The sequence below is a fragment of the Alosa pseudoharengus genome, unplaced genomic scaffold (assembly GCF_046254945.1).
Source record: "Alosa pseudoharengus isolate Yale_2024_CS ecotype anadromous, Long Island Sound unplaced genomic scaffold, YU_APseudo_1.1 YU_APseudo_1.1_scf_4, whole genome shotgun sequence".
NCBI lineage: Eukaryota > Metazoa > Chordata > Actinopteri > Clupeiformes > Clupeidae > Alosa > Alosa pseudoharengus.
In genome coordinates, this window is record NW_027468774.1 from 44,326,168 (window position 1) to 44,469,173 (window position 143,006).

At 42.9% G+C, this 143,006-nt stretch overlaps 9 protein-coding genes and 1 pseudogene across 15 annotated transcripts in view; 5 read left to right on the forward strand and 5 right to left on the reverse strand.

The window, feature by feature from the left end:
* The first annotated feature begins 5,218 nt into the window (after positions 1–5,218).
* On the forward strand, positions 5,219–11,935 carry unm_sa1261 (un-named sa1261). The gene is made up of 3 exons (XM_076266538.1): positions 5,219–5,443; positions 8,130–8,332; positions 9,752–11,935. The coding sequence occupies exons 1-3, from the start codon at positions 5,266–5,268 to the stop codon at positions 10,640–10,642; spliced, it is 1,272 nt and encodes a 423-aa protein (XP_076122653.1). The 5' UTR covers positions 5,219–5,265; the 3' UTR covers positions 10,643–11,935.
* Positions 5,335–28,137, reverse strand: LOC143102734 (uncharacterized). Of its 3 annotated transcripts, none has more exons than XM_076266537.1 (6): positions 27,979–28,137; positions 25,373–27,198; positions 25,018–25,111; positions 24,388–24,437; positions 23,777–23,836; positions 5,335–5,421 (listed from the first exon to the last, which is right to left on the reverse strand). In XM_076266537.1, the coding sequence occupies exons 2-5, from the start codon at positions 27,194–27,196 to the stop codon at positions 23,807–23,809; spliced, it is 1,998 nt and encodes a 665-aa protein (XP_076122652.1). In that variant the 5' UTR covers positions 27,197–27,198; positions 27,979–28,137; the 3' UTR covers positions 5,335–5,421; positions 23,777–23,806. The 3 variants fall into 3 exon arrangements, with proteins under 3 accessions (XP_076122652.1, XP_076122650.1, XP_076122651.1); XM_076266535.1 differs by lacking the exon at positions 5,335–5,421 and adding an exon at positions 19,106–19,840; XM_076266536.1 differs by lacking the exon at positions 5,335–5,421 and adding an exon at positions 19,106–19,840 and having other exon boundaries at positions 23,769–23,836.
* A 174-nt stretch (positions 28,138–28,311) lies between these two features.
* LOC143102736 (uncharacterized) lies at positions 28,312–50,846 on the reverse strand. Of its 4 annotated transcripts, XM_076266539.1 has the most exons (22): positions 50,637–50,846; positions 49,743–49,820; positions 49,536–49,601; positions 48,690–48,841; positions 48,038–48,128; positions 47,413–47,524; positions 45,143–45,392; positions 43,761–43,863; positions 41,220–41,306; positions 40,869–40,925; positions 39,782–39,850; positions 39,540–39,629; positions 38,958–39,067; positions 38,275–38,821; positions 37,976–38,068; positions 31,952–34,021; positions 31,352–31,499; positions 31,090–31,207; positions 30,718–30,877; positions 30,147–30,242; positions 29,761–29,847; positions 28,312–29,226 (listed from the first exon to the last, which is right to left on the reverse strand). In XM_076266539.1, the coding sequence occupies exons 1-22, from the start codon at positions 50,760–50,762 to the stop codon at positions 29,056–29,058; spliced, it is 4,881 nt and encodes a 1,626-aa protein (XP_076122654.1). In that variant the 5' UTR covers positions 50,763–50,846; the 3' UTR covers positions 28,312–29,055. The 4 variants fall into 4 exon arrangements, with proteins under 4 accessions (XP_076122654.1, XP_076122655.1, XP_076122656.1 ...); XM_076266540.1 differs by lacking the exon at positions 39,782–39,850; XM_076266543.1 differs by lacking the exons at positions 28,312–29,226; positions 29,761–29,847 and adding an exon at positions 30,414–30,527 and having other exon boundaries at positions 30,161–30,242.
* Positions 50,847–51,151: 305 nt separating this feature from the next.
* LOC143102738 (splicing factor U2AF 65 kDa subunit-like) lies at positions 51,152–60,247 on the reverse strand. 2 transcript variants are annotated; one of them, XM_076266545.1, is made up of 11 exons: positions 59,979–60,247; positions 58,899–59,073; positions 58,676–58,779; positions 57,494–57,645; positions 56,896–57,012; positions 56,638–56,776; positions 55,820–55,899; positions 53,452–53,574; positions 53,238–53,324; positions 52,791–53,033; positions 51,152–52,584 (listed from the first exon to the last, which is right to left on the reverse strand). In XM_076266545.1, exons 1-11 carry the CDS (start codon positions 60,025–60,027, stop codon positions 52,453–52,455), a joined length of 1,401 nt encoding a protein of 466 aa, XP_076122660.1. In that variant the 5' UTR covers positions 60,028–60,247; the 3' UTR covers positions 51,152–52,452. The 2 variants fall into 2 exon arrangements, with proteins under 2 accessions (XP_076122660.1, XP_076122661.1); XM_076266546.1 differs by having other exon boundaries at positions 55,793–55,899.
* dhrs7ca (dehydrogenase/reductase (SDR family) member 7Ca) lies at positions 60,070–64,548 on the forward strand. The gene is made up of 8 exons (XM_076266544.1): positions 60,070–60,097; positions 60,957–61,147; positions 61,402–61,558; positions 61,805–61,917; positions 62,180–62,390; positions 62,872–62,964; positions 63,278–63,493; positions 63,774–64,548. Exons 2-8 carry the CDS (start codon positions 61,130–61,132, stop codon positions 63,971–63,973), a joined length of 1,008 nt encoding a protein of 335 aa, XP_076122659.1. The 5' UTR covers positions 60,070–60,097; positions 60,957–61,129; the 3' UTR covers positions 63,974–64,548.
* Positions 64,549–94,647: 30,099 nt separating this feature from the next.
* On the forward strand, positions 94,648–98,950 carry LOC143102953 (heparan sulfate glucosamine 3-O-sulfotransferase 3B1-like). The gene is made up of 3 exons (XM_076266747.1): positions 94,648–94,755; positions 94,819–95,072; positions 98,280–98,950. Exons 1-3 carry the CDS (start codon positions 94,648–94,650, stop codon positions 98,905–98,907), a joined length of 990 nt encoding a protein of 329 aa, XP_076122862.1. The 3' UTR covers positions 98,908–98,950.
* An 851-nt stretch (positions 98,951–99,801) lies between these two features.
* Positions 99,802–108,146, reverse strand: LOC143101631 (germ cell-specific gene 1-like protein). Its single transcript, XM_076264762.1, has 5 exons — positions 107,843–108,146; positions 104,958–105,005; positions 103,933–104,085; positions 100,605–100,716; positions 99,802–100,292 (listed from the first exon to the last, which is right to left on the reverse strand). Exons 1-5 carry the CDS (start codon positions 108,144–108,146, stop codon positions 99,950–99,952), a joined length of 960 nt encoding a protein of 319 aa, XP_076120877.1. The 3' UTR covers positions 99,802–99,949.
* A 6,383-nt stretch (positions 108,147–114,529) lies between these two features.
* On the forward strand, positions 114,530–117,523 carry LOC143102954 (uncharacterized; annotated as a pseudogene).
* A 939-nt stretch (positions 117,524–118,462) lies between these two features.
* Positions 118,463–120,123, forward strand: rcvrna (recoverin a). Its single transcript, XM_076264763.1, has 3 exons — positions 118,463–118,843; positions 119,671–119,782; positions 120,005–120,123. Exons 1-3 carry the CDS (start codon positions 118,463–118,465, stop codon positions 120,121–120,123), a joined length of 612 nt encoding a protein of 203 aa, XP_076120878.1.
* A 3,844-nt stretch (positions 120,124–123,967) lies between these two features.
* The window catches only part of gas7a (growth arrest-specific 7a), a 45,103-nt gene continuing 26,064 nt past the window's right edge, over positions 123,968–143,006 (reverse strand). The window contains exons 8-10 of the mRNA XM_076266547.1: positions 127,172–127,251; positions 126,712–126,810; positions 123,968–125,063 (exon numbers count right to left, since the gene is read on the reverse strand). Coding sequence (XP_076122662.1) covers positions 124,950–125,063; positions 126,712–126,810; positions 127,172–127,251 — 293 coding nt within the window. The 3' untranslated portion in view covers positions 123,968–124,949. The remainder of the gene's footprint in view (positions 125,064–126,711; positions 126,811–127,171; positions 127,252–143,006) is intronic.

Here is a 143,006-nt window from a genome sequence, read left to right on the forward strand (position 1 = left end):
TTACATTAGTATTACTGCGCAAGACAATACGGATAGATTGTCCCTAGGATAGAAAGATATGCGACTTGAACTGTTGTCACCGAACTGAACTGAGCGTTGAATGCGGGGCCAGGTTGTTTGTTTTCTGTTTAGTTACAATATATGGCTGCTCTGTCCAGACACACAGTCAGACTGAGAATTTGCTTACATGCATCACATCTACAACTACAACAACAGCATTTCTCTCTCTCTCACACACACACACACACACACACACGCGCGGTATCCATGTACAGGTACAAACGCAGGCACACAATCACAAACAAAGCAGAAGCACTTTTAAAATGATTGTGCTGTTCCATGAAGGGTATGCATCTGTAAGCTTAAATTCATCTGAATGTTACTAAACTCTGGATGGCTGTTGTCAGATCAGTAAATGCCATAGAGCCATAGACAGACAATGGTTAATGTCACTTCTGATAGAGATGAAACGTAATTTTGAGTGTGTCGAGTGAGTGAAGCCGGTCTGCCGTGTAATGCCTTGCTTGGTTCTCATGTCTTCCCTCAACTTTGAGCATTTTCTTTTCCCCCCTTCTCTCTCTCTCTCTCTCTCTCTCTCTGGCCATGTTGGCCATTCTTCCAGACTCTGCCCCATATACCCTTCCACTATCAGTCAAGATGAACGGACATCTCTGTGTTCTTTTCAAAGAGAGAGAGAGAGTGTTTGTGTGAGAAAAAGAGAGAGAGAGAGAGTGTGTGTGTGAGAGAGAGGGGGGGGGGGACACAGTCAGCTGGCCGGGGACCTCTCAACTGATCTGTCTTCAAAAGCCTGTACACAATGGGAGTGCTGCTGGCAACTAAGAACACAGCCATTGGCCAACTCCCTTTGATGAGCTTCAACCTTACATGAGGATTCAGGAAGAATAATAAGTGAGAGAAATAGAGAGGGAGAGAGAGAGAGAGAGAGAGAGAGAGACAGAAGAAAAAGAAGATGGAGGTGGAGAGAGACAGGAAAAGTGTTTGAGACAGAGGCAGACAAGACATAGAGACTCATATGGTGAGATAAATGATGATGTCATAACAGGTGCTCCACAGGGTGAGAGAGAGAGAGAGAGAGAGAGAGAGATGCACAATGGAAGGCAGGCTGTCAAGGGTCTCAAGGCTCAAAACCAAGCACAGACCATGTAGTGCAAAACAGCACTAACAGGGAAGACTCAGCCAAGACAGACACAGCATGACCCATTCGACTGGCAGTGCCAGTCAAGCCAAGTAAACAGCTGACCAAGCCACATCTGGCCCTCTTGAGGCCCAGGTCTTGCCCACACCAGGCGAAATGACCTCTAGATTCATCTGCCCTCTGGATGAGTGAATCGGTCTTCTAGCAGTGGTTGAGATCCGTTGCATCACAAAGTACAGGGCTGTGCAGTATTTTTGTAGGAGATTCGATTAGTTACCAAGACCCACACCTCCAGCAGCGGTGAGGAGATAGCCTTTGTGAGTAATCTGACAATGGTGGGTAGGGCTACACTGTGCATGCACACAAGAGAAAAAAAGGTTAGTCTAGGACACACCTTTTACTGTTAGGATTCCTGCAATGGATCTCAGAAACACAACAGACTCGCAATCAGCCCTCTGTGTGATGCTGTAGCATGCCCGTTCCGTTTCGCACCCATGTCTGTGTGAAAGAAAGAAAAAACGTTTTATTCAGGTTGTTGGCATGCCTACACTGTTTTTCACTCATCGTTTAAAGATCCTAAATTGGATTAGCTACTCTGGTTCCTTAACAAGTATAAAAAAGAACGTGTAGAGAGGGAAAGGGGAAGAAGAGATCAGCTTATATCAATAGTTCACTCCTTTTTCAGACACAGAGAAAGCGAAGAATGCAAAAGAGAGCAAAACCACACAGTGAATCTCATCACACAGTACACCCACATACACTCTATTTGTGCTTTTCATTTGGGCTAAGAGGAGCCTGTCGGTACTCTCTCATGCGGTTCAAGGGCAGAGATGGGGCTTCCATAAAGATGAATGTTTTCCACCGAAGTCGGAGAGAGCTGGTGCGTGGCTTAGTGTGCTGTTTGGCCACACTGCTATTGCAATGTTGGCTATTTGTTGGTCTTGCCCATGTGGCAAAGTGTAGTCATTACTGTGATTTGTTGCCCAATGTCAAAGTACAGATTTATGTTGGTGCGCCTCATCAAAAAGAATTGGCCGAGAGAACTGGTTGCCATGGGAATGCTGTGTTGTTCGTTTTTTTTATTATTATTTAACAGGTAGCCCTCTGTTATCAGATGAATAACTAGTTGAATATTCAGCCACCTTCATGTATTTTCTTCAGCTGTGTCATCTCACTACATATTTTTAAGGTTATGTTCAAGGTGTGTTGCATGATCTCATTTGCTGATTAGGCTTATTCACTGCACTGGAGAGGGATTTGTGTGTGTGTGTGCGTGTGTGTGTGTGTGTGTGTGTGCATGCGCGCGCGCGCGTGTGTGTGTGTGTGTGTGTCATGTGTGGGAGGTGAAGGTGTGAAGGTGACAAAAGTGGAGAAGGAGATGATAAACCATTGCACAGCAGTTTTACTGGGTATGACTTTCTCACAATTACAAACAATATCCTTCACCAGATCTCATCTCACTCTTAACACTATACCAGAAGATGAGCTGTGACAGGACACTTCAAGGGTCAATAGGCATACAACTTTGTCTCAGTAATAGGAATACAATGGTCATTATTATATTGTGCAGATACATACAGAAGATCCAAAAAGCTGTAGAAGGCTATAGGCCTCGGCACTGCGGTGCTCCGTGGCTGAGAAGAAGCCTTGTGTAACAAACAACTCTCCCAAGACAATAAAACCAGTGAGGCGATTAGAATAAACGTGTGATAAGCCGCTAGCTGTACTTCTGCAAACCCTCTCGGATACGGCAGCAATAATAATCCCACGGTAGCAGCAGGTAGCATCTTCTGGTGCGGGCTGCGTCAGCATTGCAGCAGTGGAGCGGGAGGCTCTGGGGCTTGCGCCTACTCTCATGTTTTGGCCGGTATGATGTGGCGGCTGGTAATGCAGACTTTGTGTTACTGTGTGTGCGTGCGTGTGTGAAGATGTTGGGTTTTCGCTCGACCCTTTGCCTTTTTTTACCTAGCCTGCTGGAGGCCTAAGGCGAAAAATTTTCTTTTTTACGGGTGACACTGACGGAGATGAGACAAAAATCATGATGCACACGCACATGCACTATACACATGCTGAGTATTCTTTCCCCCTCCCTTCCTCTCTCACATCTCTGCCTAGCTTCTTTTCTGAAGTCTGGCTTAGCCTACAACGTTGTCTTCCAAGGTGCCCATGGAAATCACATTCTTAGACACGGTCATTTAATTTCACAGACCTCCACAGATGGTGCATATGGGCCGGATGTGCCATGCATCTAGTTTGAACGGGAACTGGCAATGCATCAGCGCCATCAGAGGTGTGAAGTCTGTCTATTCTATCTGCTGAAAGGACAGAGAGTGGAAATCAGTGTGTTCTTACTCGCAAATGGCAGCTAACTCTGAAACATATTTGTTGGCTCTGATCTGGAACAGATCGACTGGAGAGCCAGGCCACATTAGGGCCAGATAAGTTCTGGAACCAACAAACTATAGGTGGCTTCAAGCTCTGCCATATAAATATGAGGCCTCAAAAATGTGTGCTTCTTTTACTAGGGTTATCTTTTTTGCATAAAAAAGAATAGGCCTAACACATTTAACATGGAAAATGCAAATATAACCATCCTGCAATAGTTGATAAAAATTGTAGAGAGATAAAATGGAATAGTAGGGCAGCCGTGGCCTACTGGTTAGCGCTTCGGACTTGTAACCGGAGGGTTGCCAGTTCGAACCCCGACCAGTAGGAACGGCTGAAGTGCCCTTGAGCAAGGCATCTAACCCCTCACTGCTCCCCGAGCGCCGCTATAGCAGGCAGCTCACTGCGCCGGGATTAGTGTGTGCTTCACCTTACTGTGTGTTCACTGTGTGCTGAGTGTGTTTCACTAATTCACGGATTGGGATAAATGAAAAGACCATCAAAAGAGTATGTATACTTACACTTACTTATACTTATACTTAGTAGGGATTAAGATTAATGCATTTACCTTGCATGGTTTAAACAAATTGCAAAACGTAATGACATTGCAGTATTTAATCAAATAATTAAAATGTCCAAAATAATCAATGATGTTTTCCATATTGGAAAAGATCAATGAAAGATACATAGGAATCACACTCCTCATGTGTTTGCATGATAAAAGTTTGGTAAAGAGTTTGGATGCTTTTCACATTGAATACTTATTCTTGAATTTCCCCTGGGGATCAATAACGTATCTATCTATCTATCTATATATCTATCTTCTTGTTGTATGTGAAAGAAAGGGACAATAATTATGCACATTAACATATATACTATACTACATGAAAATGTCCATTTGAAGTTTAAGACTTTTTCCATTTGGGTTTTCCTCCTTCCTTTGCTACCAGATTTCCCCATGAGTATGTGAGGTTGCGGCGCGGCTCACATGTTCAGCTCCCTGGGAGTGCCACTTCCGCAGGGCATCACACTGAGCCCCCTCAATACCTCAGTGCTCCTCGCTCAGCTGAGCACATTCATAGCGCTTTATTGACTGACTTACGAGGTGAAATGTTAATTGGAGTTACATAAGGGGCAAAAAAGTTGGCACGGTGTACTGAGACTGGGTGTGTGTGTGTGTGTGTGTGTGTGTGTGTGTGTGTGTGTGTGAGGCAAAGGCTTGAATGGGGAGAAGAGAGAGAGAGATCCGCTTTTGTCATGCTAACGGGAACTTGCCAGGCCCTTTTGAAATTTCACCTTTTTGTTTTCAAACAGTGTTCTGGTTTTTGTTCTCCTTTGGTGCGCTGTTCCTGTCAGGGACCGATGCGCGCGCGTGTGATCTTTTGCACTTGAAAGGAGTTCCGCTGAGTAGGAAGTAGAGCAGGATGCAAAATGTTACATAATTTTTTTTTCCTTGCTTCTTTGGGCTCCGATAAATCCAGTCATTGTCACACTGATGTTTGTGATAAGAGAGTGTGTGTGCATGTGTTGCTGTCTTTGAGACAGCAAGACAAAGATATGACATTTTCAACCCCCCCGCCCATTAGTTCCAATGTTAAAAAAGATAAGAAAGATGAAATGAAAAAAGGAGAAATACATTCCTCACCTTTCTTCCATTTCTCTCCTCTCAGTCTCCACATCGTCCAGATCTCCCGCCTAAGTTCTCGGCCTCTCCGTCCAGAAGCATGACCTCATCCTCCTCGCCCCGCGTCTCCCGCGCCTCCATCGACATTCTGGAGGAGCTGCAGCTCATCGCCGCTCAGAACATGGAGAAGCTGGAGATCAACAGGTACTATGAGGTCATCCGCGAGCTGGGCAAGGGGACCTACGGCAAGGTGGACCTTGTAGTCCACAAAATCAGAGGTGAGACAGGTGCTCAAACAGAAGCAACAGAATATCTCATTATAATCGATCTAATCTAAAATAACATGCATTTTTCTAATTCTAATCTATCTAATCTAAATAATATCAAACATGTATTTTTCTAATTCTAATCTATCTAATCTAAATAATATCAAACATGTATCTTTTTCTCTGTGTAGACAAGAATACTGAAATGAAAATGTAGAGAGTTAAAGGGGCTTTCATCAAAGGCATCTGCCAGAGCCAATTTGGTGCAGACTGTCACATTCTGAATACTCAAAGTGCTTACATCGTGCTGTTCCAAATGTGTTGAATCTGGCCTCTGTAACTTGAGGCAAACTAATACGCCTTGATCCTTTATTTTCCGACTCCCAGCTGCTCTGGAGAAACCTACTTGTCAGGGTGTGAGCAGACGGCAATGCACATTCTTTGCAAAGATGGATGTACATAAAGTGAAAGACCTGTGCAGATTACTTATCAAAACATTCACCTCTCAGAAATCTGACCAGGGTGCTGTGAGAATGCAAGCAAATTCTTCACGATTTGTCCTAATGCCTTGGCAGCGAGGTCTGTTTCAAAGGCTCTATATCTCCCATGTATACACACTTTAACTCTGTGTGTAGTGAGGGCTAATGATGCTATTGAGCGTACGTAGTTTCACTGGTCTATTCTTTACCTTTTTTTTTGGTGGGCAGTGAAAAAAGAGCTCACCATCTGTTGCCGATGCAAAATGAGCAGGCCTTTTTTTTCGGAGAGCACACAAAAAGACAGGCTTTTTGAGCGACCTTCTGTTTGTTGAGTATGCCTCCACTTTGCCTGTACATTGGCACTGGCTAACATACAGCTCACTCATGGAGTGCTTTTTGCCTCTGCTCTTGAGTATATGAGTATTTATGGCATTTGTACAGCTCACGTTCTAAGACGCCCCACCCATAGCTGTGTAATGGAGTATGATATTAGGGAGAAGGGCCAGAGTGTAACATAAAGGTTATGAATTACAGCTTAGGGAGTAGTTGGCAATGAAAAATAACTTTGGGTGCTTACTTACATTAGCACGATCAATTTAGCAGCCCACTCCCTCTTGATGGTAATAGTTTTATGATGCAGTGATATACTCTGCACGTCCTATCTTTATGCACACCACTGTGATACAGCAAAAGAGCAGCGATTGCAGTCATGGAATGGTGGGTCATTACCCAAAAGCAGACACAGTGTGTGTGTGTGTGTGTGTGGGGGGGGGGGGGTTGTAGTTTCTGGTGTTTGCTTGATCTTTTTATGCATTTTATATATATGCATATACAAATAAATCTGACTTGACTTGACTTGACTATTTTATGCATCTTTTTAAGCATTGCAAGAATAAGATTTAAGCAAGACATGCAGAAGCATTTTAGTTTCACTGCTGCTCTGATGCATTCGGCTCTTGAGGGTACATCCCTCTAAATAAATGCTATATCCAGGGTGTGCTCAAGAACTGTTGTGTTTAACTATCCAATATAACAGTGGAAATTATGCACTCGTAATTAATCTTTCATAATATGGAAATACCTTTTTTCACATAGAGAACAAATGACTCTATGAGAATACATATTTGTGCAATGAGTCTAACTGGATAATTATGTATTTGTATGACTGCCCTTTTTCAACGTTCACATCCCGCAGAGAAGATGATTGACAGGATTTCATGCAGCTGTCTGGCTGTTTCTGTGCTTTACTAAGCTGCTCAAAGCGAGCTGACTGCTTTGTAGAGTCTTGAGCGATGCACTGAATTTTACCATCCGTGTCTCTGAGTGGAAGAGCAAAAGGAGTGGAAAGATTCCCATCTGGCTAGTTGGTCTCCAACAATCTCCCCGTGCTGCAGTGGGGGAACCGCAGGAGGCTTTTTAATTCCATGGCTTTGTTCTGTGCAATCACGATTACGGGAAAGACAGACAACCACAACAGCATCGCTGTCCATCAGTGTCAGTTTTCAAACTCAGAGCTCCACTCAAGTCTCGTCTAGTTCCTGTGCATTCTCGTCATTGGTGGAAAAAAAATAAACAGCATGTCAGTATTGGAGATACTTTGGACCATTTCCTTCCCATACGACTCCCCCCAGACTCCAAATCCATTCTATTGCTTCTAGTGTCCTTACATTATAAATGAAGAGAAAGGATTCACCGGCAGTCTGAGAGCACAGAAGAGAGTTATTATCTATCTAATTTCAGATGCAGTCGTTCTTAAAACAGAACACTTGCTTACAAGCCTCAGACCCTGAGGAAAGTAGAGTTGACCTTAGACTAAGGTTTTCTTGGAGCAAGACAAGCATTTGAATTTTAATAGCTTTCGCCCCCTGAAAAACATAGTTTGATATGGAGCGACCAGTATGAAGCAGAACTGTACATATTTAAGGACCGAGAAGTCGACCAGTGCACAATGACACCTAATATGATGCTTAGATGAATCCACTCTGTCATAATCAAATAGGATTCGTCCAAGACCTGATGAAAATACCAATTGTCTTTTATGGTGACATAAACGAATGTTCTTTAGTGTGCAATGTTAGAAATTACACCACGTCTTGGTCGAATCTCCTATTGCGACACCTTCTTTAGAATGTCAGCTATGCGTTGATTTTTGTACACCTATATGATTATTTTATTCTACAATATATTGAGTCGTTGGTATGCCCTTGTGTGTCCCACAGGCACTAAAATGGCCCTGAAGTATCTGCGGAAGAAGACCACCAAGCTGAAGAGCTTCCTGCGAGAGTACAGCATCTCCCTCTACCTGTCGCCCTGCCCATACATCATCAACATGCACGGCATCGCTTTCGAGACAGACGACTACTACATCTTCGCCCAGGAGTACGCCTCCGCCGGTGACCTCTTCGACATCATTCCACCCCAGGTGAGGGAAGAGGCGTGATTTGGTGTGTGTGTGTGTGTATTTGTCAGCACAATCAAGTGTATGCTTCTGAGCTCTTATTACTTCAGTCGTCTCTCACAGGATATGATGAAAGGCCACCAGTATCTACCAGTGTTTCTGAGTTATCTTGTTTATTGTGTGTAATAACAGCTATTAGAAATTAAACATTGTGAAATATAACAAATTGAAAAAATGAAACAAATTGACACTGATAATGGGTAAAAACTTTTCATGAGTATCAGTTCAGTTAAGAGTTTGAGTTGAAATGCTTGTATCAGAGTCTTTCCATTGAAGTGTTGCTTCAGAAGGCTGGGCCTAATAAAAAAATGCTTGCATATGATTGGATAAGCCACTTGTCCATCATCTATTGACGTGCTACTTCAACCACACACATCGAAGCCAACCTGTGACGCTGAGAACAGTCTCACAGTCGCTTCTACGCTATGTCACATCTATGAAACTCCCGCCCTGCGTCCTGATTGGCTGAACCATAAAATCGGTTGCAGAAATCACTCTCAATGGAAGAGGTCCCAGATGGATGTGAGTGAAGCTAGGCGGAGCTAAGCGGAACGAAATTCATCTGGCGAGAGTCAGGTTAGCCGCGAGTCCAACATAGAGGCTTATTTTTAGATGCTTTTTCATGACAAATGTTTCAGGGGATATACTCTGAGATTAGGCAATGTTTTAAAGCAACACCAAAGAGTTTTTTGTACCTTAAAATAATGTTTCCAAAATTGTTTCCGTGGTTCATCAACTCGTAACAGGGTGAACGGCACTTCTGCATTCGCTTCGCGGCCCTCTATCGGCTATAACCGCACTATGTAAGTTTGCCAGATCGGGTAGCGGGCTTGTAGTTCGATGGAATGAGACATAAGAAACTACACATTTGACTTGCATGATGTCGCAATACATAATACTTTCATAAAATCATGCAACATATTCTACCATGTCTATGGACATCGTTATTTGCAAAGCCGTTGCTGGATAAACAAATAGCGTGCATGCAACAGAGGAAAAGTTCTTTGGTGTTGCTTTAAAATGACAATAAGCTCTCCTACCAACAGTGAAGTTAAAAAGGGACAACGTGTAGCATTTTCACATGAAATGACTAGCATATACTATTTTTTCAGACGTGGGAAGCTTTCAAAAGTAGGCATAATGCTATGACCTTGTGTATTGTGCTCATGTTCAGGGCACTTTTGGGTTTATACTTCTTCACTTTCTCTCATTCCGGTCCCTCACAGTTTAAAAAAAATAAAACAAATCTCATGCTGTCTATTTTACTTTCCAGGAAATGTTAAAACAGGTTCTGATGAGCCTCTTTTAGTTCTTTTCCTTGGATAGCTAAGTCTGCTTTCTGCATATCTGACCGACATTCTCTCACTTTTTTTCCGTATCCAGGTGGGTCTCCCTGAGGCTGTTGCCAAGCGCTGTGTCCGCCAGGTGGCTATTGGCCTGGACTTCCTGCATGGCAGGAAGCTGGTGCACCGCGACATTAAGCCCGAGAACGTGCTCATCTTCGATCGCGAGTGCCACAAGGTCAAGCTGTCGGACTTCGGCATGACGCGGCGCGCCGGCTCACCGGTCAAGCGTGTCAGCGGCACCATCCCGTACACGGCCCCCGAGCTGTGCGATGCCTCGCGGCGCGACGGCTTCCTGGTGGAGCCCAGCACGGACGTGTGGGCGTTCGGCGTGCTCCTCTTCTGCATGCTCACGGGCAATTTCCCGTGGGAGAAGGCGCTGCCGTCGGACGCCTTCTACGAGGAGTTCTCCCGCTGGCAGCGCGGCCGCTCGGCCCAGGTGCCCTCGCAGTGGCGCCGCTTCACGCCCGAGGCACTGCGCATGTTCCGCCGGCTGCTCGCCATCCAGCAGGACCGCCGCTGCTCCGTCAAGGACGTCTTTGCCCACTTCGACGACTACTGGATGCTGGACACGGAGAATGGAAACATGCCCGGTGTCGTCACGGGATCGGTGTCACCTTCGGCGGTGTCGTCGGCTGGGGCGGGGGCTCACTCTTCCTCATCCTCCGCGGGCGGCAGCGGCCATCCCGCCGAGCTCAGCTGCTCTTCGTCGTCCGAGGAAGAGGAGCTCATCGAACGTCTGAAGCAGCAGAGCCTGACAGCTGTGGTGACCAAGGGCGGCATTGTCATGGAGCCCGTGGCAGCCTCACACTACTCCTCCTCGGTCAACAGCTCGCCCGCCTCCAACGGCGGCTACGAGCGTGGCTCTCGCGACAGCAACGGCAATGGCGGCCGCATCCTGGTCACCACACCCATCGAGATTTGTGTGTAACCGTTGATAGCCGTTTTATTTTTGTTAGTAAGCTGTCAGGCAGATGCAGTTTAGATTATTACTGAAACACTGGCCACCTTGTGGTCAGGGGAGGATGTGAAGAGAGACAAGACCGATAAGACTGTGTATCTGGGTGTGAATGACGGACAATGGGAAAGGACATGAGCTAGTTTAGACAGAGGTGACATTTCACTTTCCAAATTCCCAGTGTCACCCTGACAAAGTGTGAGGGAGAGAGGAAGACAATCACAGCTCATCCACCCTGTGTGTGAAGGAGGTGACAAGGTCACATTAACACCCACAACAGTAAACAAACAACAATGGAGACCAAACTGCATCCCCTGAAAACTAACTCAAAGGACAAGACGCCTGCCCTCCATTTTATTTTTGCAGTGGATCTGGCATGAACCTCATTTCCCTAAAGCAATATATCAAAAACAACATTGTGCAGTAAAGACCAAACAAGCAAACCTTTAAAAAGAAATGAACAACAAAAGGAAGCAACAAACACAAAAAACACAGGGATGGATGCCTCCGCAGATGAAGACGTGTAAAATGGACAGTTCTGAACCAACTGTTAAGTTATGCTTGATTATCAATTTGTAAATGCAATGTCAACAGTGGGTCTACTGTGTTTATATACTTGCGTGTTTGTGGGTATGAACCCATGGAAGAGTTTTTTTTTCTTGTTTGGCTGACATAAGTTATTTATTTGAATCTTAACCTTTATTTGTGGCCATTAATTTTTAAGTGGTAACATTGGGTTTTTAAAAACAACTAACCTTTATGACCACAGCTGCAGTTAGGGAACATCAATCAAGGCCTCATCGTTTGGTTTACCAAATGTACAAAGTATAGTTAAATAAAATAACAAGTCATTTTGTGAGAGCAGTCCTGCACCATCACCTCCCTGCCCCTCAACCACTGTTCGAGCTGTGGAAACAACAACAAATAGTTGCCAGTCTTACTCTGAACCAAGAAAACAAAGGAGTAATGTTTATCCGAGAACCAGAGAATGGGGTCATGTTTACATGCTTTGGGTTTACTACTGGAACAATAAGCTACGGGGTTCTCTGTTTTGTATGATGTCACTGGGTTAGGCCCTAGCAAGGGAGTTGAGGACTTGAGAAGACTGTATAGCTGCTACACCACATGCTCATGTACACAGATGCACATGCACACACAGGTGTAAAAAACATATGGAGGATTTTGTTTATCCCCCCCCCCTTTTCTTTGTACTCAGGTATGTATTGCTTTGTAACAGCAAGACAGTTAAATGATTACATCACCAGAATCTCAAATCATTTAGCAATTTAGCCCCCCCCCCCAAACAAAGCACTTAACCCAATAAAACCAGGTTTGGATTATGTAAGAAAAGTGTACTGTAGACACAGTGCTGCCAAGTAGTCATTTGCAGAGACACAGAGGAAATGCTTTCTGTCACAGATTGGCAGACCACCTGTGGAGAGTGCTGAGATCCATCTGCAGGGAAAGATTAGTATTCTCCCTCTTGCCACGTACAGCGCTATTTGGACACTTGCGTTTGCAATGTCATGCTAAGACCTGCTTTCTCAAGCCTGCAAATTAACTTCCCTGTGTCAAACTGCAGAAAAATGACTTCAGAACATCTGGCCCACATGGACTGAAACATCTCTCAAGAGCAATGCTGATGTTAAGGTCAGAATATTTGAAATGAAATGAGGCAGGAGATATTAATTACATTAATGAGTCCTTGTAAAGAAATTGAAATGAAGCACTGGACAGCACACTCTAACTATATCACTTGACTGCAATCTAACTAGCCACTAATCTGACTGATGAAAGACTTGATTTTAATGACAAGAACAATACACTGTTCATATGCCACCAGTATCTGTGCATGTGGACGTACTCCTGAAGTGTTTCTACAATTTGCTTGCAATTATTTGGTTTAATTTCTGGTACTTAAATATTAATGGAAATTAATGAAAGTCTGTTATAAGTGAAACATCACCTTTGAAGATATGAAAATTAGCCCCAAATTATACAAAAAGCACCAGTAGTTTGTTTCAGTGCCTTGCATAACACTCCAAGCCACAAATTCTTAAAAAAGTGAAGAATTGAATATACAAGGCATTTAAGAGAGACTGTACAAGATTACTGATGTGGAATTGATTTAATCACTGTAGAAAGCTGGCCTCCAGTAAACCAAGAAGAGGTTACTTTATAGATATTATGGGTAGACAGGTGTGGCATTATTATATTAAAATGTAATTATGTACTACAGATGACAGCTTAATATTGGGTACAAGACATCTGTCTGCATTTTGAAGTTAAAGTCATGTAACAGCATTCTGTAAAAACGTGTTGTGTTTATATTGTTTCTGAAGTTGTTGAAAGTCAGTTGTTTCTCCATAAACTCTGAGCAGATTTCATTTAGTGGTGACAAGCAAAATGAGCCGATGAAAAGTAACAGCTTTTATGGCCGGACATCTACAGAGCTTTCATTGACCTCCAGGGGTATCTCAGTTCACATGGACAGTAGATACTGACAGGTTAACACTACCGTATCACCCTCAAGATGCAGTCTGAAGTGTTTCAAGATAATCCCTCATGTTCTGCTAATAGTTTTCTTTTTTTCTCTCTTAAGTTTCTCAGTGGGTGAGGCTATTTTTTATTGGAATATCTTGATTTTCTGTAAAGCCAAGGAACTGATTGACACTTTTGTTTTTCCTCTTAGTAAGGCATTGAATGATTTGACCCCACTGTCTATTTTATACACATTTTTATGGGGTCATCATTTGTGTAGATGTGTTAAAGCCAAGAGCATTTGTTTGAAACTGCATGGTCAAAAATAATATGAAAGCCGTATCCACACCTATGACGTCTATTATGTGATGACATTTTGCATTGCCACAAACTTGCATCACTATAATGTTCTGGATGTGAGGGTTACTGGTCATTTACTACCTGCATTTTTACTGTACACTGAGAGAGAGAGCGAGAGAGAGAGAGTGCATGATGAAAGCAGCTACTGAAAATGAAGAAGGGAATATCCGATTTCTCTCTGAATGCTGGGCAGACAGCTCTCTGTCCCCCCCACCAAAGTCATGGATTAACGTTTGTTGGCCATCCTGCCGTGCCCTCTGTTGTTTTACCAGAAGGAAATCTGAGCACATGCGATAAGGATGGACTTGAAAATGACATAAAATTCATTCAAAAAAGACTGACATTCCCCTCTCCAAAAATGGCTGGAGTTCTGCATTTCTCAACGGCAATGATGGTGGGTAAAGGAACATTTTTGAGACAAAGTCCTGTATTTGTTTGTCCTTTTTTGAAGAAATAACTGCATGAATAAAATACTGTTCTGAAAAAGACACTGGAAATAAATACATAGCCTTCTTGTCAACAGTGGTACAGGTCTTTTATTGTAGCATCGATGGAGCCGACCTCTCCAGATTCTCTTCACTACTTTGATTGACAGTTTTGCCACAGACTGTGGTACCTCTTTGTGCAATAGTCATCGTCTATGGAATTCAGTGGCTCTACTCATGTCAAAAAAAAGGACGAGAACCTCACGTCTTTTTTTTTCAAACCATGACCCAAAGCAGTCCGTGTGGGACAAAAAAAGAAAAACAGCAACAACAAACAAAACAAAACAAAAAAAGAAAAAAATGGCATTAGAGACAGCTGTCTTGGTGTACAGTGCTGTTAGAAATGTTATGGAACCTCTGTGTCTCTGATGCATCCTCTTCATGTGCCGTTGTGTGGTGTGTGGAAGAGTAGTGTGTAGTTTAAAAGAAAAAAAAAAGTGTGTCGCTAGACTCGCTACAGAACTCTTGTCTTATACCGCAGAGCCATCTAATGGCAACCTGTCCTCTCCGAGACTTCTCTTTTTTTTCTTTCCTCTCATTAAAGATGAAATAAAGAAAATGGATGCATTTGCTCTGTCCCTTTGAAGTGTGAAGAATCCCTAGGTGCATGGGAGAGAGGTGTTTGTGTGTGTAGCTAGGGGAAACAAGTGAGCAGCCTGTTGGCAGTAAGACAGAAAAGTGTACCAGAGCACTGGAGTTACTGCCAGTTACATCACAGAAGCAGCATGCTAAGTGGGCAAAGCTGCCTCTCAAATAGTGGTGTGATGATTATAATCAAACAGGACTCCAACTCTGTTGAGGCATTTGCACAGGGACCTCCTTCACACAAGTTGTGATGACTGTCATTTTCCAGAAGTGGTCGGTAGAAATGGTAGGCCTAGTAGTGCAGATGCAATGTTCTGTACCTTTGTACCTTGTTTCCCGCCTCGTCGCTTACCTCCATTAAATTTGATGCCTAGCCAAGGCCCAAGCCAAAACAGCTGACCCCAACAGCTATTAAAGCTTGAGGTGGGCGGTAGAGTGCTCTGTTCCTTCCTACTCATAACCAGCAGCACAATCTCCTCAGTGCGCGCACACACACACACACACACACACACACACACACACACACACACACACACACACACACACACACACACACACACACACACACACACACACACACACACACACACACACACACACACACACACACACACACACACACACACACACACACACACACACACACACACACACACACACACACACACACACACACACACAGTGATCTCTTATGAAATTGTTCAAAGGAGATTCTATTCTTAAGCCCTCAGACTTTAAGCCTTCACTAGTGAGTGTAAAACAGACCAATTTATTTTCAAAGCCAAAGCAATACTTCCTTGTGATGACTGAAATACGGCAACAAGAAGCCCAGGTCTATCCAGAAAATAAAAAATGAGAAATGTGCTCTTAGAGGCCATGAGGAAAAGGCCTGTTGTCTAGACCTGCTGCAAAAAGAATACAAAAATATCTGTGCAACAGCTAATCACAAAGACAAAACCAAACACATCATGAATGATGTCCATGGAGGCAAGAAGGGAAGGGGTGAGCGAGACACCAGTGCTGATACACGCTCATCCAGAGGGCTAGCTCATCGCTACAATCTCTTTCAGGGTGGACAGGCAGGAGAAAAATACGCTCACTGGAGCAGCAGAGATGCAGGAAAGGAAATGCGAGCAGTGCGCCTGCCCTGCAAAGCTGTTACCATCACCAGTCACACACACACACTGAGGGGAGGGGGAAACAGGTGGTATGGGGTTGTCGATGTGTTAGCATTAGCAACTCATGTTAAAATACACTAATTAGGCAGTGATTACCATCTCGTCTCAACTCTCATAGTGAATGCAGACACCTCCTGGTTGTGAACTGACTGAGGTAACACACTTTCTGTTTCCCCCTGTTCATGAAAGCATATAGTGCTGTAGGCCTATCGCTGAAAGGGGCAAGGCACAAATGTAGGCCTATTTGGCCAATCAAATCAATTATTCAAAGCTTTAACAAATACACACAAACAAAAAACATAACAGCCTTGCCTATGACATTGATATAAGTGTAACATTGGGTTCTGCTAAATGCCTCCTTGACCTCTGGTTAGCCTGGTGGCCTGTCGGCTACAGATCAGCTAAAATGTTACACAAATTACAAAGTTGGCTCTGCTCCTGTAGAAGCAGCTAAAATGTTATTTACAATTCAGATGAGTGGCAACGCATTTACTGAGGGAACAGGTATCCTGGCAACAACAGAGCAGATGGAACAGACAGAGGAAGGACAAGCGGTTCTGGATTGGAATACATTGCCAGTGATGATTTAGGTTCATTTCGGCTACAGTAAAGGGTTGCTTGCTTATATGTCAGTCTTGTCACTACATTCTTTGAAATCCCATCAAGTCCTTGCATGTGGCTTGCTGACTTACTACATTAGTCCTGAGTCTACGAAAAACCCTGACACTGAAATATAGTGGGAGGAGGTAGGGAGCCAACCAATGGGGCTGTGAGTAAACATTTGCTGCCTTGCAGAGAGAACTTCTCCAAAGAGGTTTCAGGAATCAGCATCAGTAAAGCGAGAGCAGAGAGCTATAGGACAGAAGTGTGGGCAGACTGAATCTTAAAAAGGAATCTTCTGGAGTTGAGCTGCACACAAGATACGGGCCACTGTGCAAGAGCAATTACGTATTTACATTCCCTTTGACTTTTACATGTATCCCCAACCCATTTCCAACCCAACTAAAGACAGATTGAAAAGATCATGGTGTTCATATAGTGACAGAGTAGACAACATCTGGAGACAAAAGTGCAATAATACCACATCACTGACATTGCCTTAGGCTTATACTGTATACTGTGGCCACCAAGGCTTGCTGATCATGCTTCCAGATGCCTCTTAACAGGAGGACTAGAAAAAAGACTCCATGCAGGAACACTCTGAGACTTAAAGCTGAGCATAGCTATGTGCTGTGATGGTGAAGGAACAAAGGAACATTTCTGCATGTGAACCAGGGAGCAAAGCAAGCTGGAGAGCAGAGGAGAGAAATGGAGAGGCATCAACTATATAAGTGAGAAACCTTGTGCAACAAGCCAACCACCAAACCCCTCCTCTCTCACACACACACACACACACACACACACCCTCCTTTTCCAGTTAACATCCAAGAAGATAAACAGCGGCCATGACTCATCGCACCATGCAGAAAGGCACCGAGAGGACTTCAAAAGGGGACTCGCTCGCCTGAGAATGCTCAGCGCTGATCGCAGCGCCTCCGAGTCCCCGAGCGACTTGCTGCCGTCTCCACACGCCTCGAGCTTCCGCACCGCCACACAAAAACGCCCCATGGCCCTGCTACAGCCCTAATTGAAGCTTAATGGGCACACACACCCACAGGGATGCTGAGATGCTCACCCACACAACATGCCATTGGAAATGGCCCTGCAGAACAACTACATACTGGAGCATTGGATTGTATGTATGCATGGATGATGCCCTGCATTTAGAAATGTCAAAACATATAAAGTGAATTTTCAATTGATTTTGCAGCACAGGACCAACAGGGTCAAGCAATCACAGTCAAGCAAACCATACAAAGGGCCCTGGCAGGTGCAATAGAGTGATTTTCCATAGTATTCACTTGATGATTACAGTACATTGCAGAATTAATTAAATTACATTGCAAAATTAATCTCGAAGATAGATTATGCATAGGTTTCATTTGGGTGGGGATGACTGTTTTAGACAATACATTAATCAGGCTAAGCGAAATGGAGTTAATATGGTAAACATTAATACATTAAAATGTGGAATAATGCAGACAGAAAATGGACCAAAACAGTGAATGAGTCACCGAGGATGTACTTTTCTCTCCAAGTGAACATATGGAACCCCTCTTTTGTGTAGCAACTTTCCATATGGTCTTTTAGAGGCTATTCTAAGAAACAAAACAAGGCAATGCGAATGATTAAATGCACAGGTTCATATTGATTGGCAAATACATAAAAAAGAGCAACTTGCTTGCATAAAGGCACAGTATGAGGCAGATCCTACATATGGATGTGGACCAGATGCCATGCTATTTTTTCAGTCAGACAAAAGGAGACGTGCTACTCTGAGTATGTCAAAGGAGGTGATGAGGGATACAAGGAACATACAATATCCACAGGTCAGAGTGACAATCGCTATCCTCCTGCAGTTGCACTCAGCTCAGAAATATTTCTCTCCTTCTCTCTCTCTCTTGCTTTTGATGCTGAATATAGCATGAAAAGCCCTACAGGCAGCTTAGCACTGCACTAGGTCGGACAGGGTATTATGAGTCATAAACCAAAAAAGCAATGGCTTCAGGGAGATTTCAACACAATGAAGATTTCTGGGAGGTGGAAATGAAAGTACTAATATGAAAAAACATTCCAGCACCAAATGAAGGGTCCAAAAATATAACTTTGTGGCAGCAGGGACACCACGTATTGGCTCTATATTTGAGCTGCACTGAGAATTGCAAATATTGAAATTATTTGATATATTGATTGAATATATTTGATTAAGCAAGCCTGTAGGGGGAAAAAAGGGAAATAGTCAAAGCATAACTTCCTCCCCAGCTGGGCTGAGGAAGGGGTGTGAACTCTTGAATGATGTCTTAATCTGGATATGACATTCACCAGCAAATTTCCATAGAAATACTAACTTTGTTAAATACTAACAATGTTAAAACTAGCTCTGATGTGTCACCACAGCTCAGTCATATAATTTAGTTTACAGCTCATAAAAACTCATTTAAGGGTGCAGTTCCACTTTCCAACGGCAATGCCATGCCGAGCAGCTAACAGGGCTGCATATGGGGATCTGTCTCTTTCTCTGGGCTTCTCCCTCCATTGCCACTACAACCCAGATGGGAGGGCTGTTCTAGCGCCCCCGTTCGAGAAGAACATCCTGGCAGCGCCTTCTGCTCCCTTCCTCCCCCAACAGCCCTCCATCCTGATGGCTTATTGAAGAGGGAACATAAAGCATCGCACCGAGGCCTTTCAGACACTTCACACCAAACATGGGGGATGAGGCCAGCAGCCAAAGAGCACACCACGACTAGTTAAGTAATAAAGGAATTTATTGAAATCCAACTTATTTGCAAAGCACAAGGAGTATGGTGAAATTGAGTAGCGGCAAATAGAACAGATGTATCTGCCCAGCCCAGATGCCAATGCAGCATTTCATTAGGTGAGCAGCAGATGGAATGTGAACAGCAACTCAAAGGTTCCGTGGGACAATATTCCAAAGGTCCCTCCCTCACACTGATTCTCAAGTAATAAATACACATGTTAAAAAAAAGCAAGTAAGAAATAAATATTTTCACATCAATGACAAGGGTCTGGGTCCCACGTATTCATTCATTCTACTCACTCATTTTTTTTTGTAAAACACAAAATAAATTACAAATAAAAAGTTGGACCTCAAGGGCAAAATCAGTTTAAAACGTTTCTTCAATTAACCTTCTGCCTTTCTATTTGATGACCATAAGGTCTGAGTACTGACTCATATACGGCCTTAATGGACACCAGTTAAACTAGCCACAAACCAGGAAAGAAGGGAAAAAATTTAAAAAGTAAAAGTCCCAAACTCCATTGGTCCTTTTTTTGTAAATTGTAAACCTATTTTTCTTTAAAAAAAATAAATAAAAAAAAAATAAACAATTTTAAAAATCATCACATTAATTAATGTAAACATTTGCGGAGGACCCATTTCAGCCATCCCTGCAGGTTGTGTGCTGCGCTGAAGGCACGGGGTAAGGGACCGCGTCACCAGCTTCATGGCAAACAGGGTTGATCTGTAGAAGAGATACAGTGTGAATGCATCGTCCCAACTGTGCTGTTCCAATGTTAACTTCAGATCACATTCAACGCTGATGTAAATTATTTTAGATATTGTTATTATCACTATTATTATATAGCAAGTCAGAAGTGACTTGAAGTATCAAACTGCTGTTTTGGGAGGTATAGATTTCACGGTCTCTCTACTGTTATAGCACTAAAGCTGGGTTATGTTACCAAAATGCACTAAATTTTCTTCTAAAAAGACTGGTTGAAATGCTGGTCAAGAGAATAGCGAGCCTACTCCTACGTGACCTGACTGAGCTACTCCTTTCTTGACTCTATTCAGCTCTATTCAGTTATCGCAAATGCTCTTGCAAGGTAGACCACAGAGGCAATTAGATGAGTTGGTCTTTCTGTCCACTCTCTGCATAAAATTACTGGGACACACCTTCGTCATGTCATACTTAAAGGCCAGCTTACCGATCCACTTGGAGGTCCACATGGCTATATTTTACTGTCTGTCTGGGTTATTAGTGAGATGTTAACCTCAGGCATTTTCCAAGCCTCACGTAAGACTGCAGGTATCAAACCTCACCTGAAGAAAAGAAACCTTGACTTCTCAGTCAGTTAACAACTACAGGCTGATGGTAATTTTGATACCACAGATGAATAGAGACCCAGTCAGACCAATAGTAAGAAAAATCAGGAACAGAGTTTATTTTTCAATGATGTGCATCAAGGGAGAGACAGCATGACTTCACCTAAATATCTATCAGCTGCTCTAACTAGACAAGGAAATAGGGTTTAAGCATCCTTCCAGGCTGACGGGAGATGGCGTTGGTCATCCCATCTCACGTGGACTACACTGAATCAGACTCTGATTAGTGGCAACCTGGCACCTGGCAGATAGCTACTGACACAGCCATGCAGGACAGTGAAATACTGTAAAGTCATAATATTCCCGCTTATCTAAATACATAGTCACACACAGATATACTCAGGGACAGTACAGATATCATACAGTCATTATAGAATCATACTTTTAGTATCAAAGTGACCCACTAATGAGAAATGCAGAACATTAAACCACATATTGGAATATTGGACATAATGCAGAACATTAAACCACATATTGAAATATTGGACATAATGTTCTATTCCACTTTCTCTCAAGGCCCATTTCAAATTATTTAAGACAGACGTTTTTAACCAGATCAATAATAACTTAAAAACGAATGGCTTCTGTGATAACCTCCACAACATCTGACAAAGACTGAGAAACAAAGAAGAAAGATCGAAAATTGGCGCCTTTTAAGAATCTAGGGCACTTTGGACGAGTACACATGTCAGGGCGGTGGTAGAGTAGTGGTTAAGGAGCTGGGCTAGCGTGCAGTAGCCTGAGAGTTGTGGGTTCAATTCCCTGCTTTGACCAAGCCCAAGTTGCTCCAGGGACAATGTAATCCCTAGTTGACATAATGTTAAGTCACTTTGGACAACAGTGTCTGCTAAATGAATAAATGTAAATGGAATCTTAATTTCAATAATCATGAGTCATCACCAAATCACCATTTTGGCACCTCAGAAACAGGTAAAATCAGAGATTTTGTTTCTAGGCAGGATTTAGAAAAGCTTATCCACACTTTCATATTCTGCAGGGTTGACTAATGAAACGTTCTTCTAACTGGCCTCCCCAAGACATCCATCAGACAGGTACAGTTAACTCAGAAGGCTGCCAAGAGAGCAAACTACTCCAACCTTCAAGTCTTTGCACAGTCTGCCAGCTAAGATTCAGAATTTAATTCAAGCTCCTACTTACTTTATACAAGACACTAAATGGCTTGGGCCCTAAATACTTTGCAGAAATGCTAATGCCATACCTGCTAGAGACCTTAGATATACTGAAACCGTCGACTGAAAACTAGTAGTCCCCAGAACCAAAACAAAACAAGGTGAAATGGTATTTTGGATTATTTAACATGGATTATTTAATAAAGGAATAATCACAAAAAGGTAATTATGGTCACATTTTACAGTGGGCAATGTAGCTCCTCGGTGACTGTTTGCCCAACCCATCTGACTGCAAGTCAAGACAAGACGCATGACATCTCTACAATTTGACAGGACAAATACAATGCCAATAAATAATATATGCCAATAATCCTAATAGGGTCATTCCGTGTCTCATCAGATAAGGTTGTTGTTGTAGATTTGGGAAAAAGTGCAAAAAGAGTGACATTATGGGTAGTATAAACTTGTTTTCGTACGCATTTGGAATCATTATTTTTTTTCTTTACATAATATATTTTATTAAAGGTTGTATCAGCGATTTCAGGCCCAAAAAAGGCCCAAACATAAATGATCATCTAATCTTCCCTAATGATCTGCTAGCTGCCTGCCCCATAAGCAGGCCATCAAAAAAACGCGTCTCTGTAGGCAGCCTAGGCTCCGAGATCTGTACACAAAAACAATTGCTACAAACAAGTGTTGGCAACCACTCAAAGGCAAAATAAAGTGTTTCAACCAATAACCGACGAGATGCGCGTTTAGAAGAGTTTCAATTGCACGGGAGGGAGGGGGAGGGAGTAGCGAGCTAGCTCTCTGTTTTGTTTGAACATCAACAGAAGTGACGTTACCCAGCAATCGCTGATACTACCTTTAATGTTGTACCAATATTCGAGCTCTCCACATATAATGGGGAAGTTGTGTTTTTTGGTCATTTTCATAGGATTAAAATTGTATGTGGGGTAGCTAGTAGGCACTTGGTATGTGGGGTAGCTAGTAGGCACTTGGTATGTGGGGTAGCTAGTAGGCACACTTGGTATGTGGGGTAGCTAGTAGGCACACTTGGTATGTGGGGTAGCTAGTAGGCACTTGGTATGTGGGGTAGCTAGTTGGCACTTTAAAATATATGTGATATGTGAAAGTTTGGTCAGACTAAGACTAATACTTTTCAAGAAATTAATGCCCAAACATGGCCTCCAAGATAAGGCATTTCTGAGTGTAAAAATGATACAAAATCAAGTGTGAAAAAATGTATGAAAACATTGGAATTTCACAGAAATATTTTACAGGTCTTAGTTTTGGGTCCTAAGTATTAGGTAGACTGAGCTTTGAGCAAAAACTATTCCTGGATTTTGTCTGACTTGACACGGAAGGACCCAATACATTTTTGGAGCCATATTTTAGTTTACATGTTTAATTTAAGAAGTAATATTAATGCAGTAATTTGAGATTTTCTTATCGATTGTAGAGATTCTGAGCTTTCTACTGACAACACAGTTATGCATGTACAGTAGCATATACTGTTTCTTGGTGATTCTATTTGGATCTCATCTGATAGCTTTGTCTAGCTAGCAGGCCCAGCTTTTTCAAAGTTTAGGTCTCTTTCTCTACTGACAAGATGCATGACACCCCTAGATTTTAATTATACTAATTTATAATAATATAATTATATTATTTAATGACATACTACTGACATTTCCTAACATTGTGGTTGCTGATGATGGAAGCAGTACTTACTGCATCTACACAGCACCTCGACTGTAGTAGCAAAGAAGTGCAGCAGCCTCTCCTTCTTGTCTTCTCTTTTCAATGTACCGGTACACAAATTAATATTGTCATGTAGGAGTAGGAATGGATTTCTTTAGGAAACCTTGCAGTGTTAATGTACTCAATCGTGTCAAACTGTGTCTTCCTCAAAATTAAGCTATGGCAGCGGTGACGCTACAGGTCTTGATGTTAGAAAATCTTTGCTGACAAATTACCCAAGATGCCGAGACAACATTCACATAAACTCTTTGTTCATAAGCAATGCTCCTCGTGACAGTGCTGTTGTTTTAAATGTCAAAATAGTTTATACATATGTCATTCTGTTTAAAAAAGGATTAGTTAAATGAGGAAAGAACATAGGCTTTCCAGCCACCAGTGCAGAAATAAGCTCACCCACACACCTTCACTGGCACCCTGTCTCTTCTTGCTCGTCATCTAGTGACAGGTCGGTGCGACTTGTTCTGGGGAGGAGACGGAGATTAACACTGGCTCACATTTCATTATCTCTGGCTGTCAAAGATAATTTTTTAATCTAAAAGTCGGTTTAAATGAATCAAAGTTACTGCTGACATTTTGGCATGAATGAGGTTTGAATCATCTACATCCCTCAACCAACCAGGTCCTTGTTTCCCTGACAACTTCATCACACCACATTCATCATTAAATGACCCAAGAAATACCATTTGAACAATGTCTTTTGGCTATTGTTGTGGCATGCCCTAACATTGTGATTAAAGGACCATCAAGTATTTTATTGTGGTATAATGCTTCTGGATCTAGAAGAAACTAAATGTATAATAAAAAAAACAATGTTTCCCAATATAATTCCCTGAAACATTTTGCCCTTGTTTCTTGCTTTCAGATCGTCTTAATGTATTTGTTTCTTTACATTTCTATTTTACACAATGAAGGTAAATGACTTGACTTTTAACAATTACAGTGACACTGTGTGGGTCTAGGTAAGTTGTGGGGTCATCAGGTGTATACAGTAATATATGTCAAAAATGACTACCTTGTGCTTGGGGCATCTCATGGAAAAGTTGTCCTCACTCAGTAGACAGCCTAAAAAAAAAAAGAAATGTATGGATTAGATAACAGGAATGAGACATCCCGTTTAACTCTCTTTCTCCCTCACACTCACACGGCCACATTTAGACAGACAGACACACCAGTTTAAAGAAGAGGCCAGACAGTCCAGAAGTGCCTCCCACACACAGGAAGTGCTGGATTGAAAGCAGGCTGACTAACTCCTCTGACACTTTGCCACATTTGTTCAGCGAGACCCCTGACATGACATCTCTCATTGGATCTGCCACCGCAGTGGTTCTAACATCGAAACAAAACAAAAAAACAACAGACAGTTTCCGTGACCTGTCTTTTGTGACTTATGTAAATGCTGACCTGATTTACCAGTTTTAGGTGGATGAAAGAGTGGGTGCGTAATGTTTTTGTAAATTGGTTACGTATGGGTAACTTTTTACATTTTAGGTGAACCCAAAACTTTTTAATCACACAATTTTACGCTGCAAAAATACATATCTATCTGTTTCCAAACTGTGCCCTTGTCTCTTTTCAAATGCACGCTTGCTCCAGTGAGACTGTGACCATATAAACTGTGGGCTCGTTGGCGTGCCACACTCACCTGACTGCAGGGCACAGATGTAATGGTACTTATTGCAGCATCCCTTAAAGAAACAGCCCAGTGTGGCTCCCACTTTGTGGCAGCATGAACAAACCTGCAGAAAAGACGTCGTAAGGGCACTCACCTTCCACCAGAATACATGATGCAATGATATAAGAACTTGGACCCTGACCTTAAAACATACTTGTACAAGTATTTTTTTTTTACTTTTGTACCTTCTAAAGCTATAAAACAATAGACAAAATCCAAATATGGATGTGTCTGAATGTAAGGAAATCATCACACTATTTCACAAGAGTGCTTTACTGGGCGCTATTCCACAGGTGTTCTGTTTAAGTGCGGAGTTTTAACTCACAGTCTCCTCCGCGAGCCTGATGGCCTCCTCCAGCCCGTACAGCCTCCCTTTGATCAGGAAGACACCTGCAGACCAGATGCTGCAATCCTCATGCAGCCAGCGCTCGCCAGAGTTCCGGTCCGCCACCAACACAGCAGCAGCTTCGGAGCCGTCGTCTTTGGCCCAGTCTCTGCGGGGCCTCTTGCTGGGATTCCCTGGGGAGTTCTCTACGGAACCCTGACTGGCTCCGGCGCATTCTGTGTTCTGCGCCTCCCTCGGGTCCCACTGGTCCAGCAGCTTCGAGGGTGGGTTGCATTTGAAGGGGTAGTACGGCCCGTGCAGGTCTCCCAGGCCCATGCTGTTGGCGGGCCAGCCGCACAGGCTGCAGGTCTGTGTGGGCATCCCTCTGCTGTCGGCGTTCAGGCGGCCCAGGCGCAGGCAGGAGGTGGTAGGGACCGTCCCCGTGGCCTGAGCAGCAGGCCTTAGCGGCGCAGCGGAGCGTTGGCGCCCCTTCTTCCGCAAGGCCTCCTCCTCCTCCTGCCAGTTGACCACGGTGCAGGCGGAAACCCCCCTGACCTCAACGCGCACGTAGGGGCAGAAGTTGGCGTCCACCCGGTTGTCCTTCTTCTCTTCCTTCTGGCTCAGGTTGGCATATTTCAGCTTGATTTCTGGTTCTTGGGGCGCGAACATGGAGGAGGAAGATGACGGGGCCTGGCGATGCTTCTTCCGCTTGCGCTTGGCAGGAGGGACTTTGCCAGCCGAGGCCTTAGCCTGTCCAGGGCTCCTGGTCTTCTGCTGCTTTGGTGTCGGTTGTGCATTCACTTTTGTCACTTCACAGGGGGCTCCAATTTCCTCGTCAGAGGATGCATTGCTGGATGTGGGTTCTGGGGGCTGTGCAGCAAAAACCCCTGAGGTAGAGTATTCACTTGCCCAAATGTACATGGCATCGTCTCCACATTCTCCTGAAAAACCAGTGCTATTTGTGTTAGTGTGGTTATTATGATGAGTCTGTGCACAAGCTGATAGCTGTGGGCTCGTGGATACTTGGGGACTTGGGGTGTTTTTGCTATAGTTGGACACAGGCACCTCTACGACATCACTGTCATCACTCTCGATGTATACAGGAGAAGAATGTCTGACCTCAGCAATGTGCTTAACCATTACTTTTTTATGAATCGGGCTGACCTTGTGCCCCTGTGAAGTGATGGCTTGATATGAGACATTATGCGATGGCAGCTTAGGAGTACCAACACTACTTTCAACAACAGTCTTATAGCCCTTTGAGGGACATACAGATTTAGACACCCATGGTGTTGAAGAATTGGTCTGATTACTGTTACACCCAAGAAAGCCCATTGCATTTTTCCCAGCAGCCTTTGGCATTGGCAAATGGCTGGCAAGTCCATTTTGGTGGTTCACCCTGGGATGTCTACTTGAGTGACGTGGCACCTCCTGATCAGCGTTCCTGACCATGTCTTTCTTCGGTAGTTCTGCCTTGCAGTTGTAGACTACAGAGGGAAAATGACTAGCAGGCAGGTGTCCATTAGACCTGCTTTGGGAGCCTAAACGAGGACTTGTATCAAATGGTTTCCTGTGAGCAACCTTTGGGTCATCCGGTGTTGGAGTCTGCGGACAAGGCTGGGAAATACTATGTTCTGCTCTGACACCAGAAAAACCCTTTGGACTTTGGCCAGCTGTGCCAAGATCACACCAAGTTGGCTTTTTCATCAATGCCTCTGTGGATCTTGAACTAATGTGGCTTTTTTTGAAATTCATTGAAAAGTTCAAAGCTGGCAGAAGGGAATCTTGACAATGGATCAGGTTTGACTGGTTCAGAGGTTCCATAACTGTAACATAACATGTGAACGTGTCAATATCAATCAATAAAAAAAGACATTATGAGACTGCATATTAGTTTACTGTTGATATTTCACTTAACTCCCTCCAACCATGTTAAAACTGGAAGTGTCAAAATCATTCTGAGAACGCCAAAACGTATTTTAAAAAATAAAATAAAATCATTAATCGTTGCTATAACCCTGAGACTGGCGAAACTGGGTGACTATGAGGCAAAGTTAAGGGAAGGAACTGACATAACACTGTGTGTCGCTAGTGAGACAGCGCATCCATAGTGTGAACTCTAATTGCCTGTCATACATCTGTGGTGGTGTGACCCATTCAGTGTAAAATAGGGTCAGCAGCAGTCAGACACATGAGAAGAACACAAGGCAATCGATATAACAAATTTGAAGTGGGGACCGGTGTCTTAGCAGAAGAACCCATTTAAAGAGCAAAACAGGAAGAAAACGGAGTTGATTCTTGCCCAATAAGTTTAGAGTTACGTGTTGTTTCTATAATGTCTGATTAAAAATAAAGTCAATTGAAAATGTAAAGAGTCTATTCAGCTATCACTGAATACAATGGGATCAGGACGACAAGTGCAGGTGTCTAGTCACATCAACTGATAGTGTAAATGAAAGTTAAAGGCTATGGCTACCTAGCCACGCTAGCTAAACTGGTAACAAAAGAAGCAACACTGTTAGCTTCTGAGCTAGCAGTTATCCAGCTAGCTAACGTTAGCAAGCTATCCCAGTTTATATCACATTTAAATTATCTAAGGTACTTACCAACAAATGCTACCTCATATCTCACAGGAGAAGATATTCCGAGAGAATATCATGGCGCCGAAGGCACAATTCACACGTAAAACATTTACGGTACTAAATGAAGCCCATATCCAAGAACAGGTCCACGAGCTACACTTCCAACCGGGTTCCTCCAGTCAGCTGTTGGCCGCGGCTGCCACACTGCGAAGCATCATGGGATAGTCAGACATGATGAAGGCAGCTGCAGGGCAGTTTGAATAGGTCCAGCAACAAAACTTTTCCTCTAAAAACATCCCATTTTCATACTTGGACTTACATTTGTATATGTATCCCTAGGAGACACCACGACTCATATTTAACATTTAATAACAAAACATTTAATTTGATTACAAAAATGTATCTAAAAAAGAAAATAGTAAGGCCGATACATAAGTGGTGACAAAACTGTCCTTTATCAGTTTTTTGACAGTGATGTGTAGGCTATGTGTTCACTTCACTACTTCCACAATAGGCATGAAAGGGCATGAAAACACCATTAACAGACATGGAGTAGCCTAGACTACATGTAGACATGTAGGCTAAACGTTTGCTCTCAGATAAATACTGATGTGAACTTGTTATGAGAAATACTGTATCATTTATATTACATTAACATACATTATATACAGTCCTCAAACTATTACAGAATCAAGATGGTTCTAACAGTACAATGTAGTATGACCTAAATTTATCTGAGGGAAACCTGTGACAAAACACTAGCACAGCATATAAAAAGTCAGTCAACAGTTGTTGCACTTGGTATGTTATAAATTCAGCACCATTTTCAAATTATGGCAATATAAGACAAATAAGACACCTAATTAAACAAATATGTGAGTTCTCTGGTGGGATCTCAGGTTCCGTTCATTTCAAAATGACCTCTTTATCATGCTTCCTGCAGCCACAAGGTCATCAAAAATGCATGTGCAACTCTGAGAAGAGCCCACAGACTCATGAAAGTACACCATGTTAAGTGCTACACATTTGGTGATTTTCTGAGTCAGTGAAATCTCTCTCCATCCCTCCTGGTCTCTCTCTGTACTTGAGGGCACAAAGTGTTCAGTCATTTCCCCCTGCATCCAGCTGCTCCTCCATTGAAGAGGCCTCCAGGGCCTTGTACACCAGCCTCAGATGCTCCCTCAGCTCCTCAACGTCGCGCTGGGCCCTGACCCTGGTTGTGCTGAGCTTTTTGTGCATGTCTGTGCACTTCTCAGTGGCATACCGCTTATCCTTGAGGTGAGAGAAAGAGAAAGACAGTCAAGCGAGAGAGAAGAGAGGGAGAGAAAGAATGTAAGAGGGACACAGAGAATTGTTTTGTCCTTGTTCCGTATAATAGTTTTGTCCATCTCCTTATAATATACAGCACATTCAGGAATATTAGATTCAGCTAGTAATAGTGTGATAAAAACAGTCGTGACAATACAGCCTACATGAACTGAATTGGAAAATTATTTTATTATGTTATTTTCTCTCTCTCTCTCTCTCTCTCTCTCTCTCTCTCTCTCTCTCTCTCTCTCTCTCTCTCTCTCTCTCTCTCTCTCTCTCTCTCTCTCTCTCTCTCTCTCTCTCTCTCTCTCTCTCTCTCTCTCTCTCTCTCTCTCTCTCTCTCTCTCTCTCTCTCTCTCTCTCTCTCATTAGAATTCAGAAGACTCTCCATGACTCAGCAGACTGGCCATAGCAGGTCGGGTCTTGTGGTTGTGTGGTAACCAGTGGCACTTGAGTGTGAGTGGAGTGTGTGAGAATGGGGTGTGTGTGTGCGCTCACTCTCTGGGCCGTCTGGAGCTCCTCCTTCAGGGAGCAGATCTCCTGCTTCAGGCAGTCCACCTCAGCTCTCTTCACGCGCAGGCCGATCTGTAAGGCAGGTGGATCGGAGTGAGACACAGCCAGACATATTACTTTCCTACCTGTCCCCTAGGCTTGGCTTAAATCCCAGCTAGAGCATGACAAGACTGCTAATGTGCTCACAACCATCTGGTGCAAAAGACAAATAAACAGGAGGCGTGGCATCAAATGAACTGTTATTATGACTAGAGTGACATCTAGTGGCTTGTTTCACCACACATGAAAACCAATTATGATTGCAAAGTGAGCCGACGGCAGAGAAAGCAGAGCATACTATTCTAATATGACATGATGATGACTACACATACATGTAATTCATAAAGAATCTTCTCTTGTAGAATGGGATCTTCTTTGGAGAGTGAAGATGGTGAAATATTCTCTCTGGTAAGACCACAACTTAACTCCTAAACAAACACAAATGTGATCAATATTAAGTCAGTCAGACAAAAGTGTATTTAATATGCTTAAAGGGTAAAACCATGGAAAGCATATCTTTGCAATACTGTACGATGGGATCTTATATTCTCACACAAAACTGTTCAGTCATGCTGTTACTCAAAAATACCAATGCTCACATTACAGCCTTATATCAACTGGCAGACAGTCATCCAATGGAACTTAAATGTAAGATACTGTATGTCGCCATCAGTCAAAGATAAATAATTATGCAGAGTGCCATGAAAATCCACCTAAGTGCTAGATCGAGAAGAGAGAGAAGTTAAGAGACTGGAAGAGGAAAGTACTTTTTAAACTCAAATGTATAAGGAGTATTTAGCTAGTTTTTGACTATTAATAGTGATGCTGCAAGACAAACAACAAACACAGACACACACACGCACACACACGTGCAGAGCATTGCTGTTTTTGCTGTTTCTTTACCTGGTGGCGGGTGCTAATCTCCTGGTATTGGCGTTGGCACTGCTGGAGGGCGTGGTGCTCGGCCTCCAGAGCCTGTGCCAGGTGGGCACTCTCCAGACACTTCAGAGAGTACTGCTGGGACAACACGTCCAGTTCCCGCTGGGTAGAGCACAGCTCCTCACTTGCACACGCACGCACGCACACACACACACACACACGTTTTACATATTTACACAATACACACACATACACAAACACAGGTACAAACAAGCAGAGCAGAATAAGGAGGGGATACAAAATGAACAAATAACACCAACTGGCAAGAATATGAAACAATTAAAAATTCAACTATCTCAACTAAAAACATGAACTAAACATGTCGCCAAAAAATACCTATGTCTCTTTAGTATCTCTTCCACCTCTGCATTTACTGGGGCGCCGTTTTCTAGATGTCTACCCTGAAGAACCTTTTCCAGTTCCTCCTGATGGACCCTCTTCATGGCCTCAATCGCTGAGAGAAAACAGAAAAAGAACTTTGTTTATCTGCAAAAAATTCTAAATACAAGCCAAACACACACCACAAACCAACCCAAACACACACACACACACACACACAGAGTTCAAAATCAACCCCCATGGTTCCCTCTGCCCACACCTGCCAGAGTGGCGGCTGCTTCCTCCTCCAGTAGCTGTTGCTTGTCCTGCTGGAGCTGGTCCAGGTCTCTTTGGTGCTGGAGCTGCAACTCAGCCAGTGCCCTGTGGTGGGCCTCCTCCATAGCCTCAAAGCCACGCTCACACATGGCCTGGGGGAACATCAACCAGCACACACTCATTAGACAACTGTGCCTCTGTCAGCCCATCATTTTCAAAGTATTCCCCAATGAAGGGTTACAGATAAGGGTTGTTGTTGAATAAATAAAGGTTCTCCTGGAGCCCATAGAGTGTGCAGACCATCTCCTTCTCTCTCCGACACGTTTTGTCTGGCACCTGTTACAACATATTTTGGATGTGCGCACCCGTCTCTACAAATACGTAGATTACAACACAGACAACATGAGTGTAAGAGTAAGGTAAGAGAAAATGACTGGAAAAAAATCTGAACCAAAATGTGCAACCTCAATTTCACCCAACACAAAGGGTCATTAAGTTGTAGTTGCTGTGCAGTAGAGGAATAAGTAGACATAAAGAAAAAAAAACACAAGTATGAGAGACATTTTGTCAAGTAATAATAAATGAAAGAAATGTGTACTCTCACCTGTAGAGTTTCCAAGTCTCTCCTGTGTTGCTCCTGAAGAGCAGGCATGCCTCCATCACACTCATCCCTGCTGGGTTCAGCCAGGTCTCCACTCATGGGCCACACTGATTCAGGCTCTGGTGCTCCCTTCACAGGAGCCTTGGGAGCCACAGCCACATCCTTCCTCTGAGATTCGGAGTCTGGAACATCAGTCAGGTCACCTTTCTCTTCCTCTCCCTTAATTGAAACAGCATCTGCTCTTAAGTCTCTTAAGACATGAGCACCATCTGAGCATCTTGAGACCTCTGACCTCTGATTCTCTATGTCTGACAGTCTGATGCAGAGCTCTTCGTTTTTCTGTCTCAGCACCTGACAGTTCTGACAACTCTCTTCATTCCCCCACGAGCCCAGCTCAGTTTGGACACACTTCTCCTGCGCGGCCTCAAGCCGACTGATGATGTAAGCGGCGAGAAGCTCAGAGGCGGCGGCCTGAACGTGAAGGTGCTCGGGGTCACCCTGCCTACGCCACAGATCGCACAGATCTTGAACTGTGGATCGCAGCTCTGTGTTTGCAGAGGAATCAAGGCAGGAGGTAGTGCAGTTTAACAGGGAAGCTTTCAGATTCACGCTCTCCCTCAATTCCCTCCAAAGGCTGTCATTACAAAGGCGTCTGTACGAACTCAATATCCTCTCCGCTTGCTGCTCTGACGTCTCATCTGTTACCTCAGCTGTTTCAGTCCCGCTGACGTGCGACTCCGAGAGAACTGAGCCATCACTTGTCTGAGGCTGGCAGGCATCAGGACCTGCGCTAACGATCGGTGAATTGATCGGCGGGGGAGAGAAATGCTTGAGTGCAGAGAGGTAGAGTTTAATCTCCTCCAGCTTGGCCCCAGCCGCTTCAGCCATCACACAATGTGCCGGGCTGGCTTTGAGGAGGTTCAGAGTCGCCCAGATCTCCTCCTCCAGGCGGAGCCTGCCGCTAATGCTCCGATTTGCGTCAACATCCTGTCTTTCTGATACAAAGGGCAGCAGCATCTGCAAATCAGTCTCTCCCGTCACCCTCAGCAGTTTGCCAAGTGCTTTAGACCTCGTTTGGAGTTTGTCCATCAGATGCTGAGTACCTCCAGAGTCCTCCTCTGGACCGTGTCCATGACTAGCCTGCTCCTCTGACTCGGTTTTGCCGTTTTGAGCTCGTTGTACACCCAGCAGCACCTGTGACTGTATGACCTCATCTCTCTGGCTGCGAGGCGTTGTTGGGGTAAGGGTTTCCTGGGCCTGCTGGGCCTCTTGGGCACGTAGTTCAGCGCAATCTAACTGGTCTTCCAGCAGGCCCTGTAAGGCCTCCTGTACAGGCGCATGTGAATGATTATCTTTTGGCTCCAGAAAGCAGAGGCCCTCCAGGCTGGCTTCACTTAAGTACAGCCTTCTCAAGGTGTCTCGGAGTTTCTCGCTCTGTGTGGCCAGTTGGGCTTGGGCCTCCTGCAGCTCGAGGCATTTCCCTCGGAGCTCGTTCTCCAGACACCCCACTCTGGCATCGGTCAGCTCCTCCAATGTGGACAGATGTAGTCGGCCATCTTGTCTTTCGTCGAGTTCCGCTCGGAGCCTTTCTATCTCTCGGTCGGCCTCGGTCAGCTGGTGGACCATTTCCTGGTTCCATTGGTTGAGGGCTTCGTTTTCACGAGTGAGGGATGCCACTTCCTGGACGAGCCTCTTCTCCACCTCCGCGCCAACCTGGTCTCCAACGGCACTTTGACTTGGCCTCTGTCTCACCTGTCCCTCAGCCGAAGAGTGAAGCTCCTCAAAGCTTGTGAAGCTGAGATGTTCCAACAGTTCTGGACAGCCAGCTTCACTGGTGATGCTTCCTTGTTCCTTATCTGTTAGAGAGTCACACAATGCCAGTGAGCTCTGATCTAGAATGGAGGAACCAAAGTCTAGCTGCTTCTGCATACATTGTCTTCGTAGTTCCTCCAACCGCAGTAGCTCTTTAGTCTCTTCATACTTATCTGTTAGACTTGACAAATGGCTACTGTAGGAGCTTGAGTCCATCTTAACTGGGATATTTTCACTCTCCTGGACATCAGTGCTCTCGAGCTGTGTGTAAAGAGGATACTTTTTAACATTGGGAGGTGGGTCAATGACATGACATTGTACATTGTCAGGTGGTGCAACCAGGTAAAATACTAATTTAAACCATGACATAGTAGATTAAAGTAAACAAACGGTTGAAAAACACATGGCGCCGTGCTGATGGCAGCCTGTTGCAGCAGCTCTTGCTCTGTGTGGTTTTTAAGTGTTTTAGGCAGTAGTTACACTTTGGTACTTGGATGTGTATGGTACCTTGACAGCTACCACATGCTATGTCTTGTGGGTGAAATTAATTTTTTGTTTATGTATGTGGACTATATGTGTGCTTGCTGTATGTTCTTAAGGCTGCTGAAACAACTTAATTTCCCTGTTGGATAAAAAGTTAGGTAAGTTAAGTAAGGTGAGTGAGTGAGATATATATATATATATATATATATATATATATATATATATATATATATATATATATATATATATATCTGTTGTACAGAAAAAGTTGGGACGTTGTGTAAAATGTAAATAAAAACAGAATGTGATAATATACAAGTCTCGTAAACATATTTAGCAACAAAAAGGCCATAGACAACATAATGTTGAAAATGAAGATTTGGACTATTTCCTGGAATATATGTTAATTTTGAATTTGATGCCAGCAACATGTTTCAAAAAAAGTTTGAACCGGAAACATGTTTACCACTGTGCCGCTTCACATTTTCATTTAACAACGTTCTGTAAATGTTTTGAAATTTAGGAGACCATTTGCTACAGTTTTGAGAATGAAATGTTGTCCCATTACTCCCCAGTATAGGATTTCAGTTGCTCAACAGTATGGGGTATTCTTAGTCATGCTTTTCATTCCATTATGCACCTAATTTGATAAATCTGGACTGCAGACAGGCCATCTTAGCACCTGGACTCTTCCTCTATGGAGAAATACTATTCAAATATGTGCAGAATTCATTTTGCCATTGTTTTCCTGAAATATTCAAGGTCGTCCCTGGAAAAGACATTACCTGGATGGCAGTATATGTTGCATAAAACCTGTATACATTATTCAGAATTGATTGTGCACATTGTCCAAATGTGCAACATGCCCATGCTGTAGGCACTAATGCTCCTCCACACCGTCATAGATGTTGGGTTTCGAACTGAGCGCTAAAACAAGTTGGATAGGTTGAATACTTGGATAGGCCCAGGCGTGGATCAATGCATAGGCTAGATATGGCTGCAGCCTATAGGGGCCCCACGTGTGCCAGCCTGCCAGGGGGCCCTCCATTGGCCATAAAAAAATTAATAATTCATTCAAATTTACATAAGAGAATGAAACTTAAACTTCATTGGCCAAAAACAAATATTTAAAGTAGTAAGGCGCCGATTGGATAAATATGAGGAGTTCACGGTCAAATTAGGTTTCAAAAATATACGTCATTCAAAGGCCTAGGCTACAGTTCCGTTGGACACCTTGAGAAAATGTCGATAAGGGGCTCAAAAGTGAAAGGCCAACATCTCCTGCAAAAAATGCTGCTGCCGTGTGTTTGAGTAGCCTAAATCACATGAGGAAAACATAGAGAACTGTCACGCAAGGGATGTTAACAATGCCCATAAACCCCATAATCGCAATTGTCTTATTTTTAACAAAAGTCAATAGTTGGAATATTAATGTCCATGTAAACATAGTGTTACGCTTGATGGAGATAACGTTACAACTCTGAGAACACTAGCCATATGCCAACGACAGCGGCAATATTCATCCATTACATTCAGCTCGGAAGAGCACCGCCAACAACGCTAGGTGCTAGGCGGAGAGCCCTCTTTTTCAAAACTGGGACTCAACTGAAACAACTGTCTCTAATATCCATTGATATTCTGTGCGAATTGGATTTGACAAACAATGAAGAAAAACTTCTAAAGGTAGGATAGGCTAATTCATAACTGCTGTGGCATTATTGCATTTGTTGTCGATTATTATACTGTCTACTAGTGTAGCAAATCGTAGGCTATGGCTTTTGTTTTATGTTGGTTGTTGCTGTAAGGAAGTTGTCTGCAAGGATGTCTTGTCTGTAAATGTTTGGTGATTCAATTGCTGCATTATAGGATGCTGCCTGATGTGAGTATAGGCCAGTTTGCTGTAAGGACGTTGTATTATGTGTGAGTATGCTAGTTGGTGGTTCAATTGCTGCCTTGTGTGTGTAGGCCATGGTGTAGGCCTGTTTGGTGTTCAGCTGTTGCTGTACCAACATTGAAGTGATGTATGAGTATCTGGTGTTCAGCTGTTGCTGTACCAACGTTGCAGTGATGTTGTAGGAGTATCTGGGCTGTTGCTGTACCAACTGCAGTGATGTTGTATGAGTATCTGGTGTTCAGCTGTTGCTGTACCAACGTTGCAGTGATGTTGTAGGAGGGCTGTTGCTGTACCAACGTTGCAGTGATGTTGTATGAGTATCTGGTGGTTCAATTGTATGTTGCCTTATTGGCCATTTTGTGGAAGGGGGGCCCCACTGAAAATGTAGCCTAGGGGCCCATAACCACCTTAATCCGCCCCTGGATAGGCCCTCTCCTCATTAGCCCAGATGAGTCCATGATTTCCAAAAAGAATGGCAAACTTTGATTAGTCTAACCAGAGGAGCCTTTTCCAAGTTACCTCAGTCCATTTTAAACAAGCTCAGGCACAGATAAGAGGGTGGTATTTTCTGTATCATGTCTCAATGCAATTTTTGCTGTTACAATTTTGAGTATCAAACTGGGCACATAGACAATGGTTATCAGAGGTTTGCTTGAGCCCATACAATGACAGGTCTGGAAACAAGTCTGGTGTTGATGCAGTGCCATCTGAGGTCCAAAACACCACGGCCATCCAATTTGTTTTTCAGCTATTTCCCTTGTTTGCAAAGATTTCTCTGGATTCTCTGAATATTTTAATAATATTATGTCTTGTAGATGATGAACTCCCTAAATATGTCACAATTTCATGTTAAGAAGCATTACAATGACATTGTTTCATCATTTGTGCAGACAAGTTTACACAGAGTGATGAATACCTCTACATCTTTACTTCTAAGAGACACTGCCTCTCTGGGATGCTCTTTTTCATACCCAATCGTGTTGCCAGTTACCCTAATTAGTTGTAAAACATTCTTCCTTTTGTTTTCTTTATCATTACACAACTTTTTGTTACCCCGTCCCAACTTTTTTTGAAACATGTTGCTGGTATCAAATTCAAAATTAACATATATTTTCCATGAAATAGTCAAATTTGTCATTTTCAACATTTGATATGTTGTCTGTGTCCTTTTTGCAACTAAATATGAGTTTAAGAGATTTGCAGATTATTACATTCTGTTTTTATTCACATTTTACACAACGTCCCAACATTTTCTGTTTTGGGGTTGTACTTTTTAAATTTGTATTTATTCACATTTTAATAAAGTATTAAAATGTGGATGAATAAAGTACACAATAAAGTATTCATAGGTAAGTTTTAATACCAAGGTCAATTACAAAATAATTATGTGTTAAGCACTGTAGACACTCTCAGGTATACTTAACTAAAATGTTTTGGGTGGTGAAATTGCAAATACAGTCTAAAAATGTATTAGATGTTGCACAGCCATTAAGACTTTTTTAACACATTTTTAAAAGCCTTATTTGTCAATGACCCATATACCAGTACACTTCAGTCAGACACAGAATCCTTTGTTTTTAACAGTCCAAATGCATTTCAATATGCTGCAATTAAATCAGGGAAGTGATAATAACATATTTCAACATTGAATCAAAAAGTCATTCTAATTTAATCATATATCCTAACACTGACAGGATATTTAGTGTAAATTACTCATATATGACGCTGTGTATAAAATGAAGACACTAGGCTCCATCTACAGTCATGACTAACTTTGTGACATCTGTTATGATAAAATATTGTGATAATATTAAAATATTGATGGAATGCAAATTTACCTGGAAGTCCCAAGTGGAGCTCATCTGTTGATCCAGTGTTGGCTCCTCTCTATGACAAGACGACCCGGCAAGCTGGGCAGTCAGCTCCTCCACCTGTGACACAATGCTAACGGTTACACTGGATCTGTGTGGTCTTTGGTCCAGCCTTAGGTCACTGAAGAACCAATTCACTGTGCAATCTGTTCCACAAATTACAACAATATCAATCCACAGACACAATACCTGCTTTGTTCCCAGAGCAAGCAACATAGTTCAAGTCTGACCCAAGGTCACAGAAGAATACTTCAGGGAAAACTCACCCTTCTCTGGTAGTTGCGCAACAGTTTGTCCAGCTCGCCGATGTCCCTGGCCTGGGTGTCTGGGTAAAGCGGCACTTTCCTCTCCACCTGAATGCCCGACTTCTCCACCCGCTGCCAGCGCTCCTCGATCTCCTGTGCCCTCTGCTGCTGCTGCTCCAGGGTTCTCTGGTGGTCACACGGTGCGCCTGTGCCCACGCCGTCCTGGACAACCTCCTCCTGGCAAGCGGACTCGAACACGGAGCCCATGACGCTATTGTATCGCTTCCTGCGTTCCTCTCGCCTCCGCCGCCGTCTCTCCACGGACCACACCTCCACCTTCTGCTCCTGCTCGCCGTCGGTGCCTTTGGGCGGACCGTGCCGGGTGAGCCGGAGCGCGCCTCTGCTGCTGGGCTTGCCATGGACTCCCTCGCCACGTTTCTGACCGCACCGGCTCTTGGCGCCGTGCCTCATCTTCGATGACACCTCTGGGGAAAGCGAGTCGCGGGTCAGGTCCGGCTCGGGCAGAGCTTGTGCTGACAAGCCAAAAGGGCAAAGGTCATCGGAGAGACTGCCCAGCAAACAGAGAGAGGAAGTTGATCAGTGCCGGAGACAGGAAGTTGATGTGTGTAAAAGACTGTATATCACTGACTGTATATCAGACAGCGATACTTAGCATTGTTGGCCTCAATCTAGTCATGACTTACTTTGTGATGTCTGGTGCGTTGGAAGGTCGCACGTTTTTGGCGAGGGCTTGGATCCAGTTCCGGCGTATGCCTGCAGTCATGGCTGCCAACGTGTGCACTTGGGTCTGTGTCTGAACAAGTGAGTAAATAAAGAAGTTTGAACATATGGTGATGACTGAGAATTTTGGAGGACATTGGTTGATGTTATAGAATCATCATTTAAAGGTTGTATCGGCGATGGCGGGGTAACGTCACTTCTGTTGACGTCCAAACAAAACAGAGAGCTAGCTCGCTACTCCCTCCCCCTCCCTCTCATGCAATTGAAACTCTCCTGAACGCGCATCTCGTCGGTTATTGGTTGGAACACTTTATTTTGCCTTTGAGTGGTTGCCAACACTTGGTAGCAATTGTTTTTGTGTACAGATCTCAGAGCCTAGGCTGCCTACAGAGATGCGTTTTTTTGACGGCCTGCTTATGGGGCGGGCAGCTAGCAGATCATTAGGAAAGATTAGATGAATGTGATCATTTATGTTTGGGCCTTTTTTGGGCCTGCAATCGCTGATACAACCTTTAATAGAAATAGAATAGTGACTGGTTCCCTACGTAAATCTGAAAGCCATAGTTCCTCTGGATTTGATGCTCATTGACTTGATGACAGGTTGTGAGGTCTATCTCTCCCACCAGCTCCGATGCCTTGGCAGGATGAAATGAAAACAACCATATGTAAAAAGGGGGGAAAAGAGAGTGCAACGACCGAAACGCACACAGAGCAATAGTCAAGCTCTGTTTTAGAACAGATGAATATGAACGCCCATAGAGTGTTTTCATACGAGCCGTGAGCTTACCTCCTCTGCTACAGAGTCCTTGTAATAACGCAGTTTGTGAGTGGACAGCACAAACCAGTTCTTTTTCCACTAGAGGGAACCAAACGGACAAACACACATGGGAGAGATCTAACCTCATAAAGTTGCACAGAGGGTGGTGAGCTGAAGCTCAGGCAAGATTTCCATGAAGAGGAGACTAAACAGTCACAGACATGCACAGCTCAGTATCTAGCTAATTAGTCGCATTCAAAAGAAATCTGGCATGACATTGCCCAACACACACACACACACACACACACACACACACACACACACACACAGGTCTTTCTGTGACTAAGACCATAAGTGTCCTGCTACAGATTACCCCTGACCTTTCTGTGGAAATCCGCATGTAAGACATTGTAAATAAAACACATAATTACAGGTTCCCACGAGCAAATTGCTCTCCTACCGTTATAAAAGACTTTGGTTGATTGCCGATCAAACCTCAAAGCATTGCAATTCAGTTACTGTACAAATGAACACTGGGAAGCGCAATCCACAACACTGGCTTCACACCACTTGCTTTAATCATACATAACTTACTACAGTGTTAGAGTTAACGTGGACAGATAGATTTGTTGTCTACTACAGTTTTTATTCAATTCTTATGTTTTCATGTGCTTATTTGTAAAGCATTTTGAATTACTAATATGATTGTGTTTGTTTGCCCTCCACTGATGTGTGATTACTGTGCAATGCCTGTTTGTCGTGTATATTTATGTGTGTTTTTCACGGATGCCCTTAAACATGACACATGGGGAAGGAAACATACCTTTGAAATGAGAAATATTTACGCCTCAAGTTTGAACTTGCCGTGTGAGAGGACCATATAAGTAGCATAATCTGTCATGGATGAAAAGACATGCCATTCTCTCTAAAACACCATTCTTCACACTCTGAATGGCCCGAAGTCACGGTGGAAAAGAGCACACCTTGTGTGTGTGTGTGTGTGTGTGTGTGTGTGTGTGTTTGTGTGTGTGTGTCCACTCTCCACACCACTAGTGCTCCCACTACCCCTTTTGTGAAGAGAGAGAGCAAGAGAGAACTGGGTGTTCAATGGGCTCACCTGATTCTGCTCCTCCAAAATAATGAGCCAGCCTTTCTTAAAGTTCAGCAGATCAGGCTGCACACATACAAGGGGGAAGGAAGGAGTAGGATTTAAAAAATAAAGAATTCTGTGGCATTTACATTTAAGTTCTCATTTACTTTTTTAAAAAAATCTTGACGTGATTCCTCCCCTAAAGGAAACATTCTTCAATGTCTGACTACTCTCTATTCATAACTGTTTCCAGATAAGACGCTAACTCTTACCATAGTGATGCAAGCACACCATTATAAAGTAAATCACACTGTTTTTGAATTTATGGCAGGTTATCCTTGGTTATCCCAAAGTTGAATATTTAAAATGTCAACTCACCGTCATCACTGACTCTGAAGTCCTGTTGTCAGGTGACTGTTCTCTTCTCTCGGGCAAGCGGAGAGTAGAGGACACACCAGGACCTTTCTGTTAGGAGCAAACATGTCAAATTACTATTAACTTCACAAAAAGAGGAACAACCAGGATGGTTCAACAGCCGCCGAACAATCGAAGGTCAAAGGTCATGGCATCTCTCACACATTCCTCAAAGCTGGCATCTTGCCATAGCTTGCGGGCTCATTTCTGTCCTGTTCTGAACTGTGTGACTGGACTGCTGCCTCTGTGGAGAGCTGAGACGAAGCGGGCCTCTATCGGCAGACCCGGCAGACAACGGGCCGCTGAGGAAATGGAGCCCAGAGGCAGCGGATGCGTTGGGCCCAGACTACAGACAGCCTCTGGGCCTCATAACAGGACACACCACATCAGGATATTCAGACTAGAAGTACAAATGATTTTCATGTATATATGTATGTATATATATATATATATATATATATATATATATATATATGCGTGTGTGTGTGTGTGTCTGTGTGCGTGTGTGTGTTTGTGTGCTTGTGTGCCTGCGTGTGTGTGTGTGTGTGAGTTTGTGTGCCTGTGTGTGTGTGTTAGTTTATGTGCCTGCATGTGTGTGTGTGTCTGTGTGTGTGTGTGTGTGTGTGTATATATGTTTGTGTACCTGGGTGCCTGTGTGTGTGTGACTATGAGTTTGACTATAAGTATGTGTGATGCAAATAGCACTTTGTGAAACTAATCAGTGTACTGTGCAATAAGTATCTAGTGTCTGGACATTATTTTAAGCAGAAGTCTTTTTTTAAAGTCCACCACTGGAAGATGTAACGCCACTCTGGCTGCCTGAGAAAGTCCCAGAACCCATCCAGGCTTCATGTATTAATAATGCTGCGTGCCCCAACTCAACGCTCCCGACGTCATGGAGAAACATTCTGACAGAGGAGTGGGCTAACCATTGCCTCCTATAACAAGAGGGGTCCATTTCCGAGGCTGGTTTTCCCCTCCTGGGAAGAGCCCTCTCGCCTCCTGAGGGGCTGGGCGGGTGGGAAAGGGGAAATAGGAATCTCAGAGGAATCTGCCCAGCAGAACACAATAGCAGGAATCCAGGGAATCACCCTTGATCCCTCCCTCCTCAAAACACAAAACAAACAAACAAAAACAAAAAAAACCCTTGTAAACAAACAAACAAAAAAACATAAATAAAATTGATAGCAACAAATAAAAATCAACTGACTTGTTAAGAGGTCAGAGAACCTACACTGCCCATACTGAAAAGTGTTCAACATCATGTCTTCGCTCATGTTTGGAGTGTGTCACACAAGAGATGGCGGCAAGAGGCAGTGACCTCCAGACAGCTGTTGATTAAGCATGACGAGAGGATATGAACTGAATTTGGAATTATAACAACGACAACAACAACACATTTTATTTATAAAGTATCTTTCTAGACACCCAAGGTCTAATATAACAACACTTACAAAGACAATTTGCCATACGTACTGTAGCTACAAAACCCTGTGACTTGTCAACGGCCTGTCAAACAATACCAGTGTTTACAGTAATTACAGTGTTCAGGAACAGGACGCACACAGACTGCCCTCAGGCGGACCAAGAACCAGTTTTGTTCGGGAGCGCGACAATACAAACCAAATATCCTGTCTCTTCAATACACTCAAGCAGTGGCAGCGCACAGGTAAACACAAACACTTAGTAAGTCACACGCTCACACACACACACACACACACACACACACACACACACACACACACAGACACACACAGACACAGACACACACACACACCACACACACACAGTGCAAGCCCCAACAGCTCCACTCGAGTGCTTACTGACTCATGCTATCGGTGCCAGAATGCTCTTCACCTGTCTAACGCTCAGACCTGCAAGCCCATCCTAACAGCAGTTCAATCAGGCCAGAGGTGACGCTAACACCTGGACCTGTGACTCAGTTGAAACGCACAGCGTGTGGCGGCCTTAACGAAACCAGCTGTGCCTAGGGCATACGCCTGTGCGCTTTTCTCACACGATCAGGACTGAGTCCCTCTGTATGAGACACAGGAGATCATGGCATCAGACATGGCATCAATGACAACACCAGACCCTGTTGTTGTGTTGTTGTGTGTCGAGTTGTGCCAGCTGCGCTATGACACACTTTTGTCCATTTTCACCTGGACCAAAAAACCCTTCCATAAAGATACAAGTCCTTGGAGACTCTCTGCAGCTGTTAAGTTTATTGAACCTTCTGATGGTGGTCCTCTGTTGTGCTGGTGTGTGGTGAGCGTTATGGCGCATAACGACGACCATGCATCGCATAGGTAGGTGCTACTCATGGTGGTGGTTAGTGAGGTTCCCCCGTCACTTTAAAGTGTTTTGGTTGTCTTAAAAAAGTGCTATATAAATGCAATATGTTGTTGTTGTTGTTTTTGTTGTTGTTGTGAGTGTCTGTGTATGGGGACCTCCGTAATGCACAAGGGGGCATGATGAGTTTATGTGGACGGAGAGAGGACCCACCGGTTTCTGTGTGGGCTGAGGCTGACGCCCGGTCCTGGCCTGCCTACTGCTGCTGCTGATCGGACCCTCTACCTGCACGTCTGCTCCAGCTCGCCATACCTCACTGAGAGAGACAGAGGAGATAGGGAGAGAAGAATGAGGAAGGAGAGAAAGATGATGAAGAGGTTGTTGTTGTTTAGTGTGTGTGTGTGTGTGTGTGTGTGTGTGTGTGTGTACAGAGAGGGAGAGAGAGAGAGGGAGGGAGAGAGAGAGAGAGAGAGAGAGAGAGAGAGAGAGAGAGGGAGAGAGAGAGAGAAATGAGAAAAGGAGAGGAGGGAAGAGAGGCAGAGAGACAGAGCGAGATGTCAATCATCAGAAGACTGTGCTTACACACACACACACACACACACGCACACACACACAATGAAGTCCTTTTTCCTGTCAGCTTGGGTCTCTAAATGACAGTGTATGAGGAAAGACTAATATCCTGCCTGCAAGCTTTTATGAGAAAAAGAAAACAATTCAAACCAAGCAATCACCTTAATTTAATAACAAATCTAAATCTGCTCCTGTTGGGACTTCTCACAGAGGAACATTAACCATCTGGATTGTGATGTTTGGCTTTTGAAAAAAGGCAGGAAGTGACATATTTGTGTCACAGAACCTGTGTGCATGATTGAGTATAAGGGTTTGCTCTGAGAGCTCTTGTATAAGCTAAATTTAAAAAGAGCTGCAATGCTAATGAAGGGGTAAGGGCCTTTGATGTCTGCCCGGGTGTGTGTGCTGTGGCGTGTGTAAAAAGCCTTTTTACTGAGGGGAGGTTGAGGAGGCATCTGCTGTCCCTAGGCACTAAATTGTTTGCACATTGAGCTTGTCCCTTGCCAAATAGCTCGGAGTTTGCTGAGAGGATTGCACACAATGCACACACACACACACACACACATACACACACACACACACACACGTATGCACACACGTACGGACAAACCCACAACACATACAAACTGACAGAAACACACCCCTACACAAACATACACACAATCGTACTCATACAAGCTCACACACACACACACACTGACACACAAACATGAATACAAACTCTCTCTCACACACACACACACACACAATGACAGAAAAATACACATTTATACACACATACTCTACCCTCCCCCACTTAGAGACAGACAAACATGCACATGCATGCGCGCACACACACACAATTAAGGAGATGAAGTACAAAAAATTTAAAATGCCTGTAGAAAGGAAAGCTGCAACAAACTATTTGACTTGGCACTCTTTGGAATAGGGGGAGTATATTTGGCTGCGTCTGAAAGGACCCCCTCTTCAGCTCTGCAGGACTCCTGCCCCTCACCTCCTCTCTGGCTCTGCCTCCTGCCCCTCACCTCCTCTCTGGCTCTGCCTCCGGCTCCTCCAGCCTCCTCTGTCCACTCCTGGCCTCCGGGCTGCTTGCACAAACAGGGCTGTCAGGCACGGACTGCGATGAAGTCATCATTTGAGGGTCTGCGCCGGTGTTTGCGTCCACCTCTGAGTCCTGCAGGCTGAGGGCATCTCCGACCTTAGCATGAGGAGCACTATCCGTTGCTGGGTGAACACTCCTCTGGCTAGTTGGGTCGACTGTGGTCACTTTGTCTCCTGTTGACGTGTAAAAACATGATTCAGATTTGAATTTGTATAATGTGTATCCTGCATGCAAATTACAGGAAGAAAAACAATTACTTTATTGATCTACAACCAGGCTTGGAATTTCACCATTTTAGGGGCAAGGCCACTTGGCCTTCAGTTGGGCATATTTGGTGGGGGGCACAAAGGCCACATGTCAGGGCACCAAGGCCAAAGTTAACTATACAGTAGTATGCTATAAAAATGATCAAAGTTGTATTCACTGCAGTAGACCTGCATCACTGTATGAAACATTACAAAAACATAAAACATGACATATATATATAACTGTAAATCATCTGATCATCTAATATTTTCAGATATCTAGGCTATATTTAACATTTATTTTATATTTGGCCTGTTATGAAATCATGTATTGAACAATTTAAGCACAGCTCAGCTTTAAGAAACTCAAATAGCCTAGATGCATGCTTAGCATTTTGTGATCATTAAGGCTACTTTTACAAACTCTTATAGTCAGCTGTCCTCTGATTTACCGATATCTAGGCGACATTTGTAATATTTATTTTGTATTTGGCCCGTTATGAAATAATGTGGAACAATTTAAACACAGTGTAAAACTTAAATCCCAAATTTGGAGACATCCATGTATGTTGAAATGTACTGCAAATTCAAAACGGGATTAGTCTGGAACGGCTAACTGTACAGGGGACTGCTTTACACCTTTCTGTTCGGTAAGGTCTGCTGTTTATTCTGATATATGGTTTGTCATATGTTAAACGAAGGGTTCGTGAAGTATTCCACCGAGATGAATGGGTAGGGAGATGGACGCAAAACCTTCAGTAGAATTTATGATTAAATTGAATGATATTATTTACTTTTCTCGCGAACCGTTCACCACAGTAATTAGCGGCTAACATCGTTTAAAAGCTGAGAAAAAGCTCTTTCATGTGATACTTGTGATGTCTGTGTGATGAGTAAGCTACTTCGCGAGTAGTTCAACTGAGAAGAATGGGTTAATTTGGACGCACTTTCTTTCTTGCACTGTCACTTTCTTCACTGCGTAATTTGCGCTGTGAATGCTAAGATTATTTTGACAGGCCATAGGCTAAATATATATCGCTATTAGTAGGACGCAAAGCAGAATATTTAAAGAAGGGGGCACCAAGGCCACCGTGGCCTGTAAACCTCTGATTTTCAAAGGGGCGTCACGGCCAACGCAAGGGGCTACGACGGCCATGGCCGTCGTGAAATTCCTACCCTGTCTACAACCCTGCCATTGGCAGAAATTCCCTTTTGTTAGTGACTGCAAAATGGGGTCTCTAACCATCTCAAAGATGATCTACACCGATAAAATAAGTACACTACAAATATTTGTGTTCCAGCACATGCGCTTCCTTGTAATCATACCCTTGTTAGGGGTGTTGCCATTGCCAACCATAATCAAACAGCTGGGCAACGTTCTAGAGCTTCACATGCATTTGACAAGAAAACTCCCTCCCTCCCTCCCCGAGATCACATGGTTCCCCGTCTCTGATGTTCTGTGCAGTGCGGAGCTCCGAGCTGTCTCTCTGAAACAGGCGCTGCAGTGCTCATAATTACAAGGTGGCGAAGGCAGCAGCTGAGACATTTTTCTCCTGTTTTTCGCTCTCTGTGGAATCAAGACGGGGAGGTGACAGATCCTGGGAGAGCCCAGTCCCAGTAATGAGCAGGAACATCACTCCACTGCTGCCAGGGTGTCTGTCACACTAGCCACCCACCCACCCCCTCCCAACAGCACCAAGCATCAGCCGAATTTTCTCTCTATTTTCTCTCTCTCTTTCTCTTTCTCTCTCTCTCTCATTGTAGACCCTGAGGAATGAGCCAGCCATTCTATTCTACCCTGTCAATCTACACACAGGGCCGACAAGTTCACATAGACATGAATATGGTTGTGCAGGAAAAAAGGTGGCTTGCTACCACTATTCAACTACCCAATGACCTTCTGAGCAACCAAACAAATGGACAACAGAACACATCACAACAGACACACCTGAAGCAGAATCTCCCTTGGAGCTCCTGTCCTCCTCCTGGTTGGAGCCGCTCTGTGCCGAGTGTGCTGCGACCCCACAGGTGACCCCAGGCAGTTTCACACTCTCAGGACCCTGTGGAACAGGGGACCACACCAGTGTTAGCATTAACATCTCACAGGAGAATGTAAATGTTATTTAAACACAGCTAAGTGAGATAATTCCCTCCCACCCCCAAAATGAAACACTTACATTATTCATTTATCATATCACAAGAGGCAGGTTTAACTAAAGCATGCATTTAAACATAACTCAATGGCATAGTTGGCCTAAAATGAAAATTCCTACTATATCTACTTACTTATTCTCCTGAAAAAGAACCGTCATATTATGTGTCTTTGTATATGGAATTGAAAAGGAATTGGGTGAAATGTCACTTTTGCAGACTTTAGCTTTCTCTTTACTGTGGCAGTGAATTGTGGCCGGTTTATTTTGTTTGCTGCTATTTTTCTGATCTACTCATTCTGTACTGCATGACACCAGTTAATATTTATTCACAAAACTTTAGTCATTTAGTCTCATCATCATCAACAACAACATAATCATAATCAACAACAGCACTGTGAACACTGGGGGTGAGGGACTAACCTGTGTGGCTACAGGAGGCCTCTCTTTGCTTGTGGTCTTCTTGCGGTTCTGCTTGTTAGTGAGTGGGTAGACCACTAGCTGCTCACTCCATCTGTTGGGTGGGACAGGGTGGATCACAGACATGAGACATGATCACACCAAGAAATCATTTCTCTGAGGCTGGACTTCCAGTAATGGCAGTTGGGCAAACCCATCACTGTATTGTCATCCTTGAGAGACAGGCTAGATTGGATGGTGCTCAACCTCATTGTTGCATAAGGCTTAAACATTTGAGCTAAATTGTGCACACCCTGTCCACCCTGTATTGGATCCACTGATTGTGTTGCTCTAGCACTACTTGACTATATATTCTGGTCTGATGAGGTTATATTTCTTTGGGAAGTGATTACATATGAATCATAAGTTGTTTTATGAAACAAGTTTCATGAAGGTTGGCAATTCCTTTTGCTTTAGTTAGTGTAAAGGTCAACGCCCACTGGTGGCATCTGACGTGCGGCAAGTGATGCCAAAGTTTAGAACTCCATTACTTTTAACGGAGCAAAGCCCGCTGGCAGCGCCTCATGTATGTCGACACCAAAGTTTAGAAAATTGTTCTATCTCTTGACCATCAAATCTATAGAATCAAATGTCGTCGCCAAATCAAATGCCTCACCCGTTGATGATGTCCTTGTTTTCCCCACGGATGTAGAACTCCTGGTCAGGGGTGATGATGCACAATGCATTCCTCTGCCCTGTCTTCGTCTCCGCATCAACCACGTCTGTGCACAGGTTCATGTTTATCGTCCCTTGGGGAAGAGTGCTTGGCTGTGGAGTGGAGAGGACAGGACACGAGATCACAGCTGACACGCCCCTATTGGCATTAAAGAGGCCCTACTATGAGCGGAATGCAACATTCATCTTTCATCTGAGAACTGGTCACCAGTAACAGATTGCTGAAGCACACAGTGACACTACTGAGAGGTTTATGTCTTATCTTCTGCTCAGGACACCTCCAAGACACTAGTTCAAAAGAAAGGTCAGTGGGAAATAGCCTTTGGAAACAACCATAACCAGAGCATTCTGGAAGAGTACAGACATACACTGAGAAAGATCATTTAGAGAGAAGGATTAGCTCACAAACGGTCATGAATGATCAGCCCCCCTCGCAATGAACACACATGGTACAAAGATGCATGGTGGGTTCTCTCATAAATCAGCATCAATGTGCCACTAGATGGTCCAGAAATGAGCGTCTGCTAGTATACATGGTCAATACCACCTGGCCGCGATTCCAAGTAGGTGGTTTAGTGGCAAATCTACGTAAGATAACCCAGAGGAAGTTGTACACCTCATAATAGAATAGCCCGGAGGCAATATCCAAACTAAACAAACCCAAAAGCCTTCTATTAGGAGGTTTACCACTTCCTCTGGGTTAACTTACCCAGATCTGTCACTTAACCACCTACTTGGAATACATCCCTGAAGGGCTTTGAGAGACAGAACTAAGCATACCACTTACCGACTCATCCAGAGCAAAATGCAGACTGCCTTGTTCATAGAGAATGAAGAATCTGCGTTGCCATTTCTTCAGTGGGGGGGGGGGGGGGAGACAAAACAGATGCTTTACTTTATTTATAAAAACAGGCCATCACTGATAAGAGGACCTCAGATCATAACTACGATATAAAAGGTTTAGTCTCCTGCTGTTGAGGTGAGTTTCCCATACCCTTGATCGTTGTGCTGGGTTGCCAAAGTCTGTACCTTCTGGAGCAAGACATAACCAACCTCCATAAATAGGCTTGGCCTGTAAAGGGACACAGGAAGTGATAGTGATCCAAAACAAAAAGTCAAACTGAAGACATTTACCCTGCCACTTTCTATTGTTGGTGGCTACTTTAAAACAGCAAGTCATCCCTTGGAGATACACCTCAAGATTACTGTAAACGTTTCCATTGTTCCAAATTATAGGCAGCAGGGGACAAGAGATAAGCTGTGGTCACATTTGAATTTGAGCCCGTGCTGTCTGATGACCTGCTATGTGAGGAATGAAGCTTGGGTGTCCAAAATTACTGTGAAAGCCAAAACGCAGGGATTGCGCTGCTGTTGCTGCTTTTGTTTGTAGCGAATGTGTTCACTGAGAAATTCAGGACAGGTTCCCTCTAACCACACACTCTCACAAGAAACCCTTACATCTGGGCATAGTTGAGATTCTTTACAAGTTTTCTGGCGTACGCCTACTTCACAAGGCAGCACGCTTCTTTGCCATCACTGACTTAACGCATCACGTCGTTGAGCAACACATGTAGCCTAACTCAATACAGGTGCTGGACGATCTATCAGGTAAAGCCTGTAGGCAACACGCTTTTGGTTTCAGAGAATGTTTAAATTAAAATCGAGGATAGTTCATTGAATTATACACACAAGCCAAACTCGAGTAAGTGAGACGTTAAAGGAACTACATCCTGTTCTTCAGTGTTTATTTACAGAATCATAATATAAATAGACTAACACTTGAAACGCCACATTCTTTCATTTGGTTTCCAAACTGCAAAAACGTCAATAAACAGTCAATGATAAATGAAAAATTGACTAAAATGTCAGAAGAGTTTAGGCTACCTACCTGAATCAAATCTTCATTGGTTCTCAGGTGTAGTTCACGGGATTTGAAGCAATTTTGACATTTGCTTTTACTGAAGATATTCGCTTGGAATTTGTTACAAAATGTGTCCATTTTCATCGCTGACATGTTCTCGCTGTAAAACGTCTAATCTAGGAGACAAGACCTTTCGATGACAAGTTCTTCAGAGACTTCTCTGTGTGACGAGCCTACTTCGGAAGGACCTCTACTCAAAGGAGGCATCAGTGCACTTGAACTGTCCGATCTTGTCCAACTCAAAATTTCCAATAACTGTCGCCCCCCACCGATCATATGCAGCATTGTCTCAAAACAAAGCTGACAGCATAAGCAACGCATGGGCACGTCAGCATCAATTCCCTCTTCATCCTTTTAAATCTTTTGATTAACTTTATCTCGCAATGGACCTCATGTTCAACTCAAATAATTCACAACGTAAATTGAGTTCATATTTAATTTTTTATTGAAGACAAGGCAGTGTGGAAGTCTGTTTCCGCCACTTCGGGGGGGAAATCAGATTTTCAAATAGGCCTAAGTCTGAATTTTGAGATACCAAGTCAAAAAAATGAGAGAAAATGTTTTGACTCTTCTCAAACCATCACAAAAATCATCAAAAAAAAGAAAATCTGATTTCCCATCTTAAAATGTCAACTTTTGACTTAGTATCTCAAAAGTTTTACTTATCAACTCAATATTTTGATTACAAGTAACCCAAAGTGTTCACTTAATATCTCAAAATTTTGATAAGAGTTTGTGGCCCTTTTTCTCCTCTAGTGGCTGAAACGAGCTTCCATAAGTGGCAAATATAGAATGATTTAGAAAAAACTAAAGCATTCATTTGCACACATTCATAAGGTATCATGAATAAAGCATATCTAAAAAGCATTGTACATTTTCTACTAAGCATTTCATTGATATCTTTATGCTGGTAACATCAGTCACAAACAGGTGCTACTTCCAAGTGATTTGAATAGGCAGACTTTGGCAGCATCATTTCAGGTGTAATGCAAACTTTTACTTTACTTTTTGTAAATGTCTGAAATCAATAAGATATCTTTAATACTAAGGTTAATAAATAAATAATTCCATATAGACACTCAAGAGCAATCATTCCATACAATCATTCCATACAAAAAAACAACCAAACAAAAACATAGTTATGGTACCTTTTGAAGATAAATGTTTTGTTAAATATTAAAAGCACATTGTGCTGTTTTCTTTCTGTACCTTTGCATTTCTAGGTGATGTGAAAACATACACCAAAACTTTAACTATTGCTTCAGAAAAGCATAGTCATGGATGTGCTTCTTCATCTGGAGCAGTGTAAGTACAATTCTGCATTATTAGGGAAATTCATCTCACATAAAAACTAACATTTTCAGTAAGGTTTGACCTAAATGATAGGCTACTAAAAGCAAATATCATTAATTGCTAACTATGATATGTATACCCAGGTGATTGCAGTTTTACATAAATACAAACATTCATATCTACTCAGTTCCCAAAAGTGTAACCTGTCTTGTAAACTTCACAAAGCACAGTTTTCTTATCATAATAAAGCATTAATTGACTACATGTCATGTAAAGCAATAGCTTAATGAAATGGTTAGGATCCTCAAAGTATTACCGGTATACGTTTGTCTATTTCTATAAAAATCTTTGGAAGATCTATTCCTTCAGTCTTCAGTGTCAGAGTTAGCTTGCGGATAGAGTGCAAGGGACTGGATGCATGTGAAAGGTGTAATAAATGTCATATGCCACACAGAGGAGGGCAGATGTGCACTGCTCACAGCAGCTTTCTTTAGAACTCATGTCTGTGATACATGTCGGGATCGTAGTATTTGGTGACGACCATCCTGTTAGCAAACTTGCGCCCAGTCAATGCTTGCATGGCCTTCTGACATTCCACTGCAGAAGCGTATTCCACAAATATCTGGAATGAAGAGAAGAAACACATGATTACATGAACTTTTTCAAGATATTTTGAGTGTGTGTGTGTGTGTGTATAAGAGAGGGAATCTACTTAAAAGCAAACAACAAAAACAACAACAAACAAAAATAACATTCTCTGGAACAAAATTCCTGGGTGGGCAGAAGATGAAGAAGAAGGTTCCAGAATATGCCACGTCGGCGGCTGACCTTTCCACAGCCCGGGACCTCCACTCCATCGACGGGGCGCGGGATCTCGATGGAGCGCACGGTGCCATATTTGCAGCACTCCTCCCGGATGTCCTCCAGGATCTCGTCGTAGTCCTCGTCGTCCACCAGCTCCTCGGGCATGACCATATTAAGCAGACACAACACCTCCGTGGGTAGGCCTGAGTTATGCAGCTTCTGTAAGCCCGGCACCTGCAGCATCACCGGTGTCTCGATAATGGCCGTCTGGAGACAAGCCAGAGAAGAAGGGAGACAAGGAACAATACAGGGTAAAGGAAATCAGAAAAAAACAAACTGACTAACGTTTTTTGTTTTAACACATTTGTTTTAAGAGTGTATTTTAAGAGTGTATAGTGAAAAAGACAAGATCATGAAAAAATAATTGGTAAGTTGGTAATCATGGTAAGTGCAGTGGAGTAGGGGACATACTGGATTAGAGTTCTTGGCCCCCACGCTTGCCCTCTGGACAATCAGCTTTTTGTCGCCCAGCTGCATACCGTTGAGACCAGCCACCGCCTGTGAGCGCAACCCACAGAATCACTGGACCTCACCATGACATTAACCTCAAAGGTCAACTTCAGGAACAGGCCCGTAAAAAAATGGAAGTGTAAACTTGTTTGCCTGTGGTGCTTGCCATACTTACCTGATCGGTGGCGCTGATATCGACGTATTCACAGAAAGCGTAACCTTTGGACAGTGATGTGGCACTGTCTTTGACAAGGTTGAAAGCTTTGAGAGGACCGAATGATGTCAAGAGCTCCTTAACCTGCACAGGTAAGAGCAGGGGAGAGCTCGTTAGAACGGGGGATGCCAGCGCAGGCCGAATGTCTGCATGCTATGCTGTCTGTTTCAAATCTATGAGAAGGTAAATCAAGAAGTGAGATGGCTTTGGAGCTGTGCAGAAGGTGGTATGGCAAAAAAACAAATACTGTGCTCTGTGCTGTACTGCTTCAAGGATGAGTTCAGTAGGTGTTAACTTGCGAGCCCCTTAAGGAAAAAGTGCATGAAGATTTGGTTTGAATTAATTCCCTGACAAATGTACCATCATCTTCATATGACCAAATAAAACTGAAAGATGAAATTGCTTTGGGGTCCAAACTTTGCTTACATGGAAAAAAACAAAAAACATATTGTCCATGTTGATAGCAAGTTAGCAGTAATAGTAACAGTAAATTAATTCACAGTACAAATTGAAGAACATACACATCACTTTGCATATGAAATCTTGGCAGAATTACTGTTTTCCCACCAACCAAGGTTAAAATCCTGGCTGATATACTGTACATGGGAAGCATTATTTTCATTGTCAGCAGTTGCTGATCAAGACCAACTCTAAGACCCCAATTCAGACAGAGCAGAAGCCTCTAGGTATCATATCAGGGTCATAATGCATGAGCGTTTAGGGAAGCAATATCTTACCTGTCTCAATCAGTAAAGGAAGAGAACCTAGAGTTTAAACCTCAACGTTACGGTTACCAAAAAAGACGGCCCTTAAACCCTGATGGTCTCTCCTAACCATCCAAATCGCCTGCTCACCCAACTCTTCTGCTACCTAACCCAATAACCAGTCACCCTTCACCCAGTCCCCCCCCCCCCCCCCAACCCCAAACTAAGCTCATTTTGGGTCGCTATCGCGCTCCAAGAAAGAAATGGGAAAGGAAAGCAGCCAGGGAAGGGGACCTGCTGGCTTTAGAGGTGTATCCGTGTGAAAAACGGAATGTCTTACTTGCCTTGTGTTACATGTTGGCATGGCAGCAGTAGGTCAGTACTACTGAACAAATTAAGAGCGGAGACTTAGAACGATCTTACAGGCCCCTAGCTGGGGACAGAGTGGGGGAACAAAAATGAAAGAGCTGTGAGTATCAAAGCAGTAGCAGTGACTGCAAGAGACAAACAAAGGAGAAGGAAAATGATCACACACCAGGGTAACATTGACGTCCATTTTCTTTTCTTGTCACTAACTCTGACTGTTTTAAACATGACGTCTCCAATCACAGGATTACATGTGAACTGCAGACAACATGACAATCCCCCATCCATTTCATGAGAGTTAGGTTAATATGAAGTACAGTGCGTTTTTAGTTTAGGTCTGACCAATTACACATATTAATTTAATAAAGGTGTTTCTCAAAGGTATATGACAAAGCTATTTACTTAACCTACCCAAATTAATTCAGTCAACTACAATTCTGGATTGGAAATGGAACATTTGTTAAAAATGAACACATATAATCAATATAGTGGTATCCTTCTATATCCAAAAAAACATTACCCAAAAGCAACCTTAAAAATATGTCATGCTCAATGTACTTATATTGTCCATGCTACATAAAGCTAGCATAAGATGGGAATGTTAAAGTTATATATAACTTTTTCATGTTTATTAAAACTGTGTAAATTAACGTGTTAAGAAGTTAAACTACAAGAGTAATACAACCATCCATGCTGTGAAAATACTTTGTAAGTGATTAACAGAACCATGCCAATGAAATATCATGTGATGGTGAATGCTACTGATCTTTCCATTTTTGGCTTTGAAGCTCAGTCTTTCAATGACTTTGTCAATTCTTTCACAGCAACCATCGTGACAAGCTGCTTGATGCTACTTAATTTAGCGCTTAGTGCTACTTAAATTAGCGCTAAAATAGCTTCCAAAAGCTTCCCTAAATCAAGCTCTGTAAGCTGGCATTATTAGTAGGTTATTGAGATATGTTGTTGAGTTGTTTATGTCAATAAAGATCTATATGATATGGGAGGGTGGGGGGGGTGGAGATACTGATTGGCTAAATCCATAGGCGTCAGAAGTGCAAGTAAACCAAAAGTAAGCCTGCTTTCAGAAATGTTCTTCGCAAAAACACATTGATATTATTAATATAAACAAGTGTTAACAATGTATTAGTTCATATTAACACAATGGGAAATATATGTATATCTTAATGCTATTTAAGCTAAAATAAGTGCATGGGCATGTCAAAATCAGTAGCTTGGTGACAGAGAAGGCTTGTATGTACCTGATCATCATTAAGATAGTTGGGTAGGCCTCCAATGAAGAGTTTATGTGGTGAGTCTGGAACCACTGTGGATACAACGCCTGGGGGGGTGGGGGGGGGGTTGGTAAAGTAATATTTAAATCAAAAAAGGTCATTCTAAAGAGGATATGATGCAATGGAATTATCAGCTGCAAAGAACATTAACGTGCAAGTGACTATATTGTGTGGAGGTTGAAAAAAACATTTTGGGAAATTAGATTAGACTGTACCAAAGCGACTGAGAATAACTGGAAGCTACTTTGATTATGGAGCTGTGATGTAGCTCAATGTTTCTCAAAGTGTGGTCCGGGGACCATTGGTGGTCCGCAAGCTATCCCAAGTGGTCTGCGAGCAGACATGGTAAAATATAATATAGATTTGTTTGCAATGTTGAACCAACTTGTATGTAAATCCAAACAGTTCAGCAACATGCCTATGTAAACTACGCCAGTTTAAATCATATGAATTCTCTGACACAATAAGCAAGGTGAGTAGGCCTATTGTGTAATATACTGTGAAAGTAGGTCTACTACTTTTTTTTTTTTAGCTAGGTGGTCTGCGAGGTTTTTTTTATTGGTTAAGTGGTCCAATAACACGTTTGAGTCTGAACACGATTGAGAAACACTGATGTAGCTCATCACCAATCACTGCATTAAGCATGACATAGCTCATAGCTCTGAAGATGGCACAAAATTCAGTCACGCTAATATCATTTGCGATGTGCAAAGCCCTGATTGAAAGGGATCCTGCTGATCTGACAGCTAAAGCCTAAAAGCTGGCTTCAGAACTGCAGAGCTAACCTGGAACATGAAAAGCTGGCTGCTCTGCAATCCCTGGAAGGGGGCGGTAATCATGTGGTCGTCTGATCTTTAGACACTGGCCCTGGAAGGGGATTCCATCGAATGCCATGGCCTGGGTTGTTTCGTCTACAGAGCGGAACTGTTTTAGGGACAAAAACATTAAATTAAGTCCATACGTTGAATAATAATGGAATTTCCTTAGCATTTATGTTACATAAGCCATCAAATCAGATATATAGAGACTAAGGCTAGGCTTACTTCTAAAAATGCAAAATTCTTGTCTTGGTTGATTTGCACGGCAAGCACGGGGCTACTAGGGGCTTGGGAGAGGCCGGCCAGACGCATCTGGGCATTAAAAAACTCTGCCATGGACTCCTGAAAACACAAATGAAGACCAGGGGCATTGTCTCGACAGTTAAGGGCCATTCACACCAGGAACTATAACTATAACAACAACTATATTCATACGATAAAAGCATCCACACTGACCAACGATAAGAAAATACTCTCTTTGTGTTGATGAAAGTGTTGGAATTTTTTTTATGGATTCTGATTGGCTGTCAGCTTTTTATTGTTCTCAAAATTGGTCTGAAAGTGATCCCCAGCTATATCGTTCTTCATGTTGTTATAGTTATAGTTTAGTTGTGGACGTTGTCATTAATATTAGCTAAAACAATATTTTTGTTGTTATAGTTTATCATTCTTGGTGTGAACGACCCTTTAGCCTGGAAACAGCCAACACTCTGGAGTCCCCTCACAGTGCTTATAGCACAAAACAATCCATACATTTTTTTTTATTTTTACTGTGAGTAGGGCTTTTTTTCTCTAGAGAGGATGACTAATCCTCCGGGCTTACCTCAGTCACACCAAAAGGAATATTGCCAACATAGAGGCGTCGGGCTTGTCTGGTCATCTGACTGCCCACAACGGGCGCTTGTGTGGGTGTGACAGACACTCCGCTTGTGCTGGAGGTTGCCAGCAACGCTATTGTGGGGATCTGGCCGGCAGCTGAAGGTGAAAAAAGTATGTTTAAGGTCACTTAGCTGAAAGAATACAAAAATGCATGGCACCCTGACATTCTGTGCCCCCCCTTCCCCATTTCTCAATTTTGCTTAAGGGGCACCTTCCAATGCTCTTTACAGTGATGTGTGCTCTCACTTTAATTCCAAGGCAGCCTCCATAGAGTGAAGACATCACTATATTTACAGTGATGGCCAAAAGTATTGGCACCCATGCTAAAGTTGACTGAAAAGAGGAATATAAAATCATCTTTTGGAAATTGATCTTAATGCCTTACGTGAAAAATGAGGAAATATCTAACCTTTAAGGACACCAATTTTCTTAGTGAATGAATAATGTATCATAAATAAATGTTCTTCCTTAAAATACAGGGGTCATAAGTATTCCCACCCCTATGTTAAATTCCCATAGAGACAGGCAGATTTTTATTTTTAAAGGCCAGTTATTTCATGGATCCAGAATCTGAATCCAGAATCCAGAAGCTCAATGAGCATCAAACCAGCTAATAGGCTAACTGAAATAACACCCATGCCAATCTCTAGGTATGGTGAAGGGTATGTGATGATGTGGGGCTATTTTAATTCCAAAGGCCAAGGTAACTTTATCAGGATGCACAGTATTCTGGATCCATGAAATAACTGGCCTTTAAAAATACAAATCTGCCTGTCTCTATGGGAGTCATAGGGGTGGGAACACTTATGACCCCTGTATTTTAAGGAAGAACATTTATTTATTTATGATACATTATTCATTCACTAAGAAAATTGGTGTCCTTAAAGGTTAGATATTTCCTCATTTTTCACTTAAGGCATTAAGATCAATTTCCAAAAGATGATTTTATATTCCTCTTTTCAGTCAACTTTAGCATGGGTGCCAATACTTTTGGCCATCACTGTATGTGATTATGTGATAATTATCCAATTACAACTGCTTAAGTTAACAAATTAGTTTTAAAATGTGTCTGAGGATACCATGGGACAACATGGTTCCATTAAAAAGTTAGCAGAAACAGAGTCACCTTGCATGGCCTTATACTGCATGGGAGTGATGTGTTCAAAGCCAGGAGGAGGCATATCCCAGTACTTGTATGTCTTTTTCTTCCTTGTTCTCCGTGGAGAATAACTATAAAAACAGCAACACTTGAAATAACAATGCATGCTGACCTGACAAATACAGAGAAAGCTAAGGAGGAAAGGTTAATCTATTACACAAGTACTTATGGAGTGGGCAGCAACACCTACCTGCGCTTTTTATGATCCCTGGAATTACTCCTCCTGTCGCGGCTCTTGCGGTCCCTGCTGCGACTGCGCTTATCCCGATTGCGACTGCCCCGGTCTTTGCTCCAGCTTCGGTGCTTGTCGCTGCGGCTGGGTGAACTGCTTCGGCTCCTTCTCTTGTGCCGTTCCCTTTCTCTCTCTAAAAGGTCACACAAGAGAGGAAGAAGTCGTCTTTATTTTAAAAGCCCATGAAATTATGAACGAGAAGAATTCTGGTTACGGTTAGAATATAATTCTCAACATTACATGCTGATAAATTGATAACTTGTTTCATGTAATGTCTTTGCATTCGCATTTTGTGGACAGACTAGCTGTAATTATGTGATAGTATACTGGGGGCTTAGCGAGAGGACTACGAACTTCCAACATTAAAAGATGGCATAACTAGGATGGGCTACGACAACGTATGGTAGCCTATATTTGACATTTCTAAAGTTGGCTAACTTATCCAACCGATAACTCATAAGTTGTAATGTTAACATCAACTTCATTCATAAAATGGCATTGGGCTATACCAAGGTACACTATAGGTGTCGCTGATTTACTAGTCAATATAGGACACAATAATATATGGAGCTGTCATATGACATGTAGCCTACATCCACTATGTATCCGACTGGCAGGTCAGTCTCGGGTAGGATGCTGGTATGAACTATGGTTAGCACAGATTAGCTTGCTTATCCGCAGCAGTAGGCTACAGCAAGTTTACAAATTAGCTGGCTAAATTAGCGGCAAGTGTTTGGGTTTATGAAGATCACGTTATGCTATCGATGAGGTTAGTTAGCCACCGCTGCAGACAGAACAGCAGAAAAGAGTTACTTTTAACCAAACAAAATTTACCCATAGCTGATCGTCAATCCATTGGAAATCATATTAGGTTCAGTTAGCTGATAACGATACCTTACGTCATTTTACGAACCAACTAACAAACGCTAGCTAGCTTTGTAGTCAGCAGCTACTGGGGTCAAATAATAAATTCGCCCATAAACACCGACGAATATAAATGTACATGATGGGATAATTACATTTAAATAACAAAATCACCTTGCCGATTTTCGCTTAGTTGTTTCTCAAACTCCTCAAAATCCGACATTTTCCCACACGAGTGCAGAACTAGGTTTGGAGTGCGAGTCAGCCTCGAGAGGTCCAGCTCAATTTTCCAGGTAACAGAAAACCCTTGTTTGCAAGCTAAGCTAAATAGATTTCGCCAAGGCTGGGATTCACTGGTGCAAATAAAGTTGGGATCAAGAGAGCAAGGTAATGTTAAGGCAACATTTGCGTATAATTGTAAATTGAGTGAACGAATTTCATGATGTTGCTACGGGCTTTCCAATGTATGAAAAAAGCGCGCATGCTCAAGGAGAGCTCTGCAAAACAGCTGATTTGTAGCTTCGTCTCCTCAAATTGTAATTTGATGGGTAGAGATATATCATATCATGTTTTCATTTATGAAAATAAAAGTAGCCTTGAATTCTTTCGATTAAGCCAAGATATCACTTAGGCTATTTCCAAAAACACAATTAAATGGCCACATTTCTTAGTTGTTTATCAGTTCTCATTCATTAGGCCTAATTTGACTTGTGCCACTGGACACTCATCAGTTTAGGTTAGGCTAGCCCTGTCTATATCATCTGCAGATTATACTGAAGGAAGAAGGACAAGACATAGGAAATATACCTATGTCTTTAACCAAATGTCTAAAAACAAACAAAAGAATTATGTGTGTGTGTGTGTGTGTGTGTGTGTGTGTAGGCCTACTTTTACTATTCAGTTTCTTGGATAGGGTAGCATACACAATAATTAGGCCTACACTTTGTTTATAGATATTTGTTCTACCAGTCTTTTTTCCTGTTTCAAAGTATGCCAAATGCCATGTTTGCGATTATCCATCACAGCATCCCGTCACACTGCGTACACAAGAACATAGAGAACTATGCTGCATTCAAAAAACACTGGCCTCTCAAAAACCATGCCTTAAGAAATGTGACACCCGGTGTCCACCAACCCCCTTCTCTGCTTCAGCCTTGCCATGTGCACAACATACATGGAACATGACTGAGTCAGCTGTGTGCTATTAAAAGACCCCCAGTCCCACAGCACTGCCCTGTGGGTCTATTGCTGTCTGGAAAATGGGCAGCTAGGGAGAGATTACGAGAAATACATTTAAGTTTCAAGGGTCCAGAACAGCTATCATAATGGAGGATGTTCTTTTGGTAAGTATTAATGATCAGATATCTTACTATGTTAGGCCTATACATTATTATTATTAACAGAGTTTACATTTGGATCAACATTTTAGGTTAATGGTTACCCTCTGATGTTTGTTGTTAATAGATGTATTAGGTTGTGGTCAATTTTGGGTATCTACTCTTCCCTTTAATGTAGCTTTTTATGTTAAAATAATGTATTGTACTACATGTTGTTCATTTCACTGTAATAAAGAGGGAATGTTTTTTTTTGGTCGGAGGGGATGGATTGGACCACTGTGCTGCTTGTGCCGGCGGTGGTCGTGGTAACAGCTGGGATCTTTTACCTGTACAGCACGGTGCTCAGGATAATGTCCAAAACCACGGTGCGGAACAAAGTCGTGGTCATTACAGACGCCTTGTCTGGACTAGGAAATGGTAATGGCTCTCAGAAAGTGTGACTGTCATTTTCGCTTGACCATGTTTTGAGCACAGCCACCAGCGACTTCAAGGCAGCGCTGCCTTGCCTAACCCTAACCCTAGCACCTTCCAGGCAGTGTTGCCTTGAAGTCGACGGTGGGGCCCCAAAAGACCATATATTGTAATTTTCCTACTGTGGATACATTGAGATACTGGACTGGGGTCAGTCAGTCACCCTTCACATTCAGACTCACTGTTTTGCAGAGTGTGCCAAGGTCTTTCACAAGGGAGGTGCCAGGTTGGTCCTCTGTGGGAAAAGCTGGGAGAAGCTAGATACTCTCGCTGAGCAGCTGGCTAATGACTGTGATCCCACTGTGGTGAGTCTGGAGCCACCCTATATATTTAAAACACATAGCAGAATTAAACTGTTTTTCTCACCTTTGTTCAAATATATGAATTTACATTGGGTTTTATTGGGTCTGAGAGAGATGAACTGACTAAATGAAACATACTGTTGAAATGTCTGACCTGCTCTTATTTAATGAATAAATGACAAAATGGCAGATGAATTACTGGATGGCTAGAACAGTCTAGAATCTCCTAACTAGTTTTGTCATTACCTGTTCCACCAATCTGTAGACTTTCCCTCCCAAACTGGTACTGCTAGATTTCAGTGACATGGAGGAACTACCTGATGTGATATCCGAGGTGTTGGAATGCTACGGTTGCCTGGACGTTCTCATCATCAACGGCAGCATGAAGGTGAAAGCTCCTGTGCAGGATCTGTCTTTGGAGATGGATAAGGCCATCATGGACATTAACTACTTTGGACCCATTACTCTGGCCAAAGGTAATATAGCATCTGATCAGTTTACACAGCTCGCTTTTGTAGCCTTAGGCCCAGTTTGATGGTAGGCAGTGACTCTCTACAGCAGGCTTGTGCAAAATTCCAGAATTGAATTGAAACTGGCTCTTAAATTCCAATTCAATTCTTGAATTTCACTTGCATTTCAATTGAGGTAGCAAACAGGAAGCAGAATTGCAATTCGAATTGTGCACAACCCTGCTGTACAGTGAGTGGACATGGGTAGTATTCACCATGCAATAATTTCTTTATTGGTTAAAGTCTTTGGAGCCACAAAAAGCAATTATGGTACCCATTTTTTCACACAAAAAGGCACAAATTACCTGTATTACCTGACAGTTAGCTGTCCTGTAAATTGCTGTAAATATTGCATTAACCAATGTCAAATTTCATATGAAACCGAGACAACGATGATTAAAAGTTCATGACAAAACAGTATGGATGCATTTTCTGTTTCATTGTGTAGGTATTTTACCATCCATGATCTCCAGGAGGAGCGGACACATTTTGCTAATCAACAGCATCCAGGGGAAGCTGGCACTGCCATTCCGCACCACATGTAAGAAAACGTTAGGAGCAGATGTGACATATCACATCCATTTCAGGTCATCCATGTCCTGTCATTTAGAAACAGTACCCACTTGAGATTTGTATGTCTAAGTATGATATCTATGTGCAGGTAATGTTATGCATGACTTGAAATGGAAAGGCACAGACCAGACACTATCACAATCAAGGGACTGTCTCTAAAATCTGATATTTGCATTTCGGTAACTAGATTAATACTTAATAACTGATGCATGGCATGCGGAGGAAAACTTGAGTGGATGGTGAATTATTGGTGACGTAATTGAGTCTTTCCTGATCTGCAGACGCTGCTTCCAAGCATGCTGTGCAGGGTTTCTTTGACTGTCTGCGTGCCGAGGTTCAGGAGTATGGCATCTCTGTGAGCACCATCAGCCACACCTTCATCAGCTCTCCACCCCCAACAGAAGAGACCCCTGTCCCAGCAGAAGAGACCCCCGTCCCAACAGAGGAGACCCCCGCCCCGGCAGAGGAGACCCCCGCCCCAGTATCTTCCAGAAAAGGTATACCGACAAGTCTAGAGTCCGATTTGTGAGTCATTTTTGTAGCCCTGCAGCTTTGATTGATAGTCATATTCCTAGAGGATGCTAGAAAGATGATGTGTTTGTTTGACTGTATATTAGGCTGTTTGGAAAAATGTCCAAACAGCCTAATACTCTAACCCACGCACGCAGGTGGCAGTAAGAAATTGGGAGGAAGAGGATGAACAGTACTGGGAAATGCATGAAGTTAAAATGTCACTGTTAAGTTGCTTTGCGTCTTTCTTTTTCTGTTTCGTTGTAGCCTTTTCCCTTGGCATTGCCCCTGAGCATATGGCCGCCGAGATTGTGAAAACGTTGAGCACCAAGAAGAAAGAAGTTGTCCTGGCCCGCTCCATTTCGAAAGCAGTGATCTACGCCCGTGCATTCTTTCCAAACGTAGTCTTCTCAGTAATGGCCGCAGGAGTGCAGAACAGTGCTACCGCTTTGGACCAGGATTTATAACATGGGCACAACAGAAGTCACATGAGCCATATGATAAATGACCAGGGCTGTAATGGAGGCCAAACGCAAGTAAATGCAGTTTATCCAACTCTGAATTTTCAGAAAGAGTTTCCACCTATCAAAAGAGTTTATTCACCAATTGCAACCTATAACCTTCAAAAATCACACTGTATTATCCACATTCACAATATGTAGGCCTACTCTCATCAACACTCTAGGAACCATTTAATACCACTGATATTGTTATGAACATTGGAGTTGGACAATAACCTCCACCATCATCAAACATGTTCTGAATGCCTTGATCTGATCTGATACAGCATATGGTGCAGTCCACCTTACCGTGATCACAGAATTCATAGTGTTCCCACCTCTTATTTTACCACTACACTCCTGTAAATGACAGATTGCACAGTGCTTGGACTTACATCAGCTCCAAGGGCAGCATGTTAACTGACTTTCTTAAGATGTATGATGAAAAGTCAAGAGAGGTTCTAGTATTGTGAGTTGATGACATGTTATTGAGAGGTTTGGATCATAGACATTGCATAGGTATTGTGGTGTTGACATGATTAAAAAAATGGTAGGCCTATTACTGATATTGATACTGATATTACTGTAATAATGACAATGGCGCAGAAAATAAACGTCTTTGTCTAAAATGTAAGACTTCTGTTTTGAGCTTTTCAGTAGGCCTACAACCTCATCATTCCAGTACTGCGCCACCCTAGACTGTAGGCTATATGGTCTATGGCGCCACCTAATGATGACCTGGCAGTGGCACTTTTCTTTCATGTGGATCGTCGTACGGTTGCCGTCGGTCTGGGTGACTTGACACAACGAAATGTCTTTTCTGTGGAAGCGTGTTTGTAAATACAATCCAGTTTTAACGGGTTTAATAAGGACGGGCAGAATGTGGAACAGTGTTAGCGTCGCCGAGAAAATCCCAACAGTGAAACACGACAGAGCTGCACAGTGTTTTACTGTAAGCTTGAACACAGCTGGTAAGAGTAAAAGCGATTGCCTCGTTGGCTGAGGCACAATCTGGGCGATAGCACCAAATATAGTCCGTGGCCTAAATGCATAGGCCTCCCTGGAATCTAGCGTAGGCTACACGCGAGGATATAGCCTACGCGTTTTCAAAGTAATAAACCCACTGTGAGTTCAAAAAAAAAAGAAATAAATGTCGTGTATTCCAATCAGGCACTCATGACAACGCCACCCTGCGGTACAATTTAACCGGCGACGGAGAAGTAAATCTAATGTCAACCAATGTTCCTGACTCATTCCGGGGCCAAGGTATTGCAGCACACCTTGCTAAGGTAAAGCTGGCCTGGTGACAGTGATATTCAGTTTCAGGAGGCTTCAATAGGTCCACAAGCGTGTTGGGTTTTCAGAAACAAACCGATTTTTTCTGTCATTTTGCAGGCCGCCATGGACTTTGTTGTGGAAGAAAAGTTGAAGGCTCACATTTCTTGTTGGTACATAAAAAAATATGTGGAGGAGAACCCTGATTTGGGGTACAATAATCACATAGTCGATTAATTGTTGCCAATTACGTATTACATGTTGCCCTACGTAGGCTCCAGTCTAGGCTGTCCAGCTAGCTATTTCCCCGATCATTATCTCTAATGAAGTTTTTTGTTGTCTGTAGGTTTGAAATGTCTAAAAGCTGCAATCATATTATAGGCTTAAAAATAGTTGGACTATGTAATTTTAAACTTAATTGGTGTCCTCATGTGGTTTGCTTTTTACTCCTGCAGAGTGATGCAGAGGCACACCAGAGCACCTCTTAATTCCGTGATCCTATCACATCAGACCCATCCCAGTAGGTATCACAGAGATGGTGTTCATATTCAGTCAGCTGTCAAGGACCTCTTGGCCATGATTGGATGCAGGATATGCATTAATTCCACATTAAAGCCCAGACCAGTTTGATCCCTTCTGTTGGTGACATGCTACAGGGATTATGCCAATACATATTTGCTGGAGAGATCTAAACACGTGTAAGGACATCCCCAAATAATTTCATCATCTGAATGAAAGGGGAAATCTTTGAATAGGAAAGATCTCTGGCCTTCTACACAGACTACGGTTTCTTCCCAAAACACAGTATGTCTTGACAACAGGCCAATTCAAATCAATAAGCAGATCAATTTCATTTCCAGGGCTAAGAAATCTAATTCAGAGAGACATAGCGGCTGAACTAACCTTAATAAAGCAATAGGCTTTTTTGCCTCAGCCCAGTGTCATTTCAAAAGCAAAAAACAAAATGGTGCTTTTTTTTTTCTCATCAAAACTATAGTGATTCCTTATTATGAAGGTCCAAGCCACATATTAGATATTGATTTATCATACCTCGGCTTGAGTATGGTCTATTTGTGTGAGGTGAGAATCCAATAATCTCAACCTTGAATTTGGTCTTTGCTCTCTGCATCTCTCTGGCTTCCTTGTTGCCGTGACCGTGAAAACTAATGTCCATTAAAGTGAGGGAGGGGGGGGGGAGAGAGAGAGAGATAGTCATGTAAATGGTATCCCACTAAGAAAACTCAGATTTATGTCTATGTGGGGGATGATAGCCTTGGAGAACCTAGACAAACACTTGGCAAATTTGAATTCGCTCTGCAGGTCTGTCTAGCCAAGAGGCCATTCACTCCCATTTCTAGTGTTCCTGAAACCTGGCATTTTGATCGGCGTCCATTGGTGATGCCCCTTGGAAATGGCAGGTGAATGAACCTTGTCCAGACCCAGTCCAGATCTCAATGTCAACTGAGATGAGCTAACCAGGCTGGGATGATGACTGTGTTAGGGCCCATCTTGCGTCTGTGTCCTATGCACGCCCGGGTGACGAGAATTGAGTCATCAACGCGGCATGCGGGGGTGTCATGTGCCTCCCAACATATGTGACTACGTAAATGTGCACGGAGGAGTATGTCACTTCCTTTAGGCACCAGGGGCCGTATTCACAAAGAATTTTAAGGCTAAAAGTAGCTCCTAAGTGGCGAATTTAGGAGCAACTCCTAAAAATAATGGGCGTGTCACTCCTAACTTTAGGACTCCTAATTTTTTTCACTAAAAGTAATTCACGAAGCATTTTAGACCTAAAAGTAGCACCTAAGTCTGGGACAGCTTAAAAGAAGTCGAGAGGACTCCTAACTCACTAAGACCTATTCACAAACAGCTTTTTGTGGCATTTCACGTTGCGTATGTTTTGAAATGGGTATGCGGCAACAGGAGCTTTGAATCGCGAGAGAACAATTTTGCATTGTAGGCATAAAAGGGATGCTATAACGCCACCAACAACAACCAAAACTACTCATTGTCAACATGTAAATTAAATGTAACGTTTCATTGTGAATCAAATTAAAATGTTCTCCTCTTTGCAAACGTAGGCATATGGTGACAGATTAATTTAATAATGTTGCAAAGATACTGCATCAATCCGCCTATGTTTCATTAGGCTACTAGGCTATTTGTTTTGCCTTACTCTTTATTCATTTAGGCTAGGCCTTTTTATTCAGTTATTCATCATCTTCCGTCCTTCGCACTACTTGTGTAGCGCACGCATTCTCAGACCTGTCACCTGTCACTCATCATCGTAAGGGAGGTGTTTGGAATCATTCCTGCGTTACAATCATCAGCCAATCAAGGTGGTCACTTCAGTCAAGCTCGTGCATGAGTAATGACTTCATCCATAGCAACGAAGACTCACTCTTAGTTTAGGAGTTGTCATTTTTTCCTTACTAAGAGTAGGTCTGAAAGGCTTTGTGAATAACTTAAGAGAAAACTCCTAGCTAAAATCTTTTAGTGCGATTTAGGAGTACTCCTAGTGGTAAGATAAAAGGCTTTGTGAATACGGCCCCAGTAATACTTTGTTTCAGGACTAATTAAAATGAGAGGTATGGAGAGGAGTGGTGGGGGCTGACGTTAGCAGAGCAGCTCCATATTGGCCCAGTCTCACAATGACTACCTTTAATCAACAATTCTGTACATACATGGGTGGGCCATGTACTGTCTACACAGAGTTTTATTTCTAATGGTGTTCACTATTAAGGTTTCAGTAGCCTATAAAATGCAGTATCCCATTTCCTACAATAGTTAGTCATATTTCTGATATGTTTCTGGATTTGTGTGATAAATCAGTAATTGTGTTCTACATTGTGGAATAGAGATATTAGATAATGGATTTATTACAGCATTAAAAAGTAAAGAGCTGGCGGATATTATGATAAAATGACCCGACATTGGCCCATATTTTCTCATCTAGACTGGCACTTAGTAAAGCGGTTTTAACTGGACTCAGGGATGGGCAGAAATACATCAAAATGTATTTTAAAATAAAATACCCTAATTTTAAATCAGTTCCTTCCTTTTTATTATATGTACAAATTCATGAACACATAGGGTAATATGTTTTCTTTTTTTAAGAATAATGTCTAATAGTAGGCTACTATTTTCCATGTTTTTGCATGTCATTATGTATTGCAATAGAGGGTTGAATAAATCACAACTAATAACTATCATATCATAAACACAAATGTATGCATTGGTATAGAAAAAAAGTCCAAATATTGTGGCCAAAGCTTAGCAAATATTCAAAAACTTGGGGATGTGCAACATTTACATGTCTGGTTTGCTTTCTGAGTATGCCTTTGTGTGGCTATGTTACCATGGCTCCATGTGATCATGTTAACAATATTCAACCAAAATAACTGCACTGTTGATTAAGCTATGACACTTTTTAACTAGATAAGTCAGTTTTTGCTCCTTTCCTTCTCTCTCTTTAGGCCACTCTGAATGCATCAGCATGAAAACATGAGAAATATCAATAAACAAACAAATGTCTTGTTTGTGTGTCGTGCTGAGAGGCTATTCCCCTGCTCAATACAACCAAATCCACCAATACACAGGCAGGGTTGGGTAGTAACGGATTACATGTAATCTGGATTACGTAATCAGATTACAAAAATCAAGTAACTATAATCAGCCCAGATTACAATAAAAAAAATGTGTAATCAGATTACAGTTACATTGTTGGGGATTACCTGATTACATTTTATCATGCAAACAATGAAACTTTTTTATGACAGCCTAGCTATCTTTTAATTTGACAAGCAGTTCATTCGGATGTTAACATTTTTTAGACTTTAAGATATAGTTAAGAACAAATTTATTCATACCCCTGGCAAATATTGATTTTCTCCTTACCAATATGTTTTTTCTTACTTAAAATGACACTTGCACATGCCAAAAGGTTGCAAGACAATGTGGTAAAAACATGGAATAAAAAAAAGTGTTATCATCTTTAACATTTTTATGAAAAATTGCGTTTTCAAAATTATTCATACCCTTTTTAAACAATCACTGGAAACATCTTTATTTACCACCACAGCTCTCAAAATTGTTTATATAATACCCACCAAGCCTCTTCATGTCTCCACAATGATTGTAGACTGCACCTTTTTAGCAGCAATCTTGAGTTTGAGGCAGGAACGATTATTTGCCATCACTTTGGCCTTGTGCTCACTTTTTTGACGGATTGAGGTCCGCTCTAAAATGTTGATATTGTTCTCTGTTAACCATTTCTTGCCTTGTTTGGCTGTATGTTTTGGATCATTGTGTGGTTTAATGTTCAAATGCTGCCTTTTGGGGCAGCCATGGCCTACTGGTTAGGGCTTCAGCCTTTGGGCTTGCTGGTTCGACTAATTCGCGGATTGGGATAAATGCAGAGACTAAATGTCCCTCACGGGATCAAAAGATATATTAACTTACATACTATTGGGGCAGGTCTCTCGGCACACTGCCTGATCTTTTCCTCCTAATCTTAATGTAGCCTCTTGTTTTAGTGTTACCGTTTACTTTGAGAAAGTTACCAGGTCCCCCTGGTTGAAAAACATCCCAAAATAATACATTTCTCAACCCCACAATTGAAATGGACATGGTGTCATTTGGGTTTAATGCTTCCCTTTTTTATGTCAATCTCAGGCCATGTCCCTGGGTCACAAAAATCCAGTGAAAGCTAAATTCTTTGTCCAGGTGTGCCCTTATAAAGGTTAAGCTGAGTTATGCATGTTTGGAGAAGAGTGGAGAAAAATAGAATGAGAATTCTTTCATCAATTCTGTGGTGGTGTCTTTTACTTAATGGGCATATTTATTGAAGTAAGGGACCGTTCGTTATTTATAAACGGGGTCACCGGAGGGATTTTGAGTGCTTCAATCAAAAGTTGCATGACCCTCCCCAGCCTGCAAGAAAATTTTCAACGACCCTCCAGCAGTCTTTTTAAAAAAGACATGACCCTCCCCAGCCAATTGTCGATATCTTCCGCCCACGCTGTAAAGCGCTATGAAAAGACATCGACTTAAGCAATCTTTCTCACTCACTCTCTGCTTTCTGATCTTACACATGACACTTCACCAAGATGGTGGCCATTTCAGTAGATTTACTCACTAACATTGTTGTGGAAACACAATAAGCATGGAAACTAAATGCACACTTCCTGCAACTGCATTAGCCTACTTGAAATAAGTTACTCCTCTAGTAAGTAGGCTATTCACATGAAATAAAACAATAAAACATTGAGACCATTCAACAAAGCACACTGGGTAATAACAAATTCCACACATGAACTTGTTGCTATGGACTCTTCTGCTTCCTCAGTCATTGTATTTGGGAGCTTGCTACACTCCTTCCTTCTCAAATGACTTGAAAAGGCCGTTTGCACAATTTCACAAATAATCACAGGGACCGAAAAATACCTAACATGCCAATTTTTTCCGGGTTTAGGCCTATCATTTTAACTTTTCCCCTCTGTCTTGCCGTTTTAATATTTTCCCGTATAATATTCCATATTACTGTAATACTGTACCATTAGTCCTGCATTCTGGCCTGTCTCTGTGCAGGCCCGTCGCTAGAAGGCAAGACAACGACTGGTTAAAAATAAAATGCAACGACAAACTGTGAGCGCCCCTTTGATAGTCAATGCAGTAAAGTGCAACGACACTGTTACCGGCAATACCGGGATCCCCCTCAAGGGGGCCCCTCTCAGTAGTCGCTGACAGCAGCCAGCCCTCTGCTGCTGCCGCGAAAATATAAAACAGGCAGTCATGATGAAGCGGAGTTATGCGTCCGGAAGCCAGAAGAGAAAGGAAGAGGATGACAATAAAAAACAAGATAGTGGTAAGTGATAAATTACACTGGATAAAATAGCTCTACTTGTATTGTACAAATGGTGTAATGTCGCAGCAGGAAGGCTAGCCTAGCAAAAAATGTTTATGTTAACTACCTGCCTGACGGCCCATGCTGCTTGTAACAAACTAGAACAGTTAGCGCAACTTTTTTTTTCGAACGGACGGAATATGGTTACATACTGTAATATGTTTATTAACAGGATAAGGAAGACGCAGATCTGTTCCAGAATCACTGTTTATCGTATATAATGACATAACATTGCTATAGCTTTGTAATAGGTTTTGATGAAAGTGGCATAGCTTCTCTGCTATACTAACTATTCGACCGTGATAATCTATTTACCAAATGGGGGTTAGGAAAACCACACGATAAATTCCGTGCATCAAAGCAGACTGGAACATTCATGTCTAGTAGTATTCATGCACGCCAGCTGTTTACTGTCTTTAAAGCATCAGGTGCGTCTGTCTAATTCTCAAACAGCAGAATGCTTAAATGCTATGTTAAGCTACAAGTAGGCCTAGGTCAATGTATAACATTAGCTTGGGATGTTTTTACAGTAAGCATTGGTAGTTGTGAAAGCAGCTGCATCCCTTCTAAATATCAAAATATGGAAATGCTAACATCTTTTCTTTCTCCCTCAAGGTGCTTTGCTTACATTTCTCAGCCCTCAGGCTCTTCCTAGATACCTCCACTGATGAAGATGGCCTGAAAGGTTAATCTTATGTGTGTGTGTGTATGTGTGTGTACTTGTATTTATGTTGGATTTTCAAATTGCTATACAACCTGCACTCTTTATAGTTTGAACAATGCATCCTTTTTCTGCATAAGATGGCAGTGTTTTATTTTCTCACTTTGTGAGAACTGAAAAATGTTAATGTGAGTGTGTGTGTGTGTGTTTAAGTATGTTGGATTTAGTTATTGTGCACTTTTTTACATTTATATTGGATTTTATGGTACGGTGGTACCACAGTATATATATATGCAACTGCAGTATTGCACTGTCAAAATTTTGTATTTATGTAAACTGTGGGTGAACTAAAACTGTATGGCTATGCGGTGGTTCCTGTAGGCTTTTCGTGCGGTGGGGGGTGGGCTCCATGTCCATTTTGCTTGGGGCCCCCAAATTCCTTGAAACGGCCCTGTCTCTGTGTTGTCCTGTTTTTACCCCTTGCCCTTCCAGAGAAACGGATGTATTCAAATCATCGTTTTGCTTGCTTGAATGCAAACTCAGAGTGATGTTAACCTACAGTAGGCCTATTTAGGTTAACGACGTGGTTGTCGTGAGAGCACGATTCATTGGCGCTTGCAGTGTTCGGCCGTAGGCTATGTCTACGTGCGCACCTGCCAGGCTAAGAGCCAAAGAAATCCCCCTGTATATTCACTCCAAGTTGGCCTACCATAACTTAACAACTCTACACTGTAGACCATAAACTGGCTATTTATATGACCAATGTATTTGTTCAACTTTATGAAGCAGAATTACGCACTGCTACTTGGAAGTAGCCTAACACATTTTTGTTGGCAGGAGAGAGAATGACAGCGATTAACAAATTGCATTTGTTGCTGGTTACCAATAAATAGGGCCTACTATATATTTTTTGCAAACAACAAAAACAGAAAGAATGGAGACAGCAAAGCTAGAGATGGGCAGGAACAAGGTCAATTGGTAGAAATGCTTGTCAAAACGTTAGGAGCTGGATGTGTGGATGAATGAAGCACAAGTATGCTTTATAAGCATGCACACTGTTTAAAGTTAGGCTAGGCTACACGGTAAACTACAAGTAAACCAAAGTTAAATTTAGCTTTTTTAGGGCTGGATAAAGTTGACCAAATGGATATAGGCTGTTAGGCGTGAATAAAGTAGGCTACTTTGTTGCTCCCTTCCAACGTTAATGGGGACGGATGTTGACATTTTCCGTATTTTGCGTGAGAAACCCGGGAAATTTCATCAAGCCAGTACCTTTTCGGAAATGTTGCCATCTTTGCTGTAGGAGTCTTATTGCTGGGTGTGTTGTAACACGCTCTGGAAATTCACAATTTCGTCGCCGTTTAAAAAAAAAAAACATAGTCCAGTATTTCTTTCGAAATTGAAATGAAGTTGTATGGACTGGACTATGTTTTTTTTTTTTAAACGGCGACGAAATTGTGAATTTCCAGAGCGTGTTACAACACACCCAGCAATAAGACTCCTACAGCAAAGATGGCAACATTTCCGAAAAGGTACTGGCTTGATGAAATTCATTCTGGACTCTCTATTCGACCACATAAAGACCTCGGGATACTTCGGTTTGGCTTTAGGGACACTCTACTCACTACCACGTAAGTGTTATGTTGTTTGGAACTGTAGAAGAGGTATAAAAATAGCGTTTTGTAGCGGCGAAATTGAAATGCCCTGCTCACTTCCAGGCTACGAGTTGTGTGACTGAAAACGGTACAATCGAACTTTCTCAAAACACATCCGAATGACATGATTTTGATGTCAACTCAACGTATGTACCCCCAATCATCCGTAAATCGATCTAAAGTGCATTTTACTCCGGATAATTCCTTTAAATACCCACCAACATACGTTTTTGCAGTACAGATTATTTCTAAAAGATTTGTCTACTACTGGCTGCAGGGTCGGACTGGGAACAAAATTCGGCCCTGGCAATTTTCTTCTGGACCGGCCCACCACTGGACCGAAGACCCCCCCCCCACACACACACACATACACCAGAGCCATAGAAAAAGAGAGTTGCGACACTCTTTGAAGTCGCCGCCACGCGGTCACGTGGTTCACGTACGCTTCAACAGTTCCAAACAGCTCTTTGCGTGTCGTGTTATTTCAATGGGATAGACAGCAGCGAGTGCGTTATTGAACGTGAAACATTTACAACAAACCAAAAACGAGTGTTATTACGTGTTAACATGCTTACATGCTTACACACACACAGTGCTGTCTGCACTTCATATTCTGGTTGCTAATCCATTTTAAAGTGATTTGAGAGGGACAAGATTCAGGGATAGGCTACTAAAGACAGGCTCATCTTCTGTCTGTCTCATATGTTACCCCATGCATTAAACCACTAAATGAAAAATATAGGCTACTGAACATGCATGGAGATCGTCATAGTTGACAGAAATTACGATTTGTGCATGTTGTAGAAACACAACCACAGCCTTTAGGCCTATTTGGTGCAAATCTTCTCCTTTACTTTGGTTATAGTCAGCGATTCACATTAACTGTAGGCTATCACCACAACTATACTAAACTTAAGTTTGTGTGCAGTCATCACATTTTGCAAAATTAGGCTACCTTCGTTACTAACCTACCAGTTGATACGTTTTACGTGCATCGACTCGCGATTGATTGTGCATCTAATGTAACACTCGGTGGAGAGACTTCCACTTTCCAAGTTTCACTTTCACTGTTGTTGTGAGCTAAAAGGCTATATGGGAAATACTTTGAAGTTCCTTTGAGTCCAAACATGAATGGGTTTTCTTTAACCTGTGCTACACTTTTCCACCAAGTTGTGCGAAAATTGTAGGCTACCCGTAGTTTTTTTTATGTTGACAGACAAACCGCACTACAGCCTAGGCCTACATGGTGCAGTAAATGGAAGCTCTTGGTAGCGCGTGCAACTAACGTCTATAAAAACAATATATTTATGGAATAAAACTAGACACCTGATTACTGTTTATGGTTAAACTGCGATGATGTGAACACCAGCCAGCGGAGGGCACTTATATAGCCTAGGCTACCAGCATAGTACTAGGCTATATTTCCCCACAAACCAAGCGGCTGCTTGGACAAATCCACTTGAGGGGTGGGGCTGGGGGGCGCGATCGTAGCACACACTGAACCTGTCATGAAGAGGCCAAAATGATTGACCTGTCACCCCCAATCAAAATGGATGCAACTGCATTTATAGGCTAGGCCAGAGACTTTCTAATGAGGAGACACAGCACTCAAAAAATCCTCCATAGAAATGCATGGGGCTAGTTTGTCACGCCAATATGGCCGTTGTCTACATATATCCCACCCCTTCCTCGGCAAAACGTCGACATGTGAATACATTGAGCCAATCATATGGTGTGTTGTGAAGATATTGTGCCAATCATGTGTTGTGATCTCGCCGCTGGAGCAAGATTGGTGTCGTGAAGCCTTGCGCACGCGCAGTTCGACCTTTAAAAAAAAAAAATCCCGGAGGTCACCGCCGGCCCACATGTGGACCGGCCCACCAGGCATTTGCTCGGTTGTACAGATTACCAGTCCGAGCCTGACTGGCTGATTTATCAAACGAGTGCTTTCTCGTTCGTCCTCCGCAAACTACAGGTGTTTCGGTAGAGAGCCATTGAATAAGCGATGCCAAGCAATTTCTGTAACACTTTTTGTGACATTCAGCAAATATCTCCTCATTTAATGTAAGTTCCTTCGGACAATAGGCCTACGTTCTACTCTACGTGCAGTTGTCCTCCATCTCAGTTGCATCAGTTTTCTAATTTTGAAGGTTCTAAAACATTATTATGCTTCACTGAATCCTTCTCGTTTTCTTTCATTTGTCCAGCTAACTTTTCCCATTGAACCTAGCCATTTATGATGGATTACACACTCGACATTCTGAAATGTCCTGCACGATCAAGGCCAAATTAAGTTATCACGCAGCCACTGTGTCAGCAGCATCAGTGCTGACGGTGACGGTGCGTTTCTGATGTCAGATTATTATGTAGGCTAGCCTACTAGACTGTTCTCACGTTGCAGCGCTTTACTTATATGAAGTAGCATTAATCAATATGAGGGGCAGAGGGGGATAAATGTTGTCCCCCCCGACGATAAAAATAATTTAGCAGAGGTAGGGATAGGAAAACCAGAGGGTGGGAAATCCTCACCATCCCCCCCTACAAATCGCACCCTTCATATACATATATGAATATACAGGACACTTGTTAGTGCATGATGTTGCAGAACTGACAACTGACCATTTCTGATCTGAATGGCAATTCAAGAAATATTAACTAATCTCTTGTAGGCCGTGCACACAGTCCAGTGTGACTATAATGGCAACTATAATCATATGAACATAAATATGTGCATTGGTATAAAATAAGTCCAGCTATTGTGGCCAAAGTTTAGCAAATATTCAACAACCTGTGCAGCATTTACATCTCTGGTTTGCTTTCTAAGTATGCCTTTGTGTGGCTATTACACTGTAAAAAGGAAAAGTCAGGGCTGTCCAATTTATCAAACAATATTACATTCTAATTCTAGTTTCTAGTCTAATTCTAAGTCTAGTTTTGAATGAAACAACCTTGTTTCCTCTGACGCTTGGTCAAGGATCCCTGGCGTCAAATTCCAATGAAGGAAGTTTATCAGATAGAAACCCTGTCAAGCTCAAATGTCTGCATTCTATCTTTGACAGAAAGCCCCTGTATGATTCCTATTGTCTAAAGTATTTATGATACATGTATTAAACATATGTATATCAAATAATTTGTATTTTATTTGGCTTATTGGGTGTGTATTTTGTATAAATATACTTTATAGGTGTGTATTTTTGTATTTTAAAAATACTGCCAAATAAAAAAAAAAAAATACTTTTGGTGATGTGATGAAAAGTAATTTGCCCAGGCTTGTTGTGATCAGAATATTGAGATTCAGGAAAATGATCCAAGATAAGTAACATGTAGGTTGTTTGGTCAAAATTACTCCAGGGCAACTGGTGTGAGACTGCAGCTTTATTCATGATACCGGGAGACTGTTAGAGCAAATGTCAAGTAACAATCCACATATCTGTGGGTGAAGCCAGTTCTTATACCCTTAAACCCAAGATGCCACCCGTCGCTGCCCGGTGGTCATCGCGTTCGCGAGTGCCGGCACGTTCAATCTTATGAAGCCAAGTGCATGACTGTTTGCGTTCTGTTTGTTGTGATATTTTACTGAGGGCATTCATATTAATCTTTGACCTGACTTTGACCTACACACGCAGTAGCCGGCAGTCACGAGACTCTAATCATGTATATAATGAGCACTGCATTAATCAGCGTCTCCGTGGCACACATAGAAAAGGCAGTGCTGTCCTATGTAGCACTTTAAGAATTGCGTCGCCGGTTCGAATCCGACGGCCGTATCCGCGGTCTCATGTTGTTTTACGCGACGCCGCCCTCTGATCGCGTTCCCGATCGCCCGCGACATCTTATGAAGCAAAGAACCTGACTGTTTGTAACTGTTTGCGTCCTGTTTCTTGTGCTTTTTTACTGAGGGCAATCATATTAATCATTGATATCAATTGCAACACCCAGAGGAATAAAAATAAATTTTACAAAATAGGGGAATGCCGCGATCGGCGGACTTTGACCTACACACGCAGTAGCCGGCAGTCACGAGACTCTAATCATGTATATAATGAGCACTGCATTAATCAGCGTCTCTGTGGCACACATAGAAAAGGCAGCGCTGTGCTATATAGCACTTTAAGAATTGCGTCGCCGGTTCGAATCCTACGGCCGTTTCCGCGGTCTCACGTTGTTTTACGCGACGCCGCCCTCTGGTCATCGCATTGCCGATCGCCCGCGACATCTTATGAAGCAAAGAACCTGACTGTTTGTAACTGTTTGCGTCCTGTTTCTTGTGCTTTTTTACTGAGGGCAATCATATTAATCATTGATATCAATTGCAACACCCAGAGGAATGAAAATCAATTTTACAAAATAGGGGAATGCCGCAATCGGCAGACTTTGACCTACACACGCAGTAGCGGCCGTCACGAGACTCTAATCATGTATATAATTAGCACTGCATTAATCAGCGTCTCTGTGGCACACATAGAAAAGGCAGCGCTGTGCTATATAGCACTTTAAGAATTGCGTCGCCGGTTCGAATCCTACGGCCATGTCCGCGGTCTCACGTTGTTTTACGCGACGCCGCCCTCTGATCGCGTTCCCGATCGCCCGCGACATCTTATGAAGCAAAGAACCTGACTGTTTGTAACTGTTTGCGTCCTGTTTCTTGTGCTTTTTTACTGAGGGCAATCATATTAATCATTGATATCAATTGCAACACCCAGAGGAATAAAAATCAATTTTACAAAATAGGGGAATGCCGCGATCGGCGGACTTTGACCTACACACGCAGTAGCCGGCAGTCACGAGACTCTAATCATGTATATAATGAGCACTGCATTAATCAGCGTCTCCGTGGCACACATAGGAAAGGCATCGCTGTGCTACATAGCACTTTAAGAATTGCATCGCCGGTTCAAATCCGGCCTGATGTTACGGCCGTTTCCGCGGTCTCACGTTGTTTTACGCGACACTGCCCTCTGTTCATCGTGTTCCTGATCGCCCACGACATCTTATGAGCAGAGAACCTGACTGTTTATAACTGTTTGCGTCCTGTTTCTTGTGCTTTTTTACTGAGGGCAATCATATTAATCATTGATATCAATTGCAACACCCAGAGGAATAAAAATCAATTTTACAAAATAGGGGAATGCCGCGATCGGCGGACTTTGACCTACACACGCAGTAGCCGGCAGTCACGAGACTCTAATCATGTATATAATGAGCACTGCATTAATCAGCGTCTCTGTGGCACACATAGAAAAGGCAGCGCTGTGCTATATAGCACTTTAAGAATTGCGTCGCCGGTTCAAATCCTACGGCCGTTTCCGCGGTCTCACGTTGTTTTACGCGACGCCGCCCTCTGGTCATCGCATTGCCGATCGCCCGCGACATCTTATGAAGCAAAGAACCTGACTGTTTGTAACTGTTTGCGTCCTGTTTCTTGTGCTTTTTTACTGAGGGCAATCATATTAATCATTGATATCAATTGCAACACCCAGAGGAATGAAAATCAATTTTACAAAATAGGGGAATGCCGCAATCGGCGGACTTTGACCTACACACGCAGTAGCGGCCGTCACGAGACTCTAATCATGTATATAATTAGCACTGCATTAATCAGCGTCTCTGTGGCACACATAGAAAAGGCAGCGCTGTGCTATATAGCACTTTAAGAATTGCGTCGCCGGTTCGAATCCTATGGCCATGTCCGCGGTCTCACGTTGTTTTACGCGACGCCGCCCTCTGATCGCGTTCCCGATCTCCCGCGACATCTTATGAAGCAAAGAACCTGACTGTTTGAAACTGTTTGCGTCCTGTTTCTTGTGCTTTTTTACTGAGGGCAATCATATTAATCATTGATATCAATTGCAACACCCAGAGGAATAAAAATCAATTTTACAAAATAGGGGAATGCCGCGATCGGCGGACTTTGACCTACACACGCAGTAGCCGGCAGTCACGAGACTCTAATCATGTATATCAGGGATTCCCAAACTGTGGTACGCGTACCCCCGGTGGTACGCGAGCTGCCACTAGGGGGTACGCGAGATGAAAAGGGCAATGGCGGAAAGGAGTTAAAAATGATTAATTCATTAATAATACATAATTTCGAATCAGGTTATAATGATATGGAAACGTGAAATTAAAGGAAATCATTTGTAAACTCTTTTTTTTGTTTTCATTAAAAAATAAGCTACACACAATAGGCTACACGTGATTTCCTACAGGCAGCCAGAATATCTGGCGCGTTAGTTTCGTTGAAGTAGGCTATAGGCTAGGTAGAAGGCTGCGTAAACATGGAAAACAGGGACACTGTCCAAAAGGCCTAATTAAAGCGATCGAAGAGGAGAAGCGAGAGAAACAGAGCAGGACACAGGTAACGATGGAATGGGATGGGGGGCAGACTAATGAAGGTGGAGATGGAGCGCAGGGGGATAAAAGAAAGAACGAGACAGAAAAGACTGTGCGAAGAAAACGAAAGTATGATGAGGCATATAGCCCTAGGCTTCACATGGATTGGGAGACAGACTGCCCAAAGCCACAGTGCGTGGTCTGCAGTGAGATGCTACCTAACCATTCTAATGTGGTTCTCCACACTGTTTTTTTTTTAACGTGAGAGCTCATAGACCAGTTGCACATTTTGATTATGTTATCATGTAGGGCGGCTAATTAAACAACGATGCCTGGAATGCGTCAATAGAATGAGTTACTTTTTTATGTGTTGGATGGTGGGGGTACGCGAGCCGAGTCAGGATGTAGAAGGTGGTCCGCGGGGAAAAAAGTTTGGGAACCGCTGATGTATATAATGAGCACTGCATTAATCAGCGTCTCCGTGGCACACATAGAAAAGGTAGCGCTCTGCTATTTATAGCACTTTAAGATGCCCTTCCTGCCCGAGGCCTGGACCAAGAGGTGCTGCGCCCGCAACCAGTCCACCAGTGGCGGAGCTAGGGGGTGGCTTAGGGGGCTTAAGCCCCGAATCTTTTTTCAAAAGCCCCGAATCTTTTTTTAGTGTTTTAAATTCCCGACCTCTTATTTCCAATATAACTTCCTCTCGGTTTCTCTATAAATGTCACAAAATGCTCTAGTACTGAGGAAATATATCCCTTATTTTCAAAGCCCAATATTGAAAAATAATTTGACTTGCTACACGATCTATGCCAGGTCTCTGGGCTATCCGCTATGGTGATTTCAATGGTTAGATTGATTTGTTTAGATCCAGTGAAAATGCTGCCTTGACAACGCTACGTCATGGCTTCGGTGTTCCAAAAAGCCTCTGTCAGAAGTCTGTCACTTTTACAGTCTGTGATAAAACACTTTGTGTACATGTTGTTGAAACGTTATGGATATTAGAAAGTTTTTCAAAAGACCACCCAGCTCCGTTCAAGCAACAGCATCGCCCAGTGAACTGACGGATGGTGTTGCTTCAGGTTGGTGATTTCACGTTAAGAGCTTTCAGTCAGTTAGGCAGGCTAGCGTTAGGCTACTTGGCTAGCTCCCTAAATGCTTAACGTTAACGTTAAATGTCCTCGTTCGTCGGCGGAAAAGGCAAATTCAGTACTCTCATAGGCTAGCTAAGCCTACTGCAGAATAAGAATTTCCAGCTCCCAAAACAAAGTGATCCTTGTCTTGTAATAAATTAGGCTACACTGTTTTGAAATGTCAGAAAAACCATTAACAGTTATCTGCCCATGTCAACTTTTCAGTGTCATATGTTGCACAAAAGAATGTTAACTGTTAGCCTACCTTAAAACCTTGTTGATATCCTATCCACCACCACAGATCTTATAATCCAAGAGTCCACATAAATATAAAAGTCATGTTATGTTGTTTTGGCTGCCTAACTAATTATTAACTAAAAAAAAAAAACATTACAATGATATATTGAGAGGAAAGGGCCCTTTCCATAAGTGTGTTAATCAAGCACCATGCAGTCTGCATTGATAATCTAAGTGCTTGATTTTATGCACCTGTGTAAAGGGACCTGATGAAACCTATGAATAATCTTGCTAAATTACAAAATTAATATAATTTAGAAACGCCTATGTCAAGATGATAATGCATTCCTTCTAAAATACCCTTGTATCATGATGACTGGCCATACTGTAATTATATCATAATATTATGTATATTATAGTATAAGATATTCTATATATTTGTCACACAGATGAGATCAGGGAAGAGGAAGAAGGAGAATAGCAATAATAAACAATAATGTCATATCAAACAATAGCCTAATGAAAATAAACAAATACTATAATATACAAACCATAAGAAACGCTTAATTAACTAAGTACATGCTAAACAGATATGAACAGATATTGCCTCTTGAAAGACCCAAAACTATAATTTTACACAGTGTGCCAGTCAGATACCTTGAATCTGTTGAATGTTAGTTTCACATTTTTTAAGTCTCAATGTGTCCATTAGTTTACACAAAATTCACTAGAAGTCATTATTTAAGGGGTTATTTAAAAAAATAATTAAATGGGCTAAGCCCCGAATGTTTACAATGTCTGGCTCCGCCCCTGCAGTCCACCAACAACGAGAAGCCCACTCACCAGAGCCATATAAAGGTAGAGTTGCGACAATGGGTGTTCAAAATTCCGTTGGTCACGTGGTTTGTGTAAACCTCAACTAGTTCCCGGAAGTGATTGACAATGGATTAGAATGCATTAAATAGGCTACTGTTCAATGATAGACAGAGCCACGATTTTGGGTAATTCACAGTCAATAAATGCATTGATATACAATATTTATAACACAGTGTAATTATTGTGTAAACTATGTAGTTATCCTACCATTACAACAATATTAAATTAAATTCCAGACCTTATATCTTAGCCTGCTATATAAGGTATTTTTTTCCGCCCTTTTACGTGTCACTTAATATTAATTTCTGTACAAAATCAAGACGGGAGATTCTTTAGAAAACGCAATTGCACCCACCCCATAAGTGTATCTAAATTATCGCTATATAAAATAAATGACCTTGTACAGTGACTCGAAAAGCTGTAAACAGTGTTTTTGAGACTGCGTGTAGCCTACAAAAGCGCATGGAGCTCCTGTGAAATTTTGATTTTGCAACGAGAAACTGTAACACAGCTAGTCTAACATTACTTGTTTGAGTTTTCTACCCAGCGTTTCCTCTGGTAGTCACTGATCTGAGCTAATGAGCGAATTACCTAGCCAAGCCTAGCTTATCTTCGCGGGAGAATAAAAAAAGTTTAAATGTTTTTTAACATCTCCAGTGTAATGGTGGGCATTCTAAGTTAACCGTAGCATTAGGCCTACCTATTAAGTAACCCCATGGTAATGCGAGTGATCATAATAAAATATAAAACGTGACATGTAAGTCCTTCGATAAATAACCAGGCTATGAACTCATAAACATGAACAGCATTTTGTCATCGTTTGTCATTCACCGTGCTGTGAACAGCATTAAGATGCTAGGCTAAAGAGCTGGAGATTCAAACAGGTGAGCACCTGGGAATGGTGTGCATCGTGTCAGAAAATAGCAATTTGATCAGTGATCATGCATCATCAGCGCAAGCTTGGTTTGAAACTTTCTGGTGATGGGGATTTTACACGATCCCATCATCACTGGGCTAGCCATCACTGGGCTAGTGTGCCCTGCTGTGTTAATATGACCGTGCTGATGCTAACAGCTGCAGCTCCCTCAAATCTAGGTTCTCTCATGCATATTAGGCTAGCTTTTGCCAATGAAAATGAATGCAAAATAAAAAAAAAACAGTCCTGCTCCTAACTGAAGAAACGTTTACGTTACCAACAATGTTAACAACAAACTCAGTTTCACTGTTGCAAGTACAAATTGATATGCTTCGCCATATTAAATTTTAACGAACCAGCTAGCTTTGTGATAACAAAATCTTACCTTTTATGTGTTTAGTCCACTGAAAGTTATCCACATATCAAACGATTAAATCCACAGTTACGGAGGAATTGTTTTGGGGAAGCAGTTGCACTTTATCCCACTTTTGCTGCCCTTTTTAAAATTAAACCACTTAAATCCATAGCCTAGCATTGCGCATAACACAACTATGTTGACATGATGGTAAAGCTAAATGCCCAAGACACGTCACGTCATAAAAGTTGTAGGCTACAAAAGCAAAAATTTAATGACAGCTTGTTCGTGGTTGCCTAGTGCTGCCTAATTGAAATGCTATAGGCAAGGTTTATCTTATATTAGGTTATTATGTGTGGCACATTTATTGGGCTTTAGCCTCTTTTAATTTATTTGATAAGGAACTGATAAAAACTGAGCAGCAGAAAAGCTGTCATAGTCGATACATAAATAGTTTATTATTATAATTAGGTTATTAATACTATTACTTTACTACTATTACTGTTGTTACTGTTATTATTATTATTATTATTATTATTATTATTATTCGGATGAGCCAATAATGTAAATCTGAATCTGAAATGTTGGCTACAAACAGTCTGTAACTGCACTGCTGCTATTATAAATTGTTAACTTTCGGGAACTATTTGAGGCTTCCATTAGCCGCCATTGTTGAAAAAAAAATGGAACATTAGCGTCAATGGAGTTGTCGCAACTCTACCTTTATATGGCTCTGCCACTCACCGCCAGCACAGAAACCATAGCAACCGTAGCATCCACCACACCTCTTTCCCCGGCCTAACCCCATACTACACATGAAAGAGGAACTCATACACGGGTTTCCCGTTTACCAACAAAACTAGATGCGCGCGCAGCCGTGAGGCAGAAGACGCTTGGTGGCCGTCCACAACGTTATAAACTTAACCTAAATAGTCAGCTGCTGCAAGCTACAATCAGATTTTTTCGTATACCCCTGTTGTCTCTGTAAGCTCTTTCAGACATACGTGTAAGACCGGAGGTTCTGCCGATGTTAAACGGTGGGGCCGTATATCTGAACGACATAACCGGTCATATGGAAGTCCGAATTCACCCGGTGTTTATACTACTCCCCACCTAGTATTTCCTCCGGACATTATGTAAATGTACTGTGTCTGAACGAGAAGTAGAACATCCCAGCTAGCACAGTTACGTTGCCAGTACGTTGCTGCAATGTAACTGAATGACCCAAAATACATTGCCACAACGTCGTATCCAACGTTGCCACAACATGCAAAGTGAAAGGTGAGAATTCGTAACCGCAACGTCACTCCCCAACGTTGCCAATCCGTAACTGCAACATTAAGTTACGTTGCAGCAACGTGGAATTGAAAGGTGCCGTTTCATAACCGTAACGTAAGTTACTGACGCCACCAGTCCTGTTCAGCAACGTTGCCACAACATGCAAAGTGAAAGGTGACAATTCGTAACCGCAACGTAACTCCCCAACGTTGCCAATCCGTATCTGCAACATCAGGTTACGTTGTAGCAACATGGAATTGAAAGGTGCCGTTTCGTAACCATAACGTAAGTTACCGACGTCGCCAGTCCTTAACAACAACTTCAGGCAACATTGCGGCAACGTCGCAAGTGGAAGGTTTCATTACGTAACCACAACGTAACTTGCCAATCCGTAACCGCAACAATAATAAAATTATAGTATGTGCCTTACATGACAACTACCCTTCTTACAGCACTTGTACATAGGCCAATTAATACCTGTAGGCACAGCGAATGCTTTGATCCGGGTGATATTACTGTTACTGTGGGAGAGATCTCATCTCAGATCACATCTTCATGGTTATCCATTTTGCTATTAATTACATACAGTCTATGTATGAACTTACCTTATGTGTGTAGCTGATTTTCAACCATTCAGGCTTATGTCCTCCAACAAGATACACAATGGAATTGTCAGCTGGACTTTTATACTGGGTTAGAACTAGTAGTTTCACGTCCACGGTTTCTTTTTTTTTTAAATAAACTATTCAATTTATTGTTCAAAACATCAGTAAGAGTTGAGCCTAAGCTAAACTGTTTCAACCATATTGTTTCAAAATCAATAACAATAATAGCCTATAAACGAGGCAACTGACTTGCAATGCATGCTGGGAAGCAAACCTCAACATGAAATAAGAGACACCTTAGGCTACATTAGTTCCCCCCTCATTATGAAATACTTTTTACAGTTTTTCACCGTTTTTCTCAGTTGCTAAAACACTAAAACCCATTTGCTGAAGAAGGTTCTCAGTTGCCTGAATTCATTTAGCTACTGTAATTGTTCAGTCTGTTGTCAATACCTTAAACCATTTCACATGGTAAAACACAATTTGCAGATCCCACTTACACTTTTCAGCAAAACTCTAAACACATTCGCATTCTCAAAACACATTCTGAACTCTAATGCACATGTCATCCATACTGGTAAACACAAGTGACAACAATTACAGTTTTTTTCAATTGCTAAAACACAATTTCTGAAACCTTGCTCCATTTTCTTAAAGCATTAAATACAAAACCCTATTTACAAGCACTATTTACAAAACCTCTGACTCCTCTTGCAAAATCAAACTTTCGCCTCAAAACAGGAAACATCAAGTACTACTTTGCTTTGCTTTTTGCATTTTTTTGTTCTTCCTCCTCCTTGTACCTATATTTTTAAGTACTCATATATTTTAGATGTTACATGTACTGTACATATACTGTATATACTGTATCACCACATATGTATTGTGCATACATTGTATGTGCATGGTCTCATATATGTACATATATTGTGCATATACATATATCTTTACAAATATTACCAATACATTTCCCCATATACATCTGAATACATTATGGTGGATATTTCTAACTAATTTGGGGCAGTCATGGCCTACTGGTCAGGACTTGAAACCGAAGGGTTGCTGGTTCGATCCCCGACCAATAGGTAAAATGCTGACCTGATCATGATGTTGTGGCACCATTCTTCATGGTAGCAAATGGCAACATCATCAGTTGACCCGTTTACAACATTGTGGTAACATCACTCCAAATACTACATGGCAACATCATCGGCTGACGTCGCCGGTACATTTCCCACAGCACCAAATGGCAATGTCATCGGCTGACCTAATCACAATGTTGTGGCAACATCACTCCAAATACTACATGGCAACATCATCGGCTGACGTCACCGGTACATTTCCCACAGCACCAAATGGCAACGTCATCGGCTGACCTAATCACGATGTTGTGGTAACATCACTCCAAATACTACATGGCAACATCATCGGCTGACGTCGCCGGTACATTTCCCACAGCACCAAATGGCAACGTCATCGGCTGACCTAATCACGATGTTGTGGTAACATCACTCCAAATACTACATGGCAACATCATCGGCTGACGTCGCCGGTACATTTCCCACAGCACCAAATGGCAACGTCATCGGCTGACCTAATCACAATGTTTTGGCAACATCACTCCAAATACTACATGGCAACATCATCGGCTGACGTCGCGGGGACGTATCCCACGGCACCAAATGTCAACATCATCAGCTGACCCGTTTACAACGTTGTGGCAACATCACTCCAAATACTACATGTCAACGTCATTGGCTGACGTCGCGGGAACATTTCCTGATACTAAATGGCAACGTCATCAGCTGACCTGATCATGATGTTGTGGCAACATCACTCAAAATACTACATGGCAACGTCATTGGCAGACGTCGCGGAAACGTTTCCCATGGCACCAAATGGCAATGTCACCAGCTGACCTAATCACAATGTTGTGGCACCGTTCTTAACGGTACCAAATTGCAACATCATCAGCTGACCAGGTCACAACGTCGCTGCAATGTTACTAATGGTACCAAGTGACAACATTGTTTTGCAAAGTAGCTGTGACGTTGCAACAACGTAGCCAGAAGGTAATGTCGCTGTGACCAAATGACAACTTTATGGCGACGTTGCTGCAACGTCATGTGTTAGCTGGGATGTCATTTCGAGTTCCACGACAGCTTAGCTAGTGCCACCGAAATATGACACTGAAATCCTTTCACTATTGGAGTCGCTCAGGGGGTCGTTTCTAGAAAAGTTAGCAACGACGTTGCTCAACCACCATGGTACGACGCAACTTGCGACCAAACAACAACACTGTTACACCTGTTTCCAGAAAGCATTGTACCTGTGTCGCAATTCGCTACCTCCGTTGTTCGAACACCGTAGTTCCAACAACGTTGTTGATGATGCAGCGATACATATCATTGGTGGAAACAGTGGCAACGTGTAATACCCCACCCCCTAGAAATTTTCTGTCACGGCCTATGTCGACATGTTTCTAATCTAAACCGAGTGATTAATGCTGGTATTGTCATTGCCATCAGCCAAAACCTAAACCTATTGCAAGCATATAAAACAGTTAACTTAAGCAGACCAATATGAGTCATTATTTGTGTTAAATATCTATGTGTTGGAAAAAATATATAGCCTGGACAAATACCTGGGTATCCCATAGGTTATCAACTGTCTCGTGGCTTAACGGCAGCGCGTTGGTGCACTGCGCGCTCGGCCGGAGTTCGCATCCTATCTCTTCTTTTCATCTCTGAGTAAAAGTAGGCCTACGAGACACAACAATAGGTTTTGACCATACATATTTATGTATTTAGTTACTCTACATCGAGAGACCATAGGTACAATACATCAGTCAAAAACAATTGAATCTACGTGTCACACTAGTTCACCTGCAGGTAGCGAGAAGCAAGAGGACAATCTCACATCATAAGAAAATCGAACCTACAACGTTGGGATAATAAGTCATCTGCTTTAGCCACTACACCATTTAACACTGCTGCTGTTAGGGACTGTGAAGATTATAATACTAAAATCAAGGCAATACTTTAATTAACATAAATAGCAAGAATGAGCCCAGTAGGGGAGCAGTGTCTTAATCAAAATTAAGCTACAGGATAGATCAATCATTGAGTCACGAGCAGGGCCGTTTCAAGGAATTCGCACGCAAAGCCTACAGGAACCACCGCATAGCCATACAGTTTAAGTTCACCCACAGTTTATATAAATACAAAATTTTGACAGTGCAATACTGCAGTTGCATATATATATAGCCTACTGTGCATTAGTTTTGAACATTTGAACATTTGCAAAAACACCACCGTACCTTAAAATCTAATATAAATGTAAAAAAGTGCACAATAACTAAATCCAACATACTTAAACACACACACACACACTCACATTAACATTTTTCAGTTCTCACAAAGTGAGAAAATAAAACACTGCCATCTTATGCAGAAAAAGGATGCATTGTTCAAACTATAAAGAGTGCAGGTTGTATAGCAATTTAAAAATCCAACATAAATACAAGTACACACACACACATAAGATTAACCTTTCAGGCCATCTTCATCAGTGGAGGTATCCTTAGGAAGAGCCTGAGGGCTGAGAAATTTAAGCAAAGCACCTTGAGGGAGAAAGAAAAGATATGTTAGCATTTCCATATTTTGATATTTAGAAGGGATGCAGCTGCTTTCACAACTACCAATGCTTACTGTAAAAACATCCCAAGCTAATGTTATACATTGACCTAGGCCTACTTGTTGTATTCTGCTGTTTGAGAATTAGACAGACGCACCTGATGCTTTAAAGACAGTAAACAGCTGGCGTGCATGAATACTACTAGACATGAATGTTCCAGTCTGCTTTGATGCACGGAATTTATCGTGTAGATTATCACGGTCGAATAGTTAGTATAGCAGAGAAGCTATGCCACTTTCATCAAAACCTATTACAAAGCTATAGCAATGTTATGTCATTAAATACGATAAACAGTGATTCTGGAACAGATCTGCGTCTTCCTTATCCTGTTAATAAACATATTACAGTATGTAACCATATTCCGTCCGTTTGAAAAAAAAAGTTGCGCTAACTGTTCTAGTTTGTTACAAGCAGCATGGGCCGTTCATGTTAACATAAACATTTTTTGCTAGGCTAGCCTTCCTGCTGCTATTTTATCCAGTGTAATTTATCACTTACCACTATCTTGTTTTTTCTTGTCATCCTATTCCTTTCTCTTCTGGCTTCCTGACGCATAACTCCGACTGCCTGTTTTATATTTTCGCGTCAGCAGCAGAGACCACAAACCTGGCTGGCTGGCTGCTGTCAGCGACTACTGAGAGGGGCCCCCTTGAGGGGGATCCCGGTATTGCCGGTAACAGTGTCGTTGCACTTTACTGCATTAGCTATCAAAGGGGCGCTCACAGTTTGTCGTTGCATTTTATTTTTAACCAGTCGTTGTCTTGGGGCCCCTATCCAGCTCGGGGCCCCAAGCAATTGCTTGGTTTGCTTGCCTTCTAGCGACGGGCCTGGTCACGAGATAAACATCCACTTCGCAAATTTTGGTTAGGCGGTTGTGATTTTTGGTTAGGCGCTCCGGACACCAACAGGAACTACCAAGGAACGACACAAGTGCGACTGCCTAGGGGCAGTAGTTCAAACGACCAAACTTTGCGTCCTTGTTTGCGATTGAGAGTTCGAACTACCCTTTGTAGAAACACCAAATCCAAGAACGATGGAGCGTACTACCAAGGTTGCGACGCAAGTTAGCAAACGATGCTTTCTGGAAACGACCCCCAGATAGGAACAGCTGTAACGTGGTTAGGACACTTTTGCTGTGGAGTGGAGACGCCATAAGGTGTGGTTTTGACAATCAGAAAAGCAATATACTGAAATAGTTTAATGATGTAAAGTCAGTGGTCTGGTGTGTGTGCGTGCAGTTTTTATTGAGTCGGAGTGGCAAGGGCATTATAAAACTTCTCGCTCTTAGGCCTACTCATACACCGCGCTGAAATGGCGTAGCTGTCTAAATTCAAATCATATCATACTAGGGGAGAAATAAACCATGAAAAAACTTCACTGTTATGTTAGTATTTTGTTTGTTGCTTAAAAACGTTGTATGATGGCCTTGAAGTCTTGAGTTAGCCTACTGAATTGGCTGGTAGCCTACCATAAAGTGTGTGCATGCTCTCTCTCTCCAACGCAAACCAGATTCTGGTACATAATGTTGAAAACAGATAAATGTGTTTATTCGAAGCACACATACAAATACTGTATGTGCGCACTTACGTGACTATCCTACTTAAAGTATTAGCCTACGCACAATAGATTTCTCTTCTTTGGCCTATAATGCATAGGCTACACTTTTTAAACAAAAAGCAGCTGTGACAGGCAGCGGCCGCATATATTCTGCGTCATAGCTCGCAGCTTGTGAACTCTACAAGCCCCCACCCCTCACTCGACAACCACACGGAGATTCTGTAATGTGCGTGTATGTCGTTCACACATACGTCCGTATAAGGTCAGTATTAGGTCCGCAGGTTAGCACCATATCTGAATCATCCGAAGGGTAGGACCTCCGTTTGACAAACCTTCGCATGTACTCCGGAGGTTATATCTGAAAGCGCTTAATGACAGGGGCGTAGATTTGCGTGGGGACCGAAGGACGTGTCCACACCAATGTCAAATTACGACTGAAATGTCCCCACCAATATTCAGATTGAAATGGGGAAAAAAGCGCTTACATGCGCTACACAAAGAGTTAAATAGTTTCTCACTTCAGTGCTGTGGATCATCTCGTACAGATCTTGTAATGTGCAGTAGGCCTAGCCTATAAGGGTAGCCTAAATCGCGCTGATTTGAAGCTACCGGTGAGCCGCAGTCTCCTGCGCAGCATGCAGCACTTCAGCTTTACTTCACTAAGCATGAAGTGCGTCCAAATTCACCCAATCTTCTCTGTTAAACTCCTCGAGAAGTAGCCTAGCCTAGGCTGTTCCAGAGTAATCCAGTTTTGAAATATATTAAAGCAAAATTCAACATGGTGTTTCGGCTGCATTTCTTAAAACTAAGATGTGCTTACATCGCCTAGATATCTGTAAATATTAGAATCAGAAAATATAGGCAGCTCACGGTTAAGAGTTTGTCAATGTAGCCTTAATGATTTCTTTTCACAAAATGCTAAGCATGCATGTATTTAAGTTTCTTACAACTGAGCTGTGCTTAAATGGGCATGATTTTATAACAGACCAAATAGAAAATAAATGTTAAATATAGCCTACATATCTGTACACAGTGTAGTTAGATCAAGTTGGACAGTAGCACATTTTAATCATGGATAGTAGTTGGACAGTAGCACATTTTAATCATTTTAGTGGCTGAAAGAGTTAAGTGTTTTGATTTTTTTTCGGGGGAGGGGGGGGGGGGTAGTGGGTAGTGTCCCCACCAAAGCTCAGACCAAACCTACGCCCTTTCTCAATGATAATAACATCTCATTTCAGACTATATTTCAAAGTTCGACGTTCATTTGCATTATTCATATAACATCGTATTTTGTCATTTTTGGCGAAGACATGCATTCCGTTAGGGATATTGAACATATTTAACATTCTCTAACCATCGTGATTTCGAATTGGTGCAGTTTTTAGCACAAAAACTCTTATTCTTTTGCTCTTTTGCATTGATCTATGCTGTTCTGTGGTGTTTTCTGCCTCTTGGTTGCGCACGCATGTTTTCGTGACGTTGCATAGAAATCCATGTATAGGACACACTCAGACAGACAGACACACACATCTGATCATCATTTTCATTTTATTAATTTAATAACTTAACTTTTCAGGTAGTTGTTAATTTATATGAGAACAATGTTGAATTGCCAGCAACTCTAGCTATTTTAGGATTTAGGCCTAATATAGCCTATGCTACATATTAGTACCCAAATCCTTAAGGATAAGAATATAATGTTAGTAGTAAAGACAAAGACATGAGCCATTGTTGTGCCATAGTTGTATAACATTATGTCTACAGTGTCATGTGCAAAATATTGCCCCTTGACTGACTCATTACTCATTAAACTCATTAAAACCTTACGACCTATTAACAAATAAGAGTGCTTGTTCTGGGCCCACTTCCCCGATAACGACGGAGACACGCTCTTAAGAGGGTTTTCTACGATTCATCTTACGATCGTTCGTTTGGTTTTTCCGACTGTTTCCCGAACATGCTCGTAGCGTGAACGCGCGTGCACTGCTCTTAAGATGCTCTTAAGGGGAGCTGTCCACGTTAATAGTTCTGAAATATCCTCTGATTTGACGGTGATGTCAGGTGACTGCACGTCACAGCTATAGGCCTACCATTTAAACTTCGGATCTACACATTAATTCACATCAATACGAAAATAGAAACACTTTGACATCTGCATGTAAGCATCCCAAGTAGGTTATATACCACACAGAGACATAAATAATTGTAATTATTTTAAGATTAGATTGTTGCACCATGCAATAATTTTTCGCGGTGCCACTTAAGAACACGTTTGAAGATAAGAAAGAAGTCGAGTAAGAAGAGAGGAAATGTGTAGGCTTAGATTTTGATGCAGTAGACTACAGACTAAACCACATGTTGCTTTCTCTGCTTTTTACCTCATAGGCCTAATAAAATATAGCCTTCACTTAGCAAAGATAATGTCAAACTATTCTGGCAACGTCTCGTTTCATAACTTGATTGCATTTTTGACCGCTTTTCATCACATTATTATGACCATTAAATGTAGGCTATTTTGCACGCTAAAATCTGATTCATCACAGGTAAACACAATAAAGAATGGGAACGTAAGTTGGATTATGTATTCTAAATTGTAATTCCTCTGTATGTCCTGTTGGTGACCTCAGTGAGAAGTACTGTTAAGACGCTCTTAGCCGGTAACGAGTACTCTGGAGCACTCGTAGATCTACGAGTGTTTTCACGACGCTCTTAAGCTACGATGGTTTCGGGAAACAGTCGGCAAATCTTAAGACGTTCACAAGAGGGACTTTACGACGCTCTTAGGCTTAAGATGCTTTCGGGGAAGTGGGCCCAGTGCAATAGACATTTTCTGAGACAGCAGGGGAAATATTCTCTCTGTGAATCTGCATCTGAACTTGTCGATTTAGCCTGACTCAGCCAGAAGCACTTGGAAAGTCTTAAATAATGACTATAATTCTTAGAGGCCCTGATTTTGGAAACACATTTTGTAGTTCTTCAAGTCAAATACTGTAATTATCCCATTATTCTATACATTTATATACAGTTCAAAATGCATAGAAATAAGGCTTTGTATTTCGTGATGTGTACAAAATGATGTGGAAATGTTCATACAATGCAAAGCTGTCCAGTTTGTTCTCAGGTTTCTTTGTACTTTTTCATGGTTGCCATTCTCTCATGCAGCGGCTTCACAGCCGTCTTCAAAACATCCTGAAACCCAGACAAGGTGAAGAAGATTACCTGAAGATTACCGTTGCACTAAAGGGTATCAGGTGAAGGTCTGATGTAACAATGCAAAACATTTGATATTATATTATACATCTACTACACAAAACAATCAAACCTTTATAAATTGTATACAATCAACTATCATAGAGTCTCATAATCAATTATCATAGAGACTCATAATCAAAAAAATATCGATATATCTCTGTCACAAGTTCACCCCTTGACAGCATTACATGCAAACTGTTCAATGTACTGTATGTCACTTTTGAAACACTTTTCTAAACAACCACGCACTGTTGTTTTAAATCATATTGTTATGATACACTTATAGGCCTACTCCATTTAATCTCTTGTCACACCATGCAGAATGAAAGCAACAAAGTCACAGGGATCTCATTTATTTGGCATACAATACATACTTTGTATAGTAATTTGAGTTATTTTATTGAAATACCTTTATATATATATATATATATATGTACCTTTTTTCAAGTGTGGTTGCTGTAAGTGAGTAGGCTAATATTTTTGCATACGCGATTGCCTGGATCGTTCCATTTCCAAGCTTTTCATAGATGTTTATTCACTTCTTCCTAAATGAACCCGGCCTCCTCCTTTTTGCATCTCCAATCAAAAACGCACACAAACACGCTCTCTCTCTCTCTCTCTCTCTCTCTCTCTCTCTCTCTCTCTCTCTCTCCGGTGGATCATGCCAGAGATAAACGAAACGGATAGAATAGTACCAGCACCGACCACAAAAACATCGCAATAAAAATGTATATTTGGGGTCTGGCCTTTCGAAAGTGTAGCAACTTTTATATTATGCATGATATGAGCACAGACAGTTTAGTTCGAAATTCATTTTTCTGCCTTTATCACCCTGAAATATGCGATTAATCAGTTAATCTCTTTCGCAATGAGAGGATTTTGTTATTGATATAATGGATTTCAAGGAATGGCAAAGGGACGTTGTTTTCAACTGGACGCACAGAAACTTCTCTTCTTGTTTTCTCTGGCGATGGTTTGCCTCTCTCTGTACACTCTTCTCTCAGACCGTGGTCATGTAGAGTATTGGAGCGTACAGTCTTCCGTTCAACCGTTAGCAGTTGCACAGGTCTACCGCGAGAAGAATGCCTCCGGTGACATACACGCGAACAGCCTTGCCACGAGCTCAGGTGCGCCAGATGTTACCTCCACCGACGCAACGGACCAGGAGTGGACAGCGACCAGGCGCCTTCCCCAAGCGCTCATTATAGGCGTGAAGAAGGGCGGGACACGCGCGCTGCTCGAGTTCCTGCGACTTCATCCGGATGTTCGGGCAGCAGGATCTGAGCCCCACTTCTTCGACAGACATTACGACCGGGGATTAGATTGGTACATGTAAGTTTTCAGCTGCGTGGTTGCTTTTAATGTACATTCAATTCCTGCAGAGAAAATGAGGTTGACCCAACTACCCAATGTACCCAGTGTACCCAAAGTTTAATCATGTCATCATGTATACTTACAGTACAGTAAAGCATTAATAGTAGGGGTAAACATTCAAACTAACAGAGCAGGTAAAGCATGATGAACTTCACTATCAATGATACACCATTGGCTAGCTGCCAGGGAGATACTGATAGCCTACATGAAAAACACCAGTGGTGTTAAAAAAGGCTTCATCCATCTGGATGAGGAATGGATATTTATTTATTTTTTGCATGCATGCATGTGTGCATCTGACAAGCATCTCGTCTCAATGTTTCTTTGCAAAGGTAGTGATTTCCCCTAGAAGATGGTAAATTCATGATATTTGTGCAAACCATTGAATTAATGTCCTTCAAACCAATGTAGTCGGTTAGAAGTTCTTAGTTTGTATGACTTTTTGAGTATGAGTTTTTTACTTTTTCATCCTTTTTACATCACCTATCATCAATGCATTCATGACACTGCCAGCAACACATTCTCTGAAGGAAATGCATTACATTACATGGACTGCAGAATGAGGCAGAACAGAAAAGAAAATGCTCCAGGGTTTCTATTGCAACAAGGCGAATGACCCGGGTTTTGAAAATGACTAGCAAAATTGCTCCTGTACTGCATAGCTAGAGGGCTTGAGTGGAAATAGCCAGCCAGTCAGCAGCACACAAAGGATGCACGCATAGCCAGTGACCCTTTTGGTCTCTGGAGAATATCCCAGAGCTCTCACTAATGGACTTTCTGTGTACGTTTGTTCTGCCTTAGCTTTTTCGCTTCGGCTCTTTGTAATTCCTATCTTATGCCCAGGCGTCACCTCCTCCTGAGTTGAATTGGAGGGGTGAGTTGAGGGGTGCCTCCTCTCGTCTTGGTCCTGACACAGCTGTGTGTGTGTGTGTGTGTGTATGTGATTGTGTGTTTGTACAGTATGTGTGTGTGTGTGTGTGTGTGTGTGTTTGTGCGCGCAAAGATAGATATACTTTATTGATCCCTAGGGGAAATTCAAAGTCCCAGTAGCATACAGACAACACACACACACATTCAATAACAGCAGAAAAAGTAATTAAAAGTATATAATATAAAAAACACAACTAAGCAATAAGGACTGTAGAAGATAAAGAATATACTAAATATACAAAATACAAATTATACTAAATAAAACTTAATCAAAATCAATTCTAAAAAACAGTATCCACATAGTGGGTGAATGATCAATCAGGTGCGCTTGCAATGACTGAAGCAGGGACTGAGCCTTGTGGTTCTCAGTGCATAAGGTAAGGTAAGGTGCTCTGTGTGAATGAGTGTCATGGTGATGGTGCAAGAATAAAGTTTATATATCTATATATAAATAACTATATTAAGAAAGGTATGTGGCATGGAGGGAGGGGTTGTGCATATGTACTAATACAGCACGCAAACAGTGAGGCAGAAGACAAATGTAAAGTGACTAGTAGACAGACAGTTCAAGACATTGGAGGTGGTGAAGAGGCAGACAGACTATGCGGAGAAGTCTATTTCTCCTCTTCCCTTAAGTGATGCATTAAACAGTTCAATGGCCCTGGGGATGAATGACTTCCTCAGTCTGTCTGTTGTGCAAGGCAGTGAGCGAAGTCTCCAGCTGATCAGGCTCTTCTGCTTAAAGGAACCGTATGTAAGAAATGTATTTTAATTAATCATAAAATGGCCCTGATATGTCACTAGACATTAAGAAATCATCTTCACTTCAAATACTTATATCACTGACAACAGTAGTCCGGCCAGGATATTGTCTTTTAAAAAGTGAAGTTGCAGCCCTCAACTGATGTTGATGTTGTGTTTTGTCATGTCATGTCATGTTGTGTTTTAGCCTGATGCGCCATCCTCTACCTATCTACTAATCACGAAGTCAGTCGTGTTTCGGCATCCGGGTTGGCAACCTCGAGTCAGGGGGCAGGGGGTGGGGATACACCGCTCTACAGTATTTTGAAAGTGATTGCAGTACCAGTTTTGGTACTGCAGAGTGGATGACACTCATTGTCCAAGATGTTGATCAGTTTGTTCAGGGTCCTTTTGTCAGATATTGAAGTGATGCACTCCAGTTCAGCTCCCACTACAGAGCCAGCTTTCCTTACCAGCCTGTCAAGTCGCCCCGCATCCTTCGTCTTTGTGCTTCCTCCCCAACATACCACTGCATAGAAGAGGACGCTGGCAACAACAGACTGGTAGAACATCCTGAGGAGCTTGCTGCACACATTGAAGGAGTGCAGCCTCCTCAGGAAGTACAGCCTGCTCTGCCCTTTCTTGTAGAGTGTGTCAGTGTTGGCTGACCAGTCCAGTTTATTGTCCAGGTGGAGACCCAGGTACTTGTAGGTGCTTACCACCTCGACATTGAACCCATCAATGGAGACTGGTAGCAGAGTGGGCTTAGATCTGCGGAAATCCACATCTCCTTGGTCTTTGAAGTGTTGAGTTGGAGATGATTGAGTTTGCACCATTGCACAAAGTCTTCCACCAGGCTCCTATACTCCTCCTCCTTCTCGTTCCTGATACACCCCACAATTGCAGTGCCGTCAGAAAACTTCTGCATGTGTGTGTGTGTGTGTTTGCGTGCGTGCATGTGTGTGTGTCTGAATGTGCGTGTGTCTGTGTGTCACACTTCATCTTCTAAAAGGAGACGAAGGCCCATTGTGCTTTTTATTCCATTATTGAACAGAACAAGAGACAGCAGACTCAATGGGCCAAATGTCTAGTGATGTTCTTCTACTGCATAATGATAAAACATACACTCATTTGCTCAGTCTTTATGCAAAAGAAGGAATTGGAGAGAGAGAGAGAGCTCAAGAAACAAGACAAGACCACTTTTTCATTAGTAATGTGGATAGTCCCTCTGAAATGAAAATGCTGTGTTGAAAAATGAATATGAAAGACATATTGCATAATAATTTAATGTGAAGAACTTCAGCATGTCAGCTATGCCAAAGCTCTCGTGGAAGAGCTCTGTCCCAAACATGCTGAACTTGATATAAATTTGACAAATTATAAAATGCCAGTAAGTACATGCTGAAAGGAAAATCTCAAAATCAATAAAATATATGAAAGCTATGAAGGAAATTTACTGAAGATAAAGCAAGATGATTTTCTTCTGTCTTGTAGGAGCCTAATGCCCAAGGCCCTGGAGGGGCAGATTGTCATGGAGAAGACACCCAGGTACTTTGTGTCAGTGGACAGCCCTGCCCGAGTCCACGCCATGTCTCACAAGGTCAAGCTCATCATTGTGGTGCGCGACCCCATCACTCGTGCCATCTCCGATTATGCCCAGATTGTGTCCAAAACACCCGGAGTGGCCAGCTTCAAGACCCTGTGCTTCCGGAACGGGAGTGGAGGTGGCGGCGTGGAGGTGAACTCCCAGTGGAGTCCCCTGTGGATCGGCCTGTACGCCCGGCACCTGGAGCGCTGGCTCACCTACTTCCCCCTAGCCCAGATGCACGTTGTGCATGGCGAACGCCTGGTGAGGGACCCTGCGGGGGAGATGGCACGCGTGCAGGACTTCCTCGGCTTGGAGAGGATCATCACCGACAAGCACTTCTACTTCAACCAGACCAAGGGCTTTCCGTGCCTGAAGAAACCCGAGGGAAGCAGCCAGCCACACTGCCTGGGCCTAACCAAGGGCAGAGCTCACCCCCAGGTCCAGGAAGAGGTCATCAGGAGACTCAAGGACTTCTATCGGCCCCATAACCTCAGGTTCTATGAGCTGGTGGGCCAAGACTTTGGTTGGCAGTGAGAGGTCATTTGTCTAAAAGCAACACTGATATGCAGATGGACTGGTATAGAGGTCACAGGTATACTAGTCACAATTTTTGCTTTATGTTTTGATGCTTGATGGCCAACAGGTTTACAAGTGTGAGTGTGAGAGTCGGGGGTCTAGGTGATGTGTCAGTGAAACAAAAACTAATAAGACTAATCAACCCATTCTTTAATGTAATGAATACATAACCTTCATATTCAATGAATTTGTTACGCAATAGGCATTGGTACTGTACATATTTTTGTAATAGTTTGGTGAATATATGAAAGAGCCCAATTGAAAACTGACTAGTTATTCTTTTGAGTTTAGCTTTAGAACATTACCCCTCTATATGTTTTCCTCACTTAAATAAAATAAATACAACTTCAAGTCGTTGAAATGAGTCAGCAGTAAACACTCAAAATGTGGGAATAATACCTGCACAAACAGATGAGTTGTGTATTTATAAATGTTAAAACAACATATAATTCCTGTATTTTTTAAATAGTCATTAATTATGAAACCATATATTTAGAAGGCAAAATAACTGCTTCATAGTTGGTATTTTTGTGTCAGTATTATAAGTGTACCACCATCTACATGTGTTTATACAATATTCTGCAGCTCTGTAAACCTTAAAAGTGTCCCCTTTTCCATTGTTTTAATGTCCCCATGTCATGTTACAGTATGTATTCCTCAGTAAATCATGATGAATCAATGGGACCATCAAAACACCAAGTCAGTAAAGCAGTAAAGTAAAGCCCTTAGCTATTGAGTATACATATCTGATAACTTGTTTACAGCTTGCACCCTATTTACCAGAGTGCAGGTCATATTTATCAGGAGGGTCATGCCTGAAGTCTCTCCCTTCTGTGTCCGTGCCCAGAGTGTCCCACTTGAGTTTTCTTTCAAGGCCTGGGCTACATTTCCTCATTATGCTACAACCGACGTTGAATGACAGATCAATAACCAATCACTATGACCAGTCTCTTGTGGTTATGATTGGTTGTGAATGCAGCTCCATTTTTGATTCCTCTCATCAGAAGTATTCCTCCTCTCCTGGGAGCTCCATGTCGCCGTTCAGGTCCAGGTCGAGCAGGTCAGACCGGCCAGTGGGAGGCTTGAAGCCGTTGGCGCTGGGCAGGTGTGGTGGCGGCGACGACGGCTCAGGCCCTGGCACGTCCAGCGCGGGTCCAGGGGGCAGGTACATGTCCCACACCTGCAGCTGGTCGGGCAGGTCCAGCTCCAGCAGTTTCTGCTTGATGCGCAGGTTCTTCTCGATGTGCTTCCGCTTGAACTTGAACTCGATGATGGTCTTTGTGTAGCGGTTCAACGCCGTCACCGCCGAGCCCATGCAGGTGGCGAAGGATGCCCATGCCAAACTGATGGAGGAAGTGATGTCATTATTAACAAGCTCTGACTGTCTGTTGACTGCTCTCACTCTCACTCATATGACTTTAGATGTTGCCGATGGATTTATGAACATGGTGTGAATCAACAAAATCATCTTTACTTCTATTTTGAAATACAAGCTAGATTTGTTTTGTGCAAGCTCTCATGAAAAATACGGTTCAGCACAGCAAATGTAAAGATTGCTGATGGAGTAGTAGCATCTTTAAAAATATGCAGAAAAGGGAAGAGGCACGGATTATTTCCTTGATATTAAATGAGTTGTAGGAAGACACCTTACTCACAGGTAGGACCAGCTGTAGTCCCACGTCTTGGGTCTCCAGTCCTCCGGACCAATCATGACCGCCAGCTGGAAGGCTGTTGTGAACATCATGTGAGCCACCATCCCAAAGAGACCTGGCGGCCGGAGGAGAGCAGAGCATTAGAGCTGCAGTTCACAGAAAGAACCACAGGGTGGCAGAGGAGAGCAGAGCAACCAGAGCCGTATATACAGAAGATATTCTACTTGGATATTCTTTCCGGCTCTGGAGCAATATGTCAGTGGTTTGTTCCATTAGAGCTGCAGTTCACAGAAACAACCACAGGGTGGCAGAGTACAGCGCCTTCCCTGCTGATCTCAGAGCAGCGGGGGAGCTGGCTAAAAATGAATTAATAAATGAGTGAGCATCCTGCTGCCTTAAAGCCATGTAATCGTTTAAACCCCATCAGCCTGTTTCTTACCGCAGACAACATGAAAGATTGACTTAGTCTTCCACACACAATGACAAGGAGGCATGCAATGCTGTACTCTAGCTGCAGGCTGATTTGTGCTTCAACTGTATCTCCCTCTTGGGACTTTTGGGGGGGATCCTGAGGTAACATTATAGGAGGAGGCACAGCGAGGTGAGCCATGGCCACTGTCTGCCCCCACACACACTCATCACACATACACACACACGCGCCCACAAGCTGCATCAGCACGCTGGATTAGCCGCTAGCCGGGGGCTGTTGCAGAAAGGACAGAGAGAGAGAGAGATGAAGAGGGAGAGAGGGAGTGACCAGCCCTCCTCTCTGGACAGGCCTTATCACTGACCACCCTCAACCACCCCCCCCCTCCCTCCCTCCACGCCCCTACCCTGCTCCAATCCGATTAGTCCTCAAACCAGCCAAATCCCTGGTTTGCACCACACACTGCCAGATTTGAGGCGGACAGAAGCACTTTCACAGCCCACCGCGCCCTGTAAGCACTCTGGCTCTGGCCACGGCAGGGGAGAGCCCACAGGCAAATGGCACAGCCTCGTCGGACTTGGACAGGGATATTTGCCAAGTGCACAGCCGGTGGCACTGGTGTGAGCAATCCCTACACGGGGGTGTTTATTTTGGACAGATGTTCCTCTCAGCCTGTGCGTGTCACACCAGGGAAATAACAAGACACATTGTTAAAATCCACACGTCTGTGGGATATGATCCCAAAGGATCGCCGCCCGCTTCACCTTCCTCTTCCTCTCCTTTCACTGGGATCTCAACATCTACAAACCACCCACAGTAACTAAGTAAGCTATAGGCTTCGCACGGGCCCAGTGAAAGACATTAGAAATTAAGACTTCAAATGAAAACACAAGAGGACCACTTCAGACGTGATACGGAGCTTAGGACATTTGCACAACACTGATCACTGTCCGCAGGGGCGTCGTTTGCTCCGCGCCTTGGACTCGGTATGCAGCACAGGCGGTGGTTGGTTGCAGGCGGCCCTGCCTTATGTAATCCCCCCAGCGTCTCGGGGCCCCAGCCATGTCGCTCTCAAAGCTCCTGGTTAAATGGGATTTATGTCCCGGTCAGATGAACACCCAGGCTCCCACTGCATAAAGTCCGGCAACCTGGTGAATTCCACTGCTAAAGAAAGACTCGTGTTTAGCTCGGCATACACACCCACATCACCAACACCATCACCATTTCCCATGTGTACTTGAATGGCTTTTTGTAGATTGTCAAAATTCATGGCATTTGTTGAATGTTGCCTAGCACCATTGAAAACAGAATGCTGTTTTTCACACTTAAAGGTGCGATTTGTAGGATTGTTACCGAACGTTCTGTATGCCAAAATCAAAACACTGGTGAACGTTCTCAAGACTACCAGACGCGAGCCTCTTCTGGGTTGCCAGATGTAATGAAGACGTATGTTAGTTGACCTGCAGCTGCTTTAACGTTTCTCCAACCATGACCCAGCTACACATTACGGAAACAGTGAAAACAAAAAATACCTCTCTAACCAACAACGTAACATATTTAGCTGAAGTTAGCGATGCAGATGAACTTTAGCCTAGGCTACCTGTTGTGGAGAAATATGGCCAGCTCTGCGTCAGACTTGATATTCTTCGTTTGACGAAGACGTCACCATCTCAGGAAGCTCCTCCGATGTCCACTTAATTTGTTTCTTGTTTTAATTTGGGAAATTTGCCTGCCTCTCGTAGGCGTTCATGACTACAACTGACAGCTGTTGACAGTTGGCCTTTGCTAATTTGGCAACCCAAATAGGAGGACGCGCTAGCCCATTATTAATACGCTATTCTAGAATTAATCGTTCAAAACATAAACGAAAATTCCAAGAGATTCCGCCCCGTAACTCTTTTTTTTTCATGGGTTTTACGGGGTTTTATGGGTTAGAGTAATGTTGTCAAATAAGCCATTACTTCCATTCATCGTGTTTCCTTACTCTCTGACAACATATGGTGATCATTTTTGGAATGGTTACAGTTTATTTTCCCTTATTTCCTACATATTGGACCTACTTAAAGTGTGTATTATAGACAACTCTTTTTTTTAGGTATCATTTTCAAATGTCAGTGCGGTATGGTTCAGTGGTCAGTGACTGAAAACCAACAAACATGAAACTTTCGTATAAAGCTTTCACTCCTTATCATTAAGACACCAATTTGCATGTTAGAAAGCTTTCATTAATGCCTGCTGTGTTGATGATTGCAAGATTTTTGTATGTCCAAAACAACTTACTACTGTTTAGAACAAACATGCTCACAAAAACAAAACAATGCCTGTTGTGGTCAGTATGATATTGACAATCAATGTCAGAATACTTAACTGAACCCTAGCACAATAATGTCATGAATACATATCCTGCCATAAGGAGATAACAATCAGACACCGGTGAATTTGGTGAATTTGGTGAATCATCTGAATTGGGGTTTTGTCATAACGACAATATGTGGCTACAACAGGTTAATGACATGCCATATGGACCGTTTCAACCTGTTTAAATTAAATTGAATTGGACTTAAGTTTGACATAATGCTCTACAAATGTCGACTCTAAAACTTGTTTTTAAACTTTTTGTTTGTCCCCAAGTAACCATTAGCTCAACGTTGTGAACTGTGCCATCGGAAATGCCTTTGGCACCTGTTTGTTTATGCAGTGAAAAGGGTCTATACAGTAAACTGTAGAGGGTATACGATTCAATACACTGACAGATAATGAAACTTTCAGATCACTAAACAAAATCAGTCTTGATGACCACTGGCAGGACAGGGTATTTTCCAAAACACACATATGACATGGTTATATCTGTCTTATGACAGGGTTCAAGTAAAGCGCTACAATCATCGCTAAGGTCAGAGTTACCTGACAAGGCTGTACACAGGGCCGCAAAGGCATTCAGTTTGAGCCTATTCATCATGTTGCAGCAGTGGAACATCTCGATAGACATGAGGGCTCCGCCTATGAACAGCAGTGAGATGTACAGACACTCTGCTACAATGCAAAGCCACAGCACTCCTACAGAGAAGGACAGAAGAGAAAGAGACACATAGATAGATAGATAGATAGATAGATAGATAGATAGATAGATAGATGAAGAGGAAGATAAACAAATCAACTGGGAGGCTTTAGTAATCCCCCGTGTTTGAGGAAAGTAATCCCCTTCTTCTGAGATGGGAGAGACCATTTTCAGAGTCCCCAACAGGATAAAAGCAGCAGTACATCAAGCCTTTTACTCTGTATCAGCTGCTCTCTCTCCCTCTCTCTCTCTCTTTCTCTTTCTCCCTCTCTCTCTCTGTCTTTCTATATGTGTGTGTGTCTGTCTGTGTATGTGTGTGCATGTTGGTTAGTGTGTGGGAGTTTTTTCATGTCAGATGAGGATAGCAACATCTATACAGGTCAAAAGCCTGCACAGATCCCATGATTTGGTATAAAGTACTGGGCAGAGTTGAAAAGATTATGATCAATGATGGGATTATGATCATTATCGATGATATCCTCTGCTGATGTGATTATGGGACTAGGCTGAATTAAATAAAGACAGGATCACATTATGACATACATTTCAGAAGAATTAATTACACTATGTCAAAGGTGGAGTGTACTTTAAATGCTTTACTTATGCTTCAGTCAACTTTGTGTCAAGATATGATAACGGCTCATCTTTTTGAATACATATTTTCTCAGAGTTTGATAAACTAAACATGCATCTATACATTAACCTCAGTCGGAGTGTAACATATTGATTGGAAGGCATGAGACTAACATGTCTATCTCTAGGGTAAATAACTCTATATCTCTATATTTTGGTTAAATAACTAAATATCTCTATCTAGGGTAAATAACTCTATTTGTCTATCTCTAGGGTAAATCCACTTTAACTCACCCACCTCGCTCCCGTTCAGGTGCAATCTCTGAAAAGTCTCGACAAGTGAAGCCTGTAGAAAAACAACAGCATAAGGTAAGAACCATGTTGGTTACAATGAAGCTTGTATAGCTTGTATAGTCACACAGGTCACAGACATTGAAGAACAGGTTAAGAAATCGGCCCCCTCTTCATGGAGAATTATGGGTCTTTCAGAACTTTTCTCTTGTGACCTGTCGTCCCTTCATGGTCATGCTCCTTGTCATGTTATGCGAACAAACCGTTTGTATCAACATCCACAGAATGCACTGACTCTTTTGAGTTGCTACATTGCTGGACTGACTCAATTGGAAATACTTATACGCTCCCTATGCAGAAACTCTGTAGCTACTAGTGACCTTCATCAAAGGGGCCAATACCAAAAACAACCTGAACTAACTGCACTACACTGTAAAAGGTTGCCAAGAATTTAAACCCAAATTTATAAAATTCCAAATACCACATTTTACTGTTATTACTGTAACATCGGTGCCTTCCAGACTGAGTGCTATCCTCCCAGAATGCAATGTGTGTGAATGCTGGATTGTGTAATGTTGGTTTTAGTGAGTGTAATTGCGTTTACCTTGTCATATATGTGTTAGTTTGTGTAGTCTTTCTTTAGGTTGTACCTCATGTGTTTACCCCGTGTATTGTATGTGACTACCCTGTTCGTGTATCGTCCTTGTTTTATTGACTTCCCTTGTGTTTCGTGTGTAATGGTGTATTGGTGTATGTGTGATTCCCACTTCCGCTTTGATTGGACATCTGTGTGTCGCATCAATCGTTACATATGTGTCAGAAGCGACTTTCGAACATGGCCCCCGCCCAGCAAGAGAAGCTGTGAGCGGGAGACCTCACCACTGTGTGGAGGCCCACGCAAGAGGATCCGGAGAGAGCCCTTGTAAGAGTTACTAAAAATCTTTTTGAGGCCTTCTGTCGTTACTGCCGCCGGAGGAGAGCAGCTGTTGTCCGGGCCTGCTTGCGGCCATGGGAGGAGATCTTGCCGGAAGAGGGGCCTGAAGAAGCGGTCTCGGAGGAGAAGATGCTGGCCTGGGCGATTAATCCGCCGTGAGAATGCCTGGGGCCCCTGCCCCCGCCGGGCTTGAGGCTGCGAAGCAGAGCCGAGGGAGAGTGGCGAGGAAGAGGTTCCTTGACGACGGACGGTTGTCGGAGCCGCTAGGGACAGCGAACTCAAGGCGGTTGGGCAGCTTCGGCTGAAGGGCCCTCTAAAAAGCTGAACTTTAAAACATTTGGGTGCGTGTGAGAGGCACCGTGCTGTGTGGGCGCTCGTTCTAGTTGGCCTGTTGGCCGGCGCCAGAGCAAGAAAAAGAGAATAAAAAAAAGTTTGCTGTGTTGGGTTGATAGCATGAGTCAGACGAGGGGGAGTCAAGCCTTTGTCGCGACCAGGAGCAGCGGAGGACAGCTTTGCGAGGAGGCAGCGCGAGGAGGGACGCCGAAACCGGTAGCTGACGGCCTGAGAGCTCAGCTTGTCTGGCTGCAGCGGAGCTGGTGCCTGCCTATCCTGGTCGGTGCAACTGTGGAGTGGAGCGACGGAGGTGCAGCGACAGTTGACCCGTGAGTTCCGGTGCTTGGTGCCACAGTCTATGGTGGTGCCATCTAGGGCCCCGTCTGGAGTTGGAGGAGTGCTGCAGTGAGTTTAGCGAGTGTAATTGCGTTTACCTTGTCATATACTGTATGTGTTAGTTTGTGTAGTCTTTCTTTAGGTTGTACCTCATGTGTTTACCCCGTGTATTGTATGTGACTACCCTGTTCGTGTCAAGTCAAAAATCTTATCCTACAATAAAGAGTTTACTGTCAGTCACCAGTGTTGGTTGTGTTGGCTGTGTCATATCACCTACATTGGTTATTGTTGAGACAGTATTAGGCTATGGCAGGTTAATAACATGTAGTGTAAGCGGTTTGGTCTAAACCTCGGAGAGCTGTAATTACAATAGCAGACCGTGCTACTATGACGCTGTCAGATCGCTCTGCTATCATGACAGATACTCTGTAACAGACTTTTTTTCCCACCCAAGGTGTTACAAGGTCATCATCAAATTGACCTAGGCTATACCAGGGCGTACTGCAGTGCAGGTGGCTCTAGCGCCCTTACCACATACAGGACCAAGTGTCTATGGAGATCCGGGTTCGAGTCCGATCCCACCCCGGATTCGGGTCATTTCCTGATTCCCACCCCAACTTTTTGGTGTCACAAGATCTTCATCAAATTTGCCTGTATCATAAACAATCTGAGCATTATGGCGATATGTATGTGTTATCTGTCTTCCTGGTGTTATTTAATTTACAGTAAAAACATGTCAAAGCAGATGACACATGAATGTACAAATCTTCTCTATTCTTTCAAAGACATGTAGAGAAAGAGATACCTTTAAAATATTAGACATTCCCCAAGCTTTTCAACAAATGATGTGTTGAAACCCTTCACTGCGATGGCTCACAATAACAAGCTAGTTCTATTATAACACCTATCACTGTAATATGTCATTTGAAGAGATCTACAGGTTAACAGATCATTGATCCCCTAGGAAGCATGACATTTGTTATGGGATCTGGGAAAACGTAGCAAGATCCCATCACATTTTTGTTTAGTTTTTTAAAATTTTGGCTGAAACCAGATAATATCTTAAGTCATATGAATAGCCCATATCAGTATGTTTCTCTTTAATATCTATAGTATCTCAACATGAGTAGCATCAGAGATGGAGAACTACTAGGTGTAAACCAGGAAGCAAAGAAGCAACTTCCTAAGCAGTCGGCTTCATTGACCTCTGACCTCTACAAAACATTTTGTCCCGTTCAGTGTAGCCGCTATGTCAACGCTGTAACGCTATAACCACTGAGTCACCTTACCGATATTGTTGACGGCCTGCTCGCAAGAGAACCAGATGCCCGTGTGGAACTTCCTCATGAGGAACTTGTCTTCGCCCGTCTCGTAGATGTACTGCACCTGCCGGCTGTCGTTGAGATTGGAGCTGTTGAAGCGGATGCAGTAGGACTGCTTGACCGTGGTCACAGGCCCCTCGCAGAAGGGCTTGACCACCTTGCGCGTGCCCTCGCACCAGTAGGGGGTGGTGACCGCCGAGACGGCCAGCGCGAAAGCTACAAAGTTCAGAGTGAGTGCGAGACAGGCTCGTCGGCCGCGCTCCAGCCCCATAGCGGCGGCATGAGTTGCGAACGGAAGAAAAGGAGATGACAGAGGGGTGGGGTGGAGGGTGGGTAAAAGTCTCTAATCCTCGTCAGTCCTCTTCATTTTCCTCCTCAGACATTTGTGTCTTCGGGTCAGCCGCTGCCCTTAGGGAATCAGACGCAACGCCAGCGACAATGGCGGCATGTCCTCTGATGCTCAATTGCTGTGGCCAGCGGATGCTCTCTTCGACATCCGTCTGTGCAACTCTACTCCTGTCCCTGTGCCTGTGCTCTTTTATGCTCTCACTCATGTCAAACACTCGTCCCTCGCGCATCCTCAATCAGCTTGTCAGTCTCATAACCCACTCCCCCCTCCCACCTCACCCGCCCCCACCTAAATCTGTGTCTGTCATTTACTGGGGGTGAATTATACGTAAGAGCTCAGTTTTATTGTTCTAACTAAACCCTTAGCTTATTTTTTTGAGCATAGTAATAAAAAAGATTATCGATCAGATTAATCTTCAATCTGGTGCTGCAGAGCTCTTGCCAGGGAGAGGGTACAGTTATTTTATGTTTATGATTGTTGTTACTACTGTTGTGTGTGTATGCTTCTTCTGAGATGGGAGTATAGGGTCAAAAACTAGTGAATAATTGTTGAGATCCTGTGAAAACGGGTCTGTGGGGGTTCGACCAAGCCCTCCAAAAATGTGAGCATGTCAAACAAATCCTATTTGATTGGATGGCTTGGTGCTGATTGACTTATGTGGGATATTCTATAAAAATGTAGAGAAACAGCCCTGGGAATATGCCTAAGAGATGACAGCTGTCAGGGAAAAAAAACTAATTCTGCCTGTTTCCGAAATGGATTTAGAATTTACATAATTACTATGAAAAATCAAACTGGAGGCCTGACACAGCCCACAACCAAAATCCAACCACATTTCTGTCAGGAGACGGAAAAAAAAAGAAAACCCTTTATAATGTGTGAAGACATCAAGACTGATAGAGGGGAGATATGTTACTGTGTGTGTGTGTGTGTATGCATGAAAGCTTCTTTACAATGTAACAGTATTTTAAAACCCCTTCACTCCTTCTTGATTTAGCGTTTATTGACCATACTCTTCAGTTTTTCCCTCTTGGGTTGGCCTAGTTTTAGCACCTACTGTAGGCATTAGATTCCTCAAACAGAATTGGGTGCTTTCTCCAAATAAATCCGTTTTCAAAGGTGGTCGTTCTAATAAGCCAGCCATTTACTGTGGCTGATCCTCTGAGGTTGTACTGTCTCAGAAGTGAGCACTTTAAATCATGCTCAGAATGTCTCTGTTATCCAGCATGGCTCTTCATCGCTGACCTACATGACTGAATATGGCACTCAAGTCCTTTTGCAGTCATCTCTCAGTCAAGGCCCATTAGCACTCAACAATCTTTGCAAATTAGCCAAGTGTGACACATGAAGAATGTTTTGGGTCATCAATAAGCAAGTATACTATGCAGGGATTTATGCATAATCTAGGGTTCATTTTAGGGTTAGAAGTATGTTATAAATATATGTATAAGTTAACCAATATAAAAGTATGCTACTATAATACCTATACAGTATCGGTACTATCTGCAAAACTGAAACATCACATATCGCATACTGTATATGGTGGTGCCACATATGAATTGTATCACATATCAATGGTGCTCAAAGCACTGGAAAATATTGTGCATCACTTGTTACCAGATAGATCACCAGGAGTACGGCAAATCAAACTGAAACAGTTTGCCTAGTTTATCTGTTGTCCTCAGCTCGCAACATGTTCACCAAGCATGACATGACACTGCTGATCTTCCCTCTAGCCCGCAATGCCAGCAATACATTCCTCTGGCCACAGCTAATCCTGGTCATCATGCAATACTTGAGGAAACATGAGCCTTGATGTGATATTTCATGAAGTGAATACATAAGTAAGTAAGTAAATAAATAAATAACAGGTGGCTTGTGTCACCACGGGACTCACAACCGCTTGGACATATAAATTGCGTGTCAATGCCATGTCATCACTGCTTGTAAAAAAAAATACTTTCTGAAAGCTACATGCATTCCGGTGAAGTGGTGGTTTGTCCGAAGCGACTGGCCTGAAGCTTGGATATTAGTGGTAGCCTACATGCAGCTTCTCCATGTAATCTACCACTAAGGTACAGCTAAATGGACCTGTTGTGTGCCAGTTCATCTGGATTACAGTGGCCAGGTGCTTGATCAGATCTAAGATTTATGAGGCATTTGAGTAGTGAGATTGTCTCTGATGCGCGAGAGTTTTCCTGCATTTGGCAGGAGAGAACGCTGAAATGGGTGGATGTGTTTACATAAGGGTTACCTGCTAAAGCCACGCTCCTGCTTCACTGGCTCTTGTACAGGGACTTTTGATTTGATTAAACTCTCGCAAAATACAGATAGGGGATTTTCATCATGTTTATGGTCTTGTAACTACAAATTAAAAACGCTCATGGGCTTTAATGAAAAGCTGTAGATGTAGCGTGACCTTTAACATAAAGCTCATCAAATGCACACATACCTCTGTCATGACTAACTTAAAATGATTACATATCATGATTATAATTTGAACATAAACTGGCATTCGTAATGTCATCAATCTGAATGTGACATAGATAGAAAATGCCATCTCTGAAACTATTTATAGTACAGTGTAGGTACACATTTTCATCAGTATGTGTACTTCCTGAGTTTTAACCAGTTTAGTAGTGCTATGGGACACTTAAACAGGCTGATTGCTGTGAGAAAATTTGCCTTAGATCTAGACGGAAATTTCCTCAAATGGAGCTCATTCAGTGCTAGTGTGTGTGTGTGTGTGTGTGTGTGTGTGGTGAGAGCAGGTGTCACCTGTGTGCATGTTTGTTTGCCCCTGCAGGATTTATACAGAAGTACCATCAGCCGTAAGTCGCCTTCTTGCCCCACTGCCCCGCGGTGCCGCGAGTGATCCAAACCTAGATAATGTCTTCTAAGGAGGTGCGTATGAGATCATGCCTAAGCTGATGCACTAAACACACGCTGGGTGAGGATGAGTCGCACTACGGAGAGCCAAGTGTGGCATTTGCTAAATCTCAGAGAGAGACGGTCAGTGTGTTGGATACTATGATGCACGGGACACAAGGACATGAATCTGCGGACGGACAGCCCTCAGACCCCTGTGGCCAGTTACAAAAACATCGCTGAACAGACGGCTTCACAGCCACAAAACAGACTGGGCATGTTATCAGATGAAGAGTTTAATTATCAAAGACTGGTTACATAATGGCAAACAGTTTGTGCACAAGGCATTTATATAATCTATATAACCCTTGAACTGTTGAATTATTACAGATTACTGGTGACATATTGCTGTCCCGAACTAGTATTTGGGATTAGTTTGCAGGGTGAAACACTCAGATTCCCATTATGAGTAATGTTTTGCCATAATCTATCTATCTATCTATCTATCTATCTATCTATCTATCTATCTATCTATCTCTAACATCAGATTTCCAGAGATAAGCACATTGAAGGTATCACAGGCATTTCAGTCTTCACGTTTCCTGCTGATGTGTCATCAGCTGTAATCTGGTTATGCTGCTGTTGATGTGGCCACTGACGTTGAAGTGACTGCAGCAGATGACGAGGGTTAATGAGGAGAGGCACAAGCTCAAGGGCCGTTCACACCAGGAACGATAACTATAGCTATAACAACATTAGTGTCCACACGGACCAACGATAAGGAAAGTCTCTCCTTGTGTTAAAGAAATGTAATATCTAAAATTTGATGAATTCTGAGTGTTAATGAGGTGAGGCACAACTAGTGATCCTACTAGCGGTCAATACTTACACATGAACACTGCTGTCTTGAAGGCCTACACACACCAGTGATGTCTCATCAACCTCACATAGAGGCTCTTCAGACACAGCACTGTCTTCAGCTTGTATGATGGGAAACTGAAACGTATTTTGATACTTTTCAAATTATGCAGGGGCGCTGCTAATTTGAGCCCTATGACAGACAATAATTCTGGGCCCCCTGATAATATAGTATTATTATTGGGGGGGGGGCTGTCTGGGGGCCCCCTGTCAGTGCTGGGCGCTTAGAATCGTCTCCATCCAATCCTACATTGGTGACCCCGACGTTTATCTACTGGACGCATTCCAGAGACATACCGAACGACTATGACGACAAAATTCTGTTACTATAAAACTTCCAGAGTTCTGGGAGTCGTCGGCTTCAGCTTGGTTCGCTCATACCGAGGCGCAATTTGCCCTGCGTGACATGACCGCTGACACAACCAAATACTATGTCGTGTCAGCCCTCAGCAGTTCAACAGCAAACAAGAATGATTAGTCTCCTGACTAATCCTGACGGCCTGCGTTGGCCAACACCACCATCACTGAATGCCGTGCGCTGGTTGAGGAGGCTGACAGGTTTTTCCTGGCTGGTCAACACTGTGGCATGACTGCTGCTGCGCTCAATCCTACCTACGCCGCCACGACCGCCCCGGCCCACACTTATCACGCCGCCGCCGCCGCCCCACTCCCTGCACTCACTGCAGTGATGACGGTTTCGCACCGGGAACGTTCCGACAACAACAGCCTGTGTTTTTACCACGCTAAATTTGGATCCAGAGCAAAGCAGTGCCGATCAACTTGCAGCTTCAGAGGGACGGGAAACGCCAGGGCTGGTGCTCAGTAGTGGCCTTGAGCATCGGCCGCACCGGCAGGCTGCTGTTCATCCAGGACTCCACCTCTGGGCGCTGTTTCTTGTGTGTGAGGAGCATTCTGCCTGCATCTAGACTGGACATTCTATCTGACGGTCTTGGCCCTCCCCTGGAAGCTGCTAATGGTAGCCCCATACGCACTTATGGCATTTGTCATGTTGAACTGTGTTTCGCTGGCCAGCGGTTTAGCTGGGACTTTATCACAGCCAAAGTGGCCATCCCCCTTCTGGGAGCTGATTTTCTATGTGCTTACCGGCTGCTGGTGGATGTCAAAAACTGGAGAAAAAAAATTGACGCCAAAACTTTTTGTTCATACACCTGCACTCTTAGCGTTGTGGACCCCATTTGACTCTCTAGCGTGCGCCTGCTCGCAGAGTTTCCTGTGCTCACGCGGCCCACCATCTGCCACCAAGCATGGAGTAGAGCACCACATCGCCAGCACTGGCCCACCTGTCTACGCCCGCGCGAGGCGACTAGACCCAGCAAAGCTCGCCATTGCCAGGGCTGAATTCGATGGATCGACCACCATAGACTTCCTGGCACATCGAGTCACCATGGACGGGGCCGTGCCCAGGGGCGCAGCTACCCATTTTTGAGGGGTATGCAACAACAATATTGGCGCCTCCCCCACAAAAAAACACAAACAACTAAAGCAAAACAAAAGGCCAATAATTTACACTATTACTGTGCATTAGTGTCTATTGAATATGTTTTTAAAGAAATGCTGCCAATTTGATGTTTAACTTGATGTTATACTTGATAAGTATTGATAAATGGTGCATTGCCACTTTAAGAGAGTCTAAACGGTTCTCATAACGTCATTTTGCCAGCTATTGCTCACAATGGATAAGGCTGATAGGCACTCTAGCCTTGTTTGTTTGCACCACATTGACAACACAATATTAAGTTATTACAAGGAGCCTTCATTGTTAGGATATGTAAACATGTAATGAGTTGCTGCTAGCATGACATTTCTGTTTGCAGTTTGTCGCTAGTTAGTCTGTTAACATTCATATTTGCAAGCCTCCAAGTACAGACGTCATCACTTTAAATCCTACTGCTGCCTTTCACCGTCCACTTATTTAACTGCTCTTGCATCCCTTGACATGCCATCTCCTTTTCCCTTTCTTTTTCTATTTTTAGTCGTCAACAGCTTTTTTTGCTGTATCCATCTTTTTCCACTCACTACTCGTAGGCCCATCTGCTCGTCTAGCGCCCCCACTCCCTCTTCTATGTCAAAATTCTATGATGGAATCTTATGAGATAGGGCGCCTACTCTAGCCTGTTAGTCCTCGAAAATGTTATAGACAGCAGCTACATATAGAAAATACCAAATATATTATTTTTTTTTTTTACCTGTGCTTTGGCGCCCCCATGGAGCTGCGCCCCTATGCGCCGCATATAGCGCATACCCACTTTTTGCGCCACTGGCCGTGCCACTCCCGTCTAAGGTTGATGCGGTCTTGAATTTCCCTCGGCCGGTCACAGTAAGGTCTCTGCAGGAGTTCCTGGGAATGGTGAACTTCTACCACCATTCCCACAGCTGCTGCTCTCATGCGCCCCCTGCACAGGGCCTTGACGGGGAAAGCGGACAAACACATGGTGGATTGGTCCTCGGAGAGAGACATAGCATTCACAGATGCTAAGTCTGCTTTGGCCAACGCAACGATGCGCCAATTGCCATCACCACAGACGCTTCGGACTTTGCGGTTGACGCTGTGCACGAGCAGTGGGTGGATGGTGCCTGGCAACCGCTCGCTTTCTTTAGCTGCCAGCTACGCCCCAGTGAGCGTAAGTACAGCACCTTTGACCGTGAGTTGCACTTTATCTTGCCATTCGACACTTCCGTTCGCTGCTGGAGGGCCGACAGTTTACAGCTTTTGTCGATCACAAGCCCCTAACGTTTGCCATGGCTAAGGTGTCTGAGTCGTGGTCTGCCCGCCAACAGCGACATCTCTCTTACATCTCAGAGTTTACCACGGACATACAACATGTCGCAGGTAAAGCCAACCTCGTCGCGGACTGCCTCTCTCACGCCATCGTAGGGGATGCCCACCTGGGGCTTGACTACACCCACATGGCAGCCGATCAGTCCACCGACCCGGAGGTACAGTCACTCAGGACTGCTGCCACTGGACTGCAGTTAATGGAGATTGCTTTTGGTGACGGTGGCGCCATGCTGCCTTGCGATGTCTCCACCGGACAGCCACGGCCCATTATTCCCACTGCATGGAAATGACGGGTTTTTGAGGCTGTGCACAGTCCCTCTCACCCGGGTAGGAAACCATCTCAAAGGTTGGTGGCAGCCAAGTGATGGGCTCAAGAAAGATGTGCGGGACTGGGCAGACTCTTGTGTGGAGTGTCAGCGCTCCAAAATTCATCGCCACACCAAAGCACCCCTGGCGCATTTCCCTGTGCTGGAGCGGAGATTCGACCATGTCAACGTGGGCCTAGTGGGCCCCCTGGTGAGCCCCCTTCCCTCTTCCCTCCTCCACTTACCTCCTCACCATGGTGGATAGGACCACTCGATGGCCAGAGGCTGTCCCACTGACAGCAACGACTACTGCTGAGGTGGCTCGGGCGTTCATTTGGTCCTGGGTCGCTCGGTTTGGCACCCCATCTGACCTTTCTTCTGACCGGGGCTCACAGTTCACCTCGGAACGCCATTGCGAACAGCCTGGGTGTAAAGCTCCACCGCACCACTGCATATCACCTCCAGGCTAATGGACTGTGTGAGCGCTTTCATCGTGCTATGAAGGCCTCCCTGCAGGCCAGCCTCAAGGACAGTGGCTGGGTAGACAGGCTCCCTTGGGTCAAGCTGGGCCTTAGGACTGCCCCTAAGGAGAACCGCCAGTCCTCATCAGCAGAGCTGGTGTATGGCCAGCCACTGCGGGTTCCAGGGGATTTCGTTGCCGACACCACAGCTCCCTGGTCCCCTGCCCATCAGCGAACTGTGCTCCATGATAAGGCTAGACTTTTTGCGCCTGTACCCACTGCAACCTCCTGCAATCCTACACTCCCTCACACATATACATATATACACACACACACACACATGCACACACACACATACAGTACATGCGCACACACACACACACACACACACACACACACACACACACACACAGACATACATACTCACACACACACACAATATGCACACTAACTCTCACATCCCTTGCAGATACACACACACACACACACACCATATACACTAACTCTCACAGCTACATGCAGACACACACTCCCACACACATACATATACACACACAGGGTTCTATTTTAACGAGCCGAAGCTCCTGGTAAATAAACAATGTTAACATATTTTTCATATTTATTGTTGCCATTGGTCTTAGTGTGGAAAGTCCTGTCAGAATACCATTATTTTAACAAAAAACTATTTGAGCAACCTTTTATTGAGTATACGCATATTATCCCACCAGTCACAATTGTGACCGGTAATAAAACACTACTTTTCTACATTTAAAAATATATATATAAAAAAATATATAATTCTTGATTATTTCAAAGGGTTGCTAATAACACATGATTTGCATGTCTGAGAAAAATGTGGGCTTAATTGGGTTAACAGTATTTCATATTTATTCATATATTTAGCTATTCTAATTGTAATAGTATGCACGGCTTGTGGTTATCTCAATTATTGTGAGATCAGTTGTCATTGGAGAACTGCCAGTTACAAAAATGCAATTTTATTTGTGAATTCCATCATTCAGTGTTACACAAAAGGCTGATGGATTTCAGTTACCTCAGTATCATGTAGTCTCTGATCATGTTGATGGCCAAGTTCTCAAAGTGGAAGGGTAAGTTTTGAGGTCGCTCCCAAGACCTGAACTTCCTGTGCTGATCCATTCAATGGGATTTACACAGGTATGTTGAATGGAATTGTATTTTACTAAGCTAGGACACAGACCACCAAATGGAAAGCTCCTTATGAGGGTGGGAAGGTTTGCCAGTAACCCAGTTTCTTCACTAAGCCTTCTCCAGGATTCCATTTACCCAGTGAGACAGTGTAGCATCCAACATAGAGGATGCAAGCTAACTAGCTCGCATTAATGCATGAATTCAATTCCATGAGTAGTGATGGCCACATCTTTGGCAGAAAAACAAATGATCAGGATCATGCTTATCAAATCATAATTTATAATGATGTAGCCACCGTACCTAATACTTTAGTTGATGTGTTGTTCATACATGAGGTGTATGAAGATGATAATATGAACTATATTGATCATATTTTAACTATTTTCTTTAATTTCTGCTAGATTCGACTTACATTTCTTGATTTAAATAAGGTAATAATGAACATTTGTGAGTAGTGAAAGTGATGAACCGAGCCAATCATGACCTAATCCAACCCTGCCGAGCCTTGCCAGGCAACCAAACAGCAAGCTACCAAAAAAGGCTGGTCCTATTGCGTAAGCTCTGATGGATTCAACTGTCGTCTCAGTCCATGGGCACCAAATTAATTTCTGTAAACAAGGAGAAGTGTTTGTGTGTGGGATTAAAGCAGCCTTGTTGGCAACCTATGTCTCTTCCCAGTCATGTAATTACCTGCATAATTACCTGCTCTCACAGAAGTCCAATTACAACAACAACTGCAGTGCACTGCAGTTACCCCGACAGCAGATGACTCAGTGATCTGCCTGGGACTCTGCCTACCCATGGCTCAAGTTAGATTGACTGGCATTGCCGTTTTCCTCACTGTACACAGTGTGTGTGTCAGGGTGTGTGTGTGTCCAGGCACATGAGGGAATGTGTGTGTGTGTGTGTGAGAGAGAGATAGAGATAGAAAGAGAGAGAGAGTGTAATCTCCACCCTGGGAGATGTTCCACCATTTACTTATCAAACCATCTGTTTAATGTCTAATATGTTTCAATTTGTTTTTTTCTCCCGAAACAGATTTTTTTAAATCACATTGTGTGTGGTAGTTCCATCATGAGCAACAAAAAAATACAGCAACTCCACAATCCCTTGCCCTTGGTAGCCTGTGGTACACCATAAATTATGATCTCTTATTAGATTAGTGGGCATCTGGTTTGTTTACATGTGGGGATATGGGCATGTGAGGAGCTAGATCTGACCATTGTGCGTGGTTTGGTAAGCCTCTAGCGTAAGCAATTTAACATCCGCTCATGTGTTATACTAAGAGTGTTCATTTAGTTGTGTTGAGCTATTGCAAAAAAAAAAAAAAAATGCTGACCAGCCCCCAGTCCATCCATTTACTTAACTGCGACAATAGCATGCCCTCCAACAGGTATGACATAGTTAATTAATCCTCCAGAAAGCTTGTCTGGATTTAAAATGAGATATCTTTAATCCTATTCAGTGCTAAGACGGAGACGCACAGGTGGAGAGAGCTGTATGGCCTTTTGCTCACACACAGACACCCAGAAGGAGGGAGAGCAAGCGCGCACGTGTGAGAACTGAGGAAGGAAAGAGTGAGAGAGCCAGACAAGGAGAGGGAGAGAAAGAAGGAGAGAGAGAGAGAGAGGAGGAAGAGAAGTAAGAAGCCACCCTCCTCTGACACACACACACACACACACACTCAAAAGACAGAACCCCAGAAGACCAGCAAGGATGGGAAACAGCAAGAGCAGTGCCCTGTCCAAGGAGATCCTGGAGGAGCTGAAACTGAACACTAAGTACACCGAGGAGGAGCTCTTCACCTGGTACCAGAGCTTCCTCAAGGAATGCCCCAGCGGACGCATCACCAAAGAGCAGTTCGAGGGAATCTACGCCAGCTTCTTCCCGGACGCCAACTCCACTGACTACGCACGGCACGTCTTCCGCAGTTTTGACACCAACGCCGATGGCACGCTGGACTTTAAGGAGTACATTGTGGCCCTGCACCTCACCTCGTCTGGGAAGACCACGCGGAAGCTCGAGTGGGCCTTCTCGCTCTACGACGTGGACGGCAATGGCACCATTAGTAAAAATGAGATCCAGGAAATTGTCAAGGTGAGAGGGATGGGGAGAAAGTTGCACAGCGCACAGGCTATATTGCTGTTAGTAGATCTTGACTGGTATTGGTGGGCAATACTGGTTTCTGCCTATAGGGTAATTATCTATTGCTGGTAGATCTGATGTCTTGGCTGGTATTGGTGGGCAATACTGCTTTATATGGTAATAATTTACACCATTAAAGTCCTCAATAATTAAATTAGAAATTAGAAGCCCTGATTAAAATGCTGGGCGAAGTACAAAGGGCAAGTCTAACTAAAGGTACAGTAGCTTAATACATTTAGTACCATAAGTAAGCTCCTGACCACAGACATTGGTAGGTCAACTAAAAAGCTCTTGTATACCCCATGCACAAGAAATTAACTCATCAACTGGCTTTGGTCTTTGCTTAGCATTTAAATTAGGGCCCTGGTGTATTTACAATAAACACATATATTTCTTTAGTCTAAATAGTAAGCTAGTAGTTTTCACTGAAGCAAATCCTGGCAGGTAATAAAATATATTTGTTGTGGAATGTACTTTAATACAACTGGGCAATGAACGTGAAGAGCTGTTATAGAGTGTTACAAGTGGAGGTGGTGTGGTTCCAAATGGATGAACACCTCTCTTCAGAGACGCGGCAATAGGATATGGAATTAGGTCATCCACAGTAAAGGTGCTCAGAAGAACTGCTTAACTAGCTAATTATCTCAATCTCTTAGCACGTAGCCAACTGGGCTTCAATTGGATTACATTATTGCTGTGTTCTTCATACGAGATGGCTGAATCAGCCGCCATCGGACCCATGTGACAGCGAGCGTGTGTCACGTTGTGTTTTGACGCAGGCGATATTCAACATGATCCCGGCTGAGGGCCAGGAGGATCTCCCGGATGACGAGAACACACCGGAGAAGCGAGCAGATAAAATCTGGAACTATTTTGGAAAGGAAGATAATGGTAATTTGAGTATTCATTTCAACCAATACAGCCCCATAGCAGTTTTATTGACAATTATCACACAATTATAATTATCAGAATAATGAATGAAGTGATATGGTTTTGGTTATATGGTATTTCAATACTATTCACACATTTTTGATTCAAAGCACCCATTTACTCAGTATTCCTAATTGAGTGAGTAAAAGTTTTAATAATATGATTTTTCAAACTTTATCACAGATAAGATTAAAGAGGGGGAGTTTATACAGGGTGTGTTGGACAACAAGGACATCCTCCGGTTGATGCAATATGATGAGCCTCAGAAGATCCAAGACAAACTGAAGGAAAAGAGACAGTAAAATGCTCAAAGGATGACCTCGATCACTCATCGGTCTCTGTCAAGACTGTTCAAAGCCTCATTGTTCACATACAGAACACATACACATAACACATACACGCATGCATACCTACACGAATACACTCCCTGACTCTATTCATAGATCAAGGGACCTGGATATGTGAAAGGCTGGACACAACCAGGATCACATCTGTGTTCATTTCCTTATCCACATAGCATGTTCCAGTCAGTTCTAAGTCGTGGTTTGACCATGGCACACTCTGCAGTTGTGGGGTTCTCAAGACCAGAGGACTGTGGGCGAACCCACAGCAGAGGTTCTAATCAATCCTAGAGTTCTATTCAAACTAGGTCTCAGTTCACTGAGTGATTACTAACACCTCACACCACTCATCTGAAAGCAACAACAATACCAGACAAACCCTTGACAGAGCCAGTGTGATGCTCTGGGTAATAACCGTCCGTCAGATGAATCCTTTTAGAATCGATGTAATTTTAGATCATTATGGGCAATTGTCCTGAATAGGTAGATAATTATGATGTTGTCTTGTGAAGTGTGCGGAACATGAGAAATGGCTCCTATAAGTGAATGTTTTCCAGTAATGCAGTGTGCTTCGTAGGACTATTTTGATAGATCTTTGCTGTCATCAGCAGGCTAACTTACAACCCTCCTTTTTCCACACTTACCATCCCATTTGGTTCATAGACACTGGTATCGACTTGTTACGCCCATACAACGCTCTGCCTCACAGTCACGTGACCGTACTTGCCTTTTAGACAGGTGGAACTCTTGTGTGTTTTGCTTGGGTGACAAACTATTGACATTTCAGAAACTTCACACCTTGTTCAGGTGAGATGATTAATGTCAAGTCACATTTGGCATACTTTGTACCAAGTAATTCTTTTCAAGGTACAGCGATGTAGTTTTGGTCTCCAAATCACTGCTGGTTATGTTAAGTGAAGATGTGTTAACTTTTTATGGACCTATATGTTGCTTTTAATAAACAAAATCTAATTTCAATCAATTCATTTTGCTTTGTTTGAGGAAACTACTGCAAAGGTAAGTTCTGGACAACTTTTTCTACCTGCATACCTTACAGGCTGGTCATCTGAGGGACTGAATGAATTACTTTTAGAGTGTATTTGATGGGTTCCGATTGGACAGGGAGATGTCCTCAGGCAAGATGCTCATTATGGGTGAGGTTCTTATATGCGATTTCTCTTTGACAAAGACTCTAGGCTTTACAGCAGCTTTTGGGGTTAGGCCAAAAATACCGGGCTTAAGTGTATTCATCTGAAGGGTGACTGGCCCACACTAATACTCGTCCTGGTTCGGAGGCTCCCACCGGCCAATGACGATCAGCCAAAAGAGACAAGCCAAAAAGTTGACTTTCATCTGCTTAAGGGGGCAAATCCTATTTACTGAACTTCCAAGTCACCACAGGGGTTATCCATTTGTTAGGAATGGACAACAAAACACAAGGATTTGAAAACAAATGAGGTCCAAGAGTCATGCTACTCACAGTAAATAATGCCTTCATTTCAACATGGCATACGAGCAATGAAAATATAAAATTAAATACAAATATACACAAAATCAACAAGGATTTATTACATTTGTTTTTATTGTGGACAAATTCAAAACAAACTTGACAATTTAGTAAACATTTGAGTTAATGAACACTGTGTTATGAGTGGAGACTGTTCACCAATTGAAAATAAGCATTTTACAGAGATTATCGTAAAAATGCATTTTACAAACACATACATTTAATTGAACGACTGAGCCAAAAACACACAGAGCACAGATCATTGACCACACTTATCAAACACAACAATGCAACATGGAGGATATATTCAGAGAAACTTCTCGTCTCGTTCTGAGAGGTTGGACTGGGAGTGGTTAACAACAAGTTAACCAAACATGTTAAGTTAACTCAAACATGCCCCACATACACAAAACTCAAACCAGTTAAATAGTTTGCGCTGCCAGCCTCTGTATAGAAATATACAACATAGAGTAAAAAAACAGGCCCAAAGGAAGAGGCAATATCATCTGATAACAGAACCACAACAGCACAACTGATAATGGGACACTTTCTGAGGTATCATTTAAATGGAGATGATGCCAGCAGTGTGATGCTGTTGAAGTAAGTAGAGTGGAGCACTGATGCTTACCCAGACAGAGATCTTCACATGCCCCTTCAGCTCTGGAGCTCCACGTCACTATCAGGTCATCAATTGATCAGGTTAGGTTGGTGATTGACTGTTGCCGACAATGCGTGCTGTATTGTGATAGAGGGCTTTTTTTAAAAAAACGAATTCCGGGTGCAGCATTCAGCGCATGGTGCGGCTGTTTCTGGCGTTGCTGCTGAATCCTGCTTTACATTGTATTGGGCTAATTACATGTAGGCTTGGTCAGCGATCGGGCGGCCACTGTGGGAAGTCCCCAGCCAAAAGCATGAGGAAATTTGCATCTTTCCCTATTTATACCTGAAAGTAAAATGTTGTGGCAGATATCCTGTCATGACAGGTTGATGATAAAATAACAGATTAAGCCACATGCTATTAAATGGTCACAGCATCATACTGTTACTGAGAGTCTCATAACTCCTTGTGACAGTCTCTCGCTTTTGTCATGTGTCACGTCAAGTAAAAAAAAAAGAAGATAAGATGCTTGTTCACTGTGTTTTAGTGCAGTTTGCCAGTTCATCTAACCAAAACACAGCAACCTAATCCTACACATCCATTTGGGATTATCTCATGCTTTCACTATGAGGTCTGCATGAATTTGATGGATGCACACCTAGGGGAAAGGCTGCCTGTGGCCTTATGTCGAGTCAAATTGTCTGGTAGATTAGCGCGTTTTAGTAAAAATCCATTTTTTGAGCAAACCGACCTAAACAGACTTCTTGTAAGCAGATATTTTAGGGACTTTGGATTTGCATAAGGGATTTGGGGTGCCACAAATGTGTGCCAATATCACGTTATTTTCTGTAATGGTAAAAATATCATAAACAAGAAACATGGATATCAAATGTATAGAGTTTATACAATAGAATTTATATTATTGTATGCTAAGAGCACACCCCTCTGTGAAGAGTAAACAAAAACAAAACAAAGAACATGGTCAAAGAAAAAAAGCCCAAACTGTATTTACAAATACATACAAGCATCAATTATATAGCTATGACATGGACTGTATCACGAACATTCCAAGGTGTTTGACCTTTAGGCACTAAAAGGTGTACATTGTAACAAAAGCCACCATTTTAAGTCACATCTGCTTCACCTTTAAACTTTGAACTATGACCTGGGATCAGGTGACCCCTGCGCTGAACCTGGGTAACATCATGCTGCTTACTGGGATTTGGCCTGATGAGAGAGGTGATGTACACCCAAATGATGGATAAAAAAACTCCACCTTCAGCGGGTTACATTCTGACCGGACATACAAGCCGACAGCTGAAGGGCCACACAATTAATCTCACGTGGCTGACGTGGCTAGGAACTATGTACTGGGTCAACATGGTGGCACCAGAATCTGAAGTCAGAAGTCAGCTTGGGCAACAGTCCTGTGTCAGGTTCATATCTCAAAGGTTTGTTTTTGTTTTGATCTGGGAGACAGGTGAGTAGAGACAGCCAGCGAAGTTATCACATACTGTACACAGGCCACATACAAACCCCTGTGCTTGATTTAGGTTTGAGATTCATATTTAACTAATATTTATCTATAAGGGTATAAATTAGTAATAAAATGTATCAGAATCTGTGTAGTTGTCAATAAGTTGTCAATTATCAGTAAGAACACTAAACTGACTGCATAAACAGTTCACAAATGTCAAAATAATGTTTTAGTCATTTCCCCCACAAAGTTTCACGTACTGTACATTCCTCTATGAAAAATTTGTATACATCTTTCAGTAAATTAAATCTATATAAATATATAATATTCATGCAGAATGTTATTCTTTTATATTCATGTTCAGTGTTTGTCAAACAGTATGCCTGTACTTAGATATTTGATTCACGGAATGTTTTCTGAACTGTCCTCTCTATGCATGAGACTAAATCACCCAATTTTACTTTCAATGTCTGATATCTGCTGGTATCCATTTTGCTGTAGGTGGTGGGGAATTTTAGAATGGTGGAAGAGTATCAGCCATGTGGACACAAATGTTATCGCCTCCTCCCCAAAGTATGTGAAGTGCTTGAAAATTCTGTTAACTAACAGGCTTCTTAAGCATTTCCTCTCAAAATCTTAAAATCACTGGACAGAGTGATGCTGTTTCGTGTTTGACCAATAAGGGTAGAGTATAACAAAGAAAAGAAGGAAGAAAGAAAGACTAAAAGAAAGAAAGACAAGAGAATATGAGACTAGAAAAGAAAATTATAGAGAAAGAGAGGAAGACAAAAAAAATTATATTAAAGGAGAGGCCCTTGAGGAAAACTGTGGTGTTTGTAGAATTGCCATTTACACAGAAGCGTGATGCCACTGTCATGATGTCAACACCAGTGAAATAAGATGCATGGTCAGTCCACTAGAGGGCACCCTTCGCTCTGCAGTCCGGCTCAGACACTAGATGTATTATGGGAAGTCCATGCTGACGTTGGCGGATGCCATGGATGATAAGAGTAGAGAGGGTAGAGTGCCTGCAGAGAGGCATTATGGGACGCATGGGGCAGGAGAGGGAGTGAGGGATCGAGGGGGAGGAAGAGGAAGAGGGAGAGGGAGAGAGGGGTACCTGCACATGTCACAGCCACTCATGCACACCAGACCCAATTCCACCCGACTGGCAGTTCTGTGGTACCAGCAGGGACGGGCGTCCACTAAATGTCCATGTCCACAGGCCGCACGTCCCCCGTTTTGTGCTCCTGCACCCACAGCTCTCTGTCTTTGGCTGGGTCCACACTCTGCAGAAGCTGGTCAACAGGCTCCAAAGTCTGTCAACACACAGGATATCAATCAATCAATCAAGCAATCAAGCAATCAATCAAGCAAACAATAAATTATCAGTCGGTCAGTCAGTCAATTAGTCATTCATTCAGTCACTTAATTATTCATTTAATTAATCAGTCAGTCAATCATTATCAAACGCTAACAAGTGGGGCAGCTCGCCAACTCTGCAGTCAGTTCTTGTTTAAGCATTGCATGCTTTGGAGAGCTGAATTAAGAAAAAGCCAGAGGTGACCTACAAACCAATCAAGGAATCAGTGAAGGAGCGATCATTAGTTACGCTTGATAGACAGATAGAAAAACGTCTCCAGTGAAGGTGGAGAATGAGCTGTCTATGTGGAGCTGTGCTGTGTGTGTGTGTTTGTGTTTGTGGACCTGTGCTGTGCTTTGTGTGTGTGTGTGTGTGTGTGTGTGTGTGTGTGTGTGTGTGTGTGTGTGTGTGTGTGTGTTTGGACCTGTGCTGTGGGGGGTGTATTTGGCACTGGGCATCATTCCCTCCAGCACTCCAGTGTGAGAGTGAGAGCCTGACAAAGACCTGAATCAGTTACAGTCCCATTCATCCCAGTGGAGTAGTGGTGGGCCAGGGAAGGCAGGCTGGTGATGCTCAGAGATGTGAGGTTTGAGAAAGACACCCCTGAATCTGAATGTTGTGATGTGACCCTCTCTCTCTCTCTCTCTCTCTCTCTCTCTCTCTCTCTCTCTCTCTCTCTCTCTCTCTCATATATGTTGAACTGGGAATGCTCTCATTAAGAGTTTGGGAGGTTCTCAGGAGGACACCCCTGAATCTGAATGATGACTCAGCAAGGTCTGATCAGACCAGTCGGTGTGTGAGTCTGAGGAGACACTCAGAATGTAAAGGCCATCAGTGAGTCAGCTGCTTTCAGAATGTAAAGCCCATCAGTGAGTCAGCTGCTTTGGGTCGGGTCTCCCCGGTCCCAGTCTCAGAGCACCAGCACTGACTACTCACATCTACTCCAAAGAGATCTGGATGCTGGTGACTGACTCTCTGTTGAATGGCTTCTCTGCACGCTGTTGGTGACAGCAGCCTGTCTAAAGGGCATTCACACCAAGACAACGATAATGGTATTGTTCTAACTAATATGAATGACAATGTCCACACATAAACTATAACGATTACGACATGGAGACGAAGATCAAATTTTAGCCATCACATTCATCAACAGGAGGAGAGACTTTCCTTATCATTGGTCTGTGTGGATGCTTTTATTGTTATGATTAGCGTTAGCGTTATCGTTCTTGTTGTGAATGGCCCGTAACACCATGTATTTGTAGGGTTTGCATACTTTACAAAGTCTACTGGGGTTTCCTACATGTCCTCTGATGTACGTCACCTGAGACAGAACCAAATGATTTAGTAACACCTGACCTAACATTTGACATGGCCGATGCAATACTGTGTAACCACGTTTTCATGGTAGATTATTTCCATTGGTGAAACACAGTCATGTTTTTAATGTTTAAGATGGCCATGGAAATTCTCATGATATTTTAACAGCTTAGCGATGTGTCAAAGGCACAAACGACATCTACTATTGAGAGATGTCATGTCAGTAGCATTCAATGACAGCCTGGTGAAAAGCACTCGTGAGCGCAATGGAGAGAGTTTGGACTCACACTTTGGTTGAACATGTCGGTCTCGTGTCTGAGGGTGGTGTACTGGCGCAGGTGCTGCTGGATCATCTCCACCCGCTCCACCTCCAGACGCTCCAGCTCCTAAAGAGGGACCAAGAGGTCAGAGGTCAGGAGCCGTGATCTCCACCACACAAATATAAACACTGTCCAAACGCACAGGGCCCTAATTTCAATGGTGGGGACAAAATGCAAAGTCTATCAAACAGGCAGAGTTCTCGTGAATAAACTGTAGCTATTGTGTGACATTTGAGCTGGCTTATCAGTGTTTGCGCTTAAGGTCTGGCCCATGGTATTTAAATTAACTGTTTTTACTTAATTATTAAAAGTAGCTTTAGTTAGACTTAAGAAGTTGCACTTTGCACATCTATCAAATTAGGGCCCACTATCCTAAAAACACAGCAGAATCTTAACTACTAACTAGTGACTTTTAGTTTGCACGTACCAAACCAGACGTGACCATCTCCTCAAACCACTTGGACTGGGCCTGGTTGTAGAGGTCCACGCAGCGCATGAGGTCATCTCCTACGAGAGGGACAGGGTGACAAAGGCGGCCAGGTCAGTGAAGCAGTACTCTACATCACCAGTAGGAGGCAGCCTGCGGCCACTGAAGGCAGCCTGTATTTCAGAGCAGCACATCATTTGCACAGAGGAAACTGCAGGGTCCGGCGCATACGCTCACGCTAACACACCACATTATATTACCGTTAAGAGGAGGGAGGAAAGATAGAACAAAGGAAAGAAATACAGAGTGAGAGAAAGCAACAGAGCAAAGAACGTGTGTGAGTCCTCTGTGTGTGTGTGTGTGTGAGAGAGAGAGAGACAGAAAGAGAGAGAATGAGAGCATGTGTAACTGAGAATATGAGTGAGAGAAGAAGAGACAGGGAGTGTCTCTGTGTTCTGTTGAGTGCGTGCGTGTGTGTGTGTGTGTGTGTGCGTGTGTGTGCACAGGCAGGTGGGAGGGAGGGAGAGCACCAGACCAAGTCTGTCTGAAATAGCCTGTCTGATATAAGAACACATTTTAATCTGTATGGAAATGAGAAACAGACCCCCTGTCTAATGACATGCATTCGCTTCGCCCCCGCTCTTGTCCTCGCCGCCGTCTTCAGCAGCACAGAGCAGAGCAGAGCTGAGCAGAGCGCACTCATTATTAGCTGACGTGTCTCCCCACACACTGGGTAAGCAGCCTCAATGCAGGACCTTTGATTAGCCTGGGAACTGTGACTGACTCTAGGAGCGGGAGGACAGATGGAGGAAGAGGAGGACCAGACCAGGGGGGAGGGGGGTGATGGGTGGGGGTGGTGTTCAAGAGAGATCAATGAGGTCATGAGGTTTGGGGATAGAGGGGGGGGGGGGGGGTGCTCTCCTGCAAAGATGAAGCAAGCAGCAACCTGGAGTGCAACAACAGTTGCACAACACACAACATTACCCCCACTGTCTGTCTCAGTGACGGCTGGGGAATCTTTGTGAGAACGTATTTGAAAAAGAAAAGCTGATAATTTGTTGCAGCAGTGTTTTGCAAATCTGCTCATTTCCTAGTCCAATTATTTACTCGTGGGAAAGTGCATGCGTGCGTGTGCAAGCAAAAGCATATCTGATAAATGGACATGTAGATATGCTGAAGAACATGTGTGTCTGTCAGTTCATCTATGTGTATACTTATATGGTGTGTGTCTACAGCACCACCTGTGGTAGATGAAGCGGTTCATAAAACTGAGAAATGCTGCCATCATAAAAATCTGTTAGCTATTCTGTTTGTGTACACATATAACACACAAACTCATACACACAGACAGACTCCAGTGGCGCAATCAGTTAGCGTGCAGTACTTATAAGACAATTCCAGCAGAGCAATGCTGAGGTTGGGAGTTCAAGCCTCACCTGGTGTGTACCTGTAGTGGTTAAGGAGCTGGGCTAGCGTGCAGTAGCCTGAAAGTTATCGGTTCAATTCCCAGTTTCCACCCTTGTGCCCTTGAGCAAGGCACTTAACCCCAAGTTGCTCCGGGGACAATGTGATCCCTTGTAATATAGCTGACATATGTAAGTCACTTTGGTCAAGAAGTGTCTGCTAAATGTAATGTAACTAACACACACATGAACACACACACGTGTAATAGATGCCAGCTAGCATAGCTGTGCATGTTGAACGTTTGTACACCTCACTCATTGGCGCCTTAAGAGTAGTGCTGGCATGAAAGCTAGCAGCCTGGGCTTTTAGCTCGATTGCCAGCATGCTCGACTCCCGATCTGAGGTGCTGCTCTTCGCGAGTTCGAGTCCGGGCGTGTGCAGGACTGAACTGCGCAGGTTCAACACAACACAGGTTACATTGGTGCCGTGACCCGGATCGGGAGTGAGGTTTACTAACGTTCTGTTCTGTGTTTCTAACTAGCCAGGTCAGTTCTTCAAAGCTAAGGGAAGCTCACCCTAGAGTTTTTCTCAGGCAGGTTTTCACTGACCTGACGAGTCGTTCCCAGAAACCACCCCACCAGGCAGCTCGTTCAGCAATGAATCTCCACATTATACCCTTCTCTGAGTATTCTAGGAGTTGCTGATCTTTGATGCCCTTCCAGAGTTCTTTCAGGTCTTGGTCAGCTCGCTTGAAAGTCTTTGCATTATCTGAGTAAATTACTTTGCATAGCCCCCTTCTAGCAATGAATCTTTTCAGAGCCAACAGAAAATGCTCTGTCGTTTGACTGGAGACGAGCTCTAGATGGACTGCTCTCGTCACAGCGCAGGTGAATAATGCAATATAGGCTTTATTAAGCGCACCACCAACCTTGAGCGGCCCTGCAAAATCCACACCTGTGACTTCAAACGGAGGGGATTCTGTAATTCTGTCACGTGGCAATGGAGCAGTAACCTGCTGCACAGGCTTTGCTTTGAATCTTCTGCACACATTGCACCTTGATAGAACACTCTTCACAAGCTGTCTCCCTCTCATTATCCAGTGTCTTTCTCTTAGTTGCACCAGTGTGTCTCGCACGCCTGCATGCATCAGGTTCTCATGGCTGTGCTGAACTAACAACTCACAGTATCTGTTCCTTGCAGGCAAAATCCACGGATGCTGCTGTCTGAAGCTGAAATCCGACTGCTGCAGCCTGCCTTCAACACACATCAAGTCATCCTCATCCAGAAATGGCCTTAACTCTCTGATCTTTGAGTCCTTTTTTAAAGCCTTTCCAGCTTTCAGGAGAGCGACTTCTTGACTGAAGTTCTGGCGTTGCGTTAACTTTATCCAGTACTTCTCTGCTTGAAACAACTCCTCTGCTGTCAGCTCTCCCTTTCTCTTTAGTGTCAAGTGTGTGTTGTCTGTAAATCTCTTTATCCAGGCTGTTATTCGTAACACTGACTTCAGCTTACTGTATCTTTGTAGGTCTAACACCGGTTCTGTTGCGTCATGCTCTTCACTGCTGAGCTGTACAGTTACATGTTCACTTACGTTCAGTTCTTCTCATCTTCCACTGAATGGTCATCAGAGTCTTCCTCATGTTCAGGCACTGTAGGCCTTCTCACTAGCATCACAGAACACATGCAGTCTTGTTCCCTTGCCACTTTGCTCATCCTTTTCTCCATACCATCGTGGTATATAGATCTGGTGTATAAGGGGAAGTTCAGAACGCCAGCTGTTCCATTGTTGATTCAGGTCAGGTAGCAGCTCCTCATCCCAGCTCAGCCCTCTTTCCCACATCTCTTGCAGCAGGCATTTCACCCTTATGGTGAAGGGTGTTAGGAAGCCGAGGGGGTCAAAGATGCTAGCAGAGTGTTGCAGAATGCTTCTCTTTGTGCTGGTCTTTGTCAGTTTCTCCAGCAGAGGTCTCAGATCAAACACAAAGTCATCAGTCTGTGTTCTCCACACTAAGCCTAGTACCTTTAGCACTGTTCCATGAGCCTCTGGCTCCTCAGTGGGTCCAATGGGTGTCTCCTTCCACCTTTCTTTCAGTGCTGCAGAGTTCGTCATCCATTTGCACAGGTCCATGCCAGCAGCAGACATGATTTCCTTTGCTCCGGTCGTTACAGAGACGGCTTCGTCTACATCACAGACACTAGCTATAAAATCATCAACATACTGCAGACCTCTTCTTTCCAGTTCACGCTGGACACGCTCTCCTGGAACTTTCATCACAGCAGTGCACACTTGTGGTGTTTCGATCACTTCAATTTCTATTTTCTGTCCCTTATTCCAAATGTTCTCCAGAACGAGTTTCACAGTGTTGCATTTGGTTGTCACAGGAGCAGCGGAGCCAAATGTATGAAGAGTGAAGGTCTCTTGTCTTACAACAGGCAGCTTGACTGTTTTTCACACACAAAGCTCCTCTGACTCTAGCAGGCAGCGTATGACTATCCTTCAGGACCTACTGCATATGCCTGGGCAGTCTGTAGCAGCACTGTACTCTGGCTCTTTGGTTTGACTTTCATGGAATGGGTAGCAAATGAAGAGACTACATCTTCTACATTTTTACTGGTGACTGGCAAATGCTCTTTACGGTTTCCGCATACAGCACTGTGATGTCTTTTTCCACATTGGTAACATGATGTGTCTTTAATCCTACAGTTTCTTGCTATGTGCCTCGGCCCTAGGCACACAAAGCATCTTCCCATCTTTTTCAGAATATCCCGCCTCTCAGCTACATTGTGTGAAGGACAAAGTTCTGGTTTGTGCTCTGCACTGTCACAAAAAACACAATTCTGTGTCCTCAGACTGGCCGTGTGCAAAGCAGCGGCTGATGGCAGGCTCTGTCTTTTCTGTTTCAGCTCATAAGCTGTATCATTTCTTTTAAATGTCTTATGTAGACTCTGGTTAACCTTTTCTTTGTTACCTCGTGTCAGTTGCATGGTTCTCTCCCTGCTGAGGATCTCATTTTGAAGAAACTCCATCACCTCTGAGACTTTCCATTCATCACTCAATCCTCTTTGCTGGCTGTACTGAAGAGCTATGTCCTCGGGTATCAACTGCAGTAGGATTGGGCAGAGTAAACTGCCATAAGTCTCTGACACAACACCCAGTGACTCCAAACTGTGTATCTGGATCTCACATTCATCATACAGCTGTCTCAATGCAACAATGTCTGGTGATTTCTTCACAGGGGTAAGATTCAGCAATTTTGTCATGTGTGCATTTACTACAAGGTCTTTTCTACCATATCTCTCATGTAGAAATTCCAATGCATGGTCATAGTTGCTGTTTGTTAACATCAGCCCTGCTACTCTCTTAGCTGCAGCACCAGAGAGATATGACTTCAAATATGTAAACTTTTCCGTTTTACACAGTGTCTCGTTTTGGTGAATAGCAGTCTCAAATTGGTTCCAAAAGTCTCTCCATAAGCTTATAGGTTACGGGGACGCTGGCGAGACACGCCGCTCCGTCTGGCATCATGTTTTTGTTTGTATTTATGTAATGTTCGTAATTTTATGTAATGTTCTGTTAATTTTTTGTATTTATTTCTCTAGTTAAATGTAATCACTCTTTATTTATGTTATTTTCGATCGTTTTTGTGTTATTCTTAGTCCTTTTTTCTGATTAACAAACTCGGCTGACACCATCAACGTCAAGTTTAAAGGGGTGGTTCAGGATTTTGGACATAGGACCTCATTTCCAAGTAAGCAAGTGTGATATTTATCAGTGGAGACCGTTTTCAACACGTTTCATTCAGTCCTTCTAATTGCAGAGTTCGCAGGTGCTAGGCTAGCGCAAGTCAACGGTATGTGCTAGCCTGCCACTAAAAACAGTCTTACCCACTCCAAAGTACACCCGAGGCAAACAAATTATAACGCCAGACTATCGATGTAAATGTCTGCATTGATAGTGTTATTTCTAACGTTATTCTATCCTTGCATTTCAACGATCGCATTACATTTTGATGGACTAGTTTCTTAGCAGCGGCGGAATTATACTTCTCCGGTTAGTAGTACTGCGCCGAAAAGTAAACAATAAAGCGCACTCCAATGGGGATACCTAGTAGTAGCCTTGGTAATAGCAGTCCGCCGCTGAGTTGCAAAATGACTACTAACAACTTCAGGGACCAAAGTATAACTATTGCAACGCGATGCAAGGGTAGTTGTATTTCTTACACTATTCTATCAACACAGACATTTACATCGATTGTCTGGAATTTGCCTCAGGTGTAGTTTAGAGTGAGTAAGACTGTCTTTAGTGGCAGGCTAGCACATACCGTTGACTTGCGCTAGCCTAGCACCTGCGAACTCTGCAATTAGAAGGACTGGATGAAACGTGTTGAAAACGGTCTCCACTGATAAATATCACACTTGCTTACTTGGAAATGAGGTCTTATGTCCAAAATCCTGAACCACCCCTTTAACGTTAACCAGCTTCCATTGGGCTGATGAGCGCCTTGGCTAGCTTGCCTTATGTCTCTGAAATCCCTCATCCATACGTGACGCTGCACATCCAATGTCTGGACGGAGGGATTGCTCAGCAAGGGTGCCTAACGTCAATCTGCAAGAGATCTGCAGCTGCCACGACCACCGAGCTGCGGCTGACATGCGAGCTGCCATGCTAGCATCTACCGGTGCCTGGAGTCTGGATTGAGTGCTAAGAAACTCTGATGACAGCGTCAACTATGAAACAACAAACAACAAACGGTCGCTGTCTAGGACCACCGAGCTGATAATCAGCAGGGTCGCCCATCACAAATTCGCACTGTCTTGTCCTTCCAGTGCTCTCCAGATTGCCAGTGAATTCTCCTGGTTGGTCAGTTATAAAGAACTTTGTTGGTGTTGCATCGTGAAGACACAGCTGTACGCAGTTTTCACGCGGGTCATCTTTGCCCTTGGACATTTTCAGCCGGTTGGAAATTGGACTAATTTTATTTTTAATTTTTATTTATTTTATTTATTAATTTGTTTGATGTATGTCTTGTATGTCTTGGTGTCACGGGTACGCTGGCGACTACGCCGCTCCGTCCGGCATCTATTGTCTTTGTTAGTCTGTGTCAATGACAATGTCTTGTGGAGCGCTTTGGGTTGCACTCTGTGCATGTTAAATGCGCTATACAAATAAATCTGACTTGACTTGACTTGACTTATATCACCACTGAATCTTTGAATGCTATATTTGGGTAACTTAAAACAGAGTTCTGAATTGGAGTTCTGTCTCCAACACCTCTTCTTGGGCTACTCACGCTTTCACGAGCTTGTATCATTCTCTGTGCATGCGTCCTCAGCGTGATCACTCATTCCTTGTATTCCTCTGTATTCGTGATTTCTGTTTCCAAATCGTCCGTTGCTAGCCTGGCGGGCCATCCTATATCATTGAAATGTATAGTCTGGAATCGAACCATTCACCTCGCTTAATCCAAGGGGAGGGCAGAGAATTGTCTTTCAAACTGCCTAGGCATGCAATAGGCCAGCGCTACGACCATATCCGTATCCGGTCGGCAAAACGGCAAATACATTCTTCTTCAAAAGGAATTACTTAAGTGCATTGTGTTGCTCAACTTTCAAAGAAAAGCACTAGTCCAACTCCTCCAAAGTTGACGCCAACGCGATTCAAACAACCGCTCTTCGTTCGCCATAGCCACCTTCCTTGTTGTTCACTGTCGCAGGACTGTCGTTATCCTGTTAAGCCCGCCTTAAGACTTAACAAAATAGAGCGCTGTTAAATAAAAATCCCTATGGTTTGGTACTAGACGTACACGCTGAGCAAATTAATTTGCTGCCGCTAGGGTGCGTCTAGATTTCTAGGCTAGTCCGTTGCAGTTCCCTGTTCAATTCCTCGGTCTAAATCCAACAATACTTCCTCTTTAGTAGACAAGTTCGCCAATAACTCACGCAAACGTCCAACATCAGCATTGTCCTGCATAAGCTCAGTGTCGATACTTTGCAGGAGTCTCGTTGTAGCTCCACGCATCGCTCGTCGCTTTCTGACCAATCTTTCTGTTTGTTCTTCCATTTTCCTGTCATCGTTTGCTGACTAGATATCCCGGGTTTTCGGCACCAAACAATGTTCTGTGTTTCTAACTAGCCAGCAAATAAATGGGCAAACTGAAACGGCTTCAAACAAGGATTCTTTTTACTTGCAGAAATCATGCGTGAAACAGGCATAGCATCTCTCATAACACTCTCTTACGTCATTCACGTCTAACGTAACCCGCACTGCATTATGGGTAATGCAGTATTACTGTGTAACTAAAATACTAGTGCTGTCAAACGATTAAAATTTTTAATCACGATTAATCGCTGAATTCCTATAGTTAATCACGATTCAGGGCTCCAGAGTGCAACCAATTTGGTCGCATATGCGACCTAATTTTTCAAAAGTGCGACTAAAAAAAATCGGAGGTCGCACCGGTGCAACCAGCTATTCGAGAGAGGAATAAGTGTCCGCATTGAAACTCTTTGGTTCAATAACAGACACATATTTGGCCAATATCGTGATTTAAACAAATCACAGATAGTGAAGGGCGGGACCTCCCCTCTGATTGGCCGTGGCCCAGTGCCTGTGTGTAAATTTGAAAATGCGTGTGCTGCAGAGAGAGAGAGAGAGAGAGGGAGGTCAGAGACCCGTCAGATAAACAGAGGATGTAGTTGCATTACAGTGTGGTCACATAGGCCGAGATAAATGTCCCCTCTCCCCACTGCCTTTCAGCAGCTGGCAGTAGCAAACCGATCAGACGAGCCCGAGATGATGATCAAGTTTATCGTTGCCTACGATAGGCCTAGTGAAACTTCCCTTCACCAAGTTCAGTCCGAAATAATTATTCACCAGAAATATAGTTTGAACGTAAACCCGACGTACATGAATGCCACTTGCGCCAAATTTATACACTCTAAAATATACTGGGTTATTTTCTCAACCCAAACGTTGGGTTGAGGCTGTCAGGGCATTTTGTGGGGTTGTTTTTACTCATGTTGTGTTATTTTCTGTAACCCAGCTTGTTGGGTTGATAGTTTAGGACAGCGCCCCTCCTCTCTCCCACCTGACGTGGAGTACACTACCCAGCACCTGGGTGACTTTAACACAGCTGCATAGTTATTTGAGAGTTCGAAAAAACATCGTTATTCTTCCAACCGTCCAGTCCACCAGCTGTCAGCATGTAATGGAAATCAGGCGATTTCGTAAGGTATGTATCTTTAACTTGTTTTAAAATGTTTTATCCAGACTGATTTTGAAAAGTCCACCCAGAGATGTAGAAGCTACCCTTCATGATATGAATGGATATTCTGCCTGCCAATTTCGTTCAGCCCCAAACAGGTTAACAATTGTGTCATTCATGCTAACTAACGTTAGCTAACATTAACTTACAATTACTGTTCATGTTAAATATACACAAAGACAGACTCATAAAAACATAGTTCTTTGTTCACTGGGTATGAACTGCTGACAGAAACAAAACGAACTTTTACAACGAACTAAAATGAGCATACCAAGCTGGTTGACATTAGCAGACCATATAGCTAGCATCAATGCTAATTAAATATGCTTCGTGGTGGTTGTAGCCTAGACTATGGTTGCAGCTAACGTTTGTCAGCTAATATTAGCCAACACAGTTGAAGTAATGTTAGTCTCTTCACAAGCCAAACATACGGTAATAATAATGGCAAACAACATCTTATTAATTCATTCAGGGTAGCTTCATATTATAGCCATGTAACTTAACGTTAGGCTACTGGGTGTTTTTAGTTGTAGCAGAGAAGACGGGCTCTGGTTGTAGTAACGTTAGCACTATCAGACAGTCATTTAGATAACGTTACCCGGCCAGGCTACGGTCTTCTAGAACTATAAGCTACAAGTTATTATAACTGCATAGGTGGTCATGGTTTCCGAGTGTGTTGCGCTAATATTTTGTCTCCTGGTGGATTTTTAATGTTTGTCAACATCATTCAATGATAATGGTTCATGAAAATCTTGAGATAAAGTTCTGTAAATAACAGTGATTAATGCACTCTTTTTTTTTCTTTGATTCACAGGGGTGATCCCCAAAACGGACAGTGGAATCTGCCTGCCTTCTTGGAAGTATCACAAGCTTTTTCTAGCTATCTGTTCAAAAAATAAACTGCCAAATAAATAAATGTTGAACTGTTTTATTTCATTGCATGGCTATTGTTGCCCATTGGATGGATTTTAAAACATTATATTGTAACATTAATGATTTGCAAACATTTATTTGAATTATTATCAATTAATAGTGATTGGATTAAGGAGAAAAATAAGATACTTAGAATAACCCATAAATTAGGTCAGCATAACCCAGAGATGACAGTGAAAATAATATAAATCCTGGGTTGTATAAGATAGCCTACCCAACAATTATGTAGGTTTAACCTAACAGTTTTGTTACGATAACCCAATGTTTGGGTTAGACTATCAACCCAACTCATTGGGTTGACCGAACAACCCAATTTTCGGGGCTAATATAACTCAGTGCTGGGCTCGACCACTATTTACCCAGTGGATGGGTTGAAATTGGGTTGTTTTTAACCCAATGTTTTTTAGAGTGTAGGAGTCGTTGCAGATGAAAAGACGTCTTAAAATTGCGAACAATGCATACAAGGCCTTCGCGAACGACAGAGATACAGATATCGCCGAAAAGGAGTGCGTCATTGACCGCAGTTACATGCAGGGAGTAACCCGGTTTTCAACAGCAATATTCGTTTTGCGCGCGAGTTGTGTAAACTCATTCTGATGGCATCAATCAATTTAATCTGGTATTTGGCGCAAACCAAACATCGCTGCTACATTTAAAGCCCGAATATTCCATGCATGTATACAGTGGTCATTGTGTACGGTGAATTGAATGGACACATTTAGATCGAGCATGACAAGTCATTGCAATAGCCTATAATAATAGGCCTACCATTTCGTTACTGCATTAACCATATTCTTATTGAAAATTTAAAAATACTAAAATTAAAAAGTAAATTCCATTGTGGGGCTGTCAAATGATTATTGCAATCATCATTGCAAAATCACATAAAAATCCCCCAGGCTACTTGGAACATCTCTTTAAATTGTGCTCAATTCTTCTATGAGAAAGATCATGAAGGATAGTATGTAAAACATTGAGCCATGAGATGTGCAGTTTGAAGCCCTTAAAGACATGTGACAAATGGTCAGAAAGGGCTTTAGTTTTTGAGATACCCCTACCGGAGGTAGAACTAAACCCAACAATGTTTTCCCTCATCTCTAAGGTCTCCCATATATGAAATGGATTCTTGGCTAAAAATATTTTACTGCTAAGATTGTTAAATTAACAGATATTGTTATACACCCCAAAACCAAAAAAGGACTAAAATATAGCCTGTCCGTATTGGAGTTAAGGCATATAAATTAGTGCAGATCAATCACACAAGCTCTGAGACCTTTGAAACTTGGCATGTTTATAGTCAGGAAGTTGCTTTACCTACTAGAAAAGACTGGATATGAATATCTTGATGTATGGAATGAGTAGACACATGTAAACATACACCTAAAATAAGCGGACATGCAAAAAAATAATATCTATGCAGAATGTTTTCATTTACTTTGTGGCTGCTTTGCCAGGGATTAGAAACACATATGATGGCTTGTTGGAAAGGTGGGGTTGTACTGAATCCAACAATACCAAATATGTAAATATAGTATGAAAAATTAGGGTGTTCTGTCACTCAATGTATGAGGTGTCCAAAATGAAAGAAAACAGAACACTGGCAAAATACAGTCTCAAGTCCAAATCACATTATCAGTGGTGAGAGGAATGTTGACAAATTCATTGTTACGGCAAGGTAAGTGCTGATCTATATCTACATTTAATAATGATACATTTCATATGAAACACAGATCCAATTGAATCAGGTTAACATTGGAATGAAACACCTTTATTAAAATATTTACATTCACTTGAATTTTGTTTTGGTCAAGTCATTACTGAATAATGGAAAATAATATTGTTAGCTTTTGTCTGTCCAGACCAGCAGTGGACAGTAGAGCCTACACTGCTTACTTCACCCCTAAGTAGCTAAACAGTTAGTTGTAGAAACTACTTTCCCTAGCTAAGAAAGTACTTAGCCCTCTGACTAATGTTGCATGTGTAATTCAACTTGATTTGCATTTCAATGAAATATCTGAAAAGTTTCATGTATCATGTAGAGCGAACTAAGTAAGACAAAAATCAGTGAGCAGCAGCAAGTTGCAAATGTTGAAAGTAAGAGCACATCTGCACCAAGAAGGCTGAGTAGGGTTGATACAACATCATTTCAAATACGGAGAGATTGTTTCATTTGTGGGAAGGCCAGCTCTAAACCAGAACCTCTGACAGCAATTTTAACTGGAACAGGCGCAAGTACCAGAGACAAGGTCCTTCGGGCAGCTTCTGAAAGGCTTGATGAAGATAAAAAGGGAGATCCAAGGTCTAACAGGAGCCAAGGAGCAGGACCGGAGCACTCAATGCTTAAAGTGATTTTTATTAGTGCAAACTGACTAACGTTTCGACTCCCATGCGTCTTCTTCAGAGTCAAAACCAAAGATGTAGCCTGGCGGGCCATCCTATATCATTGAAATGTATAGTCTGGAATCGAACCATTCACCTCGCTTAATCCAAGGGGCGGGCAGAGAATTGTCTTTCAAACTGCCTAGGCATGCAATAGGCCAGCAGTACGACCATATCCGTATCCGGTCGGCAAAGCGGCAAATACATCCTTCTTCGAAAAAGTAATGAGTTAAGTGCATTGTGTTGCTCAACTTTCAAGTGCATTGTGTTGCTCAACTTTCAAAGAAAAGCACAAGTCCAACTCCGATTCAAACAACCGCTCTTCGTTCGCCATAGCCACCTTCCTTGTTGTTCACCGTCGCAGGACTGTCGTTATCCTGTTAAGCCCGCCTTAAGACGCTCTAACAAAATAGAGCGCTGTGATTGGATGACGTCCACGGCGTCAGCCAATAGAAATCCCTGTGGTTTGATACTAGACGTACAGGCTGAGCAAATTAATTTCTTTCATCATATGTGTTTCTATGATAATCCCTGGCAAAGCAGCCACAAAGTAAATGAAAACATTCTGCGTATATATACATTTTTTGCATGTCCGCTTATTTTAGGTGTATGTTTACATGTCTCTACTCATTCCATACATCAAGATATTCACATCCAGTCTTTTCTAGTAGGTAAAGCAACTTCCTGACTATAAACATGCCAAGTTTCAAAGGTCTCAGAGCTTGTGTGATTGATCTGCACTAATTTATATGCCTTAACTCCAATACGGACAGGCTATATTTTAGTCCTTTTTTGGTTTTGGGGTGTATAACAATTCTGTTAATTTAACAATCTTAGCAGTAAAATATTTTTAGCCAAGAATCCATTTCATATATGGGAGACCTTAGAGATGAGGAAAAACATTGTTGGGTTTAGTTCTACCTCCGGTAGGGGTATCTAAAAAAATTGGGGCCATTGTCACTAGCCTATTGTATGTGGATGTAGTTAGGCTACTATGCAGGCTACTTTTCATAACTTTTTAACTGACCAAATGCACGCACCTAAAACCGGGTAACGGACAACTATTGTCAACGCGGGGGTGGGGTGGGGGGTATAGAATGCGTTACGTTTTTATGTGTTTATGTGTCGGATGGTGGGGGTACGCGAGCCAAGTCGGAATGTAGGCGGTGGTACGCGGGGGGAAAAGTTTGGGAACCGCTGCCATAGACTCCCATTCATTCTGCACTAGCTAGCGGCGGCCCCTAGAGGAACAATGAGTAAACTGCAACCAGGTTCGATACAATGAAAGTAAACAGGCTCTTCGTAGACAGGCTCTGGTTGAGGCCACATACCCCTCGTCTCGTTTACTCATGTAAGTTGTAATCTCACCAGAAGTTGCTGTAGATCTGTAGAACATTTACCTCTGCTACTACATAGGCTACGCCAGTCGTTACTTTTATAATCATGGGTCAGTGCCATGGGCAAACGAGATGTAGCTGAATTCATAAATGACAAAGCCATGAGAAAGGTGATTTTCTTACGTTTCAACAACAAAGAATCCGATCTGTCATCATTGTGAGAAGTTCCCAAATTTGTCGCTAATCGCTATAAATGTTTTCTATCGCTGGGGATGGCCAAACGTCGCTAAATAGATAACGCTGACAATACAGGAGAACTAGTTTAGCGCTTCAGATCCCTGTACCAAGATGGCGGCGGTGTTGACGCATGCTGAGAAGCAGAAGGCGACATCTAGTGTATATATCTATGGCTACTAGTGTTTCTTACTGCAGCTTCTTCTGCTGTGTAACGTAGTTAGCGTTAGTCGTTTCACAACAGCAACACCTCTGTTCAGGAGAATATTGCAACTAGTGTCGCGACCACCATGCGCAAGTATAAATGGTTACGGTACCGATCCACTTGCACGACCCAACATACGCATGGTGTCGCGCTGCCTCCCCTCGTTCAGTCGTGTGGGCGTTTCATTTAAAATGTCAGTTACCAGCTCATACTCAGTTCGTTTTAACGTATCTTAAGTGTTTTTCCACAAATGGACCACAATTTTAGGCATGTACTTAACAGTATACAACACATTAATAGCCTAAACAAACTATGCAAGCCATTTCGAAATCTTGTTTTATTTAAACTACTCAAAGCAATCTCAAATCCTCACCAGAAACACCAACAGTCAATATATTCATCCAAATCCTAGTTTCGTTTGTTTTATGGACCACTAGGTGGTCGTGGAAGAGATCGTTAAAACATTATTTGTCTTGTAAGCAGAACCAAAGTTTCACAGGCACCGTTGTGGTAGAACAAAGGACGTACAACCTCGTCCTTTCATTGGAGAGTCGCCTCGCGTTCAACGGATTCATTTGCATAAAGTCAAGTCAAGTCAAGTCAGTTTTATTTGTATAGCGCATTTAACGTGCACAGAGTGCAACCCAAAGCGCTCCACATACAAGACATTGTCAATGACACATAGATTAACAAAGACAATAGCGGACGGAGCGGCGTAGTCGCCAGCGTACCCGTGACACCAAGACAGAACTACATTTAAGAAATAACAAACACAAAAGATGCCGGACGGAGCGGCGTAGTCGCCAGCGTTCCCGTGACACTAAGACATACAAGACAGACAACACAGCAAATTGAAAATAAATAAATAAAATAATAAAAATCATGTTAAAATTAGTCCAATTTCCAACCGGCTGAAAAAGTCCAAGGGCAATGATGACCCGCGTGAAACTGCCAATGCAAGACCAACAAAGTTCTTTCACTGACCAACTCAGAGAATTGACTGGCAGTCTGGAGAGCAGAGCACCGGAAGAACAACAGTCTGAAGTCATGATGGGCGATCTTCCTGCTGATCAGCAGCTCGGTGGCTTTAGCAAGGACCGTTTGTTACTTCATGGCTCCCGACGTCGCCATCAGAGCTCCCCACCTCAGCACTCAATCCAGACTGCAGGCACCCAGCGTCAGAGGCTACCGTTACGTTAACGTTAAGGCAGCTCGCAGGTCAGCCGCAGCTCGGTGGTCGTGGCAGCTGCAGATCTCTCGCAGAGTAGGCCCATTGCCCTGAGCAATCTTTCCGTCCAGACGAGTCCAGACAGAGGATATGTGCAGCGTCAGATGGAAGAGGGACGGCTAACGTTAGTCAAGGCAAGCTCATCAGCCCAGTCGAATAGAAACTAACGTTACCGTTAGTGCAGCCAGTAAAAGGACCAAGAATAACACAAAACGATCAAAAATAACGTAAATAAAAGGTGAAAACATTAAACTTGACAAATAATACAAAATTAAATAACAAAACATTACATAAAATTACGAACATTACATAAAAACAAACAAAAACATGATGCCAGACGGAGCGGCGTGTCTCGCCAGCGTCCCCGTAACCTAGCAACAAACCTGGGCATCGGCCAGCTTTTTGACGCGCAACATTATTTCAAATGCAGCGCTGCCTTCCCGGAATGCTTTGCGGGCGCGTTAAAGTCGCTTGACGTCACCCATAGGACTAGAGTGGAATGCGACACGACAAGTGTCGTGCAAGCATAGACAGTAAAAGAAATGGACGAACAGACTCCGTCGTTCTCAATGGGAGGGTACTGAGTCATTTTTCAGTTGGTCCCCCCAGTACTGCGCAGACTCGCACTTAACTTCGTGACGTTAGCCATCGAACTGAATCTTGTAACTCATATGATAGATAGGCTACACAGAAATTCTTCTCACACTTCCTTCGCCTTTAAAGTCATCAAAGTTAAACATTTATTTATGTATTATTATTAATATCATCCTCACAAGTGATATCAAGTCGTGTTAATGTTGAAACTACCACACATGATCATCTTCAAAAACAGTCATGGTAAAACAAAACA

What these genes read in the sequence shown, in the direction of transcription:
- unm_sa1261 (XM_076266538.1), top strand. Translation starts at nt 5,266, where the DNA reads ATGACCTCATCCTCCTCGCCCCGCGTCTCCCGCGCCTCCATCGACATT. An exon ending in TGTAGTCCACAAAATCAGAG is followed by an intron (nt 5,444 to 8,129) that starts GTGAGACAGGTG and finishes TGTGTCCCACAG; the next exon opens with GCACTAAAATGGCCCTGAAG. An exon ending in TCGACATCATTCCACCCCAG is followed by an intron (nt 8,333 to 9,751) that starts GTGAGGGAAGAG and finishes TTCCGTATCCAG; the next exon opens with GTGGGTCTCCCTGAGGCTGT.
- LOC143102734 (XM_076266537.1), bottom strand. Translation starts at nt 27,196, where the DNA reads ATGGAACCTCTGAACCAGTCAAACCTGATCCATTGTCAAGATTCCCTT. An exon ending in TCAGGCTCGCGGAGGAGACT is followed by an intron (nt 25,112 to 25,372) that starts GTGAGTTAAAAC and finishes TCTTTTCTGCAG; the next exon opens with GTTTGTTCATGCTGCCACAA. An exon ending in TGAGATGCCCCAAGCACAAG is followed by an intron (nt 23,837 to 24,387) that starts GTAGTCATTTTT and finishes TCTCCTCCCCAG; the next exon opens with AACAAGTCGCACCGACCTGT.
- LOC143102736 (XM_076266539.1), bottom strand. Translation starts at nt 50,762, where the DNA reads ATGTCAGCGATGAAAATGGACACATTTTGTAACAAATTCCAAGCGAAT. An exon ending in TGCGCAACTACCAGAGAAGG is followed by an intron (nt 38,069 to 38,274) that starts GTGAGTTTTCCC and finishes ATTGTGTCACAG; the next exon opens with GTGGAGGAGCTGACTGCCCA. An exon ending in GAGATACTAAAGAGACATAG is followed by an intron (nt 30,878 to 31,089) that starts GTATTTTTTGGC and finishes TGCGTGTGCAAG; the next exon opens with TGAGGAGCTGTGCTCTACCC.
- LOC143102738 (XM_076266546.1), bottom strand. Translation starts at nt 60,027, where the DNA reads ATGTCGGATTTTGAGGAGTTTGAGAAACAACTAAGCGAAAATCGGCAA. An exon ending in TTCCTTTTGGTGTGACTGAG is followed by an intron (nt 57,013 to 57,493) that starts GTAAGCCCGGAG and finishes TTGTGTTTTCAG; the next exon opens with GAGTCCATGGCAGAGTTTTT. An exon ending in CAAGCCTTCTCTGTCACCAA is followed by an intron (nt 53,575 to 55,792) that starts GCTACTGATTTT and finishes TTACCTGTGCAG; the next exon opens with GTTAAGGAGCTCTTGACATC.
- dhrs7ca (XM_076266544.1), top strand. An exon ending in ATGACTGTGATCCCACTGTG is followed by an intron (nt 61,918 to 62,179) that starts GTGAGTCTGGAG and finishes ACCAATCTGTAG; the next exon opens with ACTTTCCCTCCCAAACTGGT. An exon ending in ACCCATTACTCTGGCCAAAG is followed by an intron (nt 62,391 to 62,871) that starts GTAATATAGCAT and finishes TTCATTGTGTAG; the next exon opens with GTATTTTACCATCCATGATC.
- LOC143102953 (XM_076266747.1), top strand. Translation starts at nt 94,648, where the DNA reads ATGGCAAAGGGACGTTGTTTTCAACTGGACGCACAGAAACTTCTCTTC. An exon ending in TTCTCTCAGACCGTGGTCAT is followed by an intron (nt 94,756 to 94,818) that starts GTAGAGTATTGG and finishes GTCTACCGCGAG; the next exon opens with AAGAATGCCTCCGGTGACAT. An exon ending in CGGGGATTAGATTGGTACAT is followed by an intron (nt 95,073 to 98,279) that starts GTAAGTTTTCAG and finishes TCTGTCTTGTAG; the next exon opens with GAGCCTAATGCCCAAGGCCC.
- LOC143101631 (XM_076264762.1), bottom strand. Translation starts at nt 108,146, where the DNA reads ATGGGGCTGGAGCGCGGCCGACGAGCCTGTCTCGCACTCACTCTGAAC. An exon ending in GCAGGCCGTCAACAATATCG is followed by an intron (nt 105,006 to 107,842) that starts GTAAGGTGACTC and finishes GTTTTTCTACAG; the next exon opens with GCTTCACTTGTCGAGACTTT. An exon ending in CCTGTGTACAGCCTTGTCAG is followed by an intron (nt 100,717 to 103,932) that starts GTAACTCTGACC and finishes TCCGGCCGCCAG; the next exon opens with GTCTCTTTGGGATGGTGGCT.
- rcvrna (XM_076264763.1), top strand. Translation starts at nt 118,463, where the DNA reads ATGGGAAACAGCAAGAGCAGTGCCCTGTCCAAGGAGATCCTGGAGGAG. An exon ending in AGATCCAGGAAATTGTCAAG is followed by an intron (nt 118,844 to 119,670) that starts GTGAGAGGGATG and finishes GTTTTGACGCAG; the next exon opens with GCGATATTCAACATGATCCC. An exon ending in TTTTGGAAAGGAAGATAATG is followed by an intron (nt 119,783 to 120,004) that starts GTAATTTGAGTA and finishes ACTTTATCACAG; the next exon opens with ATAAGATTAAAGAGGGGGAG.